The sequence below is a fragment of the Dama dama genome, chromosome 2 (genome assembly GCF_033118175.1).
Source record: "Dama dama isolate Ldn47 chromosome 2, ASM3311817v1, whole genome shotgun sequence".
Taxonomy (NCBI): domain Eukaryota; kingdom Metazoa; phylum Chordata; class Mammalia; order Artiodactyla; family Cervidae; genus Dama; species Dama dama.
In genome coordinates this window covers 43,951,908-44,096,086 of record NC_083682.1, presented here as the reverse complement: position 1 = coordinate 44,096,086, position 144,179 = coordinate 43,951,908, and the positions used below count along the sequence as shown (strand labels likewise).

General features: G+C 38.9%; 3 protein-coding genes across 3 annotated transcripts in view; 1 reads left to right on the top strand and 2 right to left on the bottom strand.

Annotated features, from left to right (window-relative positions):
• The window catches only part of LOC133067590 (tripartite motif-containing protein 64-like), a 5,704-nt gene extending 2,647 nt beyond the window's left edge, over window positions 1-3,057 (top strand). Inside the window, exons 4-5 of the mRNA XM_061158535.1 lie at window positions 1,419-1,528; window positions 2,573-3,057. Coding sequence (XP_061014518.1) covers window positions 1,419-1,528; window positions 2,573-3,057 — 595 coding nt within the window. The remainder of the gene's footprint in view (window positions 1-1,418; window positions 1,529-2,572) is intronic.
• Window positions 3,058-26,493: 23,436 nt separating this feature from the next.
• LOC133067574 (tripartite motif-containing protein 64-like) lies at window positions 26,494-34,709 on the bottom strand. Its single transcript, XM_061158534.1, has 5 exons — window positions 34,299-34,709; window positions 33,705-33,800; window positions 31,837-32,080; window positions 27,996-28,103; window positions 26,494-26,987 (listed from the first exon to the last, which is right to left on the bottom strand). The coding sequence occupies exons 1-5, from the start codon at window positions 34,707-34,709 to the stop codon at window positions 26,494-26,496; spliced, it is 1,353 nt and encodes a 450-aa protein (XP_061014517.1).
• Window positions 34,710-44,686: 9,977 nt separating this feature from the next.
• Window positions 44,687-108,757, bottom strand: FOLH1 (folate hydrolase 1). Its single transcript, XM_061120456.1, has 19 exons — window positions 108,557-108,757; window positions 105,699-105,804; window positions 99,654-99,840; window positions 94,314-94,415; window positions 88,156-88,281; window positions 86,738-86,924; window positions 81,530-81,623; window positions 69,636-69,734; window positions 69,269-69,354; window positions 67,857-67,976; window positions 64,464-64,546; window positions 63,382-63,445; window positions 60,380-60,447; window positions 57,246-57,337; window positions 54,637-54,727; window positions 52,045-52,309; window positions 51,698-51,779; window positions 47,226-47,318; window positions 44,687-44,977 (listed from the first exon to the last, which is right to left on the bottom strand). The coding sequence occupies exons 1-19, from the start codon at window positions 108,672-108,674 to the stop codon at window positions 44,788-44,790; spliced, it is 2,253 nt and encodes a 750-aa protein (XP_060976439.1). The 5' UTR covers window positions 108,675-108,757; the 3' UTR covers window positions 44,687-44,787.
• Window positions 108,758-144,179: the final 35,422 nt, after the last annotated feature.

The following is a 144,179-nucleotide window of genomic DNA, read 5'->3' as shown; positions in this document are numbered from 1 at the left end:
CATGGGAAATGTATTGGAAATGTGAGTATACACTAATGATTTTTTATTTCTGGAAAAGTTGTTCTCTTTTTGATGAAATGGATGCACAGTCGTTCCTTAGTGCCATGGGAGATTGTTTTCAGGTCCTCCCCAATATCTAAATTCCAGAATGCAGGATTCCTTATACAAAATGCCTTGGTATTTTCAGTTAACTTACAAGAATACTCCCTTACACTTTGTCATCTCTAGACTACTTATAACAGCAAATATACACAAGGTAAATTGCATATTATTCAAAAAATTCCCTGGTATGTGGAATTTTCAAGTTTTACTTTCTGGAAATTTCTTCTCCAATTTTTTTATTCAAAACCAGGAGTAAGAATGGAGGAATAGATAGACTGGGGATTTGGGATTGACATTTACACACTGCTATATTTAAAATTATATATAAAATAGTAGGTCCAACAAGGACTTCAATAAAATACATAAATATGTATTTATACATAAAATATATAAATAAATAAGTACATAAGTAAGCAACTCAGAATTTACAAATTGAATCCACATGTGAATCCATAGGTGCAGAACCTTCAATATCATCTTTGTGGCTATTTTCTATTTTATTTCAAAAGAATTTCAGGGCCTTCTGATCCTTGGTCTCAGAAGTTTCCTTTTCATTTTGCTGAAATCAAATATATCTGAAAACATTCTGACATGCTGGACTTTGTTTCAGCCACTCACCCCATCTTCTCCAACCTCACCACAATAAAACTTTGGAAGGAATTTGCTAAGATATCACAGAGGAAGCACCTATGCTTGTGAGTTGGAAGGTGAGAAAGGCCTGAAAGAGACAAATTCCCTAAGAATGAGAAGAGGAACTGTGCTTTTGCTCAGAGGAGTAGCAGTGACTCAGCATGGTCCATCGTTGCAAGCTCCCTCGTAAGAAGGACCTCAGAGGGAGTGGCTTTCTGCTGCACACTAAGTTAGACTTTCAGACCAAGGTAACCAGGTTGGAATTGGAATCCCTTGCTGGTCTGACAAGAGCAAACAGGTCTGGATCAATGAACTCTTCCTTGTAGACACTGAATGCATCCTTGATGACTACTTGCTGACTGCAATCTCAAAGGCTTAGCCTGAATTTTTTCTCTCTGTAAAATGCCCAGGATCTTTGCATTATCTGAGACGGAATAGAGGAAGGGAATGAGGTTCAATGAGTGGAAAACTGGACTAATATTTGAGAATAATGGAGAAGTTGAAATTTGATATAATTTATATTTAGTAAACAGTATGGTAATGCTTTTATATTCCCAACTGTGTAGAATATATTGTATATGCAATTAACCAAAAATAGGAGAATTCTAACAAAATGTCCTGGGTTAAAAGCTGCTTTTGTGCAATAGTCATGTGTTTAGACTTTGGCCTTGAAATGTATTGGATATCATTTGTTTCAGGACCAACTTGGCACATATGCAGAAGCCTCAGCCAGTGAACCCAGAGCTCACTTGCTGGCCTGTCACTGGAATCCTACACATGCTGAACAACTTCAGAGGTAAGGGTCAGCCCTGTGATGATCAGGACTATGCTTCATTAGAGTTTCCTAGAAAGGAACCTTCTTTTGTTGTTATTTTGTTTTTTCCTGAAATATGATAGTACTTAACTTCCCAAAGTGGTAACATCTTTTCTGCCTGTGTAGTCAGATTACAGAAGTCAAAGTTGACCTTTGCCACCTGTAGTTTACTGAAAATACAAAACCAGATACATACATTAAGTTACAACTGGCATAAGGGAAGCAATAGTAGAACAACCAGGATGCTCATGTTGTTATAAAGAGAATATTTAGCTTCATGAGGAGCCATCAACTTTGTGTTTATTCAGGTTATTTCACTCTTGAAAGATTAATAGTGGTATTTCTGGTTTTGAATGTGTTCTGCATTTCATGTGCATTTGTTATGTATTGTACAGAGAATATTTATTACTCCTAAAATAAGGACTAATTTACAAAACAGATTAAGATTGGCTTATGCCAGATAACTGTAATGCTCTTAGATCAACCTCAGGACAACTGAAAGGCAAGGGATAAGGGAACATGGTTAGCCAGAATATCCTTTCAGAAGCTGCAAAACTATGCATTTATGGATTTCTATCAAATGTTTAGGCCTTTGAGAAAGTAATAGATAGAAAATACACCCCAGTAAATTTTCACTTGACAGCAAAGTGCCATCTATCTATTAAATAATATTAAAGACAAAGAACACAAGAAAGTTTTCTAAACAAAAGATAAAATATATTTTAGGTGAACTCTGAAATAAACTATCAAGAGATTGACGTTAAAGACTTCACACAGTTTATAATGTATCTTGGGGGTTTTTTTGTTTGTTTGTTTTTTCCATTTCTATATGATTTGAGGCATTCTATACGCTGTAGAGAGAATGATAACTCCTGTTGTTCATTGAAGAGCCAGTCTGAACTCCTTTTGCTTTGTTCTGTGTTTACTTGGGGGAGGAAAAATGAAAAAAGGCAGGGGGTAGAGAGCCTCTGCCTCTCAGAGACATGGAAATTCCACTTGCTAACCTGGTTTTTTGTCTTTCTACAGTGGATAATGTTCTGACTCAGACAACCATTCACCATGTGAGCCTTGATGATGCAAGTGTGATGTCGGGAGATGACCCCCATGGCCTGTCCAGACAGTTCGATGGTGGGGAGAGCTTTGTGGCCTGGGGAGCTCAGGCTTTCACTTCCGGGAGGCATTACTGGGAGCTGGATGTGACACACTTCTCCAACTGGATTCTGGGGGTCACTAAAGATATCTTGACAAGTGATACTATTATCCGTATTAATTATGAAGAAGCATTTCTTCTATTTTCTGAAAAAGTGAACGACCAGCATAGTCTCTTCACCAACTCCCCACCCTTAGTTCAGTTTGTGAAAAGGCCTCTGGGTAGGATTGGAGTGTTCCTGGATTATGACAATGGAGCTGTGAGCTTCTATGATGTTTCCAGAGGATCCCTCATATACAGTTTCCTTCCTTCCTCCTTCTCCTGCCCTCTGAAGCCTTTCCTTTGCCTTAAGTCTCCATGAATTACCTAGTTCCATGACCATATTTTTGAAATTCTTCCCTGAGGAAGTTTCTGTCTTAAACCTCATGCAAGGTCACAGAATGATACCTGACCATGTCGGAGCACACTGCAACTTAATGAAACATAATGATTTTATGTTTATAAAATGTCTTAATCATGTTGAATGTATAAATTTTTTAATAAAGTTTCTTAACACAAAAATGCATTATGGAGTATCTCATAGAATAAAATCAATTGCTTTCACTTTTTAAATGATGGGTTTATTAAAATGAAAGTTACATATCATAAAGATTAGCCTATTTAAAGTATATAACCCAGTTGCTTTTTTATTTTTATTTATTTATTTATTTTTCATTTATTGATATTAGTTGGAGACTAATTACTTTATAATATTGTAGTGGTTTTTGCCATACATTGATTAGAATCAGCCATGGATTTACTTGTGTTCCCCATCCTGAACCCCCCTCCACCTCCTTCCCCATCCCATCCCTCTGGGTCATCCGAGTGCATCAGCCCTGAGCAGTGTCTCACGCATCAAACCTGGACTGGCAATCTGTTTCACAATTGATAATATACATGTTTCAATGCTATTCTCTCAGATCATCCCACCTTCGTCGTCTCCCACAGAGTCCAAAAGTCTGTTCTATACATCTATGTCTCTTTTTCTGTCCTGCATATAGGGTTATCGTTACCATCTTTCTAAATTCCATATATATGTATTAGTATACCGTATTGGTCTTCATCTTTCTGGCTTACTTCACTCTGTATAATGGGCTCCAGTTTCATCCATCTCATTAGAACTGATTCAAATGAATTCTTTTGAATGGCTGAGTAATATTTCATTGTGTATATGTACCACAGCTTTCTTATCCACTCATCTGCAGATGGGCATCTAGGTTGCTTCCATGTCCTGGCAATTATAAACAGTGCTGTGATGAACATTGGGGTACACGTGTCTCTTTCATTTCTGGTTTCCTCAGTGTCTATGCCCAGGAGTAGGATTGCTGGGTCATATGGCAATTATATTTCCAGTTTTTTAAGGAATCTCCACACTGTTCTCCATAGTGGCTGTACTAGTTTGCATTCCCACCAACAGTGTAAGAGGGTTCCCTTTTCTCCACACCCTCTCCAGCATTTATTGCTTGTAGAATTTTGCATAGCAGCCATTCTGACTGGTGTGAAATGGTACCTCATTGTGGTTTTGATTTGCATTTTTCTGATAATGAGTGATGTTGAGCATCTTTTCATGTGTTTGTTAGCCATCTATATGTCTTCTCTGGAGAAATGTCTCTTTAGTTCTTTGGCCCATTTTTTGATTGAGTCGTTTATTTTTCTGGAATTGAGCTGCAGGAGTTGCTTGTATATTTCTCAGATTGTTTCTTTGTCCATTGCTTCATTTGCTGTTATTTTCTCCAATTCTGAAGGCTGTCTTTTCACCTTGCTTATAGTTTCCTTTCTTGTGCAAAAGCTTTTAGGTTTCATTAGGTCCCATTTGTTTATTTTTGCTTTTATTTCCAATATTCTGGGAGGTGGGTCATAGAGGAGTGCCAGTACCATACTGTTTTGATGACTGTGATTTATGTCAGAGAATGTTTTGCCTATGTTCTCCTCTAGGAGTTTTATAGTTTCTGGTCTTACATTTAGATCTTTAATCCATTTTGAGTTTATTTTTGTGTATGGTGTTAGAAGGTGTTCTAGTTTCATTCTTTTACAAGTGGTTGACCAGTTTTCCCAGCACTACTTGTTAAAGAGGTTGTCTTTTTTCCATTGTATATCCTTGCCTCCTTTGTCGAAGAGAAGGTGTCCATAGGTATGTGGATTTATCTCTGGGCTTTCTATTCTGTTCCATTGATCTATATTTCTGTCTTTGTGCCAGTACCGTACTGTCTTGATGATTTTGGCTTTGTAGTAGAGCCTGAAGTCAGGCAGGTTGATTCCTCCAGTTCCATTCTTCTTTCTCAAGATGGCTTTGGCTATTTGAGTTTTTTTTTTTTTTTTTTTTTTTTTTGTATTTTCATACAAATTGTGAAATTATTTGTTCTAGTTCTGTGAAGAATACCGTTGGTAGCTTGATAGGGAGTGCATTGAATCTATAGATTGCTTTGGGCAGTATACTCATTTTCACAATATTGATTCTTCCAATCCATGTACATGGTATATTTCTCCGTCTATTTCTGTCCTCTTTAATTTCTTGCATCAGTGTTTTATAGTTTTCTATATATAGGTCTTTTGTTTCTTTAGGTAGATATATTCCTAAGACCATCCCCGTGGAAAAGAAATGCACAAAGGCAAAATGGTTGACTGAGGAGGCCTTACAAATAGCTGTGAAAAGAAGAGAAGTGAAAAGCAAAGGAGAAAAGGAAAGATATTTCCATTTGAATGCAGAGTTCCAAAGAATAGCAAGGAGATATAAGAAAGCCTTCCTTGGCAATCAATGCAAAGAAATAGAGGAAAACAACAGAATGGGAAAGACTATAGATCTCTTCAAGAAAATTAGAGATACCAAGGGAACATTTCATGCACAGATGGGTTCAATAAAGGACAGAAAAGGTATGGGCCTAACAGAAGCAGAAGATCTTAAGAAGAGGTGGCAAGAGTGCACAGAAGAACTGTACAAAACAGATCTTCATGACCCAGATAATCACAATGGTGTGATCACCCACCTAGAGCCAGACATCCTGGAATGTGAAGTCAAGTGGGCCTTAGAAAGCATCACTATGAACAAAGCTAGTGGAGGTGATGGAATTCCAGTTGAGCTATTTCAAATCCTGAAAAATGATGCTGTGAGAGTGCTGCCCTCAATATGCCAGCAAATTTGGAAAATTCAGCAGTGGACACAGGACTGGAAAAGGTCAGTTTTCATTCCAATCCCAAAGAAAGACAATCCAAAAGAATGCTCAAACTACTGTACAATTGCACTCATCTCACACGCTAGTAAAGTAATGCTCAAAATTCTCTAAGCCAGGCTTCAGCAGTACGTGAACCATGAACTTCCAAATGTTCAAGCTGGTTTAGAGAAGGCAGAGGAGCCAGAGATCAAACTGCCAACATCTGCTGGATCATCAAAAAAGCAAGAGAGTTCCAGAAAAAAAACATCTATTTCTGCTTTATTGACTATGTCAAAGCCATTGACTGTGTGGATCACAATAAACTGTGGGAAATTCTGAAAGAGATGGGAATACCAGACCACCTGACCCACCTCTTGAGAAACCTGTATGCAGGTCAGGAAGCAACAGTTACAACTGGACATGGAACAGACTGGTTAGAAAAACTAAAGAGCCTCTTGAACAAAGTGAAAAAGGAGAGTGAAAAGTTGGATTAAAGCTCAACATTCAGAAAACTAAGATCATGGCATCTGGTCCCATCACTTCATGGCAAATAGATGGGGAAACAGTGGAAACTGTGTCAGACTTTATATTTTTGGGCTCTAAGATCACTGCAGATGGTGATTGCAGCCATGAAATTAAAAGACGCTTACTCCTTGGAAGGAAAGTGATGACCAACCTAGATAGCATATTAAAAAGCAGAGACATTACTTTGCCAACAAAGGTCCGTCTAATCAAGGCTATGGTTTTTCCAGTGGTCATGTATGGATGTGAGAGTTAGACTATGAAGAAATCTGAGGGTGGAAGAATTGATGCTTTTGAACTGTGGTGTTGGAGAAGACTCTTAAGAGTCCCTTGGACTGCAAAGAGATCCAACCAGTCCATCCTAAAGGAGATCAGTCCTGGGTGTTCATTGGAAGGACTGATGCTGAAGCTGAAACTCTAATCCTTTGGCCACCTCATGTGACGAGTTGACTCATTGGAAAAGACCCTGATGCTGGGAGGCATTGGAGGCAGAAGGAGAAGGGGACAACAGAGGATGAGATGGCTGGATGGCATCACCGACTCGATGGACATGAGTTTGAGTAGACTCCAGGAGTTGGTGATGGACAGGGAGGCCTGGCGTGCTGCGATTCATGGGGTCGCAAAGAGTTGGACAGGACTGAGCAACTGAACTGAACTGATTCCTAAGTATTTTATTCTTTCTGTTGCATTGGTGAATGGTATTGTTTCGTTAATTTCTCTTCCTGTTTTCTCATTGTTAGTTTATAGGAATGCTAGGGATTTCTGTGTGTTAATTTTATATCCAGCAACTTTACTATATTCATTGATTAGCTCTAGTAATTTTCTGGTAATTGCTTTTTTAATATACAAAAATTTGTGGAACCAAGAGCTATGTAATTCCAGAACATATGCATCACCCTAGAAAGAAATCAATGCCCATTAACATTTATTCACCATTGCCCCTCCCCCTTCTGATGTCACCTTCAATCTAGTTTTATTCCTCATGGATTTTTTTTCTTTATATATATATATATATATATATACACACACATATAATTGAAGTATAATTGACTTGCAGTCCTTCAGATGCATAGCAACATGATTCAGTTATACATATATACAAATATTATTTTTCAGACTATTTTCCATTATAGATTATTATAAGATATTGACTACAACGTCTCTGTGCTATACACTAAGACTTTGTTGCTTGTTGGATATCTATATTTTAAATTATAAATCTAGAATTCTGTTCATGTTGTCAAATAAATGGATTCAAAATATCATAAATGTTTTAGTTAAGCAAAAGTTTATGTTTTCTAAAATATATATATTATGCATATTCTTTATATATATATGAATATATATATGAAGTATATATATATATGAATATATATATGAAGTATATATATATGAATATATATATGAAGTATATATATATATATATGAATCCAAAAGCTTTTTGACTACACTTGATAAAGTCTTGAGAAAGAACATCAAAAAGAAAAAGAAGGGATGGAGAAATTGGAAAACGTAAACCAAATGAAATAGGAGCAATGAACATGAAATAGAAAAAGTGAAACAAACTAGATAAAAATAAAATATCATCATACAGTCCAGCCTAGCCCACCAGGCTCCTCTACCATGGGATTTTTCAGGCAAGAATACAAGAGTGGATTGATGTTTCCTCCTCCAGAGAATCTTCCCGACCCAGGGATCAAACCCGCATCTCCTATGTCAACTGCTTATCAGGAGGATTCTTTACCACTGAGTCACCGGGGAAGCCTATTTAAATGTACCTCAAGTTTATCAAATTAATCTAGAAGTAAATTTGAGAAACACCATCTTGGGTATTTGTGGTTCATGTTGACATATCACAGGACATGTGAGATTTATAAAAAAAAAAATCTAAGAAACTTTGTACAACTCATTACTTACCAAAAATGTGTGTCCATGGAACCCTCTTTCCTAAAATTGTTTATCAAAAGCTCAGAGCTCCAGTGGATTGAGGGACATACTGTGAACAAAGTCTATTTAAAATGCACATTTAATGGGAAAAAAAAGAAAAACAATCCTAACTCAAAACACTGGCTTAATTTTTGAATGTTTTCTGTCTTGCAAAATATAATCAAATCACACATTTAACATTGCATCAACATCTTTTGTTCTATTAAGAAAAATGAAGCACTTCAGCTACAGCTTTCTTATTCTCAAAAGACTGGATTCCCAGCAAAGGGGAAATATGTGCTACACTCAGTGTTATTCAAAGGAAATATGAACTTTTAAGTTCCTGGTAGGGCTTGATCATTTTTATTTAATGTTTTTATTGTATCTTCCCTTTTGACTCTGCTGGTAAAGAATCTGCCTGCAATGCGATAGACCTGGGTTCAATCCTTGGGTTGGGAAGATCCCCTGGAGAAGGGAACGGCTACCCACTCCAGTAATCTGGACTGGAAAATTCCATGGACTGTATAGTCCATGGGGTTACAAAGAGTCAGACACGACTGAGCGGCTTTCAATTTTATTATGGATGATATCTACCAGCAGAGCATAGGTGACCATTCAACCTTGTCCTGCCTTATAAATTAAACAGGAGTGTTAGAACTAGAATAGCTTGTTTCTCTATGTAAAATAATTAACAAAGGGAAAGGGCTTCCCTGGTGGTTCAGTTGGTAAAGAATCCACCTGCAATGCAGGAGACTGCCTTCAGCAGAGTAGACCCAGGCTTGATCCCTGGATAGGGAAGATCCCCTGGAGAAGGAAATGGCAACCCACTCCAGTATTCTTACCTGGGAAATCCCAAGGACAGAGGAGACTGACAGGCTACAGTCCATGGGATCGCAAGAGTCAGACATGACTTACTGACTAAATCAACACCAAAATAATTACATGCAATTTTGGGGGGTCAAGCACAAGTAGAAGTGCATACAGGCACATGTTTTCATCCGCCTAGCCAGCCTATGTCTTTTTGTTGGTGCATTTAATCCATTTACATTTAAGATAATTAATAGTATATGTGATCTTATTACCATTTTCTTCATTGTTTTGGGTTTATTTTCTGTAAGTCTTTTCCTTCTCTTGTGTTTCCTGCCTAGAGAAGTCCTTTTAGAATTTGTTGTAAAGCTGGTTTGGTGGTGCTGAATTTTCTTAACTTTTGCTTGTCTGGGAAGATTTTGATTTCTCCATCAAATATGAATGAGTCTTGCTGGATAGAGTGTTCTTTGTTGTAGGTTCTTCCCTTTCATCACTTTAGATATGTGGTGCCACTCCCTTCTGTCTTGTATAGTTTCTGTTGAGAAATCAGCTGATAACCTAATGGGAGTTCCCTTGTATGTTATTTGTCATTTTCCCCTTGTTGCTTTTGATATTTTATCTTTGCCTTTAATTTTTGTCAGTTTGTGTCTTGTTGTATTCCTCCTTGGCTTTAGCCTACCTGGGACTCTCTGTACTTCCTGGAGTTGGTTGACTATTTCCTTTCCCGTGTTAGCGAAGTTTTCACCTGTTATCTCTATAAATATTTTCTCAAGTCCTTTCTCTCCTTCTTCTCCTTCTGGGACCCCTACAATGTGAATGTTGGTGTGCTTAATTTTGTCCCAGAGGTGTATTCATTTTTTTTTAATTTTCATTCTTTTTTCTAAATTCTGTTCTGCGGCAGTGATTTCCACTACTCCGTCCACCAGGTCATTTATCCATTCTTTTGCTTCAGTTATTCTGCTATTGATTTCCTTCTAGTATATTATTCATCTCTATTGGCTTGTTGTTTAGTTCTTGTAGGTCTTTGATAACATTTCTTACATCTTCTCCATTGTTTTCCTGAGATCCTGAATCATCTTCACTATCTGAATTCTTTTTCTGGAAGGTGGGCTTCTCTGGTGATTCAGAGGTTAAAGCGTCTGCCTGCAGTTCAGGGGACCTGGGTTCAATCCCTGGGTCGGGAAGATCCCCTGGAGAAGGAAATGGTAACCCACTCCAGTATTCTTGCCTGGAGAATCCCATGGATGGAGGAGCCTGGTAGGTCCATGGGGTCGCAAAGAGTAGGACACGACTGAGCGACTTCACTCACTTCACTTGCCTATCTCCACTTCATTTAGTTATTTTTCTGGACTTTTATCTTGTCCCTCCATCTGGAACATAACTTTCCAGTTTTTCATCATAATGAACTTTCTATAATGTGGGTTTTCTTCTAGTCACTGTGGGATTATGGTTCTTCCTGCTTTTTCTCTCTACCTTCTGATGGAGGGGGCTAAGAGGCTTGGATAAGCTTGTGGTAAAGGACTGGTGGTGGGAAACACTTGGTGTTGCTTTGGTAGGTAGAGCCTTGCTCAGTAAAGCTTTGACCCAATTATCTGTTGATGGGTGGGGTTGCTCTCACTCCCTATTAGTTGTTTGGCCTAAGGTGACCCAGCCCTGAGGTCTACAGGCTCTGCTGTTGCTGTTCAGTCTGACCCTTTGGGATCCCATGGATCCCAGGGCTCTCTGTCCCTCACCATCACCAGAAGTTTGCCCAAGTTCATGTCCATTGTGTCAGCATTGCCATCCAGCCATCTCATCCTCTAATGCTCTCCTCTCCTTCTGTCCTCAGTTTTTCCCAGCATGAGGGATTTTCCAATGAGTCAGCTGTTCACATGGCAGTCTCCAAGAGGGCTTACACCAAGGGGGACCTTTTAAGATTGCTGCTGCCAGATCCCCCATCCCTGTGCTAAGCCTCTGCCAGCCCACACCTCCACAGGAGACCTGCCAACACTAGCAGATAGTTTTGGTTCAGTCTCCAGTGGGGTCACTACTCCTTCCCTTTTGGTTTGTGCCCACCAAGACTGGAGTCTTTGTTTCACCCAGACCTGTGGAAGTCCTGTAATAAAGCCCCACTGGCCTTCAAAGTCAGATTCCATGGGGATTTCCAGTCCCTTTGTCAGATCGTATCCCTGGGCTGGGAAGCCTGACAGGTTCAAAACCAACCTTTGCAACGCTGGGAGAACCTCTTTGTTGTTATTGTTCTCCAGTTTGTGGCTCACCTGCCTAGTGGGTATGGGGTTTGATTTTATAATGATGGTGCCCCTCCTGCAACTATTTTGTCATTGGACACAGGGTATCTTTTTTTGATGGGTTCCAGAATTCTACTGATGGTTGTTCAACAGCTATGTGTGATTTTGGTGCTTTCACAGGAGGAGGTGAGCCCATGTCCTTCTACCCCACCATCTTGAACCGGAAGCCTCTCTTCATGGATTTTTCTACTATATAGTTTCAATTAAAGGGTATCACACAATTTGTGGCTTTTTATACCTGGTTACCTTCACTTAATGCTTTCAGGGTTCATATACATTGTAAGCAATGTGCTTTACTTGCATGAATGAACTACACTGGGGTGGAAGAATGAAGTGGTATACATATAAACAAAAGTAATGGTGCTTAGTATACACGTTAAAGCTGACTTAGTTGATTAGATCCAACTGTTTGACAGATTTTATCATTTTCCAAAACCCTAGTCATTCAGCACATCTCAGCCCAATAGCAGTTTTCCTGGAAAGTTTTTCATGACTATACAGACCAGTGTAGTTCCTCTCATTTCACACTCTCTGAGCATATACAAACACATCACAGTATTCAGTAAACTTTCCTCAAATTAGTAGACTTTTACTCCTTAATGGAAAATTCAAACTGTATTCATTTTACTTATTACTATATTCCCACTATCCAGTGCAGTACTTAGAACATGTCCAAGTATAAGATGAATCAATGGACCAGTACATGAATGAAAGGATTCATGCAAACAAATATCATTCCATCATTGATAAAGTTTTCCAAAATGTAGCTAACATAATATACATAAAATGCTGAAAGATGATGTCAATAAAAGAGAGGAAATTGATTTGCAGACTCACAACTGAAGAAAAATCCCTTTTTGGGGGGAGTTTAAAGTAACTATGGCATATTTTTTTAATGGTGTCAATTTTGAGATTTCCCAAAGATAGTTAGTATAATCTAATGGAATTTGAAGACTCTACATAAAGTGACATGGAAACAGAAAACAACTTCACATGATGCCTGACTGTCAGTATTCAAATTGATGTATAAATTACTACTAATCATAAGGTGATATAATTTCCTTAGCATTGTGAAAGTCAAAACCAATTTAAATTGGAAAGATTAATTCAGATAACAGAAATACAGGATTCTGTAGTAATATAATGTCATGCCTAATAAATACTGTAATTATTCTATATTGTTCATTATACTCTGGCCATTTGAAAACAGAAATTGTATGGCTCATGAATGCTCATAGAGAGCATGTCCACAACAATATATTAAACAATAATTTCTTCCAGTTCAGTATACAATATCCAATTCATAAAAACTGAAGCACTATATCAGAAAAACAATCAACCCTGTCAAAAACTGGGCAGAAGATCTAAACAGACCCTTCCTCAAAGAAGACATACAAATGGTCAATAACACAGGAAAAGCTGTTCAGCATAACTATTAGAGAAATGCAAATCAAAACTCAATGAAGTATCATCCCACACCCCTCAGGATGGCCATCATTAAAAATCTACAAACAATAAATGCCAGAGAGCATGTGAATAAAAGGAACGCTCTTGCACTGTTGGTGTGAGTGTAAATTGATACAGTCACTATGGAGAATAGTATGGAGATTCCTTAAAAAACTAGGACTCAAACTACCATATCACCCAGCAATCCCACTACTGTGCATACACCCTGAGAAAACCATAATTCAAAAACACAAACATATCCCAATGTTCATTGAAGCACTTTTTACAACATGGAAGCAACCTAGATGTCCATTTACAGATGAAAGGATAAAGAAGTTTTGTGGTACTTATATAAAATGGAATGTTACTCAACAGTAAAGAGTACTGAATTTGAGTCAGTTGTAGTGAGGCAGATGAACCTAGAGCCTGTTTATACAGAGTGAGTCAGAAAGCAGAAAACAAATGCCATATATTGGCACTTATACATGGCATCTAGAAAATGTTACAGATGAACCAGTGGCAGGGCAGGAATGGAGACATAGACATATAGAATGGACTTGTGGATACATCTGGGGATGCAGAGGGTAGGATGAGTTGACAGAGTAGCCTTGAAATGTAAACATTACCTAGTATCTAGTAAAAAGACAGCTAACTAGTGGGAAATTGCTGTTTAACACAGGGAGAAGGTGCTCTGCGATTACCTAGCAGGGGTGGGAGAGGGTGAGGGGTGGGAGGAAAGTTCAAGAAAGAAGATATGTGAAGAAAGAAGAAAGAAGAACAATGTGACTGGTTCACATTGTTGCAATTATCATCCAATTAAAAATGAATTTTAAAAAACCGTGAAAAGCTGTGTTTTCTTGTTTTTTACCAAGTGCAAAGGGAGCATCTCCATTTTAATCTCACTTTTATCCCCAAATCCTCCACTGTACCTTCCATTCTATAGTTCAAAGGAGGCCATTCAGAACAGTATGGCGTGAAAGACCTTTCCTCTTAACCATCTTTCTCTTTGATCTTTTTACTCCACCTTTCGAGATTGCATCTCTCCTTTTTAAAACACACACACACAACACTGATGAAAGAAATCAAACAGGACACAATAGATGGAGAAATATACCATGTTCATGGATTGGAAGAATCAATATTGTGAAAATGAGTATACTGCCCAAAGCAATCTATAGATTCAATGCACTCCCTATCAAGCTACCAACGGTATTCTTCACAGAACTAGAACAAATAATTTCACAATTTGTATGGAAATACAAAAAATCTCGAATAGCCAAAGCAATCTTGAGAAAGAAGAATGGAACTGGAGGAATCAACCTGCCTGACTTCAGGCTCTACTACAAAGCCACAGTCATCAAAACAGTATGGTACTGGCACAAAGACAGAAATATAGATCAATGGAACAGAATAGAAAGCCCAGAGATAAATCCACATACCTATGGACACCTTCTCTTCGACAAAGGAGGCAAGGATATACAATGGAAAAAAGACAACCTCTTTAACAAGTGGTGCTGGGAAAACTGGTCAACCACTTGTAAAAGAATGAAACTAGAACACCTTCTAACACCATACACAAAAATAAACTCAAAATGGATTAAAGATCTAAATGTAAGACCAGAAACTATAAAACTCCTAGAGGAGAACATAGGCAAAACATTCTCTGACATAAATCACAGTCATCAAAACAGTATGGTACTGGCACTCCTCTATGACCCACCTCCCAGAATATTGGAAATAAAAGCAAAAATAAACAAATGGGACCTAATGAAACTTAAAAGCTTTTGCACAACAAAGGAAACTATAAGCAAGGTGGAAAGGCAGCCTTCAGAAATGGAGAAAATAATAACAAATGAAGCAACAGACAAAGGATTAATCTCAAAAATATACAAGCAACTCCTGCAGCTCAATTCCAGAAAAATAAATAACCCAATCAAAAAATGGGCCAAAGAACTAAAGAGACATTTCTCCAAAGAAGACATACAGATCGCTAACAAACACATGATAAGATGCTCAACATCACTCATTATCAGAGAAATGCAAATCAAAACCACAATGAGGTACCATTTCACGCCAGTCAGAATGGCTGCTATCCAAAAGTCTACAAACAATAAATGTTGGAGAGGGTGTGGAGAAAAGGGAACCCTCTTACACTGTTGGTGGGAATGCAAACTAGTATAGCCACTATGGAGAACAGTGTAGAGATTCTTTAGAAAACTGGATACAGAACTGCCATATGACCCAGCAATCCCACTTCTGGGCATACACACTGAGGAAACTAGATCTGAAAGAGACACATGTACCCCAATGTTCATTGCGGCACTGTTTATAATTGCCAGGACATGGAAGCAACCTAGATGCCCATTGGCAGATGAATGGATAAGGAAGCTATGATACATATACACAATGAAATATTACTCAGCCATTAGAAAGAATTCATTTGAATCAGTTCTAATGAGATGGATGAAACTGGAGCCCATTATACAGAGTGAAGTAAGCCAGAAAGATAAAGACCAATACAGTATACTAATGCATATATATGGAATTTTAAAAGATGGCAATGATAACCCAAATGCTAAACAGAAAATGAGACACAGATGTACAGAACAGAATTTTGGACTCTCTGGGAGAAGGCGAGGGTGGGATATTCTGAGAGAATAGCATTGAAACAAGTATACTATCAAGGGTGAAACAGATCACCAACCCAGGTTTGATGCATGAGACAAGTGTTCAGGGCTGGTGCACTGTGAAGACCCAGAGGGATCGGATGGGGAGGGAGGCGGGAGGGGGGATCAGGATGGGGAACACATGTAAATCCATGGCTGATTCATGTCAATGTATGGCAAAAACCACTACAATATTGTAAAGTAATTAGCCTCCAACTAATAAAAATAAATGAAAAAATAAATAAATAAAACACACACACAATACAAATTGTTTGTTTTGGAGCTTTACTGGGTCCTCCTTGCATTTTGCAGACTTTCTCTAGTTGCAGCAAGCAGAGCTCAGTAGTGGTGGTGCACAGGCCTTGTTTCTCCACAGCAAGCGGCATCTTCCCAGACCAGGGATCGAACCTGCATCCCCTGCATTGGTGAGCAGATTCCTACCCACAGTGCCACCAGGGAAGTCCCTGGACTACATCCCTTATCCTAAACCTCTTGATTGAATGACTCATTTTTTGGTTAAATTCCATTTAGGATAAGTTCTATAAAATTGGATGAAATGCAAGCTGGAGAGGCAAGGTGGATGGTAAAGAGAATAGATGATGTACTGAAAATCAAACTTAAATTTCACACTAGATTTTGGTACAGTTTTCATTTTATTTTTAAGGGTCAATTAACTTCTAGAATCACACATGATGTGTGATTATTCCATTTAGGGCATAGAAGGAAAGGAACATTCCTTTCCTTTCCCAGCAGAAACAGCATCACAAGCACCTCACCCAGAGCTTCAAGAAATAATTCATCTAATGAGTCTTGTGTGTAATGAAGCTGGAGCTCTTATTGTGGTGAAAATGGATCAATTAAGGGAGTACTTGTCTGATCCAGTCCAATATTCCAAGAAATTGAGTGTCTCCAAAAGAATCTATATCAAAGCCCAAAAGAAATTTCAGGAAAATATGAAGGAAATGAAGTTTTCCCTCAGAAAACTGTTTTTTTTTTTTTTTTTTCATGAAGATTAAATTCCATGGAGAATCTAAAAAACCCTCCAAGGGCAGATTTCATTGTTCCACCAGGACTTGTGGTCAGTTCAAGAGTTGCAGGATGTGTCCCTAGAGGATAGCATGGTGGAGACTGGCAGATCCTGGCAAGGCCTCTGAAGAGTCAGAAGGAAGTTTACCTGAAACAAGCTGAACAGGTGCAGAAACAGTACAAGGTGGACCTGGATCACTGACTCAAGTCTGTTTCCTGAAGAATATGCTGCTTGATGGGGACTGTGGATCTCTTTGTTTGATCTTAGGGTTCAGGGATTCCCTCATGCTCATGTTCTTAAGCTTAGTACAGGTAATCTCTCTGTATGCACCATATATTTTTGACAACTGATTAATGCACATTGACACATCATTGTCACCAGAGTCCATAGCTTTTATTATTGGTATATGAAAATATTTTTAAGACATAAAAGTCTATGAAGTAGGTAGATAAACATATATACAGATAGTGCAGGTACTTAATTTTTTTTATTTTATTAAAGCCAATATTTATTAAAGCTGATTTTGAGTTTTCACTGAAAAAACACAAATAGTGCACAAGGCATTGGGCATTCAAAAAATGACTAATACATGTATTCCCCATAGAGTCTTGGGTATGCAATTATATACACAAGTAAGCTCTGTAAATATGTGCTTTCAGTCTCTTAAGTTTTCTGGTAATTTATCAGTTTTACTTGTCTTCTAGATGGTTGTGTGTTAGTTGCTCAGCTGTATCCAACTCTTTGCAATTTCATGGACTGTGACCCACAGACTCCTCTGTCCATGGAATTCTCCAGGCAAGAATACTGGAGTGGGTTGTCATCTGTTTCTCCAAGGGATCATCCCGACCCAGGAATTAAACCACATTGCAGGCAGATTCTTTTTCGTCTGAGCCACCAGGAGAGCCCTCTCTAGATGGTGAACATGTTGAATTTCTTTGGGAAATCCTTTAGCAGGTGTGTCACTTGTTTCCCTCGATTTTAAATCTGCAAACTTAGTCCTAAGATACAATTCTTTTTACCTGAAAATCAAGAGATTTTCTCATAAGTCATTTTTGCAATGAAGTGTTGTGCTGTGCTTAGTCAGTCAGTCATGTCCAACTCTTTGCACCCCCGTGGATTGTACTCCGCCAGGCTCCTCTGTCCCTGGGAATTCCTCTGGCAAGAATCCTGGAGAGGGTAGCCTACTTTTCCAGGAGGTCTTCCCAATGCAGGAATTGAACCAGGGTCTCCTGCATTGCGGGCAGGTTCTTTACCAACTGAGCTACCAGGGAAGCCCCAATGACATACTAGTAATTGCTTATAACTCAGGATAGTGAGATATCCAGTCAAGTGGGGGCTCTTCTTGTGAATTTGAAGCATATTTTATCTGATAAATTCAGCTCCTAATGTTTTCAAAGCCATGTCTTATTGCACGTGATATAAAGGTACAAGCTGTAATTCTTGATTTTAAAATATTTCATTCTGTCTTTGAAGACTGAACAGTAAGTATAATCAGTAATAGAAAGCACTATTTAGTCAAAAAATTCTGGAATTTGGCAAGTAGAAATTAAAATTGTGAATTTGTTATTAAAGTAAGATGACACGAGTTAAAATATTTAATTCTTTGCTTACCTGGGTCCTCTATTCTTTCATGAAATGAGAATAAAATCACAGTGAAATATGATATCATTGAGGATTAAATTTAATGCCTATACAATGCCTGGCTCACAGTAGATTCATAGAACATGTTAGGTTAAGCCCATTGGGGCTGCTATAACAAAGATATCATAAACTTGAAAAACAACAGAAACTGACAGTTCTAGAGGCTGGAAGTGTCAGGTCAGGGTGCCACAATGGTTGACTGATGGCTCTGTTTTGGAGGCAGACTTCTTGTAACCTCACTTGGTGGAAGAGACTTGGGATCTCTCTGGAGCCTCTTTTATAATGCACTAATCCCGTTCACATAACTCTACCCTCATGACTCAAGCAGCTTTCAAAGAACTCCCCTCCTAAAGTCATCAGTTCAGGCATTAGGGTTCAATATATGAGTTTGGGGGTTACCTAGACATTTAGATTGTAGCACTTAGCTTCCTTTATTACCTTATCTCATCTATCTACCACACTTCTCATTTACTGAATTCCAACAAGAAACTATTAACACATACCTGATAACAAAACAAATTATGTTAAAAAGTTAAATACATTTAATGAAATTTTTGTACAATATTTATGTCATGATGACCTACAATCTTGCTAGAATGTGGTTTTAAGTCTGGCTCAAAGCATCTTTCTAGAAATTTTTATAACAGTGCTGGTGCTATATAGACATATTTACACAAAATAATAATAGGGGATGCCTAATAATAATAGCACAATGCCTTGGAGAACTCCTTCTACAATTCCTTTGCCTTCTTTCTGTCTTATATACAATGTACGGAAACTACTGACAGCACAGTGATCCAGAATAGAGGCACTCTTTGTTTCCTTCTACAGTGCATTTCCCAAAACTACACTTGGGAATCCTGGCAATACACAAGCAGCCTTATGTACCATAGCAATATTTCCAAATCTCAAAATAAAACAGAAGAAAAACTAGGATCCAAAATAAAAATTCCTGAATACTTTCTACAATAAAACTGACTGAAAGTCCCAAAATAAGTGGAGATATATCAGGGTTAGCTAAGATCCATGGGGCAAAATTTCTGTATAGAAGGAAGCAAAAGGAAGAAATAGAGTAACTAGGCAATTTTAGAGCCCCAAAACTTAGTGACAGAAATACTTTGAAATGTTGGCAGGTCACTTTAAGAACAACTGATTAACCCAAGTAGGGTGAGTAGAGGCTGAAATATATAAGGAGTCCATAATAACATGTGAAGTGGCTGGTACCACCCAGTTCCTATAAGTCTCCGACATAACCAACTAAAACTCTCTTCCAGGATCAAGCTTCATACTGAGAAGAAAAGCGCTAGGAATAAAATATGTAGGGAGCAAGACTGAGGTGGTGGAAGCAGAGAAAGAGAATGTCTCAGGAAAAGAAGTGGTGAAAAGAAGCAGGAGACAGGAAAAAGTGAAAAGTTCACACAATTGAACACTTTATGCAAACAACAGAGAACTCCAGACTGATGCAGTGAAGAAAGCTCTCTTGACCCTTGTTCACCTGATAAAAGTCCAGGGAAACTAACAGCATATGTGCTCTGTCTCTCAGTCATGTCTGACTCTTTGCGACCCCATGGACTGTAGCCCGCCAGGCTCTGCTGTCCACAGGATTCTCCAGGCAAGAATACTGGAATGGGTTGCCAAGCCCTCCTCCAGGAGATCTTCCCAACCATATACCATCAAAAGAGCAAGGTTTTCACTTCATATTTAGGAAGTGTCCTGAGGAAAGAAAATACCTTTCCAAATATAATAGGACTTGGTACTTACTGTTCATGAAGTGGCTCTAGAAAGACAGTCCCTAGTAGAGTCCTTGAGCCAGACCTCTGTGCAGACTGTGCCTTGTCCTCCCATCTCAGGAGAACGTGGCTCTGAGAGGCCCTCTCTACTCCTCGGCCCCAGAAACCTGCAGCCCCACAGCCCTGTCTCCCCAGATCCTTCTCCACCACGCGCGGGGCCACCTCCAGCTGTTCCTGAAGGTCAGTTCTGCAGCGTTTCATATTCCTCTCTTTCACACACCACCTCTAGTTCCTGAGGTCACTCCCTCTAAGCAACCATCTGTAAGTCACTTTGTCTTGGCTTAATAACCACTTTTCTAAGAAATCATTACAGAAAAAAAAAAAAAAAATACACACACACACATATGTAAAACCTCCCCTGAGGGCCCAGGCTTTCTTATCCCTAATTGTAGACCACACACCCAGCTCTCACTAGGTTTTGATAATTTTCTGTTGAATATGTGATATGAAGGACCCAGATATGTCTGGGACCACAAGGTATTTCCAGTGATCTACCATGTCTACACCTGACAGAGTCATCAAACTTAACAATTCCCTGTGGTAGATTATATATTGTATATAACACCCAGATTAGACATTTTCAAACCACATGCAAACACTAAGAACGAGGATAGTAATGAGTAGCTTCAGTCTCCAGGATAAGGGTTACCATATCTCTCCTCCTATTGATCCAGAAAGGACAAATACAAACAGGGATTTATTTTCTGCCCCTGCATTAAGGTGGCTGTAATTTTTCTGGGAACTGGCAGTGAGAGTTTTAAGAAGACAGGGCAGAGAAATTGGGAACACTGGGTCACAGCCGGGGAAGGGAAGGACTAGGACACCTAGTCCTGGATGCATGCACCTGGAGTGTGTACACTGTCCTGGCCCATTAACTTCTGTGACAGACTGTTCCACTTCTCCTGCCTCATTCTCATTATTGCTTTCACCTTTTCATCTTGACTCCTTTATCAGTCACCCTCTGTGTGTTGTGACTCTTAAGTGTGCTCTTTTGCATGGCTCCCTCAAATGACCTCAGCATCCCTATGGATCCCACTGTAATTCAATAACCCACATCTCTAAACAGAAGATATTCCTCGTGGTCCTAATTTGTATTTTTAAATATCTATAGGGCACATCGTCTTCCTTGGTGGCTCAGTGGTAAAGATTCCACCTGCCAATGCAGGAGATGGGAGTTTAATCCCTGGGTAGGGAAGATCACCTGGAGAAGGAAATGGCAACCCATTCCAGTGGATTCTTGTCTGGGAAATCCCATGAACAGAGGATACTGGCAGGATACAGTCCATAGGGTCGCAAAGAATTGGACCCAGCTTAATGACAAAACAACAACAAAAGAGGAAGTGTTAGTCACTCAGTTGTGCCTGACTCTTTGCAACCCCATGGACTGTAGCCTGCCAGGCTCCTCTGTCCATAGGATTTCCCAGACAAGAATCCACTGGAATGGGTTGCCATTCCCTTCTTCAGGGGATCTTCCCAACCCAGGGATTGAATCCAGGCCTCCTGGTTTGCAGGCGGATTCTTTACCATCGGAGCCACCAGGAAAGCCCAAACAACAACAAAGAGCACATCTAATTATATAAGGACTGCTCGCTTCTATTTTATTTAATATGGACATCAATATCTTCACTCTACTGTCACTTTCAATCATCTTCTAAAATTCTGTTTCTTTCTTGAAAATCATTTGTAATAAATTTAAATTCTAACTTGATTTTGTTAAGTAATTACGGCTAAGAAGAGCAAATTAAGCACTAACAAAATGATGAGGACAATTTTTTATAGTGTGAATCAATGTGACATTTTACTAAAAGGTGATTTATTTGTGATCTGTAAACCAAACCTTCATAACTCTCACAATCACATGGTGCCAGTCACATAACAGCTCCAGTATCCCCTCTGGCACCTCCAGGACAGGATGGCAGGTTCAAAGCTAAGGCATAGAAAAATGTCAGTTCATGGACATTCTGGATCAGGAGTTTAGGGCAGTCTCCTGGAACCGGACATGATAGGTTAAAAGGGTGGACTCCTCCTTCCTGCTGTTAAGGAGAACATTTATTGTAATCCTTTTTGAACACTCCTACTTTAATTCATAGGTGACAAGATCTATTTCCTTCAGTGAAGCATTCGTGGATTATAAAGCAGCAGTGAGAGCTTTGCTAATGTTGCCCAAAGAGCCCTTATACATAGCAACCCTCTCATTCTTTTCTCCAGCTCTCAGACCTTTCTTCTGCTATGGTCCTATTGGACCCAGAACAAATTCAGGAGTAAGGATGACTGTCAGGAGATTGCTCAAATCTGAGAAATGCCTTCACCTGTGCACTCTTGAATGAATCAAATAGATGATATCTGATTACCTTCAGGTTCTCTCTAATGTAGTGAAAATAGTTTAACATTAAGTATAGTGTTAATGTAAGTGATATGTATTTGAAATGTATGTATTAATCACAAAAAACCATATGCTATAAAGTACAAAATATACAGTGTTTCTCATATTAATTTCTCAACTACAAATAAGAGAAAAAAATCATTGATGGTTTAATGATGGTTTAATGTCCAATACCAAAAAAAAGGCATTTTTTTTTCTTCCCAAACAAATTTATGTTTTCTGGGAATTTTTTTTTCTATTTTCTCCCAACTACATCCTACTTCACCATCATGCTCAAGTTTAATAATCCATTTTGAGGGTAATTTTGATCACTGGTACTGTATTTTCTTTGTAATTTCAAACAATATGAGTAAATATTTATTCTATTATCAGTGTTCTCTAAAAATCTGTAAGTTACAAAAGGAAAAGACAAGTTTTGAGTTGTAAATGGTTATAAATGTACACAAAAACAAACCTTAAAGTTTATATCATGGCATAAAATAATTCCACATCCCTTCAATTATTACTGTGTAAAAGAATAATAAAAAAATAATAAAGAATAATAAAGAAAAACAAAGCTCTTGGAAAAGTTTAGGAGTGTATATTTTCAGAGAAAATTTTCGTTACTAGTTTTCCTAAATTTTCACAAGTCACTAAACAAAGAAATAAATTGGAATGCGTTAGGATTCATAATCCTTTATGTCAAGACACCATCGAAAATGCAAAGCAGTAATGGGAGTAGACACTTGACACATCTCCGTCCAATAAATGACTCTCTAAAGGAGACAGAAAGAGACCCAAAACTAAGTGAAAAAAAAGTCAACTTGGTAGAAAAACGCAGGGAAGGATGATTTGAGCAAGCATTTCACCAAAAAGCAGTATCCATATGTCTGATAAACCTATGAAAAATTGTTCCACTGAATTTGTCATCAGGTCAGTTCAAGTTAAAACCACACTGAGGGCTTCCCTGGTGGTTCAGTGGTCAAGAATCTGCCTGTCAATTCAGGAGACACGTTTGCTCCCTGATCCAGGAAGATTACACATGCCACGGAGCAACTAAGCCCTTTCACCACAACTACTGAGCCCCTGCTCTAGGGCCCATGAGCTGCAACTACTGAATCCCACATGCCCTCAAGACCATACTCCACAATAAGAGAATCCACAGAAATGAGAAGCCCCCGCACTGCAGTCTGAGAGTTGTCCCCCACCACAACTAGAGAAAAGCCACCTGCAGAAAGGAAGAACCAGCAGCAACAAAGACCCAGCAAAGTCAAAAAATAAAGTTTTTTTTCTTTTTAAAAATTAATAAAACCACAACGAAAACACAAAATGACCAAAAAATTAAGACAGATAATGACAGGTGTTATCAAAAAATTGGAGGAAACAAAGCAATCATCGATTGCTTAAAAGTATGAAAGTTGATCTAGTCTCTTTGGCAAAATGTTAAGTATATGCTTTACGAGTCAACTATTTCACTCCTACTTACACACTGGGTATCACTTCTCTTTCAATAAAAAGATATGTATGATGTCTTCATGTGTTTATGCTCACTCAATTGGAAATGAACATGTTCTTCAGTAGCAGAGAGAGTAAACTATGGTATATTCATAGACTGAACTATTACAAAACAAAATAATAAAAATGCTGCATGCAACCAAGTGAATGAATCTCACTAACATAATTTTAAAGAAAAGAAACTACACAGAGAAGAGTATATGGTATGTGATTTCACTTGCAAAAATTTCAAAAATTGATAGTGTCAGGGTATATTAATTACCAAGGTGTGATTAGCTTTATGGGAGAGGAGCTTAGAACTGGGTCAGGATTGGCAATAGAGGATTGGAAGTGGGAATATGATTACTTGGTGTTATGAAACAGAACATTCATTTGACAATTTCTTCACCATTATTCCACCATGTTTAGAGACTACTATGAAAGGAAGGAATATTTTAAGGTCAGTAATGTGGAACTATATACATTTATTACATTTCCAAATATGTTTTATTCAGATATGGTTTCCTGCTTTTTGGATTCCAGTGACTGTTGTTGTTTTTTTCAATTAATTAATTTATTTTAATTGTAGGCTAATGACTTTACAATATTGTGGTGGGTTTTGCCATACATTGACATGAATCAGCCATGGGTGTTCATAGGTCCCCCATCCTGAACCCCTTCCCTCTTCCCTCCCCACCCCATCCCTCTGGGTCATCCCAGTGCACCAGCCCTGAGCACCCTGTCTCATGCATCAAACCTGGACTGGCGATCTGTTTCACATATGATAATATACATGTGTCAATGCTATTCTCTCAAATCATCCCACTCTTGCCTTCTCCCACAGAGTCCAAAAGTCTGTTCTTTATCTCTGTGTCTCTTTTACTGTCTCACATATAAGGTCATCATTACCATTTTTCTAAATTCCATATATATGCCTTAATATACTGTATTGGTGTTTTTCTTTCTGACTTACTTCACTCTGTATAATAGGCTCCAGTTTCATCCACTTCATTAGAACTGATTCAAATGCATTCTTTTTAATAGCTGAGTAATATTCCATGGTGTATATGTACCACAGCTTTCTCATCCATTCGTCTGCTGATGGGCATCTAGGTTGCTTCCATGTCCTGGCTCCTGTAAACAGTGCTGTGATGAACATTGGGGTACAAGTGCCTCTTTCAATTTTGGTTTCCTCCGTGTGTATGCCCAGGAGTGGGATTTCTGGGGCATATGGCAGTTCTATTTGGATTCCAGTGACTTCCAAGGGAACTCTTTCCACCATATCATCACAAAAGGAGAAAGGATTACACCACTGAACAGAATTTTCTAACCTGTGCTCAAATGGTCTCTTCTAATTACTTTGTTACTCAGTGAAGCCCATTTATTTTCCTTACTAAATGTGAAGTGTTGAGCCCAGTCTATTACTTTAGCTACACTTTAGAAAACCTTATTAATGGTGGAATAATACTTGTTTATATGAATTCTTTAATTCAGGAATTTTTCATTGATCCATCTAATACTTATATTCTATATACTGTATTGGGTAGTGAAAACACAGCAGTATAAAATATAAATATATAACATAATAGACATAAAATGCTAGGGATGACGTCAACAAAAAAGAGGAAATTGATTTACAGATTTACAAAAAATTAAATTATTTTGAGGTTTAAAATATCTACTGTATAATTCTATTTTAGGACGTCTCTGGTGGTTCAGTGGTTAAGAATCTGCCCTGCAATGCAGGTGAAGGCAGGTTCAATGCTTGGTCAGGGAACTAGGATCCCACTTGCCGCAGAGCAACTAAACCTGCGCCCTGCAGCTACTGACCTTGCCTGCTCTGGATCCCACGTGCTGCAACTAAGACTCAGTGCAGCCAAACAAATAAGTAAAGTATTTTGGAGCTTCCCTCATAGCTCAGTTGGTAAAGAATCTGCCTGGCATGCAGGAGACCCGGGTTCAAATCCTGGGTTGGGAAGATCTCCTGGAGAAGGAAATGGCAACCCACTCCAGTATTCTTGCCTGGGGGATCCCATGGACAGAGGAGCCTGGCGGGCTATAGTCCATGGGGTCACAAAAGAGTCAGACATGACATAGTGACTAAACCACCACAAAAGATAAATACCGTCTCTTCTTTCTTGGAAATTTCCATCAAGTACTAAAATTATCTACTAGTTGGAGGAAAGTTTGCTCAATGTTATGATGAGATGGTATATGCTCAGGGAGTTTGTAAACATTAATGGGCATTGGAAATTTGGGCAGTGATTGATATGTTCGGGAATTAGATATTTCTGGTTGCACACATTTTTATATATTTCTAGAAGACATTGAATCATGTGGTTTAAATGCAGTGATCTTTATGATATATAATTTTTAGTTTAATAGAATTGTTACTTAAAAAGGAAGAAAGGCAATGGATTATATTCTATTAAATACTCCATAAAAAAACTTTTATTAAAAGAAAATTTAATTAACAAATTAATTCATAGAGCAGGGTTATGCCATTTTGTAAACATACAATCATTATGTTACATTAAGTAACAATATGCTTGGACAGGTATCCTGTGGCCTCACATGAGGCTAAGGGCCGCAAGATCCCCAGAGAAGTAGTTTCAATAAATGGCCCCAGAAGTGGGCAATTCATGGAGACCTAAGGCAAAGGAAAGGCTTCAGAGGGGAGGAGAAGGGGGAATGAAGGAAACTATATATGATGGAACTCCTGAAAACGTCATAGAAGCTCACAGTTCCATTGTCATAATCCAGAAACACTCCAATCCTACCCAGAGGCCTTTTCACATACTGAACTAAGGGTCGAGCATTGGTGAAGAGACTATAATGATCATTCACATTCATAGAAAAGAGAAGAAATGCTTCTTCAGAATCAATACTGATACTGTTATCACTTGTCAAGATGTTTTTACAGACGCCCAGAATCCAGTTGGAGGGGTGCGTCACATCTGCCTCCCAGTAATGCCTCCCGGAGGTGAAGGCCCGAGCTCCCCAGGCCACGAAACTCTCCCCACCACGGGGCTGTCTGGACACACCGTGGTCATCATCTCCAAACATCAGACTTGTATTATCCTCAGAAAGGCTTACATTATGAAAGGTCATTTTCTGACTCAGAACATTATCCACTGCAGAGAGAACAAAAATCAGGTCAGCAACTGGGATTTCCATATCATGAGAGATAGAATCTCTCTACTCAGTAAATTCTTTCATTTTCCTTCCTCCAAGGAAACAAGAAACAAAGAGTAGATGGAGTTCAGACTGGTTTTCTGTGAAGAATAATTATTATTAATATCTACAGCATATAGAAGCACCTCAAATCAACTAGCAAAAGAAAAAAAAAGACATATATAGAGAACTATGTGAAATCTGATTTAATGTCAGTCTCTTGATACTTTGCCTCAGGACTAACCTAAGCATTATTTTTTCTTTTGTTTAGAAATTGTTTCTTATTTCCATCATCTTTAATACCATGAAACATGTGAATGACATGTTACTACCATATGGATATTTATTGGGGTACATTCTGTATCAATTATTTTCAAAGGTCCAAAATTTGATGAAAAGGCATAAATGAATACTTTGGGAACTTCTAAAAGTATGTTCTGGCTAACCATGTTCACATATCCTTCACTTGTTTTGAGATTGATCCAATAGCAACACAATTACTCTACTTAAGCCATTTTAGTCTTTCTTGTCGATTTTTTCTGATAATAAAATATTCTTTTACAATGCAGTTTTTTTATAAAGGCAGTTATAATAGAGAGCATATTAGAACCCAGCAAGGACATATTTAACTTTCAAGAGTGAAATAACTGAGTAAACAAAATATTGATTGATATTTTGATTGATTGATATTCACAAAGCTAAATTCTATGTCTTTATAATCACATAAGCAACCTAGTTGCTCTCTTCTTGCTCTGCTTATGACATAAATATATATGTCTGGTTTTAAATTGTTAGTAAACTATAGGTTGCAAAGTTCAACTGCCATCTTATTAATATAGGCAGAAAATACATAGCAACTTTGTAAAGTTATGTACTAACTTGATGTCAGAAGAAGTAAAATAACAGAAGAATTTCCCTCCTAGGGAGCTCTAATGAACAGTCCTGATCACCACAGGGCTGACTCTCACCTCTGAAGTTGTTCAGCATGTCTAGGAGTCCAGTGAGAGGCCAGCAAGTGAGCTCTGGGTTCACTGACTGAGGTTTCTGCATCTGTGCCAAGTCAGTCCTGTAACAAATGACATCAATACATGTCAAGGCCAAAGTCTAATCATATGAACACTAAAAAAAAAAAAAAGATTTTATTCCAGGATATGTTTTCAGAATTCTCTTATTTTTTGGTTAATTACATGTGTATTATATTCTACACACTTGGGAATATAAAAATGTTACTATATTCTTTTCTAAATGTAAGTTATATCAAATTGCAATGTCCCCATTCTACCAAGACATGATTTCAGTTTTCAACTCATTGAACTTCATTCCCTTCCCCTATTCCATCTCAGGTAATGCAAAGATCCTGGGCAGTTTACAGCGACCAGAAAATTCAGGAAATTCCTTTGAGACGTGAGATAACAAGTAGTCATCAAGGATTCAGTTCAGTTCAGTTCAGTCGCTCAGTCATGTCCTACTCTTTGAGATGCCATGAATCGCAGCACAGCAGGCCTCCTTGTCCATCACCAACTCCTGGAGTCTACTCAAACTCATGTCCATCGAGTCGGTGATGCCATCCAGCCATTTCATCCTCTGTTGTCCCCTTCTCCTTCTGCCCCCAATCCCTCCCAGCATCAGGGTCTTTTCCAATGAGTCAACTCTTCACATGAGGTGGCCAAAGGATTAGAGTTTCAGCTTCAGCATCAGTCCTTCCAATGAACACCCAGGACTGGTTTCCTTTAGGATGGACTGGTTGGATCTCCTTGCAGTCCAAGGGACTCTTAAGAGTCTTCTCCAACACCACAGTTCAAAAGCATCAATTCTTCCACCCTCAGATTTCTTCATAGTCTAACTCTCACATCCATACATGACCACTGGAAAAACCATAGCCTTGACTAGACGGACCTTTGTTGGCAAAGTAATGTCTCTGCTTTTTAATATGCTATCTAGGTTGGTCATCACTTTCCTTCCAAGGAGTAAGCGTCTTTTAATTTCATGGCTGCAATCACCATCTGCAGTGATCTTAGAGCCCAAAAATATAAAGTCTGACACAGTTTCCACTGTTTCCCCATCTATTTGCCATGAAGTGATGGGACCAGATGCCATGATCTTAGTTTTCTGAATGTTGAGCTTTAAGCCAACTTTTTCACTCTCCTCTTTCACTTTCATCAAGAGGCTTTTTAGTTCCTCTTCACTTTCTGCCATAAAGGTGGTGTCATCTGCATATCTGAGGTTATTGATATTTCTCCCAGCAATCTTGATTCCAGCTTGTGCTTCTTCCAGCCCAGCATTTCTCATGATGATCTCTGCATATAAGTTAAATAAGCAGGGTGACAATATACAGCCTTGACGTACTCCTTTTCCTATTTGGAATCAGCCTGTTGGTCCATGTCCAGTTCTAACTGTTGCTTCCTGACCTGCATATACGTTTCTCAAGAGGTGGGTCAGGTGGTCTGGTGCTCCCATCTCCTTCAGAATTTTCCACAGTTTATTGTGATCCACACAGTCAAAGGCTTTGGCATAGTCAATAAAGCAGAAATAGATGTTTTTCTGGACCTCTCTTGCTTTTTCAATGACCCAGCGATTGTTGGCAATTTGATCTCTGGTTCCTCTGCCTTTTCTAAAACCAGCTTGAACATCTGGAAGTTCACGGTTCACGTATTGCTGAAGCCTGGCTTGGAGAATTTTGAGCATTACTTTACTAGCGTGTGAGATAAGTGCAATTGTGCAGTAATTTGAGCATTCTTCTGGATTGCCTTTCTTTGGGATTGGAATGAAAATGGACCTTTTCCAGTCCTGTGTCCACTGCTGAGTTTTCCAAATTTGCTGGCATATTGAGTGCAGCACTTTCACAGCATCATCTTTCAGGATTTGAAATAGCTCAACTGGAATCCCATCACCTCAACTAGCTTTGTTCGTAGTGACGCCTTCTAAGGCCCACCTGACTTCACTTTCCAGGATGTCTGGCTCTAGGTGAGTGATCACACCATCGTGATTATCTGGGTCATACTTTCTATTAATACAAGGAAGAGCTCCCTGAGCGAGACAGCTTTGCTCTCGTTAGCCCAGCAAGCGCCTCCAATTCAAGCCTGGCTTCCCTGGTCCTGGAAGTCTAATATCCTAGAGAACACCGGGAGGCCCTCCCTCTGAGGTCCTGCATACAAGAGGGCTTGCTGTGATGGAGCAGGCTGAGTCACTGCTACTGCTAGTAACAAAATCACAGCCCTTTTTCCCATTCTTAGGGAATCTCCATCTTTACTCTTATTCATTTCCAACTCACTATGGTAGGTGCTTCCTTTTTGATAGCTTAGAAAATTCCCTTCACTAAAATTTATTATGAGCTTCCCAGATGGTGCTAGTGGTAAAGAACCCGCCTGCCAATGCAGGAGACATAAAACGCGGGTTTGGTCCCTGAGTCAAGAAGATCCTCTGAAGTAGGGCATGCCAACTTACTCCAGTATTCTTGCCTGGAAAATTCCACGGAGCCTGGAGGGTTACAGTCCACAGGGTCACAAAGAGCCAGACATGGCTCAGTGACTAAAGAGCATATATATGTCAATTCCATATTCCCAGTCTATCACACTCGACCATCCCTCCACTCTGGTTCTGAATGGGAAATGTTTAGAAAAAGCTTCCAGAAAGTCCCAAAAGTTAAAACTTGAAAATTCCAAATCACAGTGAACTATTTACATAGCATTTAAATTGCATTTATCTATTAGGTGTTGCCTGGAGAATCCCACGGACAGAGGAGCCTGGTGGACTTCAGTCCATAGGGTCACAAAGAGTCGGACAGGACTGAAGCAACTTCGCACACACAAACACACACGCATAAGTAGTCTACAAATGACTAAAAGTGTATGGCAGCATGCTTATAAGATATCTGCAAATACTAATCATTTTCAATAAGAGATTTTGCACTCTGGAATTTAGATATTCAAGAGGAGTTGAAAGCAATTTCCAATGGTACCAAGAAAGAAATGTGTAATCCACTTAATCAAACAGAGAAGGTTGATCAGAATTAAAAAATCATTAATTTATACTCACATCTCTAATACATTTCCCAAGGCCTGCAATGAAAAAAAAAAAAAAAAAGATGATGTTAATCATGAAAGTTCAGTCCTTTCACTACTTCTGTACTATTCCTGATTGTTCAATAAGGTATTGTTTTACTCATTCTCTTCTAAGGAACAATCAGAAACCATCTTAATAACAGAGCTTAAACTAAAAAATGATGGGCTTCCTCAGGGCACATTAAGGAAGGAAGGAGGCCAGGAAGAGTGTGTGCAATGATGCAGCCACATCTAGGATTCCAATGTCACTCATTGCCCATGCTGCTCCCAAAGAGAGATCTCATCATCAATGATAACAATTAGAGCAAAACAGGGAACCATACAAAACGAACTCTAGAGTACCTTGAAACTAATGACCAACTCTGATAATCTTGCTTAGAAAATGGGCAAAACCTCAATGTCTGCACTAAGTTTGGGATAACAGCAAGTGACAAAGGTTTAGGATAACATCTACTGAGATTTATTCCAAGAAGTTAACTGACCCCTGGTCACAGAATATTGCTGATTTTGGATCATCTGTCTGAATAGTACTCTGGATCAAACTGAAAATATCTGGCCCTATGTTAGCTAGAAAAAAGGCAAAAATCTTCCTAAGATTACCAGGATAGGATGAACTAAAGGATTGGACAAATACAATAATGGGAGTCAGGGAGCACCATCCCTTAGCTGAGAGTAACAGTATATGCAGGGAACATTTCAGTGTCACAGCAACTCATCTAGAAGAGTGTTTCTCTCTCTGAGAACAGATCCTCCTTTCTCACCTGGAGCAACTCCATGTCCGGCTTGTGGCACATCTCAGTCAGCTCTCTGTACGTTTCTTTCAGACTTTCTCTCTTTTGAGTCATTCTGCACACACTCTCCTGGAGTTGGTGACAAATCTCATTTGCTTCTTGCTCCAGGGCTTCCAGGTGCAGTTGCTCCTCCCCTTGGAGCAACGGATGCATCCTCTGATACTCAAGTTTGATTATCTCTTTTCTTATGGCCACAAACTTCTGAGGGGATAGTGTATTCAAAGCATTGATTACATTCACATTCAAAAGGTAATCTCCTCTGATACTCAAGTTTGATTATCTCTTTTCTTAAGGCCACAAACTTCTGAGGGGATAGTGGATTCAAAGCATTGATTACATTCACATTCAAAAGAAAATCTCAAATATTATTTCCAAAATATCATTCAAAAAAGCTCTTGAAAAAGTTTTGCCTCACACATCAAAAGATCTTGAATATTTGTGGGTCTTTCCTGTCTTAGTGCTTAGTCTCTGTTTGTGTATAAATCAAGCTAACTGAGGGGTCCCAGACTCTCTTCCTAGGAGGATTCTTCAGGGTTCTCCACTTCAGTCCCTCAGTCATGTCTGACTCTTTGCCACCCCATGGACTGCAGCATGCCAGGCCTCCCTGTCCACCACCAGCTCCCAGAACTTGCTCAAACTCATGTCCATCGAGTCGGTGATGCCATCCAACCATCTCATCCTCTGTTGCCCCCTTCTCCTCCTGCCCTCAATCTTTCCCAGCATCAGGGTCTTTTTCAATGAGTCAGTTCTTCCCATCAGGTGCTCAAACCATTGGAGTTTCAGTTTCAGCCTCAGTCCTTCCAGTGAATATTCAGGACTGATTTCCTTTAGGATGGACTCATTGGATCTCTGTACAGTCCAAGGGCCTCTCAAAAGTCTTCTCCAAAACCTCAGGGTTCTTACTGTATCAATTATTTCCTTTCTAACCTGAATGTTGTTTTTCTCTTTTTTCTTTCCCTGATTTTTCTAAGTATTCTTTTATGAGGCAAATCCCACTTTGTCAAGTTTTTAAAATATGCTCTATTTTCCCTCTAGGTACTACTCTTCTCCTTCTCAGTCACACTGAGTGCAATGTTGTCTTATACTTCATGTCTGAGAACATTTATTCAAACCTTCAAAATTGGCCTAGGCCTACTTTTCATGCTTTGGTTTTCCAACATATCAGTATTTTTTTTTCTTTTATTTTTATTTGTTGGAAGCTAATTACTTTACAATATTGTAGTGGTTTTTGTCATACATTGACATGAATCAGCCATGGATTTGCAGGTATTCCCCATCCCGATCCCCCCTCCCACCTCCCTCTCCACCCAATCCCTCTGGGTCTTCCCAGTGCACCAGGCCCGAACACTTGTCTCATGCATCCAACCTGGGCTGGTGATCTGTTTCACCCTAGATAATATACACATTTCAATGCGGATGAAACTGGAGCCCATTATACAGAGTGAAGTAAGCCAGAAAGATAAAGACCAATATGTATACTAACACATATATATGGAATTTAGAAAGATGGTAATGATAACCCTATATGCAAAACAGAAAAAGAGACACAGATGTACAGAACCAACTTTTGGACTCTGTGGGAGAAGGTGACGAATGGATAAGGAAGCTGTGGTACATATACACCATGGAATATTACTCAACCAGTATTCTTTGAACTAGAATGCATTGGCCTGTTCTAACTGTGATTACTGATAGGTCATTTGAAAACAATACTTTTCCAAGAAAGAGACCAATATCCTTTAAGGGGAACTTATATTGACCTAAACATCTAAGCTAGCATTCTATCGATATCTATACAAATAAATAAGAACATTTTTATTCTTACCTTAAATGACCGAGCTTTTTTAGCTTCCTGATTCAGAATGAGTTGCACTTGTTCTCTCATTTCCCATAAATAATCCATTCTATTCAGAAGTTTCTCCTGAAAAATACCCATGGGATTTAGTGGCATGAAAGATGACATCATAAGTTTTATCCCCTTATTCATGATCAAAGGCAGTTGTTGGTAACACAGAAACCTTGAGTTAGAGTACTGTGGTCCTATTTTCCCACATGAATCTAATTTGATTGGAATATTTGTGTCAAAGTGACAGAACTGCATACTAGAGAACTGGGGGAACTTTACAGATGATGAAATCCATTTCCTAAGAAATTGCCACTCAGACTCTAATATAGCATGAGTGTGAGCCTCACACTCCCATCAGAAGCCTGTGTCCCTGGTGCCACCCGCCCCGGGAGGCTGCATTTCCACGCGTGTGGACAACTGGGCAACAACCCTGACAGGACACATTATACGTGAGGATCCACATTCAGAAATCCCACCTCCACTGTCTCCATCCCATCACCATCATAGCACCCTCATCTTTCTCTCTGACTTGGGAGCCTCTAGATCCCAAACTGCTCTAGAGGCATCACCTACCCGGGACTCCTCAGCAGCCCTGTGTATCGGACTGTGGCTGTGAGCTGCGTGCTCAGGGCGTTCAGAGCAGGGCCCGCAGAGCAGGGTCTGGTCAGCCTCACAGAAGAGGCCTCTGGCTTCCTGGTGTGTCTCACAGATCTGCTCCTCAGAGCGGTGGTTGTGGTCGGCTCTGGCCTGTCTGGCAAGGGAGGCCAGCCTCTTGAGGGCAATATTGGTTTTGAAATCAGGCCTCTCTGATATTCCCCTGCACTCAGGGCAGCTCCTTGAAGTCTGGCCTTCTTCCCAGCAAAGGCTCAGACAGGGACGGCAGAAGCTGTGCCCACAGTCTATGGTGACGGGGTCCAGGAAGCAGTTCATGCAGATGGAGCAGGTGAGTTCACTCTGGAAGACCTGCAGTGTGTCTGAATCCATGTTTCTAAAAGTTAAAGAGAGAAATAGAGAGTATAAGAGAAAGTCTTTCTTCAGCCCTGATCAGGGAAAACAAAGCCTTTGGACAAAGTCTTGTCTTGAACTCTTAATTAATTTCCGTATTTGCTTGCCCCCCAATACAAATCTAGAAATGTTGACTACAGAGAGGTTGGGATCATGGTTTGATACAAATGATGAAATTAGATAGAGTCCCTAACATCTTTTTTGTATAAAATAAACCATGATCTCAGTGATACCAAAATCACTAAGCTAAAGATTAGGTCAGAGTGTAAATGTTAGGATGATTCCAGAGTTACTTTTATTAGCTTATTGGTGTAGAACTACATATGTATTCTCAGTCTGTCTCTATCTTTCTCTCTGGCTCTTCATGACTCACTGACTAGGTCCTGAACCTGCACATACTTCATCTCTATGCTAATAATCTCTTTTGCTTTGAAGTGTCATATGTGTTTTTGAATGACAAGTAAAATTGTTTACAAATAATTTAAACTTAATATAATCAATGCTGGCTTTAATTTTGAAGTTCTGAAGCTATAAATATTTCAGTGTTTGCTTCTAACTTAAATAGTAAAACCCCATCCTTTAAGACAAAAAGAAATTAAAAAATATGTTATTTCAAGTTCAGGAAAACTATTTTTCCTGGAATCAGTTTAGATCATCAGAGTTGGTCATATTTTGAACTGGTGCACATTCAAGCTACAACAATAATCACTAAAAATTAATCAGCTGGTTTTTAAAACAAAAGAAAAATGTTTGAATGTACACAGGTTTCCTGTCTACACTAGAAATTCCAGAATCGTAGTTAATGGAAGCAATTTCATATCCTCTTTGCTTCTAATAATTCTCTCTTTGACAAATGCCACTTCCTGGGAGTCCCTATTGGTTGATTGGATCCATTCTGAAAACTTCAATTCCAGACTACAAACTAAAGGTTTTAAAAAGATAACAAGTATGACCTTTACAAGAAGGTATTCTGATTAATTTCACCAATTTAACTCATGCTCTTCTTTGCAAAGACTATGAAATGTATACATCGTGTTGAACATTTTAGGATTTCTATGGGTTTTATAAATACTCATGTCTTTAGGAATGTCTTTTAAGACCTAAACACATCTAATGACCTAAAAGGTAATGGAAAATATAAATGATTAAATAACTTAATATTACAGATAAAGTATCTGCAACAGATATTTTAAATATTGGTGTCATCTTCTAAACCTAAGAAAACTATTTGCTTGCTTGAACAAGAGCCAATATAATCTTTAATTAAATTAAAGATTTAATTAAAACAAATATTTAAATAGAAAATATTTGGATAAGAGAAAGTGTGCATGAAGATATAATTTCACTTATCATACATTGTGACTAAGTATTTGGTTTAACTACATGATTCCTGTTATCTTCCTTGTCTATGAGAAGTTGAATGTAAGAGGCTACTTCATTCCAAAGCTTAAAATTTAGTTCTGGTCAAAAGAGACAGAAAGTAAACCCTTGCTTAATTGAACAACTATAACATCAGGTTTAAGATGCCTTTGGAAAAACTATGAGCAGTGATGTGTGCAGTTATATTCATAGGTAAAAATTATCGAGAGGGTCATTACAAACTTCTGATTGATGACCACAAAATATTCAATAATATAGAACCTAATGCCATGGACTAAAATGTCCGTGAAGTAAGGACAGAGTTTGATGAAGAGGAAATACAGTAAGCTCAGTTTAGAATGGGCTAGAAATTGGCAAAGAATTCATTATGAATATAATCACTTCTATACTGATAACATTAATGATCTTGATAATATGAAAATAATAGGAGAACCTAATATGTGTTGCTTACTATTTCTAGGCATTGGATTAGCTCCTGCTATATAGAGTAACTATTTTAATCTTCTGAACAATGTTAACCAGTTTTCTAATTTTACCCCCAATCTATAAGGAAGTGACTTGACATAGAGTGAGTAAAATAAGTAATTTATCTACAAATCTCACATGGAATAAACGCTTGATTCAGTGCTCACATATAGATATTACTGTTGAAAAAAAAAAAACTTTTGTGTCCACAATTACCATTACAGTTTACTTAAGTGAACATAGGAGAATCATTGTACCTCCATCAAACTCACCTTTGGGTTCCGTTAATGAAATTTTCCAGTCTTATTCAGTAAGTAACTCTATTAAATTAAGGATGAAGTTTAGGTGCTCACCTCCTTGTGGCAGAAACTCGAAAGTATCCACAGACCAGCCAACTTCAAACACAACAGCTCTGAAGTCTGGAGAAAACGAGCTTGGATCTTTGCTGGATGCTTTATATATGCTCTGAGGACCACGCCCATTTCTTAACAAGCAATGGTATTAGCCCTATAAAAAGGTGTAGGTGCACATGATTAGATCTGGAAACGTTGATTGGTTAGATTTTGGATGACACTGATTGAAGTCAAACCTTTGAAACCTACTTAATCCAATCCCCATGATCCAAGCTCTGGTAAAATGTAATGGCATTATTAGTTTACACTTGTAATACATGAAGTTGTTGTTTGGAAAATAAATGAACTTCCCAAACATGAATTTTATCTCTCCATTTAATGAACTTTATTATAGTCCTAATTGCATTGACTCATCACCCACTAGATTTATTCATCTGTTTGATTTTGCCTGCATTCCATCAGTGACAATTCTTCAGAAAGTGGAATCCTTCACATTCCGTTTTTCAACCCCCAGGCTCCTCAATACCACCACTGCTCCGGTCCTTATAACCTTTTACTCTTTGGTGACGATGACTATTCTCAACCTCATCTGAACTAAAATTCTCTCAAATTTTATTCTTTTCATTCAGTCCTCCATGAGTCTTTCCTCTAAGATTTGGGATTTTTTCTTTGTTTTGTATGTGTGTGTTTGGTTATACACTATTGCCTTTTTTCTGTCCATAACTGTACACACAGTAGTTGTTAATGACTGCTTTCTAGAACTGTCCCTTTTCTTCCCTCCCTGCATATGATCTCATTCCCACTCATTCAACAACAGAAATATTGATCCTATGTTGCAAAATTAGTGATTACATCATAGTTGTATACTATATGATTGACTAAAAAAGTCCTAGACAATTTGAGGAAGAAATATGGTATTGACTGTTAAGTATGGGCACCTATTTCTTAAGGTTTTCTTTATTTTTTACTGTGCTTTCATTCTAGCCTTCAAAAACATTTTCTTACCTTAACTCAAGATGGGTCATAGTGCTTCACTCAAGGAAGGAGAGTAGACATGACAATTTATTTACTTTAAAATTTTTATTGAAATATTGATTTACAATGTTGTTTTAGTTTGAGGTATACAGCGAAGTGAATCAGTTACATATATACATATAGGCACTGTTTTTTTAAAGAAATTTTTCCCATACATATCAATACAAAGTAATGAGTAGAGTTCCCTGTGTGATACAGTGGGCCCTTATTTATGATCTATTCTACATATTATAATGGATATAAGTCAATCTCTCAATTTTCCTGCCCCCTCTTATAAGTTGCTAATCATAAATTTGTTTTCTACATGTGTATCTCTTTTTTAAATAACTTCATTTGTACCATTTTCTTAAGATTCCACATATAAGTAATGTCATATGATATTTTTCCTTTTTTTTCTGACTTCTTTCCTTCCTCTTTCTGACAATATCCAGGTCCATCCATGTTGCGGCAAATGGCATTTTGTTCTTTGTTATGGCTGAGTAATATTACAGTGTACATATGTATGATGTTGATATCATCTTTATCCATTCATGAAAAGGCAAAAAGATATAACACTGAAAAATGAACCCTTCAGGTCAGTAGGTGTCCAATATGCTACTGGAGAGGAGCAGAGAAGGAACTCCAGAACAAATGAAGAGGCTGAGTCAAAATGGAAACGAAGCCCAGTTGTGGATGTGTCTGGTGGTGAAAGTAAAGTTCAATGCTGTAAAGAACAATACTGCATAGAAACCTGGAATGTTAGGTCCATGAGTTAAGGTACATTGGAAGTGGTCAAACAGAAGATGGCGACATTTTAGGAATCAGTGAACTAAAAGGGACTGGAACGGGCAAATTTAATTCAGACAACCATTATATCTACTACAGTAGGTAAGAATCCCTTAGAAGAAATGGAGTAGCCATCATAGTCAATAGAAGAGTCCGAAATGCAGTACTTGGATGCAATCTCAAAAACAACAGAATGATCTCTGTTCGTTTCCAAGGCAAACCATTCAGTATCACGGTAATCCAAATCTATGCCCCAACCACTAATGCTGAAGAAGCTGAGGTTGAATGGCTCTATGATGACCTACAAGACTTTCTAGAACTAACACACAAAAAAAGATGTCCTTTTCATCACAGGGGATTGGAATGCAAAAGTGGGAATTCAAGAGATACCTGGAATAACTGGTAAGTTTGGCCTAGGAGTACAAAATGAAGCAGAGGAAAGGCTAACAGAGTTTTGCCAAGAGAACGCACTGGTCTTCCACCCTCTTCCAACAACACAAGAGATGACTCTACACGTGGACATCACCAGATGGTCAATACCAAAATCAGATTGATTATATTCTTTGCAGCTAAAGATGGAGAAGCTCTATACAGTCAGCAAAAACAAGACCAGGAGCTGACTGTGGCTCAGATCATGAACTCCTTATTGTAAAATTCAGACTTAAATTGAAGAAAGTAGGGAAAACCACTAGGCCATTCAGTTATGACATAAATCAAATCCTTCATGATTATACAGTGGAAGTGACAAACAGATTCAAGGGATTAGATCTGATATGGATCTAATGTGAGAGGTGGGCCATAAAGAAGGCTGAGTGCTGAAGAATTGACGCTTTTGAACTATGGTCCTGGAGCAGACTCTTCAGAGTCCCCTGGCAGCAAGGAGATCAAACCAGTCACTCCTAAAGGAAATCAACCCTGAATATTCATTGGAGGGACTGATGCTGAAGTTGAAGGTTCAGTATTTTGGTCACCTAATGCAAAGAGCTGACTCATTAGAAAATACCCCGATGCTGGGGGCAGGAGAAGAGGGCAACAGAAGATGAGATGTTTGGATGGCATTACCAAGTCAATGGACAGGAGTCTGAGCAAACTCTGACAGATAGTGAAGAACAGGGAAGCCTGTTGTGCTGCAGTCCATGAGGTCACAAAGAGTCAGACACAACTGAGTAACTGAACAAAAATCCCTATTATTATTCAATTAAAATACTGCATAACTTTTTTAATTTGTGCAGTTGCATAACAAATACATAGTAGAGACTTCCCTGGTGGTGCAGTGGATAAGAATCAATCTTCCAATGCAGGGGACATAGGTTGGTGGGTCCTAGAAGATTCCACATGTCTCAGAGTGACTAAAGTCCATATCCCACAACTACTGAGCCCAAGCTCTAGAACCCAGGAGCCACAACTACTAAGCCTACATGCTGCAACTACTGACTATATGCCTAGAGCTTGTGTTCTGAAACAAGAGAAGTCACAGCAATGAGTAGCCTGTGCACCACAGTGCAGAGTAGCCCCCCCTTGCCACAAATGAGAAAAGCCTGTGCAGCAATGAAGACTCTGGGCAACCAAAAATAGGTAAGTAAAATTAGGAAAAAAAATTTTTTTTTTAAAGAAATGCATAGGAGGAGGAAAATAGATGTTGAGTGCCAAAAAGAATGAACTGTCAGACTGGGACTTGAATGTGTTCAGAATCTTTGCACATCTTCTCCATACTTTGTTCTTTATCTGGGGTAGCCAGTTTTCTAAAACTTTTATACATCTTGGTTTCCAGCAGGCTCTGGAAGGACAATAAAGGGTAACAGAAAGAGAGAAGTTGCTGTATTTCTTCTCTTCCTCTCTACCTCAGGCACCATCTCCCCTCATGGTTCTGGCCTGGAACTGACTCTGACTCTAAGGATAATTAATATCACTACCACCCTATCTCCACAGCCTAGTTTGGTGATGGCTTTCCTGCTGATGCTAACCTCTGGCTGGTTCCACTACCTCTTGTTTCTAGTGTCCCTCTTATTTCACCAGTATAACCAATGCCTTGCATTACATTCCTTCTGTTTTAAATGCCCAGAATTTTTTTGAGTCTTACTGATCCATTTGCATTTCATATTTTAAAGAACACAAGTTAAAATATGAATCAGGGATTTCATTGGTGGTCCAGTGGTTAAGAATCCACCTTCCAATCAGAGGATCTCTAGTTGGGAGACTAAGATCCCACATTCCACAGAACAACTAAGACTCAATGCAGCTAATAAATAATTTTTTTTTTAATGTTAATTAGTTCCAGGTAACAAATTATCCCTTATGAAATGAAGTAAATGTAATATAAGAGAAGCAATCTCTTCTAAAATGGACTCAGTATGCCCTATTTGTGTTTCTCAGAGGAGAGCATAATCTTTTGTCTCTTTTTGGTTCCAGAATTCTTGATTTACAGATAACTCAGAGCTGCCCCTGCTGGCTTCCCCAGTGGCTCAGACTGTAAAGAAGCAGTCTGCAATGCAGGAGACCCGGGTTCAATCCCTGGGTCAGGAAGATCCCGTGGAGAAGGAAATGGCAACCCACTCCAGTATTCTTGCCTGGAAAAACCCCATGGATGGAGTAGCCTGGCAGGCTACAGTCCACGGACTAGCAGAGTTGGACAGGACTGAGCAACTAACACTTTCACTTTTCAGAGCTGTCAATCATCAAGTTTAAATATTTGTTTAAACTAGCTAAAATTTATTTAAAGGTACATCTAAAAAAAATAAAATAAATAAAGGTACATCTATAAATTAAACATGTTAAAGATACATGAAGTATTGCATTTCACTACCTGTGTTCCCTACTGATTCAACTCAGTCATCCAGTTTATATGAAACACTTACCTTTGCCTTTCAGGTATGGTGGGTGAACCAAAACAAGATAGTCAGCTTTGTCTCCCAGAAAACATGCTACATAGTTGTATGTAAGTCACTTCAGTCGTGTCCTTCTCTGAGACCCTGTGGACTGTAGCCCGCCAAGCTTCTTTGTCCAGAGGATTCTCCAGGCAAGAATACTGGAGTGGATTGCTATGCCCTGTTCCAGGGTATCCTCCTGACCCAGGGATTGAACCCACATCTCTTATGTTCCCTGCATTAGCAGGTGAGTTCTTTATCACTACTGCCACCTGGGAAGCCCCATTATACAGTCAGATAAAGGAAAACACAAAACAATTTTTGGAAACATGCTTAAGTTAATCCAAGATTTAATAAAATACAACTGAACTGCTTAATGCAAAAAAGATTTAGAATTATATAATAATGTTACAGAAATAAAATCAGTCACATATGTATTTTTAAATTCTTAGTGTCTACATTATAAAAAGTATTTAAAATATTTGAAATGAATTTCAATATATTTAAACCAATATATTCAAAAAATTATCATTAAAACATAATATTGAAAATACTAATGAACTGGTTTACATTCTTTTTTTATACTAAGTTTTTGATGTGCAGCATGCATTTTATACTAACAACTCCATTCAATCCAGACTAGTCATGTTCCAAGTGCCTGAGACCTAAATGTGGCTACCCTGTGAGACATTATTGTTGCTCAGTCACTGTTCAGTCACTCAGTCACTGTTCAGTCACTCTGTAGGACCTTATGGGCTGCAGCACGTCAGGCTTCCCTGTCCTCCACCATCTTCTGGGGTTTCCTCACACTCATATCGAGTCAGTGATATTATCCAACCATCTCATCCTCAGCTCTCCCTTTCTCCGTTTGCCTTCAATCTTTCCCAGCATCAGGGTCTTTTCCAATACATCAGCTCTTCACATCAGGTGGTCAAAGTACTGGAGCTTCAGCATCAGTCCTTCTAATGAACATCCAGGGTTGATTTCCTTTAGGCTTGACTGGTGTTATCTCCTTGTAATCTAAGGGACTCTCAAGAGTCTTCTCCAGCAACTCAATTGGAAAGCATCAATTCTTTGGCACTCAGCTTTCTTTAGTCCAGCCTTCTTTATGGTCCTTCGTTATGGTCACATCTGTACATGACTACTGGAAAAACCATAGTTTTGACTATAGGGACCTTTGTCATCAAAGTGATAGAATTAGACGAACCATTTGTTACATGGGAGATACCTTAATTTCAAACCCTCAGTTGACAGAACAATTTAAAGTTGTCTCAGGAAGACAGAATGGACTAGCCCCCACTATCTCCAACTCTGTACCAATAAATGAGCATTATAAACATTTTCATGTGATAGTTTTAGACAAAAAGTAAAGTCAGCTAGGCTGTTTGCTTTATAAGAGAGAACTCACTGGCGACTGTACTTGTCATCCTAATGTCCACCAGTGAGGATCTTTATCTTCTGGATAATGTGAATTGTATTCTTCAGCCCTTTTGTAGAAGTTCCAGACTACACTCTTCTTATGGTATTATACTATACTTTTAAAGATTAGGTTATCATAGGTATAAACACAAATTTAAATCTTTCTGATTTATACAATGACTTAATTTATTTAAGGAAACAGCTACCTCTTCCTGCAGTCCTCAACCCAAGACCAGTGATTGTTTTGTGTATCTGTAGGTCTTACATTCTTTAAGCCTCTATCTACCTTATACTAGACAATACTTCATAGCTCCAGTGCCATTATAATTAATCATTCTTTATGTTAACATTCCTTGTTTACATTTTTGTGTGGTTTCTCTGCCTTGACTGAATGCATTTAATGGATAAGTGATATATCCATGCAAAGGGAGTGCTCTCTTGTTAGTGAAATCTGATGACCTACAGCCACAATAATACATGGATGGATGAAATGTCAAGGGTGATTTAAAAAACCAAGTTATAGTGAAATACATGGGGTACAATTTTATTTTCAAAAATTCTAAAAACACACAAAGTCAAACACATGTCTGGGAAAAGCAATGTATGGTAAAAGCATAAAATTCAAGAAAGTGAGTATCTCTGAAAGAAGGGGAAGGCATGTGGTCAGAAGTACATGTGGGACCCAAAGATGTTGGTAATATTCCTTTTCTTAACCTAATTATTGAAGTAGGTTTACAAATGCTTACTTTGCGCTGTTATGTATATGTTACATATATCCTTTGGTATAAACAACATATTTGCTAACTTTTAAAAAAAACAATTATCCTTTATTTTATAGAGGGACTATATTTACCTTAGGATTTCCCTGGTGGCTCAGAGAGTAAAGACTCCACCTACAATGCAGGAGACCTGGGTTCAATCCCTGGGTTGGGAAGATCCCCTGGAGGAGGGCATGACAACCCACTCCAATATTCTTCCCTGGAGAATCCCCATGGACAGAGAAGCCTGGCGGGCTCCTGTTGCAAAGAGTTGGATATGGCTGAGCAACTAAGCACACATATTTACTTCCCGAGCATCTCAGCAGTAAAGAATCCACCTGCCAATGCAAGAGATGCAAAAGACATGGGTTTGAGCCCTGGGTTGGGAAGATCTGCTGCAGAAGAAAATGGCAACCCATTGCAGTATTCCTGCCTGGGAAATCCACAGACAGAGGAACTTGGTGGGCTAAAATCCATGGGGTTGCTAAGAGTCAGACATAACTTAGTGACTAAATAACAACAATAAAACAAAACATTTACCTTCAGGGTGACTAGACCAGAGTTGCCCAACTACTGAGCTAATACAGCAATCCTCTCAGCCCTGGGAGGCCAGGCAGACCGAGGTCCCAAGCTTGAAGAAGCCCTGTGGATTTTCCCTTGTGTTCTATAACAAACTGATGCTTTCTACGTGTGCAGTGACAGGAATAGATCTGGAAGTGTTGAAGGAGATGTGATTTCTGATAATGTCACCTAAGTGTATTAAAATTTTAGGCACTTCTTACTTCCATTATTTAGTTCAACTTTCTCAGAATAACTTTCTATACTTTTAGAATAAAAATATCCATCTTTCTTATTGATCTATAAGAAGAAGAAAAGAAATGCCAAGGTAGATATATGCATCTATCTATACCTATGTATACATATGTACACAACTTTATTTTTCAGTTTATCAATACATCCAACATGATTCTTTCCGATACATCATACCAATTCAGTATGCGTTTTACGAAGAAATTTCTTAGGCGACTTCTCTCAGAGTCCCTGCTGCAGCCTGCACTGTGAAGGCTGCAATAGAAATCTGTCTTTTCACTTCTTCCCAGGCCTTGGATGGGTCCACTCTGTTTTCAATATCAAAGAGAGCATCGTAGATCCCTGGGAATGACTCCCCCACGTACTTGTTGTGGCTGCTTGGAGCATAGATGACGTGCCTGTTGACAGAAATAGTTTGCTATCAGTTGCTATAATTACATATATGAGGGAAAAAACAAGGGTGCTCTACAATTCATGGATTGTATAATTCTAATTGCCACTTGTCAACTAGACTACCAAGTTCAATCTCCAAAGACTATGAAGTATGTGGTAATTAACTATATCTTGACTTTAGACAATGAGTTAAAGTGGCTCAGAGCAACAAAAATGATGACAATGATAGCAACAGCAGCTTGTCACCTACTATGTATCACAATTGGCATTAAATTATTAACCTGTAATTTTTCTAAAGGGCTTCCCTGGTGGCTCAGTGGGTAAAGAATCCACCTGCAATGCAGGAGACTGCCTGCAACATAGCAGACCTGGGTCTGATCCCTGGGTCAGGAGGATCCCCTGGAGAAGGAAATGGCAACCCAACTCCAGTATTCTTGTCTGGGAAATGCCACTGGCAGAGGAGCCTGGCAGGCTACATTTCATGGGGTCGCAAGAGTCAGACATGACTTAATGAGTAAACCACCATAAGTTTTCCAATTCTTGAAAATAAATTCTACAAAACTGATATTAGCATCTTAAAGAGGAGGAAATTGAGGTCTGGGAGATGAAGTGATAAGTCTCAGTGTATACTGGAAAGAAGTGATGACTTCAAAATACCATTCTGTCTTCTGAAATGCAGAACAATAGGGTCTCATTTGTGACCCAGCCAATCAATCACTGTATGGGCTTCCCTGGTGGCTCAGAGGTAAAGAATCAGCCTGCCATTTCAGGAGACGTGGGTTCAGTCCCTGGGTTGGGAAGATCCCCTGGAGGAGGGCATGGCAACCCACTCCATATTCTTGCCTGGAAAATCTGTGGACAGAGTAGACTATGGGGCTGCAAACAGTTGGACATGACTTAATGTCTAACAACAGTAACAACAACTTGTCACTCTTTTTCTCCTACTTAAAAAAGAAGTCATGCTGCAATACCCAGAATCAAGTGAAAATCATTAAAAACAGTTTTGTAACATTCAACATGATCTCAGATAAAGGTGCTGTTTTACTGAAGGAGCTAGTGAAAGTGAAAGCGAAGGTCATTCGGTAGTGTCCAACTCTTTGCAACCCCATGGACTACGCAGGCCATGTAATTCTCCAGGCCAGAATACTGGAGTGGGTAGCCTTTCCCTTCTCCAGGGGATCTTCTTCCAGCTGAGCCACAAGAGAAGCCCAAGAATACTGGAGTGAGTAGCCTAGCTATTTCTCCAGTGGATCTTCCTGACCCAGGCATTGAACCGGGGTCTCCTGCATTGCAGGTGGATTCTTTACCAACTGAGCTATGAGGAAAGTGCATATAATAAGCCTGGAAGAGAAGGACAAGTTCCACAGTAAAAAGACAAAGAAGGAAAGGGGCACAGTGCTGCCGCCCAGGGGAGACCATTCACTCTGTTTGGATGACACCCTTAGTCTCAATTCCAATTCTTCACAAATAATCCCTGCACAGAAAGATGGGATCATTTCTGGCTGGTCAATGATCTAATTCTTTCTGAATTCTTAGTAAGATCAACCTGGGGACAGTTGATGTTTATCAGAAATAATTAATGATTATCAAAAATTAGTGGAAAAAACTGAATATCAACATTAAGATAGTAAATGCTGCTGCTGCTGCTAAGTCGCTTCAGTTGTGTCCAACTCTGTGTGACCCCATAGACAGCAGCCCACTAGGCTCCTCTGTCCCTGAGATTCTCCAGGCAAGAACACTGGAGTGGGTTGCCATTTCCTTCTCCAATGCATGAAAGTGAAAAGTGAAAGTGAAGTCACTCAGTCATGCCCGACTCTTAGTGACTCCATGGACTGCAGCCTACCAGGCTCCTCTGTCCATGGAATTTTCCAGGCAAGAGTACTGGAGTGGGGTGCCATTGCCTTCTCCGGAGACAGTAAATAAGTATATATTTATTGTGCCTTACGTATATGCATAAATACACATTTAAAATAAAATAAAAAGGGGCTAAAGTTTAGGTATACCGAAGGGGAGATTTTTATTTTCTACTGCTGACTTCCTCGGTCTTCTAAATTTCCTACAAGGAACATATACTCTTTTATATACAGAAACAAACAAACAAAAAAATAGATAATAAAGACCTGTAGTAATCATTTTATATAAATAAATAATATTTACCATTTACTACATATGTTTTGGAATTTTTTGTTTGCAAGAAATCAAATACATTTTTGCCACATTTATTAAAATGAAGAGCCATATTTTTATCCTTACCTATAGAAAGGCCTGTCTGGTAATCCTAAAGGATCAGTAAATGCTCGTTCCAAAAACATCAGTTGATCATTCATAATTCTTAATAATATTGGGCTAGAAAAGGAAAGGCTTAAGTTGCAGCTTCATGAAAATATGTGCACTACCCAGCAAACTAAACATTCAAAACAAAACTAAACACAGCTAATTTTAAATTCCTATACATGCGAATTAAGAACAGTAGCATGCATAGTTATATTTCTTTAAATCCCATAAAGTAATATTCTGCTGAGGCTTATAATTAGGTCCAAAAGAAAGAAACAGACATTATATATTAATGCATGTATGAGGAAACTAGAGAAACAGTACAGATGAACACACCTGCAGGGCAGTGTTAGAGAGTGTAGGGGATGAAGTGTGGACCCAGGGGCATGGGCAGGAAGGCATGGATGAACTGGGAGATGAGGACTGACACATATACCTTACCATGGATAAAACAGACAGCTACTGGGGACAGCTACAGAGTTCAGTTCAGTTCAGCACTCTCTGCTGACCCAGATGGAGGGGACGGGAGCAGGGTTGAGGGGGAAGTCCAAGAGGGAAGGGGCTATATGTACACATATAGCTGATTCATTTCTCTGTACAGCAGAAACTAACACAACACAAAATTGTAAAGCAACTATATCCCCAATTTAAAAAACCAAAAAACTGAAAATGTTCAATGTGCCAATGGAAAAAATTATAGTAATTTTTATTTACACTGAAATAACTAACTATAAACCTAGGTATTCAAATAATAGGCAAGACTTTTTCATTTTAAGTATCCTAATAATCTGTTCATAGAAGTCATTTAAATATTGAAAAGGATTAGCATATTAACATTTAGTAGGGTGCCTAGAGAATTATATTTATCAAATGATGGCTAATAATACTTTATTGTTTTTAAAGACAGACCTACATGAACACAGGGGTGTTGCTTATTTCCTCCTTCCAACAAAATCTGAATGCCTGCGAGGTATCAGACTCTTCCTGCTTAGAGAGTTCACATTCCAAGGTATGCAGGAGAGTGTTACTGTAATAAAAATGCCTCAATACAACTGAAAATTTATCAGCAATTCTGGAGTAGGGCAGCAATATGTTGTTACATTCAACATATTGTCATAATTTAATTAACTAGTGAAAAGTAATCATTACCATAAGGAGTCAAATTATTTTATATAAAAATTGAATTATCTCTAGCTTTGTTATGGCTTAGTTTTAACAAGAACACTATGTGCCCATTACTATTCTGAATGTTTATAAAATATATTCCTTTTAATCATCTGAGCAATCCTTCAAGTTATGCATGAATAGCAGCCCCATTCCATAGATGAGATATTTCAGATTCAGTAGAGAAATAACTCGCCCAAGTTCACATCTAGAAAGTTTTAGAGTGAAAAAGGATCTCAGTGGGTTTCCCAGGTGGTGCTAGTGTTAAAGAACCCACATACCAATGCTGGAGATGTAAGAGACATGGGTTCTATCCCTGGGTCAGGAAGAGTCCCTGGAGGAGGGTGTAGCAACCCACTCCAGTATGCTTGCCTGGAGAATCCCCATGGACAGAGGAGCCTGGAGGGCTACAGTCCATGGAGTCACACAGAGTTGGACCTGACTTAAGCGACCCAGCAGCAGTAGGAGGTCAGTACTATTCCTTCAACTGCAGTATGTCAACAAAAGGCAAATTGAATAATTAAAGGCCACAGAATTTGGATATGAGCTATTTTCAACATTCATTTAGCATCAAGAACTCAGGTTATGTGATAGGATAAAGGTAAACCATGGGCAGAGACTTTACCTGTGAACAGTCCACATTAACTAATAAAGAGGAAAACTGAATGAACCATAATTTCAATAAGGTATCACAAGTTTCTGAACCAAATTCATAAAGCATTGCTAAGAACACAGAAACTCATGTGGATACACACACCCCCCATTCAGATGTTCCTTGTTCAGCGCAGTAAGTCGCTTGAGTCGTGTCTTACTCTGTGCAACCCTATGGACTGTATCCCGCCAGGCTTTTCTGTCCCTGGGATTTTCCAGGCAAGACTACTGGAGTGGGTTGCTACTTCCTACTCTCGGGGATCTTCTTGATCCAGGGTTTGAACCTGAGTCTCTCGCGTCTCCTGTCTCCTACGGTGGCAGGCAGATTCTTTACCACTAGCGCCACCTTGCAGGGTTCAAACTAAAACATCCCTGGGAGGTAAATGCTCAGAGCACCAGACTTATGTGAACAGGATCTATTTCCACCAGAAGTATGCTGGCCTCCCTGCAGAGACTGGAGGAGGCTAGGTCTTGAAGTTGAAAACTATGTGACCATAAAGGTACCAAGAAGTCAACACTCTGTTTTCTTCAATGGGTTAAGACATTGATTGAAGAAAAGCAGGATTCAAGAAGTGTCTCTTCCACAGATTTCAAAGTTTGGTTGAGAAATTCTACATCCACCTTAATTTATTTTAGCCAGCACTTACTCTTATTATGTACTAACCACAGCTCCACGTATTTCAGGGTATGCATACATACTATAGAGATACAAATGGTACCTTAACTATCAGTTAGAGATGGTAAGACAAATCCAGAAATACTCAAGGAAGTGAAAGCCAGTGTGCTAGATTACCATACTATGCCATCAGGCAGTTCCCCCACAAGGAAGAAACATCATTTAATGACATTTAACATCATTTAATGACAAAAAGTCAGCTTTATAGACTGGACTGGGTTGCCACTTCCTACTCCAGGGGATCTTCCTGACTACACAGTGTTTGACATTACTCCAAAATTTATTTATCATGGGTTATTTTTACTTAGATAAAAATTCAAAAAGAATTATAAAGTATAAGGGAAAAAATCTTCACATTCACCCAAGGATAACATGATTATTATACTAATTGCTTTCTTATAATATTTTCTATGTAATCAATAAAATAGTGTATATGAACAATTTTATGACCTTTTTGTTTGCTTAACATATTATTATATCTTAATAAACTTATAATTATCAATCTTAATGTTTACAAAATGTTTAAATTGGTGGACATCCGATTGTTTAGTAACTTCTGTCCTCATGGGTATTAATGCTGCTTTGAGTTATTTGATATTGTAATTTGAATTTTTCTATGAGAAGCCATTTCATTCCCTCAAACTTGAGACCCTTCCCAGAAGGAAAAAATTTCAAGAAATAGAAATACTATGGCAGAGTGTAAGAACACTGTCATTGCTCTAGAAATTGTAACAACATATATTTATGTTCTTTAATAGCTTAAAGCAATAGCAATTTCAATGCTATCAGAAAAAATAAAGCACAAGAGCATCAACTTCAGTGTACTGCCTGCAGCAATTTGCACAAACAAATTTTAAATTGCTATTCACTTGATATGAAAATAATACATTTTCATTTGTGGTTTTGGAATTACTAGTAAATTTGAATTTTTTTTCTGTTTCTGTACAGCTGATATGTTATTTTTGAGTTCTCTTGTCTAGTGTCAATGTTCCCCACTTTGTCTTTTGGATCCTCATCAGTTTTCAAAAACAAATTTTTATAATATCTGTATTACCCCCGTTCATATTTTCTGCATCTTTATTACCCACCATCCAAATTTTCCAGTCTTTTATCTTTGATTTGGACTATTAGTTTTCATATTATAAACCATTTTAATATTCTCAAATCTGACTGCATTATCATTTCTAAACTTTGAATCTCATTTCTAAGATATTTCAATTTTTATTAAAAAATTCTTCTATACCTGTTGTTTATCTTTGCATAGAATGTGAAGTGAGATTTTGGATTCACTTTTTTTTTTTTTACCAATTCCTGAAAAAGCTTATACAATATTATTGAATACTTTTCTCATTTGATTTTAATGTATCCTTCATTACAAAGACTTCCTTATATATCACTGGTCTAACTTTTGATCTGTCTGCACTCTCTCTTTCCATGTATTCTTGCATCAGTCCCCAAGGATTTGATATTTGTATCATCATTATATATTTAATTGATATTTACTCTCAACATTCTACCTTTTGGAAAAAAAAGAATGGCTTTATCTTATTTGCTATTCTGGATACAGAGAATTTTTCCAGGTGGCAGTGGAGATTATGAAGTGTTTGTGGGAGTAGTGACATTAAGAAGAGGGAAGAAGAAGGTGTGTTTTGGGGGAAGAAGAGTTTGGTTGAAATATGGACCCTTCAACGTTAAGGTGGAAATGTTGTTACAACTACTCAGAGTTCATAGTAACGGAGGCACCAGCATTTCTCAACAGCACATATGTCATCTAAATGTCAAAAATACATCTTTAAGAGATAAGGCAGCCCTATATAGGGTGTGTTAGAATAGAAAGAAAGCAGAAAAACACTTTCCAAAGATAGTTCAACAACAAGACGTCAACTAGTATTTCTTTTTTATTATATACAGTGCATGCATAGCATATCTATCTGTCTCTCTGTATATATGCAGAACATACTTGTTTTTATCCAAGTCTTGGAGTCTCTCACTGAAATTAGAAGCAATCTCTGTAAAATTCTTCACTGCAGAAAAGAGTGAATCTAAAAGAGAAATTAGAACCTAATGAAACGGCATTGCTCTATAGTTTAAACAAGGGGAACCATACAGGAAGCTGTTCCCTTTTGTCTGTAACAAGGTATTTATATTTTGTATATTGCAAGATACGCATCAGTGAGACAGAGGGAACATTTATATGCATAAAATATTTGATCATGCGCAATAGCAATAAATAATAAATGGACCTGAGGTAAGTCATTACATTTTAGAGATTACAGATAGAGTTTTGAAAGAGGAAAGCTAGCATACCAAATGACACGCTGTAGGTTTTCATTTCTTGTGGATGCTTCATTGAAATATTGTAGATTTTATCGGCGTACTTTCTTAAAACAACAGCATAGTCTCGACAGTCGAAGGGCAGCACTATGGAATTGGCTATTTCGAAGATGATTCCACCTCGAACCTGGGCCACAGCGAGGTGATACTTAAACGCTGGATCGTAAAATTTTTCCACTAATTCATACGTTTCATAGATACTATGATACAGAGGATAGCTGCTGAATTTGCTTGTTTCCTACAAAAAAAAAAAATGCAAAGAAATCCAAAATGTATCCCTTGTAAGATAACTTATATAAAATGCATAGTATCACAGTTACTGTTAGTATTAGTAAGACTGTTTTTGTCAGTAATGAATAAAGGAAGTATCTAAGTACTTCAATAAGCCACTTACTAAATGTTTATTATTGTATTATTAAAACCTGCCCCAGGTTTTCACTAGTAAAAAAGTATGTGTATATAACATAAACAATACTGTAAAAATGATCTTGGAAGAAACCTAAGATTCTTGCCTTTAACAGGAGATGTAAAAATCTTCCTCAAATAAAGACAAGATAATGCTGCATTTGTGTGAAAATAATTTAAGAAGACAGAGAATTGTTAGAAGCAAGAAAATAAGCATGATATATTATATAGAGCAATGGTGCAAATTGTTTACTGACTGAAATTCCATGAATGGGTAATTTTCTGACAAGCAGTGTGCTGAGTGAGAGTCTAAACAGTGAGGGTTCAGTAGTAGATCTGAAATCTCACTAAAGAGACAAGTAATGCTCAGGCCGTTATAAGAATACAAGAACATACACAAAAGGCAAGAGGGAACAACTTTTCAAATTCTGAGTTGCTGATTTATGCCTTTCGCCCATTTTTTAAAGATGCTTGCTTTTTTTTTTCTTTTTTTATTGATATCATAGAACACTATACATAGAGGTATGTTGAGAGTGGGTCTCAGGAATTAGCCTGCCAGAGTTTGAATCCAGGCTTCAGAACTTACTACCACAAATAACTCCAGGAGTTTATTAACCCCAGAGTTTACCAACCTTTCCTGGCTGCAGTTTCCTCATAAGAAAATGCAGATGATATTAACATCTACCTTCACCACCAACCCCAATGGTGAGAGATTTTCTCTCTGGGCAGAATAACCAACCCAAGACAAAAGACTACAGATCCTCAGTGTTAGCTCTCTCCCAAAGAAGCAACCAGAACAGGCACTCTCAGTCCTTCTGTTGTGAAGCTTCCCCTTCAACAGGCATCACCCCCGCATACGAGCTTTCTCTAGCTTCACTCCCAAATAAGACAGACTGCCAAAGACGGCCAGGCATTTGAAGACAGCTTTTAACTTGAAAGCTATAGATCCAGCCTGCAAACTAGAATAAAATCATGTCAGAGTAAGGAGGTACTACAGGGAATGGAGGGAAACTTAATAAAAAGGAATAAATGAATGACAGAGTTGAAGAAAACATTGCTGAATGTAAAAAAAGACACAGATAGGAATGCAAGAGAACAGATAAAGGCACTGGAAAAGAATCCCCCAGAGGCTAAACAAATTCATAATAGTTTGAGAAAGAGAAAAGAGGGAATAATCAAAGAAAAAAACATTTCCTCCAACTACAACCATAGGTTTCCAGAAAAAAGGGTATAACTTGTACCCAGTTCAGCATATTAAAATATGACATAATACGCATTTGTTCACCAAGGACAACACAGTCATAAAGAGTAGATACTAAAATTTTCCTTTAAAAATAAAAAGCAAGAAACAACAGATCAGGGAACAAATAACATCTCTCAACAGGCTGGGAGACAATAAAGCAATAAGATCAAAATTCTAAGGGTACAGAATTTGCAACAAAACTTTGCTTCCCAGTCAAATTATTGAAGACTTCTGTGTAGTATAATAGGCATGCAAGGTATTTAGCTTTTGTTCACTCTTTTCAAGAAGTGCCTGAAAGATGTGATTCAGAAAAAAAAATGGTGAGTAAATAAGAAAAAGGAAGACATAAAATCTGGGAAACAGAAAATCCAAAGTATGAGTGAAATGAAGATGTTCTCAGCTTTCTTTTAAAATTTAGGCAAAAACTGTGCCACAGGCAGAAAGAATAACCAGAGAACCCAGAGGAGCAGAAGAACCCCAACAGGGAAAATGAACTCTGCCAGATCACCTGATGAGTCTGAATATGCTAAAAGTTTGTAGATACATGGAGGAAAAAAAAATGTCTTCTAATCAACAAGCACAGCACAAATAAGATATTGAAAACAATGCCATGAAGGAAAGTATTTGGGGGTTGGGAGAGGAAGTGACATAAGAGAACTGAATGCCTAGCTTCCCTAGAAAAAAGTAAATGGATAATACCTAAAACTGAAAAAGAAAGAAATAGCAGAAGTATATGATTACAAACATGCAGACAGACATCAGAAGAAACCAATTAAACATGGGAAGAATTCTAAGTTGCTGAACAAAATCAGGGATGGAGCGAGCATGGTGCTTAAGTCACTTTTATTGATCCAGAATTATTTGTTTAGCTAAAATATATTCATAATTAATCCTGAAGAAATTATTAATAGACTTACCCAATCTTTAGTATACCTTGCTCTGCCTGAAGCAATTCCAAGTCTTTGGAAGAACACTTCAAAATCATTTCCAGATCCTAATTTGCTAATCCTTTTAGAGATAAAATACAGGATTATTTGAGTAACTTCTTCACTGAATATGGATCAAAATGAATTAAACTAAATCTCCACTCAATACTATAAATACAATTTTTAGATATATTGCCTTTAGAGAAGCAGCAAAAAAAAAAAAAAAAAAGGGAGGGGGGAATGTCATTTTTTATCACAACATATCTACTTCCATAAGACTATTTTGGGGAGGGGTGATCATTGTTCTTTTGAGTTTCTGGACCCAATTCCAACCTGTTTATGTGGGGAGGGGAGGGTTTCCCACACCGACAGAACATAATTCTCCAGGACACCAGCTGGGTGTTCCACAATTCAACTCAGTTCTGACACTGCCCACCTGGAGGTAGTGTCAGGTCCCGGACATGAAGGGCTTACCACCAGAGATTGTCCCTCCCCTCCCACTCAGACTCCCGTGCTCCTGACCAACTGCTACAGATAGCAGGGTTCCACAAGCCCCTCCTTGGATTGGCCAGAGCGGCTCACAGAACCCAGAGAAGCATTTACTTACTAGATCACCAATTCATAGTTTAAAATTATAACTCAAGAACAGCCAGATGCCAGAGATGCATAGGATGAGGTATGGGAAAGGGGTCAGAACTCCCAACCCTGTCCAGGCTCACCACTCTTCCAGCACCTCCCCATGTTCACCAGCCAGGAAACTCCCCCAAACTCTAGAGTTTTGAGGCTTTATGAAAACCTCAGGACATGGTCATAATCAGTTAAGTTATTGGACATTGGTGACTGAGTCAACCTCAGGCTGCCTCCCTTCCAGAGAGGTTGAGGGCCAGATTGAGAGTTACAACCCTCAAATCACTTGATTGGTTCTCCCGGCAACCAGTCCCCACTTTAGGTATGGGTCCATGTTACCTCATTAACAAAACAAAAGATACCTTTGTCCCTCTCACCTCTTAGAAAATTCCAGGGATTTTAGGAGCTCTTTAAGAGAATCAAGAAGACCAAATGCACACTTACTATGAATCACAACTGTATTTCACTATTTAAAAAAAAAACAAGATTCTTGAAGTTGGAAAGTATTTTCCTCCACTGACTTATTTTATTATCTATATTTGTTGTACATGATACAGTTAAAAGAATCAGAAAATTTTCAGATAACTCAGATTTAAATCCTATCCTTAAAAATTTAAATTATTCATACTGTTATCTTAATCTCAAACTACTGAGATATTTATTCCTCATCCCTTGCTTGTGAAGATATGGCTAAACCTGATATGATGCCTATATTCTTCTCAGAGTAACCAAAATATTGCATGATGTTCAGAAAAAAGTAAACTTATTAAGCAGCAAGAGGACAGACTTAGGCACCATGTGCATAATCTATTCAAAAGAGAATCACATTTTGATGGCCTACAGATTTAATTTCAAAACACATACCAATATTTTGTAAGCAGACAGGGTCGGGGGTCCCTAGAAAAAGAGAACTAGGTTTGGCTTTCTTGACATAGGGCAACTCACTTTTGATCTAAGCCATTTTGTGATAAAGCCCTGGTCACAATGCTTATCCCTGAACAGGTCTCAGTAATAAATGATTTTAAGGCAACAAGAAAATTTAGGAACAAATGCCTTAGGCAAGAGAAGTAACAACAGCAAAGAGAATAAGCCCGTTGTAAAGACTTTCAGCTCAGTTACAATGGTAAATATTAGCCTAAAGAACATTCCTGAGCTGTTCTGCAGAACGTAAACCCCTATGTGTGCTCAACCACCAGATCAGCTGGGAATGATGAGGTTAACCTTTTCTGAACTCAGTCAACTAAAGTTTGGACTTTTTCAGATTTTGTCCCAATTTTATTATGAATTATACTCTGCTCAAGCCCCTTTATGAATATGCCTGTACTCTTAGCTTAAAACATCTATGATTTTACTGTTCAGGGAGACATTGCTTTGGGAAAGATCCCCAGTGTTTTCCAGGCTACCATGATGACTCAGCAAGTAAAGAATCTGCCTGCAATGCAGGAAACACAGGAGACGCAGATTTGATCCCTGAGTTGGGAATATCCCCTGGAGAAGGAAACAGCAACCCACTCTATTCTTGTCTGGGAAATCCCATGGACAAAGAAGCCTGGTGGGCTACACCCACAGTGGGTCACAAAGAGTCATACAGGACTGACTAAGCACACCCAATGTTTTCCAAACTTGCTGCAAATAATTCATCCTTCCATCTCCAGTTCTTTGACTTGGTTGTGTCTTTTGGTTCTACACCCCCTGAGAGGCAAACCCAGTTTTCAGGTAACAATTTTATTTGTGAACCTAAGCATTGCTTAATCTTTATCTCCAGTTCTTTGACTTGGTTGTGTCTTTTGGTTCTACACCCCCTGAGAGGCAAACGCAGTTTTCAGGTAACAATTTTATTTGTGAACCTAAGCATTGCTTAATCTTTGTCAGATGTTATAGAATTTTAAACTTTTATTATTTATTAAAAGAAGCGATCCTTTATTTTTGACACAATTCCTTACTAAATTCCGTACAGAGTTCTGTTTGTTTACCTTGGCAAGTCACTGAATTCAGGGGAAGGACTTTTTTCATTCCAACTCTCAAAAAGAGACTTGCCTTCAAAACCTTCATCAGGACTTCGGAGCTACATGAGTTAAACAGGGAAAAAAAGAGAGTATACTTATAAATCAGATGTTTCAAAATCTAAATATCTTTTAACCAGGGAATGAGTAGTTAAATCATATTAAGGAAAATATGAAAAGCAATTCATACATTAGCAGTCATTAAGAATTACAGCACTGAGTTTCTGACGATATGGGAAAATGCTACTATATATAATACACCTATTATAAAAAAAATACATGGAGTGTATGGAAAGAAAGGGTACACCAAATTATTACCAAGCCATTAAATTCAGATGAATGGTCATATTATAAGATTTTTTCAATCTATTCTTCTGAATTAAAGGAGGCTACTTTCAAAGATCCATTCCTTCTCCTCTTAAAAAAAAATGAAAAGGAACGAGCTGGTTAAGGGAAGACTTTTGTTTTAATATTGCTTTGTGCCAACAAGGTTGTCAAAGTCATTAAATAATACATAAGAAAATAAATGCAATAATATTTCACTTAGTTGAGTGTAAACTGTATTTATGCTAAACACAGGGCTTTTAACGAATTTTTAGATTTTACAGATAAGAAAACTAAGGGAGTAAAATATGTCCTACTACTGAATGTGAGTTTCAGAGCATTAAATATTATGCCAAAACATTTAGCACACTAAATTATAATTAATATTCCACCACTATTGGTAATTGACTGATATATGGTATAAAAAGTTTTTATTTTGTATTTAATAAAAGTCCTATGGTCTATTTTTTTTTAACAGATTAAACTCAAAAAAATTTATAGACTACTTATGCTGTGGAAGACTTTTTGTAGATGCTAGCAATACAAAGTGTAATAACACACGTTACATATCATCTACTAGTGGAACTGTAAATAAAAGTGTGGATTTCATGTGCTAGGCTCTATAATACAGGGATGTGCAATGGTCAATGCGAACACAATTAAATTTACCCAAGCATGAGGTAAAATGTCAGTATGTAAAGCAACAAAATAACTTCACTCAAGCTTATAAATTTACCCAAAACTTTTTGCTACAAATGGCAGAAACATTCGATTTATTTTAGGAAATATGAATTTTGAATAACATAGAAATATATTACTAGATTGCTTAGTTTATCACTAAAATTTGAAATGCTGCAAATCATCTTCTCAAAACAAACAAAACATAATTTTTAAAAATCAAAAATTACCAAGTATCACATAATTTCAAACCTAACCTAGAAGTAGTGTTTTTGCATTTGTCACAGAGAACCACCAATCCACCTGGTAAGCAAATATAACTGCCAAGCTTCCTTAGCAGTGACTTTAAATTCCATAAATGGTGGGAATTTTCTGAGAAGCAATGTTCCCAGTATATAACTTTGTAAACACATCACAGGAATTGATTAAAAACTGCAGATCCTGAAGGAACTCTTAAGCAACATATGAATAGATTAGTGCCAAATTAAACTTTTCCACTCCTACTGGAGATGTCAATAAATTAAATTCCATGCTTGTTAAACCAAAGCTTAACCATACGTTTAGGGTCTATATAAAATCCCTACTTCAGGGAAACAAATATTTTTCTTAGTAAATACATTTCAGTTGGTAATTCTGTTAAGTGAAGTCGCTCAGTCGTGTCCGACTCTTTGTGAACCCATGGACTATAACCCACCAGGCTCCTCCATCCATGGAATTTTCCAGGCAAGAGTACTGGAGTGGGTAGCGTTAGCTCTTTGTTAAATAACCAAGGTTTTTTTTTTTTTTTTCCTTTTTCTGTTCAAAGCAGGTAAATAGCAGTAAAAACAAAAATCTACCATGCAAAAGCTCATTCATTATGACTAACTCTAGGACCAGAGGCTTTATGGGGCAGGAGAACTAAAATGAAGAGCTGCCTGTCAGTCCTGCAGGAATCCAGACACTACCGGGTTCAGTATCTCATGCTGCTGTCAGAAGGAATAAGGCAACTTTAGCTCAGTGGACTGAAAGCCACAGCAGGAAATCATGAACTGAGTACATTCAATTTATGTACTCCAGGCTCTGTCCCAGGAGTCTGCATGCGGTGATTTACTTACTCTTTCTCAGACAGTTAGAAATACCAACTTTTCTTGAGTCCTGAATTAACTGGTATCATATTAAAGAGTAAACATCAGTTTTAAAACTAAGAAGTTAAACCACAGGACTCGGTCACTGCACAGTTACTGAATAAGCTGTGTGACTTCACTGGCTAATGCCTTTTGAGCTCTGTTTTCTCATTTTCAAACGGATATGGCATACGCAGCGCTCCCCAGAGACTGCCTCAGACGGGTGTGGGGAGAAAGGGCAGTGTGCACCCACGCAGTGCTCCCCACAGACTGCCTCAGACGGGTGTGGGGAGAAAGGGCAGCGTGCACCCACGCAGTGCTCCCCAGAGACTGCCTCAGACGGGTGTGGGGAGAAAGGGCAGTGTGCACCCACGCAGTGCTCCCCACAGACTGTCTCAGACTGGTGTGGGGAGAAAGGGCAGCGTGCACCCACGCAGTGCTCCCCACAGACTGTCTCAGACTGGTGTGGGGAGAAAGGGCAGTGTGCACCCACGCAGTGCTCCCCACAGACTGCCTCAGACTGGTGTGGGGAGAAAGGGCAGTGTGCACCCACGCAGTGCTCCCCACAGACTGTCTCAGACTGGTGTGGGGAGAAAGGGCAGCGTGCACCCACGCAGTGCTCCCCACAGACTGTCTCAGACTGGTGTGGGGAGAAAGGGCAGTGTGCACCCACGCAGTGCTCCCCACAGACTGCCTCAGACTGGTGTGGGGAGAAAGGGCAGCGTGCACCCACGCAGTGCTCCCCACAGACTGTCTCAGACTGGTGTGGGGAGAAAGGGCAGTGTGCACCCACACAACGCTCCCCACAGACTGCCTCAGACTGGTGTGGGGAGAAAGGGCAGTGTGCACTCACCATCTATAAGACATTTCTAGGAGCGGATCTTTGCTATGTGAAAAAAAAAAAAGTTATAAAACAACAGTTGTTTGACATAATAAACATAAAAATGCCACCTCAGGAAAACATTTGTAGAACTTAAAATTCCATGTAATTATTTTTACCTCCTTTGTTAGGTTATATACCAAGCTGTACATAAGCGGGGTACAATCAACTCTCAGAGTGTAGTTTCCTGAAAGACAAGGAGAAGATTGTTTTCTATTTCATTACTTTATTTTATTCTTCCATTCAAAGACCATTCCTAGCTCCTTAGCCAGAATGACCCTTTTAAAATCTGACTGGGGACTTGCGTGGCAGTCCAATGGTTAGGACACTGCATTTCTACCGCAGGAGGCACGGATCTGATCTCAGACCAGAAACTAAGATCCCACGAACCCTGAGGTGCAGCCAAAAATAAATAAATAGAATTCAAATCCGGTCAGAACTTTCCAATTCATCCCTGGATAAAATTCATCCTCACCCTGACCCTTGGTACAACACATGAAACAATCTAATCTTCACTCACCTCTCACCTTTCCAAAACTTTACCTTCTACTCTGCCAAAGCAAATGTTCTATACAACAGAGATGATAAAAGTACTTCCCTCACAGGATTTATATTTAAAGCTTTACTTTAATACATTTAAAGTAAATGTTTATATTTAACAGCATTTGCCGTTTTTGGAACTTTGAGCTAAATTTTATATATGAATGTCAACATGATAGAAACACCCCAAACTGAGGATAGTAGTGTCTTTGAAGAGAGAGTTATTTCAGAATGGTTTCAGTAGAAATTTTTTCTTTGTAAATTTTGCATCTTAACATTAGAAAGCCATACATGATTTACTATATTATTTGAGAAAGGAACAGTTAATAAAATTTTAAATACATAACAAAGTAAGAAAAGCTATGTTCCAATCACAGACTAATGGGGGTGTTATTTGCTTTTGATCCTAAAAAGGATTGGGAGACAACAAAAGAGCATTAACTCATAATGACATGATCAGCAAAATCCACAGATTTAAAAAAATGCATTAAAATCTTAAGAAAACAGCAACAGAATGTTATTCTACTTTTGAAGAATATATGTTTGCAAAACTTACTCTGTGTGACAAGGTATTTCATCTTCCTAAGGGTTTAAACAAGGATGATAATAATCCAAGTTAACATTTCTGAACATTAACCCTGTGCAAGGGACAACTCTGGGAGTTTAATTATTAACTTCTTCTGCCCTTACAAGCACCTTTGAGATATGTGATCTTAGTAACTCTATTGCGAGCTGAGAAAATTGACACAGAGAGCAACAACCTGAGGTCACATAATTAAGAAGTAGCAGGGCCAGATATAAGCCCAACCCCTGAGCCACTAACTAAGGAAAGTCAGAGGAAGGAGAGGAAGATAACCGAAATGCACTAACTTAGGAGACAACGCAGCTCAGATACATGGACAAAGAAGAAAACGTAAATGCCAATGTGCCTCCATCATATGCAATGTCCCGACTATTTTTGACATGGCAGACTTACTAATAAACTAAGTAAAATATTCTATAGTCCACCCTTCATTCATTTATACATTCATTTGTTGCACCCATGCAAATGACATTTATTTAATGAGACATTAAGAATCCAGGGATGAAGAAGTATGATCCCACCGGTTCCTGGTGGAAGAATATAGTCTAGAAAGGGAGGCAGTTTGTAAAACAAATAATTACTTAATAATGGCAGTGATGAGTATTACAAAGATATAGTTTCCTGGGGGAAAAAATGGCATTCCTAAGGAGACTCTAAGAATTAACAGATGGTGTGCTGAACAGCAATCTGAGTACAGGGAACAGCAGTCACAGTGGCTGACGAGGAACAGAAAGATGAGCAGGGCTATGGTGTATTGTGATTCATACCCGCTTCCCTGGGAACTCAGTCAGTAAAGAGTCTGCCTGCAGTGCAGGAGACCTGGGTTCGATCCCTAGGTCGGGAAGATCCCCTGATGAAGGAAACAGCAAACCACTCCAGTATTCTTGCCTGGAAAATCTCATGGACAGAGGAACCTGGCAGGCTACAGTCCATGGGGTCGCAAGAGTCAGACACAATTAGCATCTAAACCATCACCGCAGTGCAGTGAGTGACAATGGACTGTTTGGGTTTCTTGGAAATTGACCTGAGGTTGTGTCTTCATTTGAATCTCTGTTTATCAAAACAAACCCATTCTAAAAGTCCTGCCTTCAATGCTTATCTCATTTCTCAAGCCTTTCCTGAAGTTGCTATCGTTCTGTCCTCTGAATTCCAAGATCAGTACATTAATATCTTTATGAGAGTACCTGCATATATCAGAATCCTAGACTGATTTATTTTATCATCTATACTAAATCTGGGGCTTCCCTGGTGACTCAGATGGTAAAGAATCTGACTGCAGTGCAGGAGACTTGGGTTCGATCCCTGGGTTGGGAAGATCCCCTGCATGAGGGCATGGCAAACCACTCCAGTATTCTTACCTGGAGAATCCCCACAGACAAAGGAGCCTGGTGGGTTGCAGTCCATGGAGTCACATAGTTTGCCAGGACTCAGCGACTAAGCGCATCACAGCACATACTAAATCTTAAACTCTCTAGTATTAGACTGTTCTTTATCAACCCCTAATTCTTTTGAAACCTTGGGAAGTTCATTGCATAGAGAGGTGCTTAATAAGTGATTGAATTGAAGGAAAAAAATTTAGAAGAAAAAAATCTTGGTGAAAGATGAAATCTTGGAAGCCACTATCTGTCCTCAAAATTTGTATGCATGATATGATAATGATAGGAGTTAAACATAAATCATAGCTTTTTGATACCTCACTCTAAAATTATAGAAATCTCTAGTTCCATGACTGATTTATTCATTTAACAGACAGTCACTGAATTCCTACCACAGATATGGTAATATGCCAGATGAAACTAGCAAATCAAAGGGTGCTGTTTCAATAGAGTCCAAATTAGCATCCTCGAGCTCAGAGCTGCCCCAAGCACAGCAAACCCACAGGAGATTCCCTCACCACCTGTCACCAGATTTCTATTCTTTGTCAGCACGTGATTTATGAACTAAACTGCTGCACTACCAAGATCATATATATTTTCCTATGAAACTGATGATATTCACCTTCTATAGAAGAATCAGCATTGATATAGGCCACACCACGCTCCTGAAGGAGTCTGGAATTTTCCTATAATAAATAAATAAAATAAATGAATAAATAAACATATAGTCATAACTCCCTTCTTTAAAAAAATGCTCATATACATTTACTGTATGGTTTGTGAATGAAGTTGGCCCAAGTTCACCCCAAATTTGACATATACGACTTTCAAGATTTTCAATGTTTGAAAGAATTTGGCAAGAAATAACAAGCAAAACATTTTTAAGACTAAAATTTGAGATGAAACTGTCCACATTCTTAATATGGTGAGCGGAAAAGTTGATTTCTTAATCACACATAATCCTGGAAGCGAAGTTCTCCTGTGTTATGGTACCACCTACTGGTCAAAACTTTAAAACTTTGTTTTCAATTTTAAAACACTGCCAAAGAGTAGCAAGATTTTTTTTGCTAGAAGTGGACTCTGAATCTCCAAAACAAGCAATTTTCTGTGTCCTTTTATTTATCTGTGTCATTTTATTCATAAAAAATAAAGTGAAAAAACATGAAAGTAAGTGAAGAAAATAATATGAAAGAGGCAAATCAAAATATTTCAGCTCTTCTTGACACCAGCATAAATCTTCATTTACAGGAACACCATTTCTTTTCTTGGTAAACTTCAAAGAAAATGTAAGTACACATGGCTTCTCATAATTTCAAGATAATAGGAGATAAGTAAACATTTATATCATGACTATAAGTTAATGTAATAAATGTTATTTTTGCATATATTTACTTTACCAGCAATGCTTCTATTACCCACAGCCAACAATGCGTGCAGGTAAAATTACTTTCCAAGAAGCCTCATAAATATTCTGTGGTGAGATTTTCCATCTCACTCTTAGCATGATTTAAAGTAGGCCATTATGATATGAGGAAGACAGTACAAGCTGACAAGATTTTTGAACATGAATACGTTGTTTCAGACTTTTGAAAAGAGTGTTTGAATACTTTCTTGCTGGATTGACATTATTCTTATATTCTTGTGAATTAAATATTATCTGTTTTATTATTATGAAAATCTTCTTACATCGAATTATAAACTAACCTCTGCCCACTCAGTGGAACCAAAAAGACCAAATTCTTCTGCATCCCAGCTCGCAAACAGAATTGTTCTTCGAGGCCTCCATCCTGAAATATATGTGCATACCTAAGATGGTGATTGCAGCCATGAAATTAAAAGATGCTTGCTCCTTGGAAGAAAAGTTATGACCATTCTAGACAGCATAATAAAAAGCAGAGACATTACTTTGCCAACAAATTTCCGTCAAGTCAAAGCTATGGTTTTTCCAGTAGTCATGTATGGATATGAGTTGGACCATAAAGAAAGCTGAGCACCAAAGAATTGATGCTTATGAACTATGGTGTTGGAGAAGACTCTTGAGTCTCTTGGACTGCAAGGAGATCCAACCAGTTCATCCTAAAAGAAACCAGTCCTGAATATTCATTGGAAGGACTGATGGAGCTGAAGCTCCAATACTTTGGCTACCTGATGCAAAGAACTGACTCATTGGAAAAGACCCTGATGCTGGGAAAGATTGAAGACGGGAGGAGAAGGGGATGACAGAAGATGAGATGGTTGGATGGCATCACCAACTCAACGGGCATGAGTTTGTGTAAACTCCGGGAGTTGGTGATGGACAGGGAAGCCTGGCGTGCTACAGTCCGTGGGGTTGCAAAGGGCTGGACATGACTGAGCAACTGAACTGAACTGATAAAAGCTGGAAAAATGCATAATATAGCCAAGACATCAGCATGTCCAACAGCATAACAACAGCAAAAATTCATTGGTTGCTTAGGAAGGGTGAATTATGGTGATAATCTTAATTTCCTTCTCAATGATTTTAAAGCTGATCTGTCAATACAAAGTAGAGCATTTGTACTGAAAAGGGGGGGTGAAATATAGACATGGTAAAAATTCTGTGAGATCCAGGGAACTCAAACAGGTGCTCTGTGACAACCTAGAGGGATGGGATGGGATGGGAGGTGAGAGGGAGGCTGAAGAGGGAGGGGACGTATGTATACAAATGGGTGATTCATGCTGATGTATGGCAGAAACCAAAGCAATATTGTGATTATGCTTCAATTAAAAATAAATAAATTTAAATAAATAATTTTTTTAAAAATATTCTATGAATTCATAAAACATTCTAATAGGTTTACAATGACTGGCTAAGAATAGGAAGCCATCTGTGGTCTGCAGCTGCCTGGAGTGAAAGAAAGTGCTAGATGTAGACTACGCTCTTCCAGCCAATAGAACTGAGAGAAAACCCTTTACAATCCTCCCAAGCTGCACTGGCATCACACAAACAATGGTTCAGTATCAGTTGGTTGTGTGACTTCACGCCATTCTTTGCCAGAATTAGTCAACAGAAGCTCCGTTCGCAACGACAGGGTCTGCTGCTGCTGAAAAGTACACCATTCAGTAGGAAGGTCATGTGGCTTGGAGTTATAAACACCGACCCTGGAGTTAAAGATATCTTAATTCAAGCCCTGGTTCTTCCCCTTACTAGCAGTAGGACCAAGGGAATGTTAGTCAAACTTGCTAAATCCCTGTTTCAGCATCTGTATACCGGGAAGAGCAGAGCAAAGATAAAGATACTCTTTGACTGTTGGGAGGATTAAATGGCATAACAGTTACAAAGACAACACTGAACAAGTGCTCCAAACAGTACAAGTTCTCCTTGTTTGAGTACCTATTTCATTTGTGCTTATTAAGACTGAATACCCTGGCTATTGAGTCAAGTGCTTCATTTTTGTTAAGTGTATTAATAGTTATTACTCAAATCCCCAATTAATTATTATTCCTCATCACTGCAGTCTGTAGGCATATTCTGTAACTGTCATAGTCATGTTTTATATTTACCACAGGGATCCTTCTTGCAAAATAATGAAACTTTTTGTAATAATATTAAATACAACCTAATTTACAAACTATGTAAATTCTAGTTTCCATAATTCTGTTTTCTTAAAGAATAAGAAAACTGTATGGTAAAAAGAATAGAGCACCCTTAGATTTAATTTCAAAGAGAGATGTCACGGTTTTTTGGACTGGGAGCCAGAAATCTGAATTTCAATCCCAGACTCTGTCACACACCCACTACACAAGCTTGGGTGAATTATTGAACCCTAAACACTTCAGTTAATGTATTTTTGCTTTTTCTTTGTTTTTGGCCACACTTCACAGCATGTGGGATCTTTCCAACCAGGAATCGAATCTGTGCCCCCTGCACTGGAAGCGTGGAGTCTTAATCACTAGACTGCCAGGGAAATCCATCAGTTAATATATTTGTAAATCGAAATAACTAGGTAAACATCTCCCTGGTGCTATGAGTTCAAAACAGACAGCACATATAATAACATTGTTTCTCTGAGAAAGTAGGTATCATGCAAACATATTTCTACTAAACCTATTTTTCCTATTTTCATTGTTGCTAAAAAAAAAAGAAAAATTACGATCACATTTCCAGCCCAGACACCTTGTTTGCAGGAGCAGTAAACAAAGTAGGACTTCTCTTCTCAGTGTGCAATGTTCATTTTAAAAAACAACCATTTGAGCTGAATTTTATTTTGGTTTCATAAAAAGGTTCTAAAATGACAGAAGTAATGGTCAGTCTAACGGTACAGTAAAATCTGAAAGTCCATGGGAGAAACCAAAGCTGGACTGTGAGAATGCAGATATGAAACTTTTGACAGCATCCTATTAAGCAAGAAGACCAGCATTTTTCTGACTAAGCTTTCATCTCCTCAATCACTTAGAGCCCTTGACCTGAGACCTGAGGCTTGGAAGAGACCAAGGAACTCCTGTTCACATTTCTCAGACCAGGACACAACGGCTTATAACCTAATACTGGTGTCTATTCTACAGGGAAGAAACCCATTTCCATCTTCTTTGCTGCCAAAAGAAACCATGAACAGTATAATTCCTTTATTTCAGATTATAATTTAGTATCTAAATATAAATAATGTGAATGTTATATATAAATGAATTCTTAAAAATAAATATATAAAGGAATAAATAATATTATTAATAAACATAAGGTGGCACAGTTGGTAAAGAATCCACCTCTAATGCAGGAGATGCAGGTTCGATCCCTCGGTTGGGAAAATCCCCTGGAGGAGGATACGGCAACACACTCCAGTATTCTTGCCTGGAGAATCCCATGGACAGAGGAGCCTGGTGGGCTACAGTCCATGGGGTTGCAAAGAGTCAGACACAACTGAGCAACTGAACACCAGTAATACAGCTGCTAATTACTGAGAGCTACTCTCTGCTCCTAGCCACTATGACATAGTGTATGCTAGTACTATGATTTAATTTGCATGCAGCCTCTCTGCTGTTGCACACAAACCACTGAGGTGGTGATTTTACACTCACTTTACTGAAGACCAAACTGAGATTCAGAAAAAAAATGGTCTTTTTACTTTTTGCTTACATTACCTTCTTTTTTCAGCTTTCCAAAACTCCTGACAATTTCATGAACGACAGCTGCTCCACTCTGAGGGTCAATGCCACCAAACACCCATGAGTCACGGTGACCTCCAAGAATGACATATCTGTCTAGAAAGCATCATTGCAAAATTACTTGCCAATCCAGGCCAAGAACAGAGCAAACTGCAAATGATTCAACAGCATCTAACACAAGGCACTAAGGACTCAAGATAGCAACATTCCTAAAGACTTACACAAATATATCACTATTCTGCATGTGATGTATGAAGAAAATATACATGCGATAGGCAAACATAAATACTTCAATGAATTATAGTAATTATAACGATGTAAGTAAAGATAAGTGAATATGAAAGTATCCTTTTCCACCTCTTTATATAATTCTCTATTATTTCTCTTTTACCAATTTAGATGGTTTCTAGTATTTTCAGAGTAAAAGAATAGAGTGGCCACGTAATGAGTTCTCCACTTTCTACTCTTTCTACTTAGTTTTTAAGGTACAGCTCAAAGATTCTACCTCTCTATAATCTTCTCCCATTTCTACAGGGAGAGGGAATCACACCACTACCCTACTTTCAGGGCAGTCTTTCCATGTTGACAAAGCATTTACCACACTTAAATGTAGGGGGCTCCTTTTCCCCGGTCTGGGTCGTTTATAAAAATCCCTCCATCCCCAAAGCCTAGCCCAGAGCTGGCAGAAAACATGTACTCAGTGAGGTTCAATAAATAGTTGCATATCACTTAGTGCTCACTGGAAGGCATATCAATATTCTTTATCCCTGAAAGAAAATACTGGCTGCGTGTATGAAAGATATGCAGTTTAATTCTATTTTGGTTACAAATTTATAGGTCCTAAGGAATCAAAACGTAATAAAGTAAGATTATTTTCAAATGTATCACTGAGCAGATTATCTGAAATCATATGAAAATCACATGTCTATGTATTTTACCAATTTCAGTGTAAAAAAAAAATAAATCCATGTACGGGATTCATTAACTTGAAGTTATCCTAACTTTGAAAGAGTTATTTATCATTATTATGCAGATATTTCTCCATGCAAAATATGCAGTAAAGAAATCTGGAATTCTTTAAAGAGGAAAAATGCTCAGATTAAACACCTAGAAACCATCTCTCCCTGCTCCTCCTCCCTTGTTCCTTTAACTGAAGCATGCGTAGTTTTTCACCAAGCTTGCTCATCTGACCAGTCTCGTCCCAACCTTTATTCACAACATGCATCACAACGCAAAATTGCCTCCTATGGATCTGTTTTGTGTTTACATGACTTCCATTAGGAGTAAGAGTTGCCTCGCTTTGTTCTCTCTACATTCCCGGAGCTCAGAGCGGTATCTGGCACCAAAGCTTGCCCAATCCACATTCGCTGAACAGACGACTAAGTTACCTGGCTCCACAGCCCCTCTGAGAGTTCCAATCACGTTGTAAATTCTCTCCACTTTATTGCTGGAGTGGATATGCATCTTGACTTTTCTAACACAAAAATAGAGGACACAGGCTAACAATACTGGTTAACAGCTTGCCACCCACATTTTTTAAATCTTCCATTGTTTTGAATATTTCTAAATGCACATAAGCAAGAATTACATTGGCCAATTGTCCAATTGTGAGGATATAAGTGTAATACCCTTTCCAACCTGTTGTTATGTCTCCTGCTGATAGTAGATTTTACTTTCCAGTCATCCTCTATAATTGTTTTTTGAAAAAAGGTTTCCTCCCCCTAAAGAGGGTTACAATAAAAATAATCTCTTAACTGTGCAGAAAAGTTTCCAGTAAATCCAGGTCCAACATTGTAGGGCACTTGAAGACCTCCTTTCCAGCTGTCATCTGGGGGTGCTAATCCACCCATTTTTCTGTTGAACATAAAAAACATATTACTAGCTGATGGAAAATTCTGAGGTTATAAGTTAAAATGTCAACTTGCTTTCTGTTTTTCTTGTTTGTTTGGCCACAATGTGCAGCATGTGGAATCTTATCCTCTGACCAGGAATCAAACCTGCGCCCCTTGCACTAGAAGGCAAAGTTTTAACCAGAGACTGCCAGAGAAGTCCCGGAACTTGCTTTCTTGAAAGCCAGCTTATAATAGCTTCTAGGATAGGATTTGCATAGGATATACCATTTAACCCTTACACCATGGTGACTGCAGATGTGAAATTAAAAGATGCCTGCTCCTTGGGAAAAAAGCTATGACAAACCTAGACAGCATATTAAAAAGCAGAGACATTACTTTGCCAACAAAGTCCATATAGTCAAAGCTACAGTTTTTCCAGTACTCATGTATGGTTTTAAGAGTTGGACCATAAAGAAGGCTAAGCGGCAAAGAATTAATGCTTTTAAACTGTGGTGCTGGAGAAGACTCTTGAAAGTTCCTCGGACAGCAAGGAGATCAAGCCAGTCAATCCGAAAGGAAATCAACTCTGAACATTCATTGGAAGGTAAAGCTGAAGCTCCAGTACTTTGGCTACCTGATGGGAAGAGCCAACTTATTGGAAAAGACCCTGATGCTGGGAAAGACTGAGGGCAGGAGGAGAAGAGGGCGACAGAGGATGAGATGGTTGGATGGCATCATCAACTCAATGGACATGCGTTTGAGCAAACTCCAGGAGATAAGTAAGGACAGGGAAGCCTGATGTACTGTAGTCCATGGGGTTGCAAAGAGTTAGACATGACTGAGCAATTGAACAACAACAAAGTTGACTTTTATATCAGACATGAATTTGGATCCCAAATCTATTACATATTCTCTGAACTTTGACTTCTTTATTTGTAAAATAAGCTATCATGATATTAACTCATCTGGTTGTTTTATGAGTAAATTGATAAAAAATATGTAAAGCATTTAGCACAGAGTAAGTGCTAGAAACTAATTAGTACTTTATGTATGTTAATGCTATTGTCATTGTCTTTATTATGATTGTTGCTGCTGTCATTATAATCCTGGTATTTACTCAGGGAGGCAAATAGAAGCCATATAATCACATTCACTTTAATATAAAAGAGTAACAAAGAATATGAACACCCCACTCAGGTAAATTAAAATTTTACTATAACTAAAATTTCATCAACTTTTTATAAAGTTCTCAGCATTCCTGGGCCATTGTATAATATTCTGTGTCTTTTCTTCTTAAAAATTTATTAAGAAACTTTCATTTTATGATATATCTAATTTATAAAATACTGTCTTTTCTAATTAACACATAGTATTACATTGCTAACCATTTGTGGGAATATGAGAATTGACCATCAGGGACAAGTATCACATTCCTTAATTACGCAGAGGGAGTAAATTTTCACAGTGAAATTCACAAAGTGTATGTTCTTAAATTTTCAATAAGATGAAATTCTAATCATGTATAGTATTTCATTATACCTTACAAAGTATAAAATAGTGTTAGTGGCTCAGTTGTGTCTGACTTAGATTTTTTACTGTCCACCAGGGAAGCCCTTACAGAGTATGGACATGGATGGAGAAATGCAAACTATTTTATTGCTTTCGTATATGCAGATCATTGCCTCCTTCCAAAAATTATGTTGTACTTTCCAAATTCACTTTTAATCACTGTGTCTTGAATGCAAAATATACTTCCATAGAAGTTATGCTATTAATGACTACATTTACAAAATGACTTACTTACTAAAGCTGACTTAAACACATTTGGTAATTTTTTTCATCAAGTAATTCCTGTAGTAACACAGTTATAGCACAGCCAAATTTAACTAGTTTACCCTAGTCAAACGGTAGACACTAGATTAAGCAAACCTCACGTCTAATTCCATAAAATCCGTCCTTCTTTCCTTCCATGCATTCTTCTTCTAACTACAAAGATAATACAGGTTTACTTTTATACAGCATTAGGATTATGGACTTCCCTTGTAGCTCAGTCAGTAAAGAATCCACCTGCAATGCAGGAGACTCGGGTTTGATTCCTGGGTCAGGAAGATCCCCTGGAGTAGGGAAAGGCTACCCACTCCAGTCTTCTTGCCTGGAGAACCCCATGGACAGAGGAGCTTGACAGGTTACAGTCCACGGAGTCGCAAAAGAGTTGGACATGACATCACCACTAAACCACCACCATACATATTTTTGAAACTGTTTTTCCCATTCAATACTATATTATAAGCATTTAGCCACATCATTAAATACTCTTGTACAATATATATTTTAATAGCTTCATGTACTACCATAGTAATGTATTTAACTACTTATCAATGATTGAAGTTCTGTATTGTTTATAGTTTTCCACTATTACAAATAATGCTATAATCACACTCATCTTTTAAATGTAATGAATATTTAGACTCTGTATTTAGACAAACACATAGTCCATGGTGCACTCAAAAGTTGTGCTCCATCCTGAGTCTTAACCCACATGGCAAAGCTAAGAGCTCAAAAGAAAAACAGACCAGGGTGCTGTTCCTAAATCTGCCCTTCAGTGGAACGTGTATGAGTGCATGCCAAGTCACTTCAGTGATATGCAACTCCTCACAACCCTATGGGCTGTAGCCCACCAGGCTCCTCTGTCCATGGGATTCTCCAGGCAAGAATACTGGAGTGGGTTGCCATGCCCTCCTCCAGGGGATCTTCACAGTTGGGGGTCGAACCCAAGTCTCTTATGTCTCCTGCCTTGGCAGGTGGGTTCTTTACCACTAGTGCTACCTGGGAAACCTCATTAAATTGGACAAATTCCTCCAGCTGTCTGAAGACAGCCTCCTCACCTGTCATGAGGGCACTGCACGAGGTCATGAAAAGTTTTCTCATCCATTCTAAAATACAGTTATTAAGACTGCCTTGAATTCAAAGAAAAGAAACTAGCCAAATGCTTTGGTCTCTAGTGATAAACCACTATAGAAGTCAGTGATGACTGCCTGAACCCTGCTCAAGAGTAATGGAGAAGAAAGGACAGGAAGATGGTAGAAAGCAAGACAGGAAAGAGGAAAGAGTTCCAACATCAGGTTAAACAACAATTTTGGAGAAGCTTCAATGACGAAAGCAGAGGAGGAAGAGGAATGAATTAAAATGATAATCAACGGAAGACGCTTTCAAAGGGTGTCCGTGAAAAAGTAGTCAACAAGAGAATTCAATAAGTAAGACATTTATCAGGGGAAAGGCCAAGAAAGCTAGATATGGAGTAAAAGAGAAAGAGAGAAGAGTGTTGGTGGCAGAGTCCCAAGAGCCTTGCTCTCAGCCTTTCTAATCCTTGCATCAGAGGAGTCCCATGTCTCCCAGTAATGGGCCTCATTTAATATTCTTGCTGCATCTAGTTCCTGACTGGGAGCATGTGATGGAAGCATGGCCTTGACACAAATAGGGTGACTGATTTAGCGCAATGCTTCAGCACAGTGGAGCAGACTTCCCCAGTGGTTCAGTGGTTAAGAATCCTCCTACCAATGCAGGGGACATGGGTTTGATTTTTGATCCTGAAAGATTCCACGTGCTGCAGAGCAACTAAGCCCATGAGCCACAACTACTGATCCTCACTCTAGAGCCTATGCTATTCAACAAGAGAAGCCCCCACAATGAGAAGCCCATGAACTGCAATGAAGAGTAGCCCCCACTCGCAGCAACTAGAGAAAGCCAATGTGCAGCAACGAAGACCCAGCGCAGCCAAAAATTACTGTTAAAAAACACAGTGGAGGGGCGGTCCCAAGACGGCAGAATAGGACAGAGAGACCACTTTCTCCCCCACAAATTCATCAAAAGATCATTTAAATGCTGAGTAACTTCCACAAAACAACTTCTGAACACTGGTGGAGGACACCAGGCACCCAGAAAGGCAACACATTCTCTTCGAAAGGAGGTAGGACAAAATATAAAAGACAGAAAGAGAAGCAAAAGAGTTAGGGACAGAGACCCATCCTGAGGAGGGAGTTGTGAAGGAGAAGTTTGGACATAGCACAAAACCCTCTCACAGGTGGTTCTGTGGGGAGTTTTGGAATCTCAGAGAGCAACATAACCGGGAGGGGAAAAAAAAACAACCACAGACTAAGCACCTAACCACAACTGTCAGTGGAGAAGTAGCACAGATGCTCGCGTCTGCCAGCAGCGAGCGGGGGCCGAACAGGGAGGTGTGGGCTGCATGCTTAGGATAAGGACTGGGCCTGAATGCTCTGAGGACAATCTGAGGGCGCTAACGTGAGATAGCAACCCAAACTGTGGGATCGCCAGGAAGAAAATAAAAATAGAACTTTCCTGCAAAAGCCTGGCCTGCTCACAGAACAAAGGACTGAGCTTATACCAAAGGAGAGCTGGCCGGCTGCGCACAGGCCCGCCCCCCGCCGGAGGCAGGGAGGCAGGCAGGCAACAGCCAGAGCCGGAAGGCGAAAGGCTGCTGCAATCTCGGCCCCAGAGACTGCATCCTCCACCAAACTGTGAGCAGTCTCCCAGTTGCTAACCACGTCTTCCTGGGATCCTGGACGGTTGACATCTGCCAGGATCCTGAGGTCAGCTCCCCACAGGAGACACACGGCACACCTGAGACGGTGCTCCTGCAGTGAACCCGGGAAACAGAGCAGCCAGGAGCAGGAAGGTGACTAAGATGCACAGCCCAGCTGGGACAGTGAACTCTCCAAGCACCTGGTCACCTGAGCTGCTCGAACCTGGGAAGGGCACAAAACGCAGGCCCAACCAAGTCCGTGCCCTTTCAGAGTACCCAAGAACCTGAGCGGCTCAGACATGAGAAGTACACGAAATGCAGGGCCCACTTTGGACAGTTCCCTTGCAGAGCACCCTGGAGCCCGAGCAGTGTAGACTCGGGAAGCACACTGGGCAAACCCAGTGTGGTCCATACATTGACAGCACTCCTCATACACGCCAGCAATATCTGTTTGTGGTGTTCCTCCCTCCCCACAACACAACTGAACAAGCGAGCCTAAATAAGTGACCACCTTCTCCTGCTTGTGTCAGGGCAGAAACTAGACACTGAAGAGACTTGAAAACAGAGGAAGCAAAATAAGCAAAGAAGAGGGGCCTGCTCTGGAAGTGACAAGTGCAACAGATTAAAACCCTGCAGCTAACACTGATGAAGCACTGGAGGGGCCTACAGACCTTGAGAAGAAGTACAAGCTGGAACAATGAACTACCTGAAACTGAACTCAACCCACACTGCCCACAACAGCTCCAGAGAAATTGCTAGATATAGTTTTACTATGATCACTCTGTAATTTTTTAAAATTTATTATTCCTTTAACTTTCATTTTGATAACCTACTATTACCTTGCAAAAAGAAGACCCTATTTTTAAAGCAAATTTCATATATATGTTTCTTTAATTTAGTGATTGATTTTGTTTTGTATTTTTTATATTATATTTTTGAGAGTCTAACCTATACTGTAGATTTCTAATCTTTGCTTCTTGGTATTTGTTATCAATTTTCTACCTTTAAGAATCTATTCTCCAGTATCCACTTTCACTCAGGGATGTTATTACTGCCTTGATTGCCCTCTCCCCTTTTGACTCTCCCTTTTCTCCCCCAGGTCACCTCTATCTCCTCCCTCCCCCTTCTCTTCTCTACTTAACTCTGTGAATCTCTCTGGGTGTTCCAGACTGTGGAGAACACTTAGAGAACTAATTACTGGCTAGGTTGCTCTCTCCCCTTTTGCCCTCCCCTCTTCTCCTCCTAGTCACCTCTATCTATCTCCCTCGTCCCTCTTCTCCATGTAACTCTGTGAACCTCTCTGGGTATCTTTCGCTGTGGAGAATTGTTTCACCATTAACCTAGATGTTTTAAAATCTATGCTGTATGGATGGAGAAGTCTTGAGGCTACTGTAAGAGAAAGAATGAAAGTCAGAGGCAGGAGGTTTAACTCCAAAACTTGAGAACTTCAGAGAACTCCTGATTCCACGGAACATTAATAGACAAGAGCTCACCCAAAAGTCTCCATACCAACACTAAAATCAAGCTGCACCCAAAAGCCAAAAAGTTCCAGTGCAAAGCATATGACACTAATTCTCCAGCAAAGCAGGAACACAGCCCTGAGCATTAAAAGACAGGCTGCCCAAAGCCATGCCAAACCCATAGACACCCTAAAACTCATTACTGGACACTTCATTGCACATCAGAGAGAAGAGATCCAGCTCCACCCAACAGAACACAGGTGCAAACTCCCCAAACCAGGAAACCCTGACAAGCCACTAGTCCAACCCCACCCACAGGGAGCAGGCTCCACAATAAAGAGGAACCATGAATTCCAGCCTACAGCAAGGGCACCCCAAACACAGCGATCCAAACAAAATGAAAAGGCGAGAAATAGCCAGCAGGTAAAGGAACATGGTAAATGCCCACCAAACTAAACAAAAGAGGAGGAGATAGGAAGTCTACCTAAAAAAGAATTCAGAATAGTGATAGTAAAGCTGATCCAAAATCTTGAAAACAAAGTGGAGTTACAGATAAATAGATTAGAGACAAGGATTGAGAAGATGCAAGAAATATTTAACAAGGACCTAGGAAAAATAAAGAAGAGTCAATCAATAATGAATAAGGCAACAGCTGAGATCAAAAAGGATTCTGGATGGAACCAGAATAACTGAGGGAGAAGACAGGATGTGAGATGGAAGATAGAATGGTGGAAATAAATGAAGCAGAGAGGAAAAAAGAATTAAAAGAAATGAGGACAACCTCAGAGACCTCTGACAATGTCAAACACTCCAACATTCAAATCATAGGTGTCCCAGAGGAGACAAAAAGAAGGGGTATGAGAAAATACTTGAGGAGATAATAGTTGAAGACTTCCCTAAAATGGGGAAGGAAATAGCCGCCCAAGTCCAAGAAACCCAGAGAGTCCCAGACAGGATAAACCCAAGGTGAAACACCCCAAGACACATATCAGTCAAACTAATGAAGATCAAACAAAAAGAGGAAATAGTAAAAGCAGCAAGTGAAAAACAACAAATAACACACAAGGAGATTCCCATAAGGATAACAGTTGATCTTTCAATAGAAACTCTTCAGGCCAGAAGGGAATGGCAGGACATATTTAAAGTGATGAAAGAGGAAAAAAAGACAATCTAGATTACTATACCCAGCAAGGATCTCATTCAGATATGAAGGAGAATTCAAAAGCTTTACAGACAAGCAAAAACTGAGAGAATTCAGCACCACCAAACCAGCTCTTCAACAAATGCTAAAGGATCTTCTCTAGGCAAGAAACACAGAAAGGTTTTATAAAATCAAACCCAAAACAACAAAGTAAATGGCAATGGGATCATACTTATCAATAATTACCTTAAATGTAAATGCACTGAATGCCCCAACCAAAAGACAAAGACTGGCTAAATGGATACAAAAACAAGACCCCTATGTATGCTATTTACAAGAGACTCACCTCAAACCAAGGGTCACATGCAGACTGAAAGTGAAGGGATGGAATACGATATTTCATGCAAATGGAGACCAAAAGAAAGCAGGCACAGCAATACTCATACCAGATAAAATAGACTTTGAAATAAAGACCATGAAAAGCAAGAAAGAAGGACACTACATAATGATCAAAGGATCAATTCAAGAAGAAGATATAACTATTATAAATATATATGCACCCAAAATAGAAGCACTCTAATATGTAAAACAAACGCTAACAAGTATGAAAGGGGAAATTAATAGTAACACAATAATAGGGGGAGACTTTAATACCCCATTTACACCTATGGATAGATCAACCAAACAGAAAATAAGGAAGGAAACACAAGCTTTAAATGATACAGTGGGTTGGTTAGGCCTAACTGATATCTATAGGACATTTCACCCCAAAACAATGAATTTCACCGTTTTCTCAAGTGCACACAGAACATTCTCCAGGATAGATCACATCCTGGGCCAAAAATCTAGCCTTGGTAAATTAAAAAAAAATGAAAAGCATTTCAAATATGTTTTCTGATCATAATGCAGTAAGATCAGATGTCAACTACAGGAAAAAAAACTATCAAAAATAGAAACATATGGAGGCTAAACAACATGCTTCTGAATAACCAACAAATCACAGAAGAAATAAAAAAGTAAATCAAAATAGTCATGGAAACAAGTGAAAATGAAAACATGACAACCCAAACCCTATGGGATTCAGTAAAAGCAGTGCTAAGGGGAAGGTTCATAGCAATACAAGCTTACCTCAAGAAACAAGAGAAAAATCAAATAAAGAAACTAACTCTACACCTAGAACAACTCAAAATAGAAGAAATGAAGAAACCCAAAGTTAGTAGCAGAGAAATCATAAAAATCAGAGCAGAAATAAATGAGAAATAAACAAAGAGGACTATAGCAAAAATCAACAAAACTAAAAGGTGGTTCTTTGAGAAGATAAATAAATAGACAAACCATTAGCCAGACTCATCGAGAAAAAAAGGACAAAGAATCAAATCAACAAAATTAGAACTGAAAATTGAGAAATCACGACAACACAGAAATACAAAGGATCATAAGAGACTACTATCAGCAACTATATGCCAATAAAATGGACAACTTGGAAGAAATGGACAAATTCTTAGAAAAGTAAAACTATCCAAAACTGAACCAGGAAGAAACAGAAAATCTTAACAGACCCATCACAAGCACAGACATCAAAACTGTAATCAAAAGGTTTCCATCAAACAAAAGCCCAGGAACCAGATGGCTTCACAGGTGAATTCAAACAAAATTTAGAGAAGAGCTAAAACCTACCCTACTCAAAGTCTTCCAGAAAACTGCAGAGGAAGGTAAACTCCCAAACTCATTCTATGAGGCCACCATCACCCTAATACCAAAACCAGACAAAGATGCCACAAAAAAAGAAAACTACAGGTCAATATCACTGATGAACATAGATACAAAAATCCTTAACAAATTTCTAGCAAACAGAATCCAAAAACATATTTAAAAGATCATACATCATGACCAAGTGGATTTTATCCCAGGCATGCAAGGATTCTTCACTATTCACAAACAATCAAGGGATATGCCACATAGCAAATTATAAGATAAAAACCATATGATTATCTCAATATACATGGAGAAAGCCTCTGACAAAATTCAACATCCACTTATGATAAAAATTCTCCAGAAAGCAGGCATAGAAGGAACATTTCTCAACATAATAAAAGCCATATATGATAAACCCACAGCAAACATTATCCTCAATGGTGAAAAATTGAAGGCATTTCTCCTAAAATCAGAAACAAGAAAAGGGTGCCCACTCTCACCACTACTCTTCTACATAGTTTTAGAAGTTTTAGCCACAGCAGTTAGAGAAGACAAAGAAATAAAAGGAATCCAGATTGGAAAAGAAGAAATAAAACTCTCACTATTAGCAGATGACATGATCCTCAGCATAGAAAATCCTGAAGATACCACCAGAAAATTACTAGAGCTAATCAATTAATATAGTAAAGTTGCAGGATATAAAATTAATACACAGAAATCCCTTGCATTCCAATACACTAACAATGAGAAGACATAAAGAGAAATTAAGGAAACAATTCCATTCACTATTGCAATGAAAAGAACAAAATACGTAAGAATAAATTTACCTAAAGAAACAAAAGACCTATATAAAGAAAACTATAAAATACTGATGAAAGAAATCAAAGATGACACAAATAGATGGAGAAATATACCATGTTCGTGGATTGAAAGAATCAATAGAGTGAAAATGAGTATACTACCCAAAGCAATATATAGATTCAATGCAATCCCTACCAAGCTACCAACGGTATTTTTGCACAGAACTAGAACAAATAATTTCACAATTTGTATGGAAATACAAAAAAATCTCAAATAGCCAAAGCAATCTTGAGAAAGAAGAATGGAACTGGAGGGATCAACCTGCCTGACTTCAGACTATACTACAAAGCTACAGTCATCAAGACACTATGGTACTGGCACAAAGACAGAAATACAGATCAATGGAGCAAAATGGAAAACCCAGAGATAAATCCATGCACCAAAGGACACCTTATCTTTGACAAAGGAAGCAAAAATATACAATGGAGGAAAGACAATCTGTTTAACAAGTGCTGGGGAAAACTGGTCAATCACTTGTAAAAGAATGAAACTAGAACACTTTCTAACACCATAGACAAAAATAAACTCAAAATGGATTAAAGATCTAAATGTATGACCAGAAAAAATAAAACTCCTAGGGGAAAACATAGGCAAAACACTCTCCGACATAAATCAAAGCAAGATCCTCTATGACCCACCTCCCAGAGTGACGGAAATAAAAGCAAAAATAAACAAATGGGACCTAATGAAACTTAAAAGCTTTTACACAATGAAGGAAACTATAAGCAAGGTGAAAAGACAGCCTTCAGAATGGGAGAAAATAACAGCAAATGAAGCAACAGACAAAGAATTAATCTCAAAAATATAGAAGCAGCTCCTATAGCTCAATTCCAGAAAAATAAAAGACCCAATCAAAAAATGGGCCAAAGGATTAAACAGACATTTCTACAAAGAAGACATACAGATGGTTAACAAACACTTGAAAAGATGCTCAACATCACTCATTATCAGAGAAATGCAAATCAAAACCACAATGAGGTACCATCTCATGCTGGTCAGAATGGCTGCTATCAAAAAGTCTACAAACAATAAATGCTGGAGAGGGTGTAGAGAAAAGGGAAGCCTCTTACACTGTTGGTGGGAATGCAAACTAGTACAGCCACTATGGAAAACAGTGTGGAGATTCCTTAAAAAACTGGAAATAGAACTGCCATATGGCCCAGCAATCCCACTGATGGGCATACACACCAAGACAACCAGAAATGAAAGAGACACATGTACCCCAATGTTCATCACAGCACTGTTTACAAGAGCCAGGACTTGGAAGCAACCTAGATGTCCAGTGGCAGATGAATAGATAAGAAAGCTTTGGTACATAAACACAATGGACTATTACTTAGCTATTAAAAAGAATGCATAAGTCAATTCTAATGAGGTGGATGAAACTGGAGACTATTATACAGAGTGAAGTTAAGTCAGAAAGAAAAACACCAATGCAGTATACTAACGCATATATATGGAATTTAGAAAGATGGTAACAATGATCCTATATGCTAGACAGCAAGAGACACAGATGTAAAGAACAGTCTTTTGGACTCTTTGGGAGAAGGCAAGGGTGGGATGTTTTGAGAGAATAGCATTGAAACATGTATATTATATGTGAAATAGATCACCAGGCCAGGTTCACTGCATGAGACAGGGTGCACCCAGGCTGGTGCACTGGGACAACCCTGAGGGATGGGATGGGGAGGGAGGGGGTTCAGGGAGGGAGGGGGTTCAGGATGGGGAACGTACACACACCCATGGCTGATCCAAGTCAGTGTATGGCAAAAACCACTACAATATTGCAAAGTAATTAGCCTCCAATTAAAATTAATTAATTAATTTTAAAAAACTAAAAAAAAAAAAAACCCCACAGTGGAGCAAATGATTGTTACAATTCCTGAAGTTGATGATCTGAAAAGACTCACTTTCATGGTGGTATTTCACTTTAATATCAGTATTTAAAGCAAATCCCAGATTAGAATCACTATTGTATAAAATGGTGATAAAACTGTATATTCCACCCACCACAGAGAACTTCAGTATGGAATAATGAAGATAAAAGCATGATAGCTGAAGAATGTCGGTAAAGAGAATTACTCAAATAGCCATCTGTTTGTTTTTTAAAAACTTACTCCAGGAGCTTCTGTGCATCATAGTATCCAATTGGATGAACAGGAATGTTTGGAAGACCAACAGCCTCTGCAATTTCACGTCTATAAGCATATTCTGAAAAAGTTGAACATATTTCTAATAAAAATGGAGTCCCTTTCAAAACATTCTCTGTAAATCACACTAATGTGAAAGTCACTGTCATGTCCAACTCTTTGCAACACCAGGGGCTATACAGTCCATGGAATTCTCCAGGCCAGTATACTGGAGTGGGTAGCCTTTCCCTTCTCCAGGGGATCTTCCCAACCCAAGGATCAAACCCAGGTCTCCTGCATTGCAGGTGAATTCTTTACCAACTGAGCCAAATCACAAATAAGCACACTTTTAAATTGCATACACTAGAACTGTTAAAATTAAAAAGACAACTTCAAATGTTAACAAAAATGTGGTGCAACTGAAACTCTCATACATTTCTTGTAAGAGTGTATATACTCTTTACAGTCACTTTAAACAACTTCTTTGAAAAGTAATGTTATACAGAAAATTACACCCTATGGCACAACAACTACACTCTTAGTATTTACCCAAGAAAGACAGAAACATATGTTCACAGAAAGACCTGCATAAAACTGCTCATAGCACCTGAATCTGGGTAGCCAATACTAGGAACTATCCTGCTGTTCATAAAAAGGAGAATGAATAAGCAATTTATAGAGGAGTCCCATAATAGAATTCTATTCAGCAATTAAAGGGAAGGAACTATCAATACACATAATAAGATGACTAATCTCTACTTATTATACTGAGTAAATGCAGCAAGACAAATGATGAGCAAAAAAAAAAACCACAAGTTTTTCAATGACAAGACAATTAAACTAAGAAGGAAAAAGGATAACATGCTCTGTTTGTGGCAGTCTTTGCAAGTGGGCAATGTGCATCTGCAATGTACATTAACCAGACCTCCTCAAAGCAGAATAATATCAACCTCTGAGAAAAATGGATCCTTTTGTCAGGTGTCAGTATTGTCATTTTAAGGTTAATATTTCTTTTTCACACCATACATGGAGTCGTATTGACCAAAGGCTTATTCTATACATGCATTACTGGATCAAAATATCTTTGGTCAATTTTATGTACAAGTCTAACCTGTCAGTATGATGCATAAATTTTTTTCTCAAAAACGTATAAAATTGCACCTCTAACTCCTGACCAGTGTAATAGTTCTCAGAGCTTCTGAGAATCTGTTCCCTGGGTTATTCTCCTCAGTTTGGTATAAATAATATCCCCTTTTCTTTCTTCTTAGCTTGACTGCTACTTGATTTTCTGTCAACAAACAAAAGAACATATACAATCTGATTCAATTTATATGAAGTTCAAAACCAAACTAAGAATGACAAAAGATATCAGAAAATGGCTGCTTCTATGGGTGAGGCTATGGTAAAAACTGACCAAAAATGGGCACCAGAGAACTTTCTGAAGTCACAGAAATGTCCTATATCTTACAGTGACACAGATATATACAACTTTTTTAATTTATTGAATTAACACTTAAGATCTGTGCATGTTATTATATGTAAACTCTACCTCAAAATAAAAAGACATATCCTGTCATTTCTCCAGATTTAAGAAAAATAAAGGCTATTCTTCCATTTTTTTCTCCAAAATTTCAAATCACAAGAAATTTATTGTTAATGTTCAGTTGCTCAGTTGTGTTCAACTCTTTGCAACCCCATGGACTGCAGCATGTCAGGTTTCCCTGTCCTTCACCATCTCCCAGAGCTTGCTCAAACTCATGTCCATTGAGTCAGTGATGCCATCCAACCATCTTGTCCTCTGTCCCTTCTCCTCCTGCCTTTAATCTTTCCCAGCATCAGAGTCTTTTCCAACAAGTTGGCTCTTCACATGATATGGCCAAAGTATTGGAGCTTCAGCTCCAGCATCAGTCCTTCCAATGAATATTCAAGGTTGATTTCCTATAGGATGGACTGGTTTGAATTCCTTGCCGTCCAAGAGACTCTCAAGAGTCTTCTCCAACACTAAAGTTCAAAAGCATCAGTTCTTCCACACTCAGCCTTCTTTACTGTCCAATTCTCACATCCATACATGACTACTGGAAAAACCAGAGCTTTGACTAGATGGACCTTAGTTGGCAAAGTAATTTCTCTGCATTTGAATATGCTGTCTAGGTTTGTCATAGCTTTTCTTCCAAGGAGCAAGCGTCTTTTAATTTCATGGCTGCAGTCACCATCTGCAGTGATTTTGGAGCCCAAGAAAATAAAATCTGCCTCTGTTTCCATCTATTTGCCATGAAAGGATGGGACCAGATGCCATAATCTTAGCTTCTGAATGTTGAGTTTTAAGTCAGCTGTGTCACTCTCCACTTTCACCTTCAAGAGACTTTTTAGTTCCTCTTTGCTTTCTGCCACTAGGGTTGTGTTACCTGCATATCTGAAGTTATTGATATTTCTCCCAGAAATCTTGATTCCAACTTGTGCTTCATCTAGTCTTGCATTTTGCATGATGTACTCTGCATGTAAGTTAAATAAGCAGGGTGACAACATACAACCTTGATGTACCCCTTTCCCGATTTGGAACCAGTCTGTTGTTCCATGTCTGGTTCCAAATGTCGCTTCTTGACCTGCATACAGGTTTCTCAGGAGGAAGGTAAGGTGGTCTGTATTCCCATCTCCTTCAGAATTTTCCGCAGTTTATTGTGATCCACACAGTCAAAGGTTTTAGTGTAGTCAATGAAGCAGAAGTAAATGTTTTTCTGGAATTCTCTTGGTATAGGTGATTGTAAAGCTAGTCTTTTTATGGCAAAGTGACATAATAATACATTACATGGGATTTTTTAAATTTAGAGCAATAATCAAAAAAGGACAATGAATAGATAAAATAAGATTGACAAAATGGCATTTATTATCTCTATTTTTGTGTGTTAGACTATTCCATAATAAAGAGTTAAATTAAAAGAAAAATAAGAAAGAATAGGGCACAAAAGGGAATTCAACAAATAGAAACCTCATAGGGATAAAATTTCTACAATGCCATCTTTTAAATCTGAGCATAGTAAACAGAAATATTCCAGTTAATCTTATTTTATGTTCATAATTTTAGCTTTGTATAACAAACAGAGTTTAGGAGAAGTTGCATTTTTCAAAACTTGGGAATAAAAAGTCTAAGTCAGTAAAGTTCAGGTAGACATATGATTTTATCACAGGATAATATGTATTGCTTAAAAAAAAACTATGACAATGTACTATGCTCAAAAATTTACAAAGCCAAACACATAAGCTTTATAGGAGTCTACAATTAGATAGAAGGATCCAAGATGAAAAACAAATATGGAAATGCCACCAATACTTTGGTAACCTACTTTATCCAAATTATAAACCTTTGTTAATTTTAAACCACACAAACTAAATGATGACAGATTTTTGTAAATGTCATCAAATAGCTGAGTACATTAAAAATATGCTCCAAGCTCCATTGTTAATGATCTACTGTTTTACAGCAGGGCATTTCAGTATGAGACAAACACACGGACTCTGGAGTCAAACTATCTGAATTTGAATCCCCACTCCTCACTTAGTGGTGTGATGAACAAGGCAGACTGTTTACTTCTTTCTGGTTTCACATTCCTCCTGTCAAGTAGAGATAATAATACAACAAAGCCTATAGGGTTGTTAAGGCATTAAAAAGCTAGCATTTTTGAAAGACTCCTTGAAAGGGATCACTATTGTCTTTACACAGTAATGACACAATAAGCATTTTCCAGACTCTCTATTCAAAATATGCCATTTCAGGGATTTGTAGAATTTGTTTTACTGTCCCTTATCTACAATTAGAAATTTTAAAAAACCGTATATTGTCACCCTGCTTATTTAACTTACATGCAGAGTACATCATGAGAAACGCTGGGCTGGAAGAAGCACAAGCTGGAATCAAGATTGCCAGGAGAAATATCAATAACCTCAGATATGCAGATGATACCACCCTTATGGCAGAAAGTGAAGAAGAACTAAAGAGCCCCTTAATGAAAGTCAAAGAGGAGAGTAAAAAAGTTGGCTTAAAGCTCAATATTCAGAAAACTAAGATCATGACATCTGGTCCCATCACTTCATGGCAAATAGATGGGGAAACAGAGGGAACAGTGAGAGACTTTATTTTGGGGGGCTCCAATATCACTGCAAATGGTGATTGCAGTCATGAAATTAAAAGATGCTTATTCCTTGGAAGGAAAGTTATGACCAACCTAGACAGCATATTAAAAAGCAGAGACATTACTTTGCCAACAAAGGTCTGTCTAGTCAAGCTCTGGTTTTTCCAGTGGTCATGTATGGATGTGAGAGTTGGACTGTGAAGAAAGCTGAGCGCTGAAGAATTGATGCTTTTGAACTTTAGTGTTGGAGAAGACTCTTGAGAGTCCCTTGGACTGCAAGGAGATCCAACCAGTTCATCCTAAAGATCAGTCCTGGGTGTTCACTGGAAGGACTGATGTTGAAGCTGAAACTCCAATACTTTGACCACCTGATGCAAAGAGCTGACTCATTTGAAAAGACCCTGATGCTGGGAAAGATTGAAGGCAGGAGGAGAAGGGGACAACAGAAGATGAGATGGTTGGATGGCATCACCGACTCAATGGACATGAGTTTGGGTGGACTCCGGGAGTTGGTGTTGTACAGGGAGGCCTGGTGTGCTGCAGTTCATGGGGTCGCAAAGAGTCGAACATGACTGACTGACTGAACTGAACTGAAAAAATTGTGAAGTCCATTAATTGGGAGAGGGCATTTGTTAATACTTGGCACAAAACATGATCTGATGTAAACTAATTTGCCAGCAAGATCTGACTTGAACAGACATGAGGTTATTTATATTATTTATGTACCCTCTGCTTAAAATGATTATTCATACATTTTACTGTAAAATATTTACATGCTTGCTTCCCACATTTTGTCCCAGCCTCCTATGTGAATGTTATACAGTAAGGTATATGCACCATCTTACTTTTAAATATCTGATAATGTCTGCATTTCAAAACCTACCAGATGCAACGGTTCCAGGGATAAAGGACCCAACCCAGTAATTTTCCGAGTTCAAAACCCTTTAATTTATTCTTAGATGCAAAGACAGTAAGAAAATGACATACTTCATCCTTTTGTCAAAGGAAATCTTTTGATAAAATCACTTCAAAATGTTAAGTTTCTGACAGTTGAAACCTGATCACTCACCGTTTGCTGGGTAGCCAGGTGTGAGAGGGTCCCCTGCACCATTAAGATTTAAGATATTTCCACGCTGAACACCACCTCCAGGAAGATTCCAACCATCCGGATAGGCCTCCACCCCAGGAGCAAAGTAATCAGCAGGGTCTGAGTACAAAATGATCCCTCTGGCCCCAGCTAGCTGGGCATTTTTAACCTGGAAAACAGTGCTTCTTATTTTAGGTTGGTTATTTGAAATTACACTTAAATAAGTAGCTAAAGCTTATCTTCAATCCTTATCTTTCATCCTTATGCTTACAGCAAAGGACATCTCACAGAGAACTGGTTTTGTTTTTTTCTTATGCAAACTCTAAAAACTAGTTTCCAGGGCTAGATTAGCTCTCAGAGAAGATTTTTTAAATGTACATGTCAGTGGTAACAGGTACCTGGTTATTTCCTTCCTCTAGTCTAGAAGCACAATAAGCAAGTAGATTTCACAGACTAGATTCCCATTTCTTCTATGGTTGAAAGAGAATATTTTTTAAATTAATTTCCCACAAGAGGAAAAAAAATCAAGTGTTCTATGTGCTCACTCAGTCATATCTAATTCTTTGTAACCCCACGGTCTGCACCCACCAGGCGTCTCTGTCCATGGGACTTCTCAGGCAAGAGTACTGGAGTGGGCTGCATTTCCTGCTCCAAGGGATCTTCTCAACTCAGCAATCGAACCCCTATCTGTGGCATCTCCTGCAGTGGCAGGCATAATCTTCCCATGCAGCAATCACTGTGCTGCCTGGGAAGCCCCAGATCAAGTGCAACTTTCAAAACTGCTGTGCATAGACTGGCTTGTCTCATTACCTCTAACAAAGAATTAACACCAAAATTTAATTTAGTAAATATTTTCAAAGATAATATTTAAAGATACTAAAGACTAACAATAAATCCAATGCACACTACTTCATAGACCATAGGGACAATGTGTAGGTATGGAAAAACCTGAGCTGTTCTTCTTGAACACTGGCCAAATTCCAATGACCCAGTTTAAAACCTGCCTATAAACTAGCACATGTACCCTCCCCATTAGGCGGGAATGGTAAAGAGTATGGGAAGATCACGGTCATCAAAAATTTTTAAGGATGTGGTTCTACCCATGTAAGATACAATATGAAAAACAGAAAGTGTTAGTCCCTCAGTCTGACTCTCTGCAACCCTATGGGCTGTAGACCACGAGGCTCCTCTTCCATGGGATTCCCCAGGCAAAAACACTGGAGTGAATAGCCATTCCCTTCTTCAGGGGATCTTCCTGAGCCTGGGATTGAGCCCAGGTCTCCTGCATTGCAGGCAGATTCTTTACCGTCTCAGCCACCAGGAAAGCCCAAGATACAATATAACTTTTTATTTTTATTGAAAAGAAAAAAAGAGAATTTTGTTTTTTTGGGTTTTTTTACCTTATTTCCTCTGAAAATTTTCCCATATCTGGCAATCAGAATCTTCCCAGAGCAGTTGATTTTCATGTCCCGCTCTAGTTTAAAGAAGTCTTCAGTTTGTGCATAGTTAACATACACTAGGTCACCCTGTTGAGAACATAGATGACTTAGTACAAGAAAGATTTCATAACAGAGGTTTCTTGGCATGAAGACTGTTTTGCGTTTTCGAAAGAGGAAAGAAGCAAGAGTACGTAAGAGGGTCAAAAAGCCTCTGATAAGAGATTCAAGGGAGAAATGAACTTGAATTGAGAAGACAATTAGCTGGGTAAAGACTTATGAATTAAATATTGTTTTGTTTATGTCAATGTCTCCTCTGTAGTGACTATAAAACTATAGAGAAGCATTCCCCAGAAAAATGCACATACACGCTGCCCCAAGCAATTTGGAGGGAGCCAGGTACCCTAGGCTAAAAAGCCCTTGATGAGAGCTTTATTCTCTTTGAAGTACATTCACAATGCATCTTCACACAACCAGGTAAGAAATAATTGTCAGGTAACACCACTACTTTACAAATTTGGCTTCATATCATTATAATGATCATAAGCAAGTCTCTGAGTCTCAACATTATCATTTGTAAAATGGCCTGTTAAGATTAGATCAGGGTTCTTCACACACTTTTTTTTTTTTACCTACTCCTTAAATTAATTTTGAAAAGCAATGCATCTCTCCTTTATTTTTAGGTTCACATCTGAAATTGTTTGTCATATCTTTAAGTTGCCATAAAGAATGCAATTTCCAGCACACTATAAATATTAACATTTTCAGAAGCAATTTTACCTCTTTTATTTATATCCAAAAGAATTTAAATACTATAATGACTTATTATTCAACATTCATTGTAAAGCCACACTATTCAGTCAGAATTTTATCAACAAGTTTTCTCCTTGAACTCGTATTTTCCCCCTTGCCTAAAGCATCTTACTATACACTAAGGTAAAATACGTTTCTACAGGACACCAGGGTGTCCTGCCTAGATTCCCCTTCATTGAAGACGTCCTTGCTCCAGAGAAGGAAGGCTGTCTGCAGGCCGTCTTCAAAGTCAGCCCTTGCTCAAGATCAGCTACACACAGCCACTCTGCTCAAGGTCAGGCTCTTCCAGGATACACGTGTTCAATGACTGATCAGTGTGGGAACAGAAAGATCTGGACATCTTTGTCCAGCCCAGGGCATTCTGAAGGGCTGTTCTGACTCCAGAGCAGCCCACTGGGTCAGTTGAGGCTGTCCTTGAGCTAGCATTGAGGTGCAATTTCTCCCTCTGTCTGTTCCAGCTTCCTTCCCCTCCCTGCCACAGATATTGATCCCAAGAGAACACTCCTTAATTAACATCTAGCATGGCAAATTCCATTTCAGTTTCTGCTGCCTAGAAATCCAGACAATGCTTGTAAATCTTAATCACTGCCAAACCTGTCTTGATTAAGAATGCATGTGTATAGTGTTTAAAAATATTTATTTCCTATGACAAGCTGTACATGTTAAGAAAATTCTTCAAGTAACTTACTATTATAATTATTAGCAGTATCAAAGTGAGTCTAAGCTTCATTACAAACTTTTATAAACAACGCCTAAGCATAAAATTTTGCTTGAAATACAACTTTTAGTACTGTGGGATGTTAAAACATGAGGTCATGGATCTATGGATGAATAAATTATTTCCAGAATAAGTCAGGACTATCAGTTTTATTCACATTTCTCATTGTTAGACATGTTTTGAGAAATTTTAGAATATGAGTGAAAAAAAAACTCGTTATAGAATTTTCCCTGAATCATTTTAACTCTTTCCAAGTTACAGCCCCTATATCTCACACTGATCTGTTATCCAAGTTAATTCTAATGGTATTAGCTGGAAACTCAATTAGACCCATCTTTAATTTTGTTCAACTGTAAACCATATGACTTGACAAATTTCTGTTACCTAGCTATTAGAATCTTTCACTAGCATCTCTTTGTTTGGAGGCCTAGAGTTTTGTTTTTTTTTTTTTTTACAACTCAAGAGATATGTTTCAGGATAGATGAGTGATGTCTCTCATTCATAAAATAAGAAATAAATACTTGTAAATCAGGGAGGTGGAAACAGGGGACCAGCAGAGCCTTACCACAGGCTAGTTCTCAATTCCATGAAGAGTCCACTGAGAAATAAATAATGCGACTTTTATTTTAAATGATCCTATATCTGCCTTTGGAAAGTCTTTACATACCCTAGTGTTTGAAGTCCCCATCCTACACTATTTCTAATATCCTATTCCTGTCTCACACTATTTCTAGTGTCCCATCATTTTATTTTGGTTATTGTTTTCCTCTTTGACTATGTCTCATAACATGTGCACAACAAATTTATAATGTATAATGTATAATGTAAGGTTGTTTCCAAGCTGACTCTCGGATTCATTCCACAAATATGTTGAAGACATATCATTCCAGGAAATGCAGACACCCCTGTCTTTGAAGAAACTTATGTTCATGTGGAAAGCAGAGACAATAAATCATAAAAGTAATAAGCAAATTGTATACAATATTAAAAGGTGCTGAGTTCTGTAGAGAAAAAAAATCTAAGTTTAAATATAGTAAGCAAACATGGACCTTGTACTCAGTTGCCTGCAATTTTCAAAAAAAATGAAGAAAGCTTATTGAGAAAGTGACATATGAATCTTTGCTTCAGGAAAAGGATTATTTTTAGCTACTATTTTTCTTCCCAAGATCGATGCAAGATTAATAAACTATTGATGGCAGCACTGTATGTCTGGTTTATAATCATTAGCTTTCTCTAGAGCACACTTTTATTCTAACTGTGAATACACAGCCATTAACCAATTTGGTTCCAGTGAATTCTGTTTAGCATAAATGTTCTACTTGAAATTTATTCATATTTAATATCACCAACTTTGGGAAAACTGACTACTTCTTTAAATGCCTATAAATTGTAGCTACCTTTTAATCTGCACATCTCACAAGACAAATTAGGATGGAGAACGGACAGGAGAAGAAATTAGTTTGAAAATGACAGAAAACTTTGAAAATGATAACAAGTGTGGACAGACAGGTCCTCTTGGCACTTCACAAATGCAAGCTGTCATTGCTAGTTAGAATAAATCTTTGTTTTCAGACAATGACCTTCTTGTAAAATTTACACTGCACAATTGTTCTATAACTGGAAATAATTAACAATGTTGCACTGTTAGAATTTCCATTTCTTTCAAGCTTCCATCTTCCTGCTCTTGTTAATAGAGACAGAATTGGGACATAAGACCAGTGGTTCTCAAAGCATGGTTCCTGAACCCACAGAGTCAACACCATCTAGGACCTTACCAGAAACAAACTCTCAGGCTTCACCCAAGATCCAGTGAAATTTAGGGGGTGTGAATCAGAATCTGTGTTTTATAAGCCCTCTAGATTATTGTGATATAAGCTGAGTTCAAGAACCACTGAATTAAACTATAATTACAGACATTGTTGAATTGCTAATTTCAAATAACCTGAAGCAAAACTTCCCTGATAGCTCAGTTGGTAAAGAATCCGCCTGCAATGCAGGAGACCCCAGTTCAATTCCTGGTTCGGGAAGATCCTCTGGAGAAGGGATAGGCTACCCACTCCCATATTCTTGAGCTTCCCTTGTGGCTCAGCTGGTAAAGAATCCGCCTGCAATGTGGGAGACGGGGGATCAATCCCTGGGTTGGGAAGATCCCATGGCGAAGGGGAAGGCTACCCTCTCCAGTATTCTGGCCTGGAGAATTCCATGGACTGTGTAGTCCATGGGGTTGCAAAGAGTCGAACAGGACTGAGCCACTTTCACTTTCAGAGGATAGGGCCACATAAGATGAATGGGTCATGGTGGAGAGTTCTGACAAAACATGGTCCACTGGAGAAGGAAATGGCAAACCACTTCAGTATTCTTGCCTTGAGAACCCCAAACTAACAAAACAACACAATTAGATAGGCAAAATTTAGAAAGTTATATAACCTCAATTGTTGATGAAAATGTGAGGAAAAAGGAACACTCATATATAGTGTTGCAGGGAGCAATAAACTGCTGCAGTCTGAACATTGTGAAATCAACTATCACTTACAAACCAGCAATCCCACAACTGGTTTACTGTACACAGAGAAAGCCTTGCAAGCCCATACAGGGACATGTATGAGCACATGCTCTCCAACACTGTTTGCGGTAATTTAGATTTAGAGGCAAACAACGTGTTTGCCAATAAGAGAATGGATAAGCTACATGTGGTGTGCACATAACATGGGATACTATGCAACAGTAAAAAGTAACAAACTACTCTGACATAAAATAGATTTTTTAAAAATAGTTAATTGACAACAGTCATGGACCAAGACCTAAGGTATAATATTATTTGCATATATTCAAAATATACCAATCACTAATAAGCCCATGTTTTTATAAGAATACATACATTCCTAAAAGTATAAATACATTACAGATGGTGGCAGGGTGTAGGGGATGTGGAGAAGAGGAATGAGATTGAAAATAAGGATAAAAGATGAAAGAAAAGAAATTAAATTAGGAATTTTACATTAGACCCATGATGGTAATGTGCCTTACCCAGAAGGTAAAGTCTATGTAATCTCAAGACACCTGAGATCTAAAATATACTATCTCTTCATTCCCAGTTTTTATAACCTTTATTTCTATGTCATGTCAATTATGAAATAACTACAATGACTGTAAGTGACCTATTTATGTGTAAATTGGGGAGAGAATTTTTCTAATATTGTGCCATTAACTATGGTGTTAACTACTCATTTGAAGCAAATTTCATACAACTGGTAGAAAATATTCTAAACCTGTGAGTTTTTAAATATGTTAATCAAATGCATTAGAAAAAAATAAAAAATAGTATGTTTTTTAACTTTACATATTAAAAAATATAGCATTGCCTAATATTAAATCATAGGTTTAATAATTAATTAAAAACATAGGTCTATTGCCTATGTTTTTGCAATAAACATTAACTGACTGGTGAAGTGCTTTAGTCACTCAGTTGTGTCTGACTCTGCAACCCCTTTGACTGTAGACTGGCAGGCTCCTCTGTCCATGGGATTCTCCAGGCAAGAACACTGGTGTGTGCTGCTATTTCCTTAGAGCTTTAAATATCAATTCAGTTCTAAATGTAAATTTTTTACTAGGAATGTTTTTGATGATCATCAAGTGTTTATCTCTCTACTGAGTGATACTTCAATATTCCAACTTCTTGGAATATCCTAGGTACCTCAAACTCTATATGTCCAAAACTGAATCTACCTGATGTCAAATACTATAGCAGGAGAGGTAATATTTTAAAAGACATTAATAAATTATATTCAACTCTTTCAAGTTTAACTTTCTTATAATAAACAAAGTACTATCCAAGAATCTGGGGATTTACTGTGAAAACTCAGATAATAAATATGCACACTGCCTTATTACGTAAACCATACACATTTTCTAAAAAGGATATTTGTACTCTTCATTTGAAAATGGCAACAATTTCAAATTCTCATTCAATTTCTTTATAAAAATCAATCCAAGTCTTACAATGGTAGCAAGATATGCAGTATTTTCATATAATGGAAATTAATTGGCAATAAAAAAGAACAATCTATGGATAAATGCAAAATATGTGAATTTTCACAGGTCCTATACTTAGTGAAAGAAAATAGACAAATGCTATCAATTCCATTTATATGAATTTCTAGTATAGGCAAAACTAATCAAAGGTGGTCAAAAAAAAAAAAAATCAGGAGAATGACTGCCTTGGGAGTGTGTGGGGCTGACTGAGAAGGGGCTTACAAGTACATTCTGAAGTGACAGTAATATTCTACATGTAGATGGTGTTTTAATTACACAGGTGTATGCATTTGTCAAATAACAAATATTTTTCAAATAACAAATATAACAAAAGATCCAAAATAACACTTTGGATCTCCCCCATCTCAGTGCGGTAAATTTTATCCTAAAAAAAACTATGAACACAAAATGTATATTCCTTCTTATTCCTAAGAAATTCTATTTCTTAAATGCAAAAAAACATAAATTTGGATTACATCAAAAACCTCAATACCCCTTTAATTATTGCCTGCATGTGCAAGGAAGTTCTGTTTGTTATTTTTATCACACGCATTTTTACCTCCGGCATTCCTTGTGGAGAAAAGGCGCTAAAGGGTGGCACGACGTCTGAGACATTTTCATATCCGGGAGGAGGCGGCTCAAATAATGATGTGTTAAAAATCTAGAGAAGCAAAACATAATAATCAGAAGCAAATCAGGTAAAGCTCAATTACTACAATCAAGCAAAGAAATGCATATGATCTCTTTCGCCAGGAGAGGGTTAATCAAGACTTCTGTATTTTAAAGATGCAGATCAAAGAGCCAGTCCTGTGCTAGAAGCTGTGAGTAGTTCATGGGTGAATAACCTACAGACTCTTAACAGGGTCTACAAACACCAGCTTTTGATTTAGAAGGAAAACTTCACTTTCCAAATAAAAAAACAACATCACATAGTGTTATTAGTTGGCGAAGGCAACGGCACCCCACTCCACTACTCTTGCCTGGAAAATCCCATGGACAGGGGAGCCTGGTGGGCTGCAGTCCATGGGGTCGCTAAGAGTCTGACACAACTGAGCGACTTCACTTTCACTTTTCACTTTCTCGCTTTGGAGAAGGAAATGGCAACCCACTCCAGTGTTCTTGCCTGGAGAATCCCAGGGACGGGGGAGCCTGGTGGGCTGCCGTCTATGGGGTCGCACAGAGTCGGACACGACTGAAGTGACTTAGCAGCAGCAGCAACAGTACTATTAGTCACTTATAAAAATGCTAAGCTAATTACTTATAAACAAATTAAAGGTAAATTCAACTCTAACCAAACATAATATTATTTTTCAAGTGTATCACTGACATTGTTAAGTGGGAATCAATATTATTTTACTTTCCAAACTACTAAAAGAAATACAATTAATAAAATTAACCATCACCCCACCCCCAAAAAAGAAGAAAACAAAAAAAAAAGACAGAAAAAGGAACATTAGGGGGAAAAAGTAAAAGTAAAAATCATGTATTATTACTGTAAGTCAGTAATAACAATTTTTTTTAATTTTAAAAAAAGCTTAGTATGTCAGACTAGATAAATTCAACTGTGTACCATTTTTCAAGAAATGACTTAGACATATGATCACAGTAAGTCTGAAAGTAACTATGCAGAAAAAGAAACACTAAGCAAATACTGTTTATATCTAATGGAAGCGCTCCAAACTACAAGACGTAGAAATTGACAGAATTCAAAACAGAAATAAAAATAATCCATTATGGTGAGAAAATCTAATATTCCTTTCCCAGTAATTAATAAAAATAGACAAAATGAGAGCATATCAAGGATAAAGGATATTTTCACCAAACAATTAACAAATTTTAACTAATGAACAAATATAAAATTATTAAACTCAACAACTCAAAATATTTTTTTCAAATAAGAAGAGAACATTTATAAAAATTAATGACATAATAGACTGTAAAGGAAAGTTGCAAAGGTTTAGTGTCATACGAATTGCAATTATTGGATCACAATGTAGTTAATTTAGAAAATCAGATCTTATGAGATCTAGCTGAAGTAGTTCTTAGAGGGAAATGTATGGTTTTAAATACTCATATTAGAAAAGAAGAAAGGTCCAACATCAATAAATTAAGTATTCAATTGAAAATTTACAAAGAATAGCAAAATAGAAACTAGGAAGGTAAAAGGGGAACTTAAGAAAAAAATGTAATACAAATAAATAATATTAGGAGTAGAAAAACAGGCATATCTATAGATCTTGCAAAAAAGATAGTAAGAAAATACTAGGAAGAACTATGCCAATAATTGAAAACTTAGATGAAATGGAAAAATGCAATTAAAAAATAATTAAAACTGACATAACAGTGCATTTTAAACAAATCTAAATAGCCCCATAACAAAAAAGAAATTGAATCAGTAGCTTAAAATCTTCCATAAAACAAAGTATCAAAACCAAGCGGTTTTCCTTTGATTTGAAATACTAAAAGATTTTTTAAATATAACACAACCTATTTCAGAGATTAAAAACTCATTTTATAAGGCAAGTATAATCTAGAAATTATAACCAAATGAGCAAATTGCAGAAATACAGGCCAAACATGTTATCACTATAATAAATATAATAAATGTATACAGATATGAGTTGAAAACTCTACTACAGACTAATACTATACACTTCAAAAATGTAAATTAATCTATTATATCATTTATTATAATCATCATTATGAAAAAGAAAACTTATATGCTCATCTCAAAAGTTATCCAGAAAAAGAAAAAAGTTCTGATAAAATTCAATATAAATTCATGACAAGAAAGTCTTCGTGAACTTGAAAAGTGAATTAGTGCACACCGTGCTGTCGATTCAGTTGGCTCCGATCTCTATGATCCCGTGGACAGAGAGCATACTGGAGTGGGTTCCCATGCCCTCCCCTCCAGGGGATCTGCGCAACCCAGGGATCGAACCCACGTCTCTTATGTCTCCTGCACTGGAAAGTGGGTTCTTTACCACTAGTGCCACCTGGAAAGCCCTGAATTAAGGTAACCTGACATAAACATCAAAATTAAGGTGAAACATTAAAGACATTCAAGTCAAGGACACCTGCTGTCTTCACTTCCTTTCAATATTAAACTATAGGTCCTGGCCAGTGCAGTAATGTAAAGGTGCTGGGAGATGGACAGTGAATCTGAGCTGACACTATATTAAAGCACCAGTTACCTACTTCAGATGCTGACAGAATCTAAAATGAAACCAAATCAACTATTACTCTTCAAAAATTCCCACATCTTCCATTTTTCCTGTAATTTTTCTCTGGTCCACATAGAGAACAAACTGAACTGAATCACTGGGAAAAATTCTAAGAAAAACTATGCTAAAGTGCAATAAAAATCCATCTCGAGACAAAGTCATCACATCAGCAAGTCTTTCAGCCAAGGGAGTATTCAAGCTGGTCTCACTTGATTTGCCTTTATGGTAACCTTCAATTCTACAGCATCACTGAGCAGGTGGATTTCACATCAAGTTTATGAGTTATTCCAGCTGGGAAAAGTTTCTTACAGTCAAGGAAATGACTCTTTTGGGTGACTTTATCAAAGACAGACAATACACCAGTGAGCAACGTTCACTATCCAACATTCACTAACAAAGCCTCAAACTATGTATTCTGAGTATAACTAAAATAATTTTGGTTTACAAATTTCTATTTAACTTTTGCAACATGAAAAGGCAATATATATATAGTTCAATCTATATGGCACATTGTCCCTACATAAATAAGAGAAATAATTCATAAATATGTGTTGAAAACATTTCTGGTAGAATCCATAAAATATTAATCATATTTGTTGTCTGTGGGAAGGGGAACATGTTTGTGTCGTGCGGGACAGTAAAGTCCGCAATTTACCTAGCTTGGCTATGAACGGTCAGTCACGTTAATTGATCTGGGAGACGGGGACCCAGAAAGAGAGCATCTGTAGTTGGGGCAGAGGGGTAAGAATAGAGCTGAGCTGTCACAAGGTCAAAAGAAAGTGCCTGAGCCTGAAACACAAGCAATACAAGCACATCATTTAAAGGAACAGAGGTAAATATCAAAAGAATCAACTAAGGACTGAACAGTGATTCCCTCAGGGAAGAGGGAAATAGGAAAAAAGCAAGGCCCTTTGGAGAACTGTGTGAGTATTTACGTGCAGGTATAACTTGGAAAAGAACAAAACCGAATTAATGATACAACTTTCAAAAAAGTTAATAAGCTTTTGGCAGCTAACCACATTCAGGAAAAACTCCAAAATGAAACTTCTACATATTTTTATATTATGGGACAAGCTCTAGAAATTTCATAAATGCTTATACTAGCAAAAAACAAATAATGCAATGGAATAAAAGCAAAGGTAGGGATAAAACTGGGAAGTGCAGAGGAAGAAAAAGGGAAGAAAAGTGAAAGTTTGTTATTTTCCTCATTGTACACAATCACCAAATTTGAGAGGTCGAATTCGGTTTAAGTACATGTATTTTTTTTTTCTAAATGCATGTATTTTTTTTAACCTTAATATTTACTTTTTAATTTTTTTAATTTTACAATGTTGTGTTGGTTTCTGCCGTACAACAATGCAAATCAGTTTTAATTATACATACACATCTTCACAGAGCACCAGACTGGGCTCCCTGTGCTACACAGGGGCTTCTCACCAGCTGTCCAACTTACACCCGATAGTGTATACATGTTGATGCTACTTTCTCCATTCGTCTCACTCTCTCCCTCCCCCACTGTTTCCATGTATTTTTTTTAATATTACTGATATTTTATTATGTGATCATATATTCTTCCTAAATATACTTTTAAAGACTTTTAATAATTATATAGCTATGCCACCACTTATAAAGGTTATGGAATCTTATGGAGTATGTTGGTATTCCCCATACCAACCTTAAAAATATTTTTACAATTTTGAAATGGTTTGATAGTATTTTTAAAAGTTAAACTGTATTAACTACTATAATTTAAAAGAGTAAATATGGAAAGTTTCAACTCATATTAGGAAATTTACCATGGTATTATATCACTGACTGCAAAATAGCATATTAAGAAAAGGCTGATTCATTAGTCAATAAGAGGAGGGGATTAAAACTTTTTATGTACAAAAATCACATGACATTTTGAGCTGACCAATCAAACTGGATACATTTGAAGCTATATGCAATTTAGAAGGTCCAGCGAAGGGGAGTGAAGAAAGCTATCTAGAGGAAAAGGGCTATTTTAGATAGGGATATGATAGCTCTAAGGCAAATAGTGATGAATATATGAGTTATATTTTATGAGCTTTCATATTGAATATATATCATGATATGAAATATCTCAATTATTTGTATCATCTTCTTTTCCAATTATGTGCCCTAACTAGCAAGTAAGATTGTAAATTTTTAGCATAGATATAATTCTATAGTATTTCTCTCCAAACTCTCTTCCTTCCAAATGTCCACACCCAAGTTCTGGGCACACAGCTGAATACATGATCACAGGAAATATAATTATGAATTACCAATAAAAACCTACTAGCTCAAACAATACACCTCTGAATTTCCTAGCATCTTCAAATTGATGCATGATCTTTTATCATCTGAACCAATCAAAAGTGTATCTAATTTAAATGTAGTTTACTAACATATCATATTTTGTTAGTGAAAAATAGTTAAAAAGTAGAAAATAGCAACTGTCATCAAGCATCAATTTCTCAGAATCTTTTCAACATCACATTAAATTCAAACATCATTAAGAAAGAGCTGGCACCAGTAGCAAGATCATTAAAGGCATCATTCACAAGTGTCAATATTGATTTCTACCAGCGTTTGGAGATGGCACAGGGCATTCTTTTACAGAAAGTATTTCAAAAGAGAAGATGGGGGAGCTTTTTTTTCTTTCTTTTTACCTCATTTCCACCTTCATCAATTATTGAGATGTAGTTGGGAAGAGTCTCATTTGGATAGGACAACAGGACATCATAATGGGCTAACTCAACAGAATCCAGGCCAAATTCTTTCCACTGAGCTTGAATTTGCTTTGCAAGCTGTAAGTTTTGTTCTGTTCCAGCTAAATGTGGTATCCGTGTAAAATTACTGTTGAACAAAAAATTGAAAGTAGTTAGAAATTGTTTAGTCAGCCTTTGTCTTAAATCAACAACCAAATAAGGCAGGTTTACATTAAAAAAAAAAAAACTACTTTGAAATGTTATACCTTGAAACAGCAAAGTGGCACCATTACTGCATCAAATAGATTTTAAAGTGTATTTTAAAATCTTCATGCTCTAATTTGTACTCATTCAAGAGAAAAATCAGAAAAACTGACCTTTGTAGAGAATTGATATGTGTACACCTGTAGATGAATCTGTCTATATTAGATGAGGAAAGTGTTATATTCTTTCCTTAAGACTCATGCATATTTGACTTTCATGGAATTATCTATTTATTTCACCTTGTGAAATATAACTGGAAAGTAAAAAACATTTTCAACCAAAGATCAAGCTGTGACATTCCAAGAACTACTGATAATTACATTTATCTTTAAATAATGAACTCTATAGCCAAGTGAGAAACCTTTTAATTAGCAGCCATTTTAAGTCATCTTCTTTAAGAAGTAATTTGAACGTATTTACACAAGCTCAAACTGAATCTTTTGTATTCCATTCACCATTCATTGTAAGTATAATACTAAAAATCAACAATGAGAATTAGTCTGACCAAGAATATCTCTAACAAATAACAAATAAACTATGTGGCTAAAATTTTAGCTAATACAAATATTTTCAAGAATAGACTAATTTCTCATTTAATATGTGTAGATACTGGGGCTTTTGTTTTAAATTTCTCTTTCTTGGAAATTTGTTATTTCCTTGAAGATTCAGTTCACTGTTATTTTCAATTTAAATCCTTTCAGAAAAAAAAAATCCGATATGACAAAGCATCATGTGTCATAAAATGATATTTATTCATTTCTAGCTTATAAATGTCTTGAGCTTCATGAATTTCTCATTCTAATTATGTAGGATTTTCTAAACTCAACCTACTTCCATTCTTACAGTGATAAAAAAAAAAAAAGAAACCAACATAGCTATAGTCATCCTAATTTTAAGTGCTGAATCTGCAGTGTATATTTCTAAAAAAAGGGAAGAAGGGAAGTCCTGGGATTAATTTTATAATTAGAGTAAAATCATTTAAACTGTTATTTACAAAAACAGTGTTACGATTCTCATCCAATGAATATTTAGATGTTTAAAACCTTACATAGGATTTCTAATGTGTATTTGCAAAATAAAGTAATGCAAAGAACACAATTTTAAGAGGCAGATGAGGCATCTATGCATTTCCTCATTGACCTGGAAAGAAAACATTACAAGACAACATGTTGCTATTTTATTCCCTATTACACAAATCCAAACTGCAACATAACTAAAACAGATGCAAAGTATGCAAATTTCCTGAAGTCATAGCTATAACCCTATACTTACATGAAAGAATTGTTATGGGAGCCTTGACTCTGCCCTCCCACACACACACACACACACACACATACACACACACATACATATACACAGGAGATCATTATCAGACTTTATTAGTGAAATGACTCCCCTAAAACTAAGTTCCCCTGCCAAGTTCATGATGAACCTCTCTATCCAAAAAGTCTTATTCCTTTTTCCCATTCGGTCTCTATTCCTGTCAGGATTAAGGAGTATCAAAGAAAAAGGCGGATTGAAACCAAGCAGTAGCTCCAAGGGCCCCCCCAGATACAAAAGCCCCACAGTGGTTTATTTTTTGTAGTAAAAGGCTTTAATCTCCTAGGCTTTCCCTGAGTTCCAAAGAGCAGACACAAGCAACTACTATTATGGAACTGAGCAAATACAGAAACAAAGGAAAAGTGGTAAAGTGAGAAAAGTAATGGTAGTTTAAACAATATAACAATCTGATGCATATCTTTGAGCTGTTCTGCAGAAACTGAGAACCCCACATAGGTGGAGGATGGTGACTGCATGCTGACCACAAGGACGTAGACCTGAGACTACTTAGAACCACAAGGTTGATGATTCAGATTTCTGAAACATCATCTGGTTACCTCATCACCAACCAATCAGAAGAAAGTCCATGAGCTGCAACCAGCATCTCAAACGTTGTCTTTAAAAACCCTCCCCTTGAAAGCCATCTATGATTTCTGGTCATTTGAGTATGAGGTGTCTGTTCTCTCTATTTGGCACCCTATAATAAACACTGTACTCCTTAACCTCAACCAAGTGTCAGTATATTGACTTTGCTGCCCAGAAGGCTAGCAGACCCAAGTTTCATCAGGTAACATAATGAGTGAAATTCCTGGTAAAAGTTTTGTTGTTATCAATTGACATACAAGAAGCATGCTATGATCAGCATTAGAATGCATTCATTTGGAGAAAAGTTGATCCTAAAAATGACGAGTAGGAAAAAAGATTTGTTTCCAAGGATAAATAAAATCAATTGGCACAAAATCAGTGTACTACAGGTTTTGCCACTGTCTTCTTGTATGATCCTGGCCATGTCTTAAATTTCTCATTCATTGTGCATTTCTTAGTGGCTCAGTCATGTCTGACTCTTTAAGACCCTCATGGACTATAGCCCACCAGGCTCCTCTGCCCATGGGATTCTCTAGGCAGGAATACTGGAGTCGGTTGCCATTTCTTCCTCCAGGGGCTCTTCACAGCCCAGGGATGGAACCCGAGGCTCCAGTGTCTCCTGCATTGCAGACGACAGGATTCTTGGCCCTCTGAGCCATCAGAGAAGCCCTCTCATTCATACAGAAGGAGAAAGTGCTTCCTCACTAATACACAAAGATCTGAGGCTCAATGAGACAACTGGTAATAAGCAGAAGTTCCTATTTTTTTGTTTTAATCAATTGAGAAGTGTGACACAATTTCTTGACCTACTAGAATATCAAGTTATTTTTTATTTGAATACTTTACTATCCAAAATAGCTAACATCATGCATTTAAAAAACAGGCACATACATCTCTGTCTGGCTAGAAAACTTTAAATATGTCCTAAGTATCATTATGTCATCTCAATTAATAAAGGGAGCTAGCTATTGATGTATGTTTTAATACACTACATTTGGTTTACGAATGAACAATGCTTAGAGACATTAGGTGACATAAAGACAACCAGTGAAAGGTAGAACTTGTATTCAAATGCAGATTAGTAAAATTCTAAAACATTCCTCTAAAATAACCTTGTCTTTCAGAACAAGTGGAGGAAGAATGCAAAATAATGAACAAATCTGAGACTTTAACCAGGTGTTACAAAACAAAAGAAAACAGAGGACAACCTTACACGCCAAGGGAGACTGAAAAGGCAGCCAGCCCCTCCTTAATCCTCCCAGTCAGAGTCAAGTAACCTCGAAACAGTAGAGAATCTTTAGCAGTAAAGCAAAGGGTCAGAAAAGGGGAGAAGCCAGATCTGAGCCTTTAATGACCCTTGACCTAAGGGTATAAATAGACTGAACAGCTCCAATGGACAAATGCCAAACTGGAATTATGGGGAGTTCAGGGGGCTCCTGGAGATTCTGTGGCCCTCGGAAGGGTGAGTGGGGGTTCTGTTCACCTCTTTCTGTGTTAATAGTGAAAATTCTCGAGTTCTAAATGATGCCAAGCATGGCCCTGTGGGGTTTCGGGCATGGAGGCCTTTTGGTCCCCCACTTCTATAGGCAAGACTCCACCTTCATGACCTTCCCTGAGTTCCAAAGGGCAGACTCAAATAGCTGTTAATCAAGAGAGAAGAGCCAGGAAACCACCTGAGATGTGGTGAGATTAAAGGAAAGAGAAAAACTCATCAAGTTTAGGAGACCCAACCACCTGAGACCCTGCACACATCCTAACCTTGTCACTTTGCAGAAGAATGCCAATACCTTGATCCTTGTCACATAACCCTATCTGACTATTTAACCTCTTCCATTCTCCAGAGCTTCCCTGGTAGCTCAGATGGTAAAGAGTCCGCCTACAAGGCAGAAGACGTGGGTTCGATTCCTGGGTTGGGAAGATCTCCTGGAGAAGGAAATGGTTAACCACTCAGGTATTCTTGCCTGGAGAATCCCCATGGACAGAGGATCCTGGCAGGTCATAGTCCATGGGGTCGCAGAGTCAGACACGACTGAGCAACTAACACGGTACACTATACTATTCTCCAGGGAGAGGAGCACAGTTCTTGAGGTACTCCCCCTCTGCCTGCCAAAGAAATAAAGTCACTCTTTCCTCCTCCATAACTGTCTCCATATATCAGTTCATCATCGGTACACAGAGAGCCAAGATTTTGGCAGCATAAACAGAAAATCTCGGTGAAGGCCATAGAGAATAAGCAAAAAGCTGAGAGCCCAGAAAGTGAGAGAGGAAGGTATTCATTTTTCTTCTTTGCTGGTCACTACGTGTCACAGAGGATGAGATGGTTGGATGGCATCATCAACTCAATGGACATAGTTTGAGCAAACTCCGGGAGATAGTGAAGGACAAGGAAGCCTGGCATGCTGCTGTCTATGGGGTCCCAAAGAGTCAGACCTGACTTGGCAACTGAATAACAACCATGTCACAGGTCAGAAAAGGAAAAAGGACACAGAGGTAGCACCTGTCTAGGAGTGAAGATTATGTCTAGCCAGACTTCCACTTTTATTACACCTATTATACATCATTACAGTAAAAGACATGCAAGAGGGAGAAAAATTTCCACACAAAAAATTTAAAATTCCATATCTCTCACCAGAAATGGCCCTTATAAAGGCTTGACAGATGCCCAAGCAAATTTTATTCATAGTTTTAATTCTAAAGACTATGTGTATGTTCTCTCTGGTGTTAGTTGCCTTGTTATGTCCAACTCCTTGAGATCCCATGGACTGTAGCCCACCAGGCTTTTCTGTCCATAAATTCTCTAGGCAAGATACTGGAAAATGTAGTCATTCCCTTCTCCAGGGGATTTTCCCAACACAGGGATTGAACCCAGGTCTGCTGCATTGCCTATCTATCTGTTTACTTGCCTGTTTTTATATAAAATTATAACTTACATTCATAAAGGAATCCTTTAATCATTATCAGGACTTCAAGTATTTTGCTTTGAAAGAGTCTAAGTATTCCAATCAATTATTCAATAAAAGTGTTTTATTTTTAGTTGCCTTGGAAATACCTTTTATTCATTTACTCTTTTTCTCTATACCAGGGATAGCTATTTCAGGAAATGGGCAGCAGGTTTTTACACTAAGTCACACATATGCTCTCTAATTTCATGCTCATCTTAACAGTATCACTATTCCCATTTTATAGATGTGAAAATGAGAGCTCAGGAAGGTTACATATTCACTCAAAGTTATGTTAGTATCAACAGGCAAAGATGAAATTTAAACTTGTCAATGTCTGACTTCAAAGTCCAAATTCATTCTTTTGACTTAAATACATTATCTTCCTCTAAAACAGGAGTCAGCAAACTATGTTTCACTGACCAAATCCAGCTCACTTCCTTTTTTTTTTGGTACAGCCCACAAGCTAAAAATGGCTATCATGTTTTAGATAGGTGAAAAAAAGCAAGAGGAATAATATTTTATGACATATTTATACAAAGTTCAAATTTTATTTTGATAATATAAAGTTTTATCAAAACTGACCCTTATTCCAACATGTATTTCCTATCACTTCTTTGTGATAGGAAATAGCAGGGTTGAGTAGCTGTGACAGAGATCAGCCAGCATACAAAGCTGGCTCTTTACAGGAGAAGTATGCTGACACCTGCTTTAAAATAAATATCATGATAAAGCTCAGCTGAGGGTACAATCCTTTTGAGATGAAATGTGACACAAGATCTTCAATAATAAGACTTTTTTTTTTAAGTCAGTTTCTGTTTATGAAATAGTGGATCAAACTTCTAAACAGAATAACAAAATTTTCCAACTTGATATAAACTTTGAAGTATCTGCTTACTACAAGAAGGTCTTGATGTTCTCTGCTTTCAACTCATCCAAAAATGCTTTCTTTACATTATGCTGTGGAATGTTAGTAGCTTCACTGGAGGACTTTATAAACCATCCTGCAAAAGACAAACAAATATAGGAATGGGGTATGAGCTTTCAGACAGAGCCTATTTTTCTTATTATTTTATTTATCATATGTAAAACACAAATTGTCCATGACCTCTGCCATTAACTGAGATTTCCTGAAGTTTTCTCTTGCCTACCTCCATCGGAAAAAAAATCATGCAGACAGACTCAATTACAAATCAGTCACAATATATTTTTAATCCAATTTCATTATGTATTGCTGTTATTCTAAGAAATGCTTTATGATATTAGCACTAAAATTAAATACACTTCAACTAATGGGGAAAATGAAAGCAGAAAGGAGATCCACCTTCTTTCTCCTTCAAGCTTCTATCCCCAGCGACTACTCCTCTGCTGACCCAGAAGAAACATTTAGTAGGTGTTTAATGAATTAATTATGAACATATTTCATGTACATAAATCATTTCAAAGAGTTGAAGGCAATTCAGTCTTGTAATTTGTTCTGGTTCTGAAACTAAAACAAAGTGTGATGAAATATTTTGTGCTTCCAGTTGAAGCAGGATTGAAAAGTCCAACTTCAGAGAGCTACAATGAAACTACAAGTCACCCAACATCTCTTCAAGATAAACAGGCTAGAGGCAACAGGTAGGCAGCTCGCCCAGGACCATGAGCCCCTGTAGCTGGCTTCATGACAGATATTCAGCTAAATGATAACGATTTGTGCATAAAATGGTTACCAGAAACACCCAGCTAGCTTTCATGGAGCTTTCCAATTATTAATCACATACATGCTACACACGTGCATATATACACGTGTACTGAAATAAATGGTTGGCAGCAAATGGAAATACAGTTCCACCAGTATGTTATAAAAAAAAAAAAAGGAGACTTGGAAACGACTCTAAGATCAGGGCACATGGGGGATGAAATGCTTGAATCGAGATCTGAAAAATGAGTTGGATAAAGAGGATGGAGGCCTGTGGGAGGGAAGGAGCAGAGAATCCTCGGGAAAAATTAATATTAATAAAGAACGCACTCCGTGTAAGCCACTGTATGGGGCTGAGGGCAACACGGGGTACACACTCAGGCACTTCAGTCGTGTCTGATTCTTTACAACCCCAGGGACTGTAGCCCGCCAGGTTCCTCTGTCCACGGGGTTCTCCAGGCAAGAATATTGGAGTGGGTTGACACTCCTCCAGAGAATCTTCCCAACCCAGGGATTTAACCCAAGTCTCCTGCATTGCAGGTGGATTCTGTACCCACTGAACCACCTGGGAAGCCCAAGGGCAACACTAAGAAGCACAAAATGCTTCTAAAAGACAGAGAAGATGCCCCTGGTGGTACAGTGGATGGGAATCCACTTGCCAACACAGGGGACAAGAGCAGGATCCCTGGTCCGGGAAGATTCTACACGCCAGGGGCAACTAAGCCTGAGTGCCACAGCTGCTGAGCCCAGAGGCAGAGAGTTGCAACTGAGCCATGTGGCCCCCACTCCTGGCACCTAGAAAGCTCGAGAACAGCAAGACCCAGCGTGGCCAAAAAAGAGAAGAAAAAAGACACATAAGATCCTAATCTTCGTGCTGACCTTGCCAAGTGAATTTCCGACGTTTTCAGTTGAGACAACTGAAACTCAAGTTGGCGGGTGTCCTTAATGAGCACACTTATCTCACCTAAGCCCCACAGCAACCCTGATATCCACAATTAGTTATGAGCAGAATGTGGTTCAAAGGGCGCAAAGCAAGCAAAAAGAGACGAGTCTGAGCCAGCCTAGCAGGCTTAATTGGAGAAGGAAATGGCAACCCACTCCAGTGTTCTATGCTGGAGAATTCCACGGACAGAGGAGCCTGGTAGGCTACTGTCCATGGGGTTGCAAGAGTTGGATATGACTTAGCGACTCAACTACTGCTCCTAGCAGGTTTATGCCCTGGTCTTCTCAATCCCAGAAAGGGAGCCCAGAATTCACAGTAGGGGTAAACTACCTGGTGATACTTACACTAGTCTTGTGCATTAAAGTCCAATGAGAAGCATCTCCTCACCAGGAAAGAATAAAGTGCCAATTTACTACTTTCAGTAATTTACAGCTATTATTCTTACAAAGACTGACAAACTGAGGCTAACAGAGACTCCCTCACTTGCTCAAGGTCAGGAAGAAGTTGCAGAGTCTGAGAAAAATCTCAGCGTTGCTCCCTGATTACCTGGGAGAGTTGGGTTAAGTCTGCAAATTAGTACACGGGGGAAAAAACTTGAAAGCACTGCTGTTAAAAAGTTCTGTTCAGAGCACTGACAATAAGGTCAACCAGTTCCTAACTGTTCCTCTATTTCTTACTTCCAAAAGGAGAGAAAAGGGCTCCCAAGAAGCAATGCCCAGCGCTCTCCCCACCGCACACGACTAGATTAAGACCGCAAAGAGGTAAGAGCCGTTTCTTACAAAGCTCCTTGGACTACCTAGCAAGTGCCCCCCGAGATCCTGCGGAAAGGAGCCAATTTCTCGCAGGCCTGCAGCCGGCGGAACTTTCTCAAGTTCAGTTTCAGGGTTTCTGCGCTCTCCTCCTGTAGGCGCCTGTCCTCCAGCAGCCCGTCCGGAACGCAAACGTGCTTCCCCGGCAACTAAGTCCCACCTAACCCGCGGGAGCTGGTCCGCACGCCCCCCAGCCCGATCCCGGCCCCGGAGCCCAGCAGCAGGAACCCCGCGGCAGGGGGCCCCGGAGCCCGGCGGGCCGCGGGGCAGGCGGGCGGGCTGGGGGCCGAGCGTGGCGCGGACCCCCGTCCTCCCCCTCGTACCGAAGAGGAAGCCGAGGACGAAGAGGCCGGCGCACAGCACCAGGGCCACCGCGCACAGTCGGCGCGGACGGGGCCAGGCCACCGAGGCCGAGTCGGTTTCGTGAAGCGGGTTCCACATCTCGGCGCGCGGCGGCGGCGGGGCCTCCGGGGACCGTGCAGCAACCCCGCTGCAGCCTCGCGGGCGGCGGGGCAAGGGCGCCTTTCCCCTGCGCCGAGCCGCTCAGCCCGGCCGCCGGGAGTGCGCTCCCCGCCGGGGCTCCGCGGACTCCGCCCCTCTCGGCTCCCAACCAATCCGGGCGAGCGAGAGGCGGAGCCGTCCCGGGGCAAACCCCGACTCCGCGGAGAGGTGCTTTAAAGAGAGAAAAAGTTTAGCTTGAGGATTTCTAGCCCTTATTTTAACATGAAAGAAAAAGGAGGAACAAAGGGAAGGAGGAAGCGGAGGACAAACGCTTCTCCTTTCTGCACTTCCAGGGCACAGTCCTATGGACAGAAAGAAAACTGCATCCCGCGAAATTCAATGGAAGGGTCCTCTATTTTTTTCTCTCTAGGAAAATACATGTTGCAGGCTAGTTGGTAGACTAAATTATTTCTCAAGAACTTTTTCTCGAACCTGAGATCCCACTCGACTCTTTGCGACCCCGTGAACCGTATAGTCCATGGGATTCTCCAGGCCAGAACACTGGAGTGGGTAGCCGGTCCCTTCTCCAGGGGATCTTCCCAACGCAGAGATGGAACGGAGTCTCCTGCACTGCAGGCGAATTCTTTACCAACTGAGCCATCCGGGGAGCCCCATTAAATACTGTTACAGCCCTGCAATGAGGAAAATCGAGTAGAGAACGGCGGTGCCCTATTTTGGCACTGATTTGGATTCAGGGAGTGAATTTTGATGTCAATGTGAGTTACCACTGTGCAGTTTTTCCTAATGAAGATCACTGACATTAATAAACTATTAGGAAATTATCCCTGCCTTTACATTACACAACCATTTTTAAAGAAATGATACTGGAATTTGCTGAAGGCGGAGACTTTATCTCGTTTCATATCCCAGCTGCACTTGACACTCTATTACGTTGTGGGCGTGAAATCAGTCTTGAATTAACCTGACAAGTCAATCGCACATAATTCTACCCTTGTCATAAATTCTTTAAAAATAATAACAATGGTATCTAAAGGATGAGAATAACCACAGGCTTTATAAAATCAATGATGTTCTTAAAATCTGTAAGGGAAACTGCATACATGGCCTTTAGCTAGGAGTGCTTAATGGGAACATTGTATTTAACAAATCCAGGAAATAGCAGAGCTTGAATCTGCTGGAGATAACGAGAAACTTTGGGCCCTGGGAGCTGCGGGAGGAGTAGTCAAGGAAAGGCAGATAGGTTCCTTTGGGAAAGGCAGAGGACAGAGAGAGTGAGGAGAGACAGGGCTAGATGGTAGAGAATCTTGGGTACTTTATATAAAGAATTTCTGAGCTAAGTGAAGAGATATAGGAGAATTAAAATGCCAACAGTGAACCAAGACAACTACTAGATAACCTAGGACAGGTTACGGTTATGGAACCTTAACCCTAACCTTTAATCCCTTTCTAACAATATCTTTTATTTCTTGAATGCTGCCTAATGTTCTTGTTGTCAACTCTAACCAGGAATGGTGGAAAAATAATACTCACTGAGCACTTTCTAAATGAGACAGTTTGTATATACATTAACTTGTTTAATCATTGGTACCTTTCATAGTTGATACTGTAATTTTTCCCATTTTACACATAGAAAAACTGAAATTTAATGAGATGGAATAAATTGCTCAAAGTCACAAAGCTAAAACATAATCCAATGCTTATCTCACTCTAAATCACTGTCCTGTCTGCATTGAGCATGGGATATATTTGCTATGAGCTTTGCTTATATTGGGAGACTGGGCTTGAAGTCAGAAGACTTGGACTTAAGCTTTAGTTCTGGTCCTGTCTAAACCCTAAATCCTCAAGAGTCACATAATGTGTCATGTCATTTGTTTAAAAAAAAAAAAAAAAAAAAAAAAGGATCATCTGATAACATTATTAAGAACTATGTGTTAATAAAGGTGTTCTGAAGGTCATATGTGAATGTAAATGAGACAAATTATATTTATTAAGTACAAGAAGAGTTTTTGAACAATATGAGAACTACATGACAATTTAGTTAATAGCCTTTACAATGCTTGGAGGGATTGGGGGCAGGAGGAGAAGTGGACGACAGAGGATGAGATGGCTGGATGGCATCACCGACTCGATGGGCATGAGTTTGAGTAAACTCCGGGAGTTTGTGATGGACAGGGAGGCCTGGCGTGCTGCGATTCGCAAAGAGTCGGACACGACTGAGCAACTGAACTGAACTGAACACATTTGAAGAAATCAGAGAACAAATGAAAATTTTTTATCTTATAGAAAGGATTCCTTCTCCCCTCATGAAGCATACAGTTTAGTGGGAAAGACATAGCTCTTATGAGTAATTAATGACTAATTAATATCATGAGCACATTCTACATGGTAAGCACTTACTATATGCTTTGAAAGATAATTTTATTTGACTACCAAGGCCCAAAAGAATTTGGAATCTCTAAGAAGTGATTTTGCAAGCCATACTAGATTTTTCTATTGTCATTTTTATTATTATTTCCCTTTTATAGGTGAAGAAACTAAGCTTTAGTGAAGTTAAATTACTCCCTCCCCTACAAAAACACAAGTGCTTTGATAAGTGTTAGATCACATTATACTCCTTTCTTTGACTATTGAGGAAAGATTATAGATGACCTCTATATAAGGACTTGTAGAAGAATACCAAATCCAGTGGGACGTGCTCTTATTTCTCTTGATTATAACATTTATCATTCTGTATTGTAACTGTGTTTATATGTCTATCTTCCTGAATATTGTGATCTTTTTCGAGGTCAGATACTTTATTTGACACATGTTTATACCCATAATTTTTGGCACAAAATAACTATTTGATAAATACGCTTTCATTAAACAAATGAGTGACTGAAGAACAATTTTAATGCTAAAAAAGAAAACCATTTGCTTGCTAATTCACTATGTATTATGTCACCTAATGACAAATGAAGAATCTGTCATCACTACACCTTGCCTGGGTGCCTATTTGAGCTTTCAAAAGCACTGATTTCATACAGTACTCTCCCCAACCCTGAACCACTTACTTCCTTCACACATTTATTATGATTCACAAATTCCCAAGGAAATATAAAATATGTTTAATAATGCTTTATTTGAAAGTGTTCAAAATTGCAAATGTATTCCTCTATTTGGATATTTTATTTCCACTTTTATATGCATAATGTTTTCTCTCTTTAAAGAACCTGCTTAAAAACACTTATGTTGTGCTCTTGATATTCATAGACATTTACTACTAACACACTGATCTCTAGTTTTCCTTAATCTTATGTGTTAGCCTTTTGTTGCACATTTTATTCTCTTATTCCCTTTCAGATTTTAAGCTTCTTGGTGCCAGGAACAATATCATGTTCCCATCTATTTTCCAGAGTTATCACAATGCTTCATATATAGAAACATCCTTTTGAATGATTGGATGACATTATACTAAGAGTTGAAACAATTATGAGATTGTATAAGAGATGATTTCTGTTACTGAAGAGCTTTATTCAAAGGGGGAAGATAGGGCTTAAATACAGAGATAAATAACAATACCAGAAAGCAGAGATTGCAAGCCAAAAAGAATAGCAATAGCTGATGTTCAGAAGGCATTATGGGCTCCACATTTATACCTAATGATTCATATTAACCTCGTTAGTGTTTGTTTGAAGAATACCTTGAAATATTTCACAGTACCGTATGCCCATCCATACACACAAAAATTGTACGGCATCACTTTGTAGGTAGGTGGACAAGATAAGCTAAAATGTAACCTGACCATCCTTTTCATCTTCCAGGGCATGAAATAATATATTTAGAATAGAAATATTAAATAAAGGAAACACAGGACAGGCAAGTATATTGTTTGTCCATGCAAACGGAATATTTGCATCTGCACCAGTTACCAACTCTTATAGCATCTCTAGACTGAAAACTCGGCCTGTTGGGCCTGGCAGAGTGCTTCTCACGTAATGCATGCATGCTAAGTCACTTCAGTCTCACTCTGCAACCCTATCAACTGTAACCCGCCAGGCTCCTCTGTCCATGGGATTCTCCAGGCAAGAATACTGGAGTGGGTTGCCATGCCCTCCTTCAGGGGATCTTCCTGACGTGGGGATTGAACCTGGGTCTCTTTATGTCTCCTTCTTTGGCAGCCGGGTTCTTTACTACTAGCGCCACCTGGGAAGCCCTTGTCACATAGCACTTACACAATAAAAGCTTTTAAATGAATGAACTGCACCGCAACTACTAGATGATGAGTAGTTATTACCTAGTTACAAAGCTCTTTTAAACAATAAACAGTATGGTGCAAAATACAAGTATTTAATTCAGTAATGAGAAAAAGCATTTTTGTCCTTTACTAACATATGCTCATAAAGGTATTTTATTCAATCCGAAAAGCATTTCTTAAAATTATCACCATGGGCCAAGAACTGGCCTGGGTCACAGAAACACCAAACTAATAAGATTTTTCTTTGCTTCAGTTGGGATTTCTTACTCCTGGAACTTTGGTAAAAACAGGTTGCAAAGTTTTGTGAGAAGAAAAATTACATAAAATCTAAACCCAAGTATGTAATGTCTGTTGGTTATTAGATCTACAAGACTGTTAAATGAGTTGATATAATGACTACACATAGAGCATAATAGGCACAATGTCTCTGGTCAGTATTTCAGGTAAATAAGCCAAACATGTAAGAGAGTATCATTGAAGAATCTTCGAAATGACACCAATGTTTCACTCGTGAGATAGTAGATTTTAAACTCTAGAATACTTAGATTGAAACATAGAAATGTTCAGGTAATCAGATTATGTATTATTCCATTAATTATTTAGTATTTCAAAACTGTGCTTTGTGATATTTAAGAGAATTTGGTCTATTCAATTAGACTTGATTCTAATATAAGCTGTATAGTTGAATAATTCAGTTACCTACTGTCTTTATATGCAATTTTTCCAAAATATGTAAAAGAAGTTAATATTCTCCATAATTATAAATTAAAATTTTAGACTGATGAGAATTAATTTTAACTATTTGATAAGATTTGTTAGATGATTGAATTGCCTAAAAATTAACAGAATATGTTACATGTATAAATGCTGTTTAAAATGATTAACAATATTTAATTAACTAAGTGTGTAAACATAATACTAAAATTTTAAAAGATCCCAGTTATTGTTAAAATTTATTAGATTTATAAATTAAATAAGACACATATGCAGAAATTAAAGAAGTTAAAGAACAAGGTTTTTGTTTTCTTTAATTTCTAACTTCAGTCACCCAAATAATGATTATAAAAGTTAAAGTAAAATTCTGGATAGATTTTTTTATATATATAAAACCTGCCCTTAAGGACATTTAAAAAGATTTTTAAAATATTGCAACGCAGATCCTCAGAGAGTTTAGTAAGGTGAAATGCTGGTTCCCCAGTGAACACTCTCTCTTCTGGACTAGATGACACCACTTCTCTTAAACTGCCTGGCATTCCTTCTCAGCCTCTTTTGCCAGCCCCCCCTTTAACAGCCCTTGAACTGTTAGGCTGCCTGAAACCTCTGCCTTTAGCTCTGGGTTCTCTTCTTTCTGTAGCATCCCTTCAGGTGACTTTAAACTCCAAGCCCCATCATGCCCTGGCAGAAACTGTTCACCAACATATATCCTATTTCCTAGGCGTACAGCTTAGACCACAAGTCTCACTCTCCCTTGAAGTTAAGTAGGGCTATGTTACTGTGTAAGAGTTAACAAAATATAGAAGGAAGTGTTATACACCACTGCCAAGCCTAGCCCTTGATACTTCCTCCATAATCCTCTCTCTATTCACCTCAATTATGTGGCTGAACACACAAGATCTAGCAGAGATATCAGAGGCTCTAGGGAATGGTATAGCCTCAAGACACAAAAAGCATCAATTTCTGAATCACTGTTTGGAGGAATGACCAGCAATCAAGAATGTCCACTGGACTTTATTAAAAAAAAAAATAACTTCTAATTTTTTAATCCAATAGATACATTACAGAAGTCAGTGTCACTAAATATCATTTATCTCGATAGAATCCGCTGGTTTTTTACATTTGTTGTCTGCCGAGACTTCACTTCAGAGATCCAGAATTAAACGTTCCATTGCTGAATTGAGATCTCCACCTTAGGGTCTACCAGGCCCCTCAAACTTCACAGGAACAGAGAGGGGCTGAGTGACTGACAACCAGTATTAGTAAAAGTTCTCCAGAGAAACAGAGCTGACAGGCTATGTAGAAATATACGGAAGAGGAGATTTATCACGGGAATTGGCTCCCCTGGTTATGGAGGCCAAGAAGTCCCACAGTCTGCTGTCTGAATGCTGGGGAGCTAGGAGAGCTGATGGTAAAATTTAGTCCTGGTCCGAAAGCCTGAGAAGGTGTGTGGAGGGGTGCGTCTCTAGTCTTCAAGTCTGAGGCCCAGGAACCACTTCCTCTGATGTCCGAGAGCAGGAAAAGAAGAACAAGAAGAAATACACCGTTCCTTCACCTGTGTGTTCAATTAAGACCCCGATCACACTGGTAAAGGTGAATCTTTACTCAGTTTACCAGATCAGATGCTAGTCTCTTTCAGAGACACCCTCACAGATACAACCAGTACTAATGTTCTGCAGCTCTGCGGGCATCCCTTGGTCCAGTTAACCTGACTTATCAGTCACTTCACCACCACCCCCAACACCTTCACTTTCCACTCTCCAACATCACCCCATCTCCAGCCAGACTTCTCTGTCAGCTCCATCTGAATCAATGACACCATTCTCCATTATTGTTCAGGATAAATGCAAAGTCATTCTTCATCCACTTACTTATGAAATATTTATTGAGAGTCTCCTCTGCATCAGAAAGTACGCCAGCATATACAACAGCAAACAAAGTAAATCTGGTAGTTCTTATCTCTTTCAGTCAAAGCCGACCACCAACCGGGTCCTCCTAAAAGATAAATACAATCACATTTGATTTTTTGTTTAATATTTGTTTTATTTACTTGTTTTATTTGGCTTTGCTAGGTCCTGGTTGCAGCACATGGGATTTCTATTTGCAGCATGTGGGATCCAGTTCCCTGCCAGAGGATTGAACTTGGGGCCCCTGTATTAGGAGCTCAGAGTCTTAGCCACTGGACCACCAAGGGAAGTCCTTCACATTTGATTTCTTGCTTGAAAATCTTTACCTTTACTCTTTTTTTCCCTTAATTTCCCTTAATTTAATTCTCTTAAAATTAAATAAAGTGTAATGTTTTTCATCAAGATATATATATATATGTATATATATATAATTTTTTTCTTCCCCAAGACCTTATACAAGTCTATTCTTATAGTGGACACCTTGAAAACCTCATGCTTCTGGGTGCAGTTATTAATAGTTAAATGAAGAATAGATACCTAATTGAGCTTAGAGGAAGATCTTTTTTTGCTGTGGTGTTGAATTGGAGATTGAGGTGGCTGGAAGTGTTATGTATATGAGCAGTCAGCTTCTGCCTACCACATGGGTATATTCACAGAGAACTAAGGTTAACTAGAAAGTAGAATAAAGCACATGACCAGGTAGGAGCAGAAATAGTATTAGAAATGGAGTATTCCTTTAACTCCTGACCTTCAAGATCTTGATTTCAGGTTTTATTGAGACCCAGTGTTTTTCCTACCTTTGGGTTCTGAGATACCCTTATTTTATCCTTGTAATAAACATCTGTCCCTTTGCCCACTCTCCCTTTTCTTGAAACTAACTTTAGTTTGTTTTACTTGCAACATTTAATCCTCAATAATTAAGCTCTCCAGCCACATCTCTTATTCAACAGTACTCCCCCATTCTCTTCTGCTATCACCTATCATAAAAACTTGTCACATGGAATTGTAAGTGGTTTCTGAAACATTCTTGGCTATTTTGTGGCACTGAACTTTGTAAAATTTGTCTCATTTGCCTCAAATGTCCATTACCGCTTAACTTTCTGGGAGTGTTCTGGTTATGTATTAAGGTTCTTCTCAAATACCATCTCTGCTTTTCACTTTTTCTGGACTTTGGTAAGAAGATGTTTTCATTTTATGTGTTGCTGTAGTACTCCACCTACATATCTGTTACAGTGTGAAGGAAATGAAATTACTCTAGAAAGCTTTTCTTCCATATTAGACTAACTCAAGTGCAGGGATGGTCTTTAATTCCAAAAACTATTTGAGTTAGTGTCTATATTTCTTTCTTTTTTTTTTTTAGTGTCTATATTTCTGAGAGTATTTCTAATGTATAGAAATGTTTGTCTTTAAGCCAATCAAATAGAGTTCTTTAAAAATTAACTTTGGCAATATCATCGGAAGTAGAAAAATATCACACACTTATACATACATGGGCATACATAAATATACAGACAGACACAAACAGAGACCTTATGGTTCTAAACTTTTAGCCAAGAAACAGATAGGGTAGAGGTCCCTGAAGAAAGAAAACCAGAAAAGGATTTCTTGATGTAAGAAAAGCCATTTTTGTGATTGAAGCTTGGCCACAATGCTTGTTCTTGGACACGTCTCAGTAATTAATGATCTTATAAGAACAAACCAATTCAACAACAAATGACTGTTATCAGGCAAGAGAAGTAGCAATAACAAAGATAATAAATCAGTTGTAAAGACTGTCGCAATGGCAAAGATTAACCAAAAACACATTTTTGAGCTGTTTTGCAGAATTCAAACCCCCTTGAGGACTCAATCACTTAATCAGCTGGAACCTAAGAAATGATGATGTTGACCCTTTCTGAACTCCATCAACTACAACTTGGATTCTGTCAAACTGCACCAATTCTATACTGAATTCTCCTCTGCTCAAATCCCTTCATGAGTATGTATGTACCCTTAGCTTAAAGCTTGCCCTATTTTGCTGTTCAGAAAGAAACTCCTTGGGAGAAAGATCCCCAGCATTCTCTGTACTTGCTGCTAGTAATAAATACTTCCTTCTCCCCACCCTTCACTTGGTTGTGCCATTTGGCTGACACCCACCAGGAGGCAAATCCTATTTTTTGGTAACAGTATAATAATACAAAACTCACATGTTTAGAAAAGAGTAGTAGTGGGATCCAAACTGTGTTTGAACTCATTGGTTTTTTTTGCAGACCCTTGAGGCTCTGCTCTATTTGCATTTTAAAACTTTTAAGTCTTTATTCAAGGGACCTGATTTTTTTTTTTTTTTTTTTGAAGGCTTTGTCCCTTCTGTTAAAGGCTTTGCTTTTTTTGTGAGTACTCATTTGGCACTTTGACCTGACTCTTTTGAAACTGGGCTGCTTCTATTGGAAATGTGTGCTAAGTCTTTGGTTGGATTCCTTTGGAACCAGGCTGTTCCTATTGAAACTATGCTGTGTAGGATTTTTCTTTCCTTTTCTCTAGAGTAAAACCTCTAAGAAATGGAATCCAAGTTATCTAAAAGTTTTGAGCTCACCCTCTCATTTCAGAGACTCCAGCTGGTTTTATGAATAAAAACAATAGTCCCTCCTCATGCAAATTTCTATCTAAATGAACCTACTTAACCAAAAGTAATGTAGAACATTGATCTCCATTATGGGTAACTTTTTGAACTCCCCAAACGTACTTTTCTTAAACCTAAATTGGACAGCCTTGGCTCTAAAATTGTCAGAACTGAATGGGATACTTATTTCAATTGGTAGTTCAAGGCTTCCAAGTATTATCAGACATCTAAAATTGTCTCTCTGCCAAATACAATTTTTAAATTAACTGAGGCAAACAAATGGAAGAAGACAAGATGGCTTCTGAGGCCTCTCTCTCCCTCCCCCTGCCCCAGATCTTTTTATCCAGATACATGACTGCCATCTTTGTGCTCAGCGCCATCCCATCCCGCCCCGCCATCTTTCTCTTTCTGTTCTGCTCAGTCTTCACCTTCTCTATAACTTCTGCTTCTTCATCCCAATTCTCTCACCAAATTTCCCTTTTTTCCCCCCTAAACCTTTCCCCACTTCCTCCTCCTCTGAACCTATTAGAACCTGCCCTTTGAAGTTAAGTCTTCTGAGAATTCAAACAAACCCCAAGTTTTTTATGTTCCCTGGACTAAGGCCAAATTGTGAGACATAATTAAAAAGAGATTCCAAAAGTAATGAAGGACCACACCCTCTCCACAGGTTTGCTGAAGAAGTTAACTTGGTTATCAAACTTTCCAACCTATTTTTGTTTGTTTTTTCTGATCTATGTCTGTTACTTTACATGCATGTTGGTGAGAGTCAAACTAAACATTGGATGAAATTTGTCCAGTGAGAACTTCTTGAAAGAGATTTAGAAAAACAAACTCCTAACTTTTGGCAAGACGCTAGAACCTTCTCTCAAGAAATCGACCCAACTCTTAGAGTAGCTTTTCTTAAGCCTATTGATTGGAACAAAATTCAGGTTAGCACACAAAAATCCAATGAACCATCTTATAGCTATTATAATCAACCAGGTTTTTTCAGAGAAAATTCTCATCTTCCTTCAGATGTTGAATCTGCTTGGGTAGCCTTTAGCTCTATGTTTGCTGACATGCTGAACTGGCATCTTTCTTTTTAAGCTAAAAGGATCAGGGTGTAACAAGAAACTATGTCAACTCCAGGTTTAGTTAATTTGGCAAATCAGCTGACTTGCACCTGAGATGAGTCATCTAAGAAAAAGATTGCTGAAATTTTTAATTTTCAACTCCATCAAATGAAGGTTCCCAAACCTGAAGTTTCCCAGACAAAACCAAAGTCCTCCTAATTTCTGCTATTATTGCAGCAAGCTAGGACTTTGGAAAAAAGACTGTCACAAACTTAAGTGTTGCAGATGCCTTCAGCCATCTAACATTTTTCAGTGTCCTCCTAATTCCCAATGACCCAAAGGGACGCAAAAGATACTATCTTCTCGATATCCAGAGCCACTTCAAAAATGGTAGGACCTTAGCTACACATGAAGTGCAACCCACATTTCTGTTCCTCTATGCTGTGCTTAGTCGCTCAGTCCTGTCCGACTCTTTGTGACCCCATGGACTGTAGCCCACCAGGCTCCTCCGTCCATGGGTTTCTCCAGGTGAGAATACTGGAGTGGGTTGTCATGCCCTGCTCCAGGCTGTCCCTCTATATCCAGCCACAAATAAGGTGTAACTCACATTTCTCTCTGGCCATATTTGGGGGGCCCAACCTGACAGTTGTCAACCCAAGTTCTCAGGACACAAGACAAGACAGAAAAAAGGTAATAGCTCTTCCTGGGAAAGAAAGGACTGACAACCAGCGAGTATCTGAAAGCAAATTCATGAATCAAAATTCAAAGATCTAATTCTTACCATTTTTTTCCCTTCAAATCTGAATTTGGAAAGGAAGTAACAATGTAAAATTTACTTTTCTTTCTACCAAGCACCACAGACAGAGATATGAGAGAGCTGACTTAGGTAAGAATTCTCACCCTTTGCTGACTTCTGCCAGTTTTCCTAAGATCCCATCTGTAGGCTCTGGAAATAATAGGATATCCTAGCAGGTCCCATCTTGGTCACCAGAAATGGTAACAGGAATAAAAATTTTCCCTCTACCCTTTATGATGAGTTCTTGGCTGAGACCTCTTTTTCTCTAAGACACCTCATAAATAAATAAGTTTATCTAAATTAAAGTTACTCCACTATGGCAACTGTACTTCAGAAGTTTCATTGGTTAACTGCTTGTTCAGCCTTAAGACAAAATTTACTTATCCAAAACTTAACTCAGATCCAGGCCAACTCCAGATCCAGTCCAGTTAGTCAAACCCAATCTGACTCTGGCCAATTTCTGGACCTGATCTGGAAAAAGAAATGCACAGATAAAGTCTGGAAGCTAATTATACAAAAGCCACAGAGCTAGGATTAAAGAGGAGATAACTATCATCTCCGGCTTCCCAGGTGGCTGAGGGGTAAAGAATCTGCCTGCCAGTGTAGGAGATGAGAGTTTGATCCCTGGGTCTAGAAGATCCCCTGGAGAAGGAAATAGCAAAGATTTAATTATTCTTGCCTGGGAAATCCCATGGACAGAGGAGGCTGGCATAGTTACAATCCACGGGGTCACAAAGAGTTGGACATGACTTTGCAACTATGCAACAACAACCCACCATCTCCAGAGGCACTGAGAAAGCAGGGAGTTCAGGGGTCTCAGCAGTTAGCTTTGATTGGTTGGTTGCTTCTTGCTCCTGGGAGCTTTAGTTGAAGGGAACCTCCTTTGGTTCCCTCTTCTGATACCAGAACCATTAAAAGATAAACTCAGGTATATTAAAAACTTTAAGAGTTAATTTGAGCAAAAATCAAATGGAATCTGGCAGCACCAAACCAGAAGTGGTTAGAAATGCTCCATAGACAGGAGTGCAGGGAGAAGCTTTTCTAGAGAAAAGGTGGAAGTGAAGTAAGAAGATTACTCCTTGGGTATAGGTTGAGGTTTGTTCCCTGTTTATGATTGGTTGTGCTTAGCATTTTGGTTGAGGCATTTACAGGGCTAGATTTGGGTTTGCTTACATAGGCCACCATGAAATAGGGCCACAAAGTCTAATGGCTTTATGGCTTACTAAATTTAACACTGCTCATCTATCTGTTCAAGATTTTGGATTTTGCAAGTCAAGTCAGTATCAGGCAAGGGTCCCTTGCCAGTGATATCTCTAATGCAAGTTATTTAGGCTTATAAGGACTTTTGTTGTTGTTGTTGTAGTTTATCAAGCAATCATTTGAGGGCTTAGAAGAGGTTGTTTGTGAGCTGTTTCACACTTTTCTGATATATTGGGGGTACTCAATGCCCTCCTGCACTAGAATACTTGTTATTTTCTTCAGAAACATCTGTACTATGATTGAGTCCATTTCCAAAATGTACTATATCTCAGTTAAGAAATTTTATGAATTTCCATGCTTTTTTTCCTCCAGCAACTGAACCAAATAAGTTGTGTTTTGAGCTATTGATCAATAATATGCTTTAAAAAATGTTCTTTGTGCAATATAAGTTTACTAGCTTTGGGGGAGAATGGCTTTGGGGGAGAAAGACCTCTTTATCCTTCAGAAGTGGCGGGAAAATCAAGCTGTTCCTCAGTGTTGGCTCATCCACCTGTAACTCTGACATGATCCTATGAAGTGATGTTAATGCAATGTTTGTAATTCGGAGCTTGTTTTTTGCTCTTTCTGATGAGGAACTTAATCTGTTCTTCTGTTCTAGCTCTGCCTTTTCATAGCAAGTGAGTCATAGGAGAGGGGAGAGGAATGGGGAGTGTGACAAAGAATTGAGAGTGAGGTTTTGAGGTGACATTCTCTAGAATGGTTGAAGAATTAAGCCAACTAACTGGACTTTGCTGTTTAATGAAAAGAACACCAGACCAGGAGTCAAGAGCTGTGGTTTAAGAGAAGTGATAACAGAGTAATGTCAATTCCTCTCACTTTGTAACTATTTCGCTTTTAAAATTACTTAAGCTCCTTAGTACTTTCATTCTTAATTGTTTGCTTAACAAGCTGTAATAGCTGCTGTAAAAATTCTGATATAATCTTTGAAAATAAAACAGCACATAGTAATGATAATTTTTTTTGATAACAGATATAAAGATGTTATAACAGTTATTGCTCATTTTCTATGTGTCTGGGATTGCAATAAATCACTGACGTGGGTAATTGAAAATAACTGAAATGTTAAGTGAGCAATATTCTAGGTATATATGACAATATTTAGTTTGGTTATAGTTTAAAATATAAAATAAAAACTTTTATAAATTTTATATTTTTATTATATAAAATAAAAATATAAATTTTATATTTTAAAAGTTTAATATATTTATCATATGAAATAAAAAAGTTTATATGTCACCCTACTTATTTAGCTTCTATGCAGAGTACATCATGCGAAATGCCAGGCAGGATGAAGCACAAGCTAGAATCAAGATTGATGGGAGAAATATCAATAATTTCAGATATGCAGATAAGCCACCACCCTTATGCCAGAAAGTGAAGAAGAACTGAAGAGCCTCTTGATGAAAGTGAAAGAGGAGAGTGAAAAAGCTGGCTTAAAACTCCACATTCAAAAAACAAAAATCATGGCATCCAGTCCCATCACTTCATGGCAAATAGATGGGCAAACAATGGAAACTGACAGACTTTAATTTCTTGGGCTCCAAAATCACTGCAATTGGTGACTGTAGCCATGAAATTAAAAGACACTTGATCCTTGTAAGAAAACCTATGACCAACCTAGATAGCTTATTAAAAAGCAGAGATATTACTTTGCCAACAAAGGTCCACATAGTCAAAGCTACGGTTTTTCCAGTAGTCATGTATGGATGTGAAAATTGGACTATAAAGAAAGCTGAGCACTAAAGTGTTGATCCTTTTAGCTGTGGTCTTGAGAGTTCCTTGGACTGCAAGGAGATCAAACCAGTAAATCCTAAAGGAAATCAGTCCTGAATATTAATTGGAAGGACTGATGCTGAAGCTGAAGCTCCAACACTTTGGCCACCTGATGAGAAGAACTGACTCTTTGGAAAAGACCCTGATGCTGGGAAAGATTGAAGGCAGGAGGAGAAGGGGATGACAGAGGATGAGATGGACACGAGTTTGAGCAAGTTCTGGGAGTTGGTGATGGACAGGGAAGCCTGGCGTGCTATAGTCCATGGGGTCACAAAGAATTGGACTTGACTGAGCCACTGACCTGAAGTGCCAGAAACTGAAATAAAGGTTTTTGCTTGTTTGTTTGTAAATAAAGGTTTATATTATGTTATTTACTTTCACAGGCTTTTGACATGTCCTATAGTTGTCTCAATTTACAGATGACGATGTTGAAGACGATGTTGAAATTGTTCAACTATTGCTTTGATCTCATGTTATAGGAGCAGAAACTAGTTGAGGCACCCCATTATGTTAGCTTTTGTTGTTGAATATTGTTAGTCATTCAGTCATATCTGACTCTTTGCTCAGTCCTGTATCTTTGTGTATATGGCAATGGCAACCCACTCCAGTACTCTTGCCTGGAAAATCCCATGGACGGAGGAGCCTGGTAGGCTGCAGTCCATGGGGTCGCTAAGAGTCAGACATGACTGAATGACTTCACTTTCACTTTTCCCTTTCATGCATTGGAGAAGGAAATGGCAACACACTCCAGTGTTCTTGCCTGGAGAATCTCAGGGACGGAGGAGCCTGGTGGGCTGCCGTCTATGGGGTCGCACAGAGTTGGACACGACTGAAGCGACTTAGCAGCATATATATATATCTTTGTGGGAGGGTGTGTGTGTGTGTATATATATATATATATATATTTCATGAGTCTTTGCAATCTCATGAACTATGTAACCCATCAGGTTCCTCTGTCCATGGAACTCTCCAGGCAAGAATTCTAGAGTGGGTAGCCATTCTCTTCTCCAGGGAATCTTCCTGACTCAGGGATTGAACCCAGGTCTCCTGCATTGCAGGTGGATTCTTTACCATCTGCTCCACCTGGGAAGCCCATGTTAGCCTTTATTCAGCCCTTATTCTTTCCACCCATTCAAACTACAGATGTTTGCTTTCCTTCTCATTCTTGCTTAATTGCACTGTGAAAATGTTTGCCTTCCAGTTAAGGTTGTACTGTGAGCCTGATGTTTACTCCATCCAAGACAACATTCCCCTAACAACACTTTCCTCTGGGAGCATTCTTTTTTTTATTTTTAATTGGAGGATATTTGCTTTACAATATTGTGCTGGTTTCTGCCATACAACGTGAATCAATCATAAGTATACATATATTCCATCTCTCTTGAACCTCCCTCTCACATCCCCACTCCATCCCACCCCTCTAGATTGTCACAGAGCACTGGGATGAACTCCCTGTGTTATACAGCAACTTCCCACTAGCTATCTATTTTGCATATATTAATATTTCGATGCTACCCTCTCAATTCCTCCCACCCTCTCCTCCCTCCACTGTGTCCACCACTCTGTTCTCTGTGCCTGCATCTCTATTCCTGCTCTGCAGATAGGGTCGTCAGTACTATTCTTCTAGATTCCTTATATATGCATTAATGTATGATATTTGTTTGTCTCTTTCTGGCTTACTTCACTCTGTATAGCAGGTTCTAGGTTCATCCACCTCATTAGAACTGACTCAAATGTGTTCCTTTTTATGGCTGAATAATATTTCACTATACATGTATAACACAGCTTCTTGATCCATTCATCAGTCAATGGATATCTAGATTGCTTACATGTCCTGACTTGTAAATTGTGATGCTATGAACATTGGGGTACTTGTGTCTTTTTAAATTACGGTTTTCTCAAGGTATATGCCCAGAAGTAGGATTGTTGTGTCATATGGTAGGTTTATTTCTAGTTTTTTAAGAAAATTGTTTAGGAGCACTCTTCCTTCTAGGAGGAATGTCATGGGATGGTAACCCAAGGGCCACCAGAATCTGTTCTGGAATCACCAGACACCAGCTGTAAAGGTCTCAATGCCCCTGGAAGGAGAAGTGTGCAAGGCTACATCAGCCCTGATCCTTATCTACAGCCCTATTTTCCATCCTAAAACCATAAGGCCTCTTCCAGCCTCCCAGGGAAGAGGGCACAGTCTTAGCATTAGCTTGCTATGTCCACTTTGCCTGTAATGTAATGAAGCTACTCCTTTCTACTCCTCTGAAGTTTTGTCTCCCTATTTCTATTTGGCACTGGTGAATAGAGGTCAGGTTTCTCAGCAACATTTTTATACCATACTACATATCATCAAGACTGACTCAAAGGAATGACTATGATTTGGAAGGAGGTTGCTAATTCCAATGCACTGTTTATTTCTGAAAGAGGGCCGTTCCCCCTGTTCCCTGCCATATAGTCAGAGGATAGGTTGCAAGCAGATTTTTAGAATACTTTTTATTCCTAGATAAAGACTGTAAAGTTTACTTTAGAGTAAACAAAGGGAGACATAGAACTTCGGTAAATGATAACATGACCTTTAATGTGTTTTAGTATTTTTGTTGTTCAGTCACTAAGTCGCCTCTGACTCTCCGCAACCCCATGGACTTCAGCATGCCAGCCTTCCTTGTCCTTCACTGTCTCCCAGAATTTGCTGAAATTCATGTCCATTAAGTCTGTGATGCCATCTAACTGTCTCATCCTCTGCCCCCCATCCCCTTCTTCTCCTGCCCTCAATCTTTCCCAGCTTCAGGGTCTTTTCCAATCCAATGACTCAGTTTTTCGCATCAGGTGGCCAAATGATGTACACGCTAAAACATTGAGGCAGGAATGAATTGAGGAGTATAGACTCCTTTAGGCCTTAATAAAAGGAAGATCCAGATGAGAAATATAGGTGTATTAGAATGGTTTAATGTGCACAGGAAGCATCTGAGGAATCTGTTAATAATTCGTATTTCCAGGCACTACCCAGGGAATTGTTGCTGTGAGGAGGCTTGAGACAATGTTCTGTTCTCACTTAGCCAAGAGATTAGTGAAGCAGTGTGAATGACATTTCCTTCTTCACAGCAAGCCTTGGCCTGCAAGGGACCAGAATTCATTCATCTTTTTATTCCTTTTTCCCCTAGGACCTGAGATCTTGCTCATAATAACCATGTGGATGTACTAAATTGAACTGTCAAAGTGAAAGACTCTAGTCAAAGAAGAATCATTAGAATTGTTTGAATTGGAAAAGAGAGCACATTCAGGAAAACACTATTTGTACATCTGGGAGAGAGAAGACGTGGGGAACAGGGATGGTTATATGTGTCCAACAAAACAAGATTAAATGAAATTTCAAGCCAATTATATTTGAGTGATCTGCTGCTCAGAGTGCATGATTAAGGTCCTAGCAGGTTTTATGTCTGCTGGGTACTTTTCCTCTACAGACTCTGAAAGCACTTTGAAAAGACTGTGTCACCATTAGGAGACAACATAAAGCTCCATTTGATTACAGCCTCCCTCTCTGGAAACATACAGGCAGCATTCTTTCTGCTGAGCGCCAAAGAGGAAGCAAAGAGGTTTTTTTCCATTGAAATACATGTAGAGAAGCACAATATGGTTTCCTGAGTTGGAAATTCACTAGAATGCAGGGATGTGAGTGTCCATCTTCTCTAAAACACACTAGATTCCAACACATATGAATAGAGTGAAACATTAAATGCAGGAGCAAACAATGCTGAAGCCCTTGTGTAGGTAGCCCTCATTTACTGACCTGGATGTATTTGGCATTCCAATAAATATCTGTGTAACAGGGAAGAATAAAATCCGACTCTGTGTTGGATCAGTTTCTTTAACTTTTGTTTCCCGTTGCTTTTGTTTGCAAAAAGAATGCTGTCTATACATGACGGTCTGCCTCCGGGGACTCTGCCTTTCTGCCAGAACACATCCCCTCCTTGGGGCTGACCATTCAAAGAGACATTTGCAAGATTAATGGCCTGTTTACTTTACTTTCTCACCTCCACCTCTCTCTGTTCTGTAAAAGATACTGGCATCCAGACCCCCATCAGATGGTCTTTTGGAGATTTTCGTCTACCATCTTCTCAGTTTGCTGGCTTTCCAAATAAAGTCTTTATTCCTTGTCTCAACACCTCATCTCTGATTTATTGGCCTGTTGTGCGGTGACCAAAGAAAGCTTGGACAGTAACATTTGCTGGTATAAAGATATCAATAACCAATTTAAGGCATACATGCTCTCAAGGGGTCGCCGTTCCCCATGCCTCTTCTGTTACAGGACCTAAACGTGGAGAGATTATCTGTCCTTCTTTCTCGTAGTGGACCCTACCAGATCATTTTCCCTCTGACTGTCTTATCTCCCAGCATGATGCTCGCTCATATCATCAGATTTTATTACTTTTACTTTTCTTTATTGCCTCAGGATTGTATCATGTGTGTCTTTACAATACTCCTGTGTGTCATATCAGTTTTTGCAACACTCCTGTCATAAATCTGGATAAATGTCCATGGATTAAATTTCCAAAATCCTGACCTCTTCAGAGAACTTCTGTCAACTTAAAAAATACTCACAACCTAACAGTTGAGAGTTCTGTTTTATTATTATTTTTAGGACTTCAAGCCCAGGAGGCAGCATCTCAAGCAACCTTGAGAGAACTCCTCTGAGGAGGTGGAGGTGAGGGGTGGGGTGGGGTAGGGGCTCAGGTTACATAGAAGTTTTGCAACAGAGAGCCGGTAGTATGAAGTCAAAAGATTCTTGTTTATTAAAGGAAAACCAGATATCTCAAGTTAAAGTATTTAATGGTTTTCTATCTGTGTATTGCAGTGTTCAGTCGCTCAGTCGTGCCTGACTCTTTGAGACCTTGTAGACTGCAGCACACCAGGCTTCCCTGTCCTTCAGCATCTCCTGGAGCTTGCCCAAACCCATGTCCATTGATTCGGTGATGTCATCCAACCATCTCATCCTCTGTCTCCCTGTCGGTGATGCCATCAACCATCTCATCCTCTCTCTCCCTCTCCTCCTGCCCTCAATCTTTCCCAGCATGAGGGTCTTTTCTAATGAGTCAGCTCTTCACATTAGGTGCCCCAAAGTATCAGAGCTTCAGCTTCAGCATCAATCCTTTCTTTGTGTGGGAAGATGCAAGAGTCTGGGCTCACTGAAATCATTCCTTTGATATGCAGATAAGCTTTCTGGGATCCTGTGTTCTCACATCCTGAATTTCCTCAGGGCACACTGTAGGGAGTGGCAGTCTTCCATGGTTGGCTCAGATCGTAAAGAATCTGCCTGCAATGTGGGAGACCCAGGTTAGATCCCTGGGTCAGAAAGATCTCCTCGAAAAGGAAATGGCAACCCACTCCAGTATTCTTGCCTGGAGAATTCCACGGACAGAGGAGACTGGTGGTCACAAAGAGTCGGACACAAATGAGCAACTAATATACACAGGAAGCAGCTATAGTCCGATGGCTGTTCAACGGTAGTTATTCTTTCCCTCCTAAGTTCCCTTAGGGCTTACCAGCTCTCCATCGGTGTTGGCTGCTACTGGTAGTGGATGCAATCACTGATGACAGCGACATGTTTTGTTTATTGCTATGGCAGAAAATAGTCCATTTCTCACTTTCATTCTACTTCAGCTACTCAGGTCCTTGGTTGTAACCTAGAACAATTGACAGATATCTCCACTGTTCTGCTACCACCATGTCAACTAACCTGTCCTATGTGTATATTCTCTCTTCCTTCGTGTTGCTAGGAATGAGCTAACCATGATCCTGTCTGCTAACATTTGTACACTGGTTCTCAATCCCTTCCACTTAGACAGTTACACTCTCTTCTTTACACAATATTCTCTGTCTCAACCAGTCCAATGCAATGAAAGCTCACACAGTAGAACCCACTGCAGCAGAAGTCCAACGTGGCCGAAAGCGGCGGAAACCCAGCGCAGAGGAAGCCAAGCGCAGCGGAAGTGACGGGAAGCAGAAGGTGGCAGGAACTGGCAGAGCAAAAACATACTCAGCGGAAGGCTCATGCAGCTCAGTCTTAGATTCCAGAAGATCTCTGGTTAAGATAGGAGGTCCTCGCCCAGGACCATATGGCTAACAAAGTCCTAATTCCTTTACAATTGCTCGTTTCTTGTCTCCTTGAACATTCAGCAGCTGTGGCTGTAACTAAGGGTAACTGGCCAGGCTACTCCCCAGCTACTCCCCAGCATGTCCTCAAGGCCTCACTGTCCGTTGCACCCCAGTAGCTGTTGCCCAAGCTGGTGAGGGTCTTCTGTCCTTAATCTCCCTTGTGCCGAGGTTCAGGTCAAGGAACACTGTGTGGGCACAGGTCAGGCATTTAGCCACTTTCCCAGCAGGTTCTGAAGGGGATTCCTCAGCACGGTCTTCTGGCTGCTTTCTCCTCTTGTCCTCCAGCTCCTCCCTCCATCAATGCCACTCTCTGCAAAGCATTGGGAGGGTTATCAACTTTCTATTTTCAAACAGTGGGCTCTTTTCCTGAGCCCTGACTGGGCCCACAGTTTTGCCTCTGCAACTTTCTGGCAGGACAACCAGAAAATGGTTGGCCCTTGAAAGGGAAATATTGTACAGTACCCAATCCCTCTAGGGATTCAGGCCTTCATATCCAGGTTCCCTACAACTATGAAAACAGCGTCTCTCGGTGGGCCCGCTGGGCAGGGGGCAGGCACACACTGCCTGCTAGAAGTCCACCTGTTGGTGACATCCCTTCGAGGGCAATTGATGTTCCAGAAACAATGTTTGCTGCTTTGGGAGTTATCTCTTCAGGCCATTTGGGCCCAGACACTTACCACTCTTCTCCTAAAGCTGTGAACATACCCCCTGGATGAAATCTCCACCCTAAACTGATCTTATGGAGGACTATGGGAGGAAGTCAGAGACACACATTCCTTCAAGGTGAGAAGAGAATTAGTCCTGTGGCTATTTTGCTAGGTTCCCAGTCTCAGGCCACAAGCTTAGATTGCTTTACATCATGCTATTTATTCCCATCCAGGTGGACAAACCAACAAAGAGTCAAGCCCACCCAACACCCCTCTGCTAGAATCCCTGGGGACATCCAGTTCCTGACCTGGGGATGCCTGGCTCTAATTATAACTCCTTAATCCTTCCCAGAACTAGTCAAGCTGGAGATCTTGGGGATGCCGAACTCCAGCCTGGGGATCCCAGGAGATCAACCTGCCACAACGTGCCCAGAGATCCAGTCCCTGGGAGGTTGCCATGCCTCAACCTGCTCAGGGATCCACCAGTGTGGGGGTCCCAGGAGGTCAACATCCCTCTACCTGCCCAGGGACTTAATTCCTGGGAGGCCGACCTGCCTTGACCAGCTTGAGGATTTGATCTCCAGGAGGTTGATAGGCCACAATCTGCTTGGGGATCTGCACCCTAACCTGGGGTCGTCGGGCTCCCAGGAGGCAACAGTACTGAGTTGGATCAGCTTCAGTAAGAGTCACCCTAAGGAAATCCACCCTATTAGGAAATCTATTAGTTATGGTACTATGCCAGGGTCTCAGCAGGAACTCATGAGCCCAACCAGAACACTGTTGCCTTTCTGGAAAGGGTAAAAGAGGCCCCCTAAAAGTTTACCAATCTGGACTTAGACTCTTACAAGGGACAGGTGATTTTAAAGGACAAACTCCTGTCCCTGTGTGCGTCAGACATAAGGATAAAGTTACAACAGCTACAGCAGCAGGACCTAGCTGTCTCTTTAGACCAGATGGTCCAGACAGTCACCAATACTTTTATAATAGAAAGCAGGAGAGAGGCCAAGGGCCAGGAAAGGGAGAGATGGAAAGAGACAAGGCATGCCCAAATGCTGGCTGCCTTCTAGAGAAGCCCTGTGGCAAACCCCGAGTCCTTGAAGGAGAAAGTAGGAGAGAAAAGCCTAATCTATAGACAGGTGGGGCATTGGGTCAAAGAGTTTCCAAACCATGGCAAGCCTCCTGAAACAGCTTGCTACAAATGCCATCAACTGGGACATTGGGCAACACTCTGTCCTTGGGACCCAAGAACCTTAAGGTCAAGTGCCAAGCCTTCACTTACAATGGCTCAAAAGGGTGGAAGCAGCCCGCACCAGCCAGCCCACCTGTCATGGATGACCATCAAGGGGCTCGAGACAAGGGTGCAACTGGATGTGGCAAGTAGCTCTGAAAATTTCTAGGTTGACGCCCAGGGCTACCTATTCTGTCCTGACCTACTCTGGAGCCTTCTCCCTGCAAACCTGTACAATTTTGGTTACTACATGAAAAACCATTACAAAAAGATTCACCGAAGCACTTCTTTGTTGCTGGGATGGACAGATATTATCCCATTAGTTTCTGACGGTCCCTGAGTGCCCTACTCCCTTATGGAGAAGAGATATACTCACCAAGCTGGGGACCACCTTGTGATAGGAAACTTTTCAGCCCCTAGAGCCCTTCAACTCACGTTACTACTGAGGAACCCATTGTGCCCCCTCTAATAGGGAGGGACCAAAAACTACGGGAGGACAAAACAAACCCCCAGGTGTGGGACCGGGGACAGCTCGACAAGCCCATCAAGCTGAACTAGTTGTCATTGTCCTCTGAGTTCCCACTCGGTTTCCAAATCGGAAACAATACCCCCTCAGTTTCTCTCTCAGAAGAGAAACTCAGGAAGGACTACAGTCTCTAATAAATTCCTTGCTTGTGGTTTATTGGTCCCCACCTATCCTCCACGTAACTCTGATCCTGCCTGTAAAGAAAAAGGACAGGACCTGGTGAATGGTTCAAGATCTCCAGATCATAAATGAAGCTGTAGTCCCCCTCCATCCCATGATACCCAATCCCTATGTTATTTTGGGAGAAATCCCACCCAGTGCCAAGTGGTTTACTGTCCTGAATCTTAAGGACACCTTTTTTTACATTCCACTGGTTAAAGAATCCCAATATCTTTTGTCTGAAGTAGGAGGCTCCAGGAGAAAAACAACAAATGACTTGGACAGTATTACCTCAAGGATTCAGAGATAGCCCCTACATCTTTGGACAGGTTCTTAGCTGAGATCTTCTAGATATGGACCTGGGACCTAATGGGAAAATATCGCAATATGTAGATGAACTCCTAATCTGCTCTCCAGATGAGGAAAATGCCCAACAACATGCAATTCAGGTTCTAAAATTTGTGGCAGAGAGGGGATATAAAGTCTCCTGTGCTAAGGCACAGGTGGTCCAGATAAAGGTCACTTATCTGGGATTTCAGATTATACACAGGTTCAGGAGGCTGTCCTCTGACCGAGTACAAAGAATCCTCCAGTTGCCTTCCCCCATGACTCAGAAACAATTACGAGTTTTCCTGGGGCTAACCAGTTATTGTAGACTCTGGACACCCAACTATGGCCTAATCACCCAGCCCTTATATAAAAGCTTAAAGTGACAGGATGATTCAATCCCATTGACGTGAGGACCTCCTCAAAAGAAGGCAGAGGCTACACTAAAACAGGCCTTAACCCAAGCACCGCCTTATGTTTCCAGACCCAGAAAAAAGCATTTCAACTGTATGTCCACAAAAAGGAAGGAATAACCTTGGGAGTGTTAACTCAAAGGTTGGGACCTGAGCCCCAGCCAGTAGCTTACTTATGCAAGAGGCTTGATCCAATCACCTGAGGCTGGCCTCCCTGCCTTTGAAATCTTGCAGCTACTGCAGTCCTAATAGAAGATGCTGTAAAACTCTTGGGAGCAAGCTAACTATTTTTACTAGCCACCAAATGAAACAACTTCTCAATGGCAAAACCCACTTATTTAGGCCTGATCAAAGGATCCTCAAATACCAGGCAATACTGATGGAAAATCCTGTACTGAGTATATCCCCTTGTGAGGTTCTTAACCTATCCTATCCTGCCTATTCCCCTGAGGGCTCTTTCCCCTTTCACTCTTGCCTAGAAACTTTGGACCATTGGACAGAAACCCCCAGAGGGATTAACAGAAGATCTTCTGACCAATCCTGAGGAAATCGGCAAACTGTTGAAAGCAGCTTTGTCTTAGGTGGAAAAAGGAGAGCAGTATATGCAGTAGTCTCCAATTTCAAGACCATAGACGTCTGGAAAGATGGGTCCAAAAAGGTTCAACTCCAGCTCACATGGAAGGGCCCCTACCATTTAATACTTTCTACCCCCACAGCCGTCAGGGTACCAGGGCACACGACTCCTGGATTCACTGCTCAGGTGTTAAGCTGTGGAAGAAAACAGGACACTCAATACACCTGTGAGCCCCTGGGAGATCTCTGATACCCATTCAAGACTCCAAATGAATTGCATTGTAATGAAGAGGCAAAAAATTAAGTTTCTGGGGATAAACTTTATCAGGAGACTTCTTGCTTCAGCCTGGGCTACATTGCTGTCTCTCTCTTTGTCTTAGCCAAGGAAACTCCCTTGCACTTACACAGACACCACTATAAGGACTCTGAGGCTTGAGACTAGCAAGAGGGGGAGGCCGAAAGCCCCTCGCCATCCCAGCTCAGCAGGAAGTAGCCAAGAGAGACCTCAATGCCCCTATTCCTAAAGAATTGGCCCTCCTATCTCTTGAGGGAGGGATGTTAAGTAGTTAGAATAGGAACAAGGAGTCCAAAATGGTTATAACTGAAAGAGAAAAAAAGGAGGAAAGCCCAAATAAAGGGAACTAAGGAGAAATCCATGGACTGGAGTGGGAACCTCAGGTGAAACACACCCCTTTCCTGATCAATGATGATTGCTAGCCCTAATTTGCATAGAGCAAGCATGGTGCGGGGAGCCGGAGCGGGGAAGGAGACAAAAAGTAAAAAAAGAGGGAACCAAGATGGGCTGACGCCTCCCCTTCAGGACTGGTCTCCCCTCACACCTTTACCAAATAAACCTCTGACCTGGAACTGAGCTGAACACTGGTCCACCAGTTCCACATCTTTGTTGCAAAGAGACTGAACTGAAGAAATTAGGCACACTCCCAACACAAACATACAAACATAGTATCTTTTTGCTTTAAAAAATACCCCCTGGCATTAAACAATCTCCAACTATTACCTGATTTCTCTGCTTCCTTATATATCAAAAATTCCTTGAAAGAGATTTCTTATTCTCACTTTGTCCCCTCCCTCTTCTCCAGCTCTCTCTTGAATCTACTCCTAAAGGGCTCCACACACACAAAAAAGGACTCCATCTCAAGTTTATGCATGATTTCCACTGTGCTAAATTCAATGGTAAACCCTCAGTCTCTCTCTTAATTAACTTCTCCATAGCTTAGTTTACAGTATACAGCAAAGCGATTCAATTTTATATATATATATATATATATATATTCCCTTCATATTCTTTTCTATATAGCTTATTCTGAGATGCTGAATATAGTTCCTGTACTATACAATAGGACCTTCTTGTTTATCTGTCGTATCTATGCACGCATGCATGCTCAGTCAACTCTTTTGCAACCCCATGAACTGTAGCCCACTCATCTCCTCAGTACATGGAATTTTCTATGCAAGAAGACTGGAGTGGGTTGCATTTCCTCCTCCAGGGGATCTTCCCTACCAAAGGATTGAACCCATGTCTCTTGTGTCTCCTGCGTTGGCAGTCAGATTATTTACCATTGTGCCACCTGGGAAGCCCTCATCTAATCTATAGTAGTGTGTATGTTATTCCCATCCTCCTAATCTACCCCTACTCACATTTCACTTTTGGTAAAAATAAGTTTGTTTTCTATGTCTGTAAGTCTGTTTTCTAAATAGATTTATTTGTATCATATTTTAGATTCCATATATAAATGATATCATATGATGTTTGTCTCTCTCTGTCTGACTTACTTCACTTAGTATGACAATCTCTATATCCATCCATGTTGCTGCAAAGGGCATTCATCTGTCAATGGACATTTAGGTTGCTTCCATGTCTTGGTAATTGTAAATAGTGTTGCCCTGCAAATTGGGGTGCATGTATCTTTTAGAATCAGAGTTTTCTCTGGATATATACCCAGGAGTAGGATTGCTGGATCATATGGTAACTCTATTTTCAGTTTTTTAAAGAACTTCCATAGTGGCTGCACCATTTTTCATTCCCACCACCAATAGTGTGGTAGGGTTCCATTTTCTCCACACCCTCTCCAGGGTTTATTATTTGTGAATTTTTTAATTATGGTCATTCTGAATGGTGAGAGGTGATATCTCACTGTAGACTTGAATTGCATTTCCCTGATAAGCACATTGAGCATCTTTTCACATGCCTATCGGCCATCTGTATGCCTTCTTTGGAAAAATGTCTATTTAGGTCTTCTGCCCAATTTTTGATTGACTCTTTTCTTGAAATGCTTTCTTCACTTGGTTTCTGGAAGCGCCTCCTTCAGTTATCCTATCCCCATTGGTTGCATCTTTTAGCTCCCATCGTTAATTCTTTTCATGTCTCCATTGAGGTTCACTGAGGTTAGGTTCTTAGATCTCTTCCCCTCTCTATCAACACTCATTTCCAAGGTGATGTCATCGACTCTTACGGCTTTAACTATTATCTGTATGTTGATGTGCTCAAACGTTCTTTCTCCTGAGCTTATTTATTTTTGGTTGTGCTAGGTCTTCCTTGCTTCATGGGCTTTTCTCTAGTAGCGACAATCAGGGGTTGTTTCTAGTTGCAGTGCACACACTACTCATCGCAGTGGCTTCTCATTGTGGAGCCTGAGCATGGGCTCTAGGGGGTCCAGCCTTCAGTAGTTGCAGCATGTGAGCTCAGTAGCTGTGACTCCTGGGCTCTAGAGCACGGGCTTCGTTGCTCTGTGGCATGTGACCTTCTCCCAGATCAGGGATCGAACCTGTGTCTCCTGCACTGGCAGGCAGATTCTTTACCACTGAGCCACCAGGGAAGCCCTCCCCTGAGCTTGAGATGGTATTCAACTGCTACTGGACATCCTCATTTGCAAAGTATCTCAGATTTAGTATATCCTAAGTTAGACTCTTGATAGCCAGCTCCTCCAAACACGATCATACTGTACATTTCCTGATCTTATTTAATGTCAACTTCTTCTTCCAGTTGCTTAAGCAACTTGGAGTTACCCTCCCTCCGAAGTGACTTTTCTTCTTTTCTAATACACATTTTGCCCATCAGCCAATACTGATAATTATACCTACAAAATGTAAACATAATCTGGTTATTTCACTCCTACACTAACTCCTCCAGGTAGCCCTGATCTGTTTCCTGGGTAAATACAATACTCTATTTTTGGTGTTTCTGATTCATCACTTGCCTTTCTTCTATGGTATGTTCTGCACATGGCAGCTAGATCAGATTGCGTAATGTCACCCTTGAACCCTGAACTCCACGACAGTTCCCCACCATCCTCCTTACAATGGCTAAAAGCCCTACATAATCTGACCACCATTTTTTTTTTTTTTTCAGGCCTAATTTATTCTTCTCTTTCCAGGTCTCATTCATTAGGTACATGTGCTCCTTGGTGTTCATTCTCAATCCATGCTCCCCACACAGAGTTTTCTTGTTCCTTCTACTTGGAGCATGTTCCCCGAATATCCACATGTCTCCCTCCATGACCTCCTTCAGGTCTTTGATTAAATGTCAGTTTCTTGGGGAGGCATTCCCAGACTACCATTGTTAAAATAAATACTCTTCTCAGCACTATCTGAGGCTTCCCTGGTGGCTCAGTGGTGAAAGAATCTGCCTGCAATGCAGGAGATACAGGTTCGATCCCTGGGTCAGGAAGATCCCTTGGAGGAGGGCATGGCGACCCACTCCAGTATTCCTGCCTGGAGAATCCAACAGATAGAGGAGCCTGGTGGACTACAGTCCTTGGGGTCGCAAAGAGTTGGACACAAATGAAGTGACTGAGCACAGCGCAGCACTATCCATCTTCCATCCCTGATCAACTTTTCTTAGTAATATTCATAGCCATCTGACTTACTTATATTTTACTTATTTATTTATTGACTGTCCTCCCCTATAGAATGTAAGTGCAATGAGGGCATGGCTTTTGTTTACTAATTTAGCAACATGGAAAATATCTGATACATAGTAGGCACTCAATAAATAACACTAGAGTATTTCAAAGTCAGACAACTCTGCTTTCTGTCTCCTGGCTCCGCTACTTATGAGGTGTAGAGGTAAGAAATATTAAGAATACCAAGAATTTATTGACCAGAAATAATGACATACTCTTGTTCTCTACAGAGATTAAGTTGATCAGTACTAAAGAAATATCAGTGACATTCAAATTCATGAAATCAAATGTAATAAAAATATATTTAGATGCTTTTTGTTACATTTGAGAGAATAAATTGAGACATTTTGCTTTTTAATTCAGGTGGATTCTAACCCCTTTCAAGAATGAAGTCAAAATGTCCCATTTTCTCTGAAAACTACCTGACCTCTCAGTCACTCCTTCCTCATCATATTTTGAATGTATCTTAATTTTAGCCCTTGCCACACTTATTATAGTTCCCTCTATAAACTCTGGGAGTTGGTGATGGACAGGGAGGCCTGGTGTGCGGCAGTCCATGGGGTCGCGAAGAGTCAGACACTACTGAGCAACTGAACTAATGAGTTTATTTCTTCAGATAAGCAGTGAGTTTCCTGAAGAAAGTGGTAATAGATATCTATCTCTGCATCCCTTGTTGCTAGAACTGTTTCTGTCATGTTATAAGTTCTCATAAATCTTTGTTGAATACATTGTGTAATTTAGGCTGAGATGGCGCAGTATTGCCCTTCATGGTGGCACAGACGGTAAAGAATCTGCCTGCAGTGCAGGAGACCTGGGTTGGATCTCTGGGTCAGGAAGATCCCCTAGAGAAGGGAATGACAACCCATTCAAGTATTCTTGCCTGGAAACTTCCATGGACAGGTGGGCTACAGTCCTTGGGGTTGCAGAGTCGGACACGACTGCGCACACACATGGCAGCAATTCACTATTATTAAAAAGATAATTACTGTAAAACACAGCTCCGTTTAGGAACGTATTACTGAGCAGGCAAGCCATGAAAGACTATCTTCAAAAATTTTTAAATACTCTCCAAGTTTTGGATTTAATAACCAAATGTTATTAATGTTAATAAACATAAATGCGGAAGTCTTTTTGTTAGTCCTCTTTTTTGTATTACCCAGATTTAGACACCAGATGTCACTAGGAGACTGTGGCCCATGTCTCTCCTTCTGTTAACAAGAAGGAGACAAAAACTTAACGTTGAAACATGAAGCAGAATCTATTTCTTTGTAGAAACTCTTCTGAATGTAATTCCTAGTAGCCTTAAGATTTTATTTTTTGCCTGATTTTGACATAGCCTAGGTTAGAATAAAGAACACTGGACTGGGAATTAGAGATCTAAGATTTTAGCTCCAGCTCTGACATTTTCTAGCCCTTACTACCTGCTAAGTTTCTTCACCTTTCTGGTCTCTAAAAGGCTTCCTCATCTGAACATAAGTACAGCCAAAGAAGATGATCTCCATAAATGCTGCAGCTCTAACTTCTGATGATTTTATTCCCTCCCTGTTACTTAGGGTAGCAAAGAGCTCCTCTCCTGTAGTGCGGACTGGGATGTCAACTCACATGCGAATTCGGGGACCTCTTACACACTCAGTTTTTCCTCACTGCAGGTGTCCCTGGACTGTGACCTACCTTGAAGCTGGAAAACATTTATGTTCTCACTGCCACACAATCTCTAGACGTTGGTTGACATGTTGTGTGAAATTCCTTTTCCATCAGAGAATGCTGCGTTTTTATTTTAAAAGCATTGCACGGAATGTGTTTAAGATGTCAATATGTAAATATGAGGCTACTTTTAGTAAGAATCATTTTCATTCTCACTGGGAAATGAATTCTTTACCTGGGGTATTTCTGAATACTAATGTGAATATTCTCTTTGTTACCAGTTCTCCGTACTGCCTACTTACCCACCTACCTAATGCTCTCACAGCTTAATCTTTTATTTATAGTGTTCCAAAGCCTCCTGTGTTCACAAACCACACTCAGAAGACTCAGATGCTGTTGTTGTATGTGTTGCCTCATTTATCTCCTTCTGTGAATATTTATGCATTGTTTGATATTAATATTGGCATTGCCTATAGTTCATTCAGTGGTGAGGGTCTAGCAGTCTCAAACCATTCCTCTGTAACTCTTTTATTATAGGTTAAGCCACATGGTAGTATTTTCAAGAATAACCTGAATTAGACAGAGCCCTTAACGCTGAAAGCCACTAATCCACCACCCAAATTACACACAGTTAACAAATGTTTATGTGCAATTTATTGATTCCTGGAACATATGTTGTATATTTACTAAGCACTTCGCACTGTTGATGGTCTGAGATTTAAACAACGAATAACACACAGTGTAGCTTGGACATGGCATGAGTATGTGTGGACCAGCAACGTGATGACAGATACTGTGGAGTTAAGTCAGCTTGCAGTGCGGGTGGCTGAATGTGGCAAGCCTAACCTGTCTGGGGGAGCCACAGAAGGCTTCACAAAGGATTTCCAAAGTTACCCTTGATCTGACTTTCAAAGAAAAAGTCAGCAGGTTTGGATGGGAGGTTGGTCGGGAGACTCTTTCAGGCAGAGGGGGCAGCAGAGGCAAAGAAATTAGAGGTACAGGACTGCATAGGAAACCAGAGAACTCCTGTGTGTGGTCTGCGCTTAGTGGTTAGTAAGTGAGAGGGGTGATACACTTGGAGTTGAGACTGAATTGAAATTTACAAAATGTACTCTGGCTCCTCCTGATGTAATTTGTAAATTTTCAAGGGCAAGTTCAGGTGTTTCTTAGGGAACTGTTCTCCATCATTTCAGTGACTCATTGCTCTTCTTTATTTATATTTGGTGGTTTAATAGGTGCATGGGCTCTTGTCTCAGCTACAGAGTGAGTTCCTCTGGGTCAGATCTGTACTTAGCAGTCACCTTCATATGTTATTATATGGAGGATGGAAGGAAGAAAAGAATAAAACAGAAGGATGGAGCAAACTATGGAGTAGTCTACCTACTGAGCTTACTTAGCAGCTTCATATGAGATAATATATGAAATGTTCCATCTAGTTCGGGCGGGGGTTCCAGGTCCCCAAGGCCCCAAGACCTTGTTCTGCCTGACAGCCTAGAACTGATCTACTTGCAGAATTTTAGTGCTCTGGCTGCTGAAAACAGCATCACATGACCCTGTGCAAAGTACAGTGTCTCTTTCATGGATTTATGGAGACACATATTCCCAGAGTTGAGAGTCTAATTGAAAACTTAGCAGCCCTGTGTGGTATCTTACAGTCCCTTGAATTTTGAAAGAAACTCATAAGAAGTTAGCAATATGGAGTTTGGTTGTCATGGTTTTGACAAATTTCCATGAGCGTTTCATATTGACTGTTATTCATATGCAAGTTATTTAGACATTCTACCCATTATTCTTATAAACTATATGATTTAAGTATATCACCACATTTCACTGTTCTGTTTCATTATTATATCTGCAGTTAAAGTCGGATGTACTAGCATCTGTTTTGCTTTGTTAATGCCAAATCGCACTTTCAAATGCCAGCTCCCTTCTGAAATTTTTCCTCAAATCATGCTTTAGGGCTTCAGGAAAACATGGAAGCCAAGAAACCAATATTCTTTATAGCTGAGGAAACTGAACTCCAGAGAGCTTTAGAGATTTATACACGCTCACATGGTGTTAACGGAAGAAAGCTAAGTCTTGTTTGTATGTCTTTTCAGATAAATCATATTATCCTTGAAAGTATAATCATTTAAAAATTTGGGTATAGTTCACAAAGTTTGCATCAAATATAAAGCTGTACATTTATATTGCTGCAATTTATTTTATCTGTAATAGTGCATTAAACAATTATAAGTTTAAATACTTCATGAAGTAATTCCCATTAATGATTTTGTTGCATTTTATCCATACTCATGGGAAGAACACAGTCATATATAACTCTTACTACTAACCTCATGTCCCAGGTGATCACATTGAAGTTCAAAGGGTTTGTGGCCTTGCCCAATGTCACATATCTAGTAAAAGTAGATGCAAATATTTAAACACTGATCTTCTGACTTGAAGCTTACTTCCGTCCACCTAAAGTGTTATGAAATTCAAACTATTAATTACTCACAGAAAGTAAGCTTGAGGAGATAGGTAAATCAGATTTAAGCTATTTTTTTTTTTTTTTTTTTTTTGCTTGGAGGCAGAGGTGATCATTTTTCTTCTCTTGAAAGCACTGGTTGCATGGTAAACTAGATACTTCCTGTGTCTCCTGAATTGGAATTTCATTATTTAATATGAAGTATTGCTAATCCTCAGAACATTAGACACAGTCATGTTTAGGCATAAATTTGTAAGCTGAGTTTAGACTTTGATGTAACTTAATTGTTTTTAGACTCTCTGCACTAATGCCTCTGTCCATCAGAACAGATAATTGAGGAGTCCTCTATATATGTCATGAGCTTCCCAGGTGGCGCTAGTGGTAAAGAACCTGCCTGCCAATGCAGAAGATGTAAGAGACGCAGGTTTGATCCTTGGGTCTGGAAGATCCCCTGGAGGAGGGCATAGAAACCCACTCCAGTATTCTTGCCTGGAGAAACCCATGGACAGAGGAGCCTGGTGGGCTATGGTCCACGGGGTCACAAAGAGTCGGACACGACTGAGTAACTTCGCACACACACGTGCTACATGTGTCAGATGCATGAACTTCCTCAAATAATGGACTTGGCACTTAACTTGGCTTTCTTATCTTGGAAATCACTTCCTTCTTTTACAATATTGCAGTGGTACAATTTCCTGGAAAAAACGTAATTTTTTAATTGTTTTTTATTTTTATGAATAATGATTATTATTAAATGTTGGCTCTAATTCTACTGAGTTACTGTTAAAATACCATATTAATTATGACTATTAAATTATATGCTACTTCCTCTTAAAAAGACTTGATGATTGGGTCACATATGCTGCAGATTAATAAAATATTAGTATAAAATATAGGGACCTTATTTCCCGGACCAGGGATTAAACCTGTGCCCCCTGCATTGGAGTCAGAGTCTGAACCACTAGACCACCAGGGAAGTTCCAATAGAATATGAGTACATACAAAAAATCATCAGTGGTTGAAGAATGTGCATGATGCTTGAAAATAGGAGAAGGAAATTTTCCCAAGATTCAGCCATTACTTATTCCTTTACAAATCATATTCTTTTCTGGATCAATAAGATTCTTGCCAAAAATCTCACAGTCAATTGGTGGCAGCACCAAAACCATAATATAGTTATTTTTCAACTATGGACCAGAGTCCCCTCAACACTTGACTTTAATAATATACTGTTTAATAATTTAATTTCACTTGAACTCTCCTTTGTAATCCCCAAAGTAGACTATATGACAGAAAAGAGGAAGTTCTGAAAGAGTATATTTAGGATCAAATTTTAACTTTCTGTTTTTATATAGCATCCAGGAGTTTGTTCACACAATGTACATTGCAGACAACTATCACCTATTTTGTAAACCCCTGATTAAACTTTCTCTTTTATAATTCCATACAAGGATATAGGTGAGGGGTCCATGTGAGCATCTCCTCACATCATGGCTGGACTGTTAACTAGTACAACTCTGAACTCTTCTCCCCACTCTCAAACATTCCCAGCCATGTATCCTATGCTCCTCTGATCCAAACGACGAGACCATCTTCTTATAGTCCTGTAAGTTCTAAGAACAAAAGTCTCAGTGATTCATTTATTCACTAGTATTGTGATGGAGAGGGAAGGGATACATGAAGCAATTTTTTTTTACTTCTTTTCAAAAAAATTTTATTGAAATACAGTTGATTTACAATGTTGTCATAGTTTCAGGTTAACAGCAAAGTGATTCAGTTATACACACACATATATAAATAGTTATATATATATACATATATACAGAATGTGTCTATTTCTGTTTTGTAAATAAGTTCATTTGTATCAATATTTTAGATTCCACATATAAGATTTTTTAAGTTCCACATATAGGTTCTGTGTATATATATACTCTTTTTTTACATTCTCTTTCATTATAGGTTATTATAAGATAGTGAGTATTATTTCTGTGCTATAGAGTAGGTCCTTGTTGATTAGCTTCTCTGGTGGTTCAGATGGTGAAGAGTCTGCCTGCAGTGCAGGAGACCCGGGTTCAATCCCTGGGTCTGGAAGATCCCTTGGAGGAGGAAACACTAACCCACTCCAGTAATTCTTGCGTGGTGAATTCCATGGACAGAGGCTACAATCCATGGGATCACAGAGTCAGACATGACTGAGGGACTAATGCATTTTATATATAGTAGTATGTATATTTTAAATCCAAACTCATAATTTTTCCTTCCACCCTCCTCTTTGATAATCATAAGTTTGTTTTCTATGACTGAGTCTATCTCTGTTTTGTAAATAAGTTCATTTGTATCATTTTTTTAGATTCCATATATGTGATGTCATATGATATTTGTCTTTCTCTGATTCACTTCACTTAGTATGATATATTTAGGTGCATCTATGTTGCTGCAAGTGGCATTATTTCATTCTTTCTTGTTACTAAGTAATATTCCACTGTGTGTGTGTATATATATGTGTGTGTGTGTGTGTGTATTTATATATATAAAGCACATCTTCTTTATCCATTCTGCTGTCAATGTTGCTTCCATGTGCATGAGGCAATTTTAAAAAACTTAAAACTGTGGGGGAGTAAGAGTTGTATGGGGTTTGATCTTAATACTGAAGTCAGAGGTGTAATCCATGAGGACAAAGGGTGACCGGACGCAACAGAGGCAAGAGGCAACCTCAGAGAAGAAGCTTGAGGCATCAGACCATTTCTCTTGGAGGAAAACAGCACAGATGGAGGGTCCCAAGAGCTTTTTTCTCTGTAGTGACTGGGCAGCCTGACAGTTCCTGGGGACTGGGACCCAGCCATTTCAGCCAGATGTGGTTGCCCCAGGTCAAACGTATGCTTTATTTTCCTTCTTAATCTCCAGAGTTTTCCTGAACAAGTCTCACAGAATTCTTGATCAGCAGCAGTTGTAGACTGATCAGCATACTTCTTTTTTGTTCTTATTATGCAAGAATGCATTTTTTAATTTACTTGAATTGGAAGCTAATTACAATATTGTGGTGGTTTTTGCCATACATTCACACGAATCAGCCATGGCTGTACTTGTGTTCCCCA

Bases quoted from the DNA above. Each gene is read 5' to 3' on its own strand.
- LOC133067574 (XM_061158534.1), bottom strand. From the start codon at position 34,709: ATGGATTCAGACACACTGCAGGTCTTCCAGAGTGAACTCACCTGCTCC. The intron at 32,081-33,704 runs GTAAGAATAAAA...CTATCCCCTCAG, and splicing joins AAAAAGCTCGGTCATTTAAG to AAGTTTGTGGCCATAAGAAA. The intron at 26,988-27,995 runs GTGAGAGTCAGC...TTCTCTCTGCAG, and splicing joins CATGCTGAACAACTTCAGAG to TGGATAATGTTCTGAGTCAG.
- FOLH1 (XM_061120456.1), bottom strand. From the start codon at position 108,674: ATGTGGAACCCGCTTCACGAAACCGACTCGGCCTCGGTGGCCTGGCCC. The intron at 99,841-105,698 runs GTAAGCAGATAC...TTTGTTCAACAG, and splicing joins AACATCAAGACCTTCTTGTA to TAATTTTACACGGATACCAC. The intron at 51,780-52,044 runs GTATGCTAGCTT...TTTCTCTTTTAG, and splicing joins AACCTACAGCGTGTCATTTG to ATTCACTCTTTTCTGCAGTG.